At 54.3% G+C, this 113,946-nt stretch overlaps 4 protein-coding genes and 1 pseudogene across 6 annotated transcripts; 1 reads left to right on the forward strand and 4 right to left on the reverse strand.

The window, feature by feature from the left end:
- Nucleotides 1–7,220: 7,220 nt before the first annotated feature.
- On the reverse strand, nt 7,221–18,510 carry MEIS3 (Meis homeobox 3). Of its 2 annotated transcripts, none has more exons than XM_043436980.1 (13): nt 18,101–18,510; nt 16,309–16,484; nt 15,944–16,103; nt 15,790–15,840; nt 14,531–14,581; nt 14,199–14,297; nt 11,218–11,329; nt 10,882–11,030; nt 9,889–9,965; nt 9,610–9,668; nt 9,430–9,513; nt 8,787–8,856; nt 7,221–7,681 (listed from the first exon to the last, which is right to left on the reverse strand). In XM_043436980.1, the coding sequence occupies exons 1-12, from the start codon at nt 18,110–18,112 to the stop codon at nt 8,807–8,809; spliced, it is 1,080 nt and encodes a 359-aa protein (XP_043292915.1). In that variant the 5' UTR covers nt 18,113–18,510; the 3' UTR covers nt 7,221–7,681; nt 8,787–8,806. The 2 variants fall into 2 exon arrangements, with proteins under 2 accessions (XP_043292915.1, XP_043292914.1); XM_043436979.1 differs by having other exon boundaries at nt 14,199–14,348; nt 18,101–18,506.
- Nucleotides 18,511–33,140: 14,630 nt separating this feature from the next.
- SLC8A2 (solute carrier family 8 member A2) lies at nt 33,141–67,526 on the reverse strand. The gene is made up of 10 exons (XM_043437740.1): nt 67,228–67,526; nt 62,168–62,861; nt 57,109–57,773; nt 50,187–50,609; nt 44,160–44,263; nt 43,997–44,014; nt 42,561–42,685; nt 42,156–42,255; nt 37,501–37,779; nt 33,141–34,993 (listed from the first exon to the last, which is right to left on the reverse strand). Exons 2-10 carry the CDS (start codon nt 62,843–62,845, stop codon nt 34,617–34,619), a joined length of 2,769 nt encoding a protein of 922 aa, XP_043293675.1. The 5' UTR covers nt 62,846–62,861; nt 67,228–67,526; the 3' UTR covers nt 33,141–34,616.
- A 2,607-nt stretch (nt 67,527–70,133) lies between these two features.
- On the reverse strand, nt 70,134–78,849 carry KPTN (kaptin, actin binding protein). Of its 2 annotated transcripts, none has more exons than XM_043437571.1 (12): nt 78,524–78,849; nt 78,064–78,146; nt 77,878–77,962; nt 77,732–77,786; nt 76,124–76,199; nt 75,922–75,995; nt 75,565–75,701; nt 75,255–75,332; nt 74,057–74,132; nt 72,963–73,098; nt 72,307–72,489; nt 70,134–70,535 (listed from the first exon to the last, which is right to left on the reverse strand). In XM_043437571.1, exons 1-12 carry the CDS (start codon nt 78,747–78,749, stop codon nt 70,407–70,409), a joined length of 1,338 nt encoding a protein of 445 aa, XP_043293506.1. In that variant the 5' UTR covers nt 78,750–78,849; the 3' UTR covers nt 70,134–70,406. The 2 variants fall into 2 exon arrangements, with proteins under 2 accessions (XP_043293506.1, XP_043293507.1); XM_043437572.1 differs by having other exon boundaries at nt 75,592–75,701; nt 78,524–78,847.
- A 3,358-nt stretch (nt 78,850–82,207) lies between these two features.
- Nucleotides 82,208–108,351, reverse strand: NAPA (NSF attachment protein alpha). The gene is made up of 11 exons (XM_043436576.1): nt 108,110–108,351; nt 96,605–96,684; nt 92,923–93,039; nt 88,236–88,282; nt 86,955–87,032; nt 86,746–86,801; nt 86,576–86,660; nt 85,700–85,804; nt 84,488–84,556; nt 84,019–84,069; nt 82,208–82,970 (listed from the first exon to the last, which is right to left on the reverse strand). Exons 1-11 carry the CDS (start codon nt 108,205–108,207, stop codon nt 82,869–82,871), a joined length of 888 nt encoding a protein of 295 aa, XP_043292511.1. The 5' UTR covers nt 108,208–108,351; the 3' UTR covers nt 82,208–82,868.
- Nucleotides 108,352–108,749: 398 nt separating this feature from the next.
- Nucleotides 108,750–113,186, forward strand: LOC122420947 (annotated as a pseudogene).
- The last annotated feature ends 760 nt before the right edge of the window (nt 113,187–113,946 follow it).

Consider the following 113,946-nt stretch of genomic DNA (forward strand, 5'->3'; position numbering starts at 1 on the left):
TTCCTGCATTGCAGAAGGAAATGGCAACCCACTCCAGTATTCTTGCCTGGAGAATCCCAGGGACGGGGGAGCCTGGTGGGCTGCCATCTATGGGGTCGCACAGAGTCGGACACGACTGAAGCGACTTAGCAGCAGCAGTAGCAGCAACCTCTTTCTCCCACTCCTATTGCCAAAGCAACCATCTTCTCTGGGAGCAAGTGCCTTCTGCCATTTCCGCGCCTGCCACGAGCCAAGGGTTCAGCACTTTGATATCTTCAGGTGCCATGTAGAAATTGGGTGGCGCTCTCACTTCTAAAAAGTCTGGCCCTGGGACTTCCTTGGTGGTTCAGTGGTGAACACGCCACACTCCCAACACAGGGGACCTGGGCTCAAGCCCTGATTGGGGAACTAGATCGCACATGCTGCAACTAGAGAAGGCTGTGCACCGCAAAAAAAGACTGGCCCTATTTCCCCAGATCCTTTCCCCACGTCCCTGCCCTGGCCATCACCCCCGAAACCCACAGGAGAAGCCTTCCTTGTCTCGCCCAGCTTCTGGTGATTTGCTGACGATCTTTGGCATTCCTTGGCTTGTATCTACACCACTGCAGTCCTCCATCTTCACGTGACTGTCTTTTCCTTCTGGAGTGTCTGTCCGTGTCCAAATGTTCCCTTTTAATAAGCAACATTTTTAAAAGGAACATATTAACAGTCATGTTGGATTAAGGCCCACCCACCATGACCTCATCTGAACTTGACCATCTGCTAAGACTCTCTTTCTAAATGAGGTCACGTTCACAGGTGAGGATTTCAGTATATTTCTTTGGGAGACAGAATTCCACTCATAACACCCCCCAGTCCACTTTCCAGATCGCAGCCTGAGGGGCAAATTGCAAACCCAATTCTGTCATTTCTCTGCTCTACATTCTTCCAAGACAATGGAATATTATCAGCCAGGATCCTGAGGAACCTTGAAAATACTATGTTGAGTGAAAGAAGGGAGACACAAAAGACTTCATGTAGTATAATTTCATGTATAATCAAAAGATTCACATTGATTATATTTTACTTAATAAGAAATGTCCAGAACAGGCAAATCCATAGTCAGAGAAGGGATCAGTGGTTGACTGGGACTGGGCGTTGGGATGGGGAATCGAAAGTGAGTGCTAAGTGGTTCAGAGTTTATTTAGGGAGTGATGAAAATGTTTTAGAATCGACTGTGGTGAGGGAAGCACAACTCTGTGAAGACACCAAAGGCACTGGACTATACACTTTAAATCGGTGAATTTTAGAGTATGTGAATTATATCTCAATAAAGCCTTCCAGGTGGCGCTAGTGGTAAAGAACACGCCTGCCAATGCAGGAGACATAAGAAACGTGGGTTCGAGCCCTGCGTCGTAGACATCCCCTGGAAAAGGGCATGGCAATCCACTCTGGTATTCTTGCCTGGAGAATCCCATGGACAGAGGAGCCTGGTGGGCTACAGTCCATAGGGTCGCAAACAGTCGGACACTATTGAAGCGACTTAGCAGGCACAAGTCTGCTATTTTTCTGGCTCCCCAGCGCCCTCTGGAGGAAGCCCTGACTCATTGCCTGGTCCTACATTCTAATGCGTCCGCGCACGACCACCCCACACTGCTGTGGTCGCGAAGCTCACAAGAGGCTACAAAGCCGCGCACACAGAGAGATTGCTGTGTACAAGGAGGCCCCCAGTTATAAAGACTCGCTTGGCCACAGGATCCCCCCCAGACACATCCCCAGACACAGCTATGGACCATACCAGGTAGCCCCGTGCCTCCTCCACCATCCCAGTCAGACACCAAGGAGGGCATTCTGCCAGCTGTTGAGAACGTGTATCTCAATTGTGCATTCCAGAATCAAGCGAGTTATCACACGATGGATTTGGGGACGCCCTGGGCCACGGTGAGGGTCTGAGCAGAATAAAAACTGACCACCTGAAATGCACGAGCCCCCTCTGACTGATGAGCACGGTGACAGTTGAGGTCTTCAGAAATCAGCGTTAGTTCAGATCCCAGTATCTGGCAGTCCCTGAAAGTCTGATTATTTCTTTTCCCCCAGTGTACAGTGACCCTGGTCAAAGGCTGTTAGTCCCTTTGGGGAAAACTGGTAAAAAGATTAACAGGATGAATTTGGGTCAGAGTACTGGGGTCCTTCCTTGAGGGGCCCTGGTCTCCCCTCATTCAAGGAGTCCTGGATCTGTGACCTGGGGATTGATGGAGGGGCCGTGATTATCCGGTTTTAGAATTCGGGTTAGACTTTGTTTCACTAGACCCAGAACTCTCCCACGCATACAGACCAAGTAAGACCTCAGTGGACGGGGCATCTATTTTCCCCTTAGGAGCGTCAAAATCAACTACCAGGGCCTCTTCTGATCGCTGTTTGCGGGGCTGTCCCCCGTGGTGGCCACGCCCACACGCGACGGCCACGCCCACAGGCGGTGGTCACGCCCACCTGGCCTTTGGCTGCTCCGTGCCACGTCTTGGTCCCAGCCGCCCGGATCCGGGGATTCCCCGCTGCATTTAAGTTGCCCAGTTCAGGGGCGGCCACCACGAGGTCTGGTCTGCAGAGAAGAGCTGCGGTGGGGACACAGCCAAGGCTATGGACACACGCAAGGTGGTCCCCAGTTACAAAGACACACCGTGCCCCACATTCCCACCCAGAGGCTCGTAGTCATGGACACACGCTCACACGGAGGCATACAGCCTATATGGAGGGACAGCGTGACAGCCACAGCCACCACGCAGCCCTTCGTCAGTGACATACATCGCTTTCAGGAACAGCTCGGCGGCGGCCTTGGTCCTGGTGGCGGCCACTACACCAGCAGGCACGCACACACACACACCAGCACCCGGTCCTGCTACCGCCCAGCATGCAGGCCACCCCGTGGACCCGTTAGAGTCCCCACCTCCCTGGGCCCGCTCCACTCAGCAACACCCGCCCACTGCACGGTCTGCCCCAGAAAGCAGGGTTCAGCTGGTTCCTCACCCCAGGAAGTGGGGGAGGTATTTTTAGTTACAATTAACCTCCCGTCCAATTTCTCTCCTCCCCCCTGGCACATTCAATTGGTTTAATTAGAGAGGATTAAATGAAAGGCATTTCCAGTCGGCGCTGGAGCAGGTGGGGGAGGGGGAGAGAGGAGCTTCCCCTCCCCCACTTGCCAACCTCCCAAGCTGACCCCTCACCAGCCAGGCCAGGTCACACCAATGTGAGAGCTTCACCTCGGAGTTGCTCTCAGATGTTGGCCCAGCCCTGTCCCCTCCCTCTAATCCTCGTGTGTGTGTGTGTGTGTGTGTGTGTGTGTGTGTGTGTGTGTGCACGCGCGAGCTGAGAACAACTTCTCTGACTCCTGGCGATCCTGTGGGCCAGGCTCCTCTGTCCATGGGATTCTCCAGGCAATACTACTGGAGCGGGTAGCCATTCCCTTCTCCAGGGGATCTTCCCGATCCAGGGAACAAACCCAAGTTTCCCGCATTGCAGGCAGAGTCTTTACTATCTGAGCCACCAGGGAAGTTACTGAAAGTCCTTCTTGCTGTCTAGCTCTCATCCATCCCATTTCAGTCCCTGAAAGTTTGGGGAAAGACAAACTCTAATCACAGTCACTAGAACAACATCTGACTCAGAAAGCAGTTTGTGGTAGGCCCTTTAAAAATCATGGACTCTTAGAATTATTATTATTTTTTTAATAAGAGGCTGTGAAGCAAGTGGTTAGTGCACAGGCTTCTGAGCTGCCAGGCTGTGTGGGTTCAAATGGCAACCTCCACTCTCCAGCTCTGTGATCTCAGGTGAGTGATTTCACCTCTCTGGGCCTCAGTTTCCTCATCTGGGAAATGGGGCCAGTGATCACACCTCCTCCTGGGGCTTAGTGTAAGGGTTTACTGGATTGGTAGATATAAAGCTCCTAGAACAGAGTCTTTGGTTGTTTTAGTCGCTCAGTCCTGTCCAATTCTCTGTGACCCCGTGAACTGTAGCCCACCAGGTCCTCTGTCCATGGGATTTCCCAGGCAAGAATACTGGAGTGGGTTGCCATTTCCTTCTCCAAGGGATCTTCCCAACCCAGGGATCAAACCCATGTCTCCTGCATTGCAAGCAGTTTCAGGTAAATAAATATATGAAAGAAGAGTTGGCACTCCATATCCCTACCTTGCTCTGCTTCTTAAGACACCATCAACTTCTAACAGACTAAATGATGTGTTCATCAGGGGTCTTCCCCACTAGGATGTCCACCCCCACCCCAGGGCAGGGTCTCTGCCTTGTTCACTGATGAGCAGAGGGTGAGTGCCCAAGATATGCCTGCGGCCAGGAGGAATGAATGATGAGGAAAAGCAGCTGAGTCTCAGAACTACAGAATTGCTTTCTCTGCTCTCCACCTGTTTCCCAGGCACCTGCTGGGAGTAAGGTGCTGTCTGATGTCCCAGGTCACTCCAGTGACTGAGAAAAACAAGTTCCTACCTTCCAGAAGGGCTGAGATTCCAGCCAATAAATGTTAGTCACGCAGTCATGTCCGACTCTTTGCGACACCACAGACTGTAGCTGGCCAGGTTCTGTCCATGGGATTCTCCAGGCAAGAATACTGGAGTGGGTTGCCACTCCCTTCTCCAGGGGATCTTCCTGACCCAGGGATTGAACCCAGGTCTCCTGCATTGCAAGCAGATTCTTTACCATCTGAGCCACCAGGGAAGCCCCTAAGGAGATGGGCAAATAGGTGATGGAGAGAGTTCCAGGGAGGGGCTGACAGCGGGCAGGGAAGGAGGTGGTAAGAGAGAGTGGTGAATGGAAGGGGGTCCTTTGCTTTGGCTGTTTGTGTGTCTTTGGAGAGGTGACCTGTGAGCCGGGAGGGTGTCCCAGGCATGGGGAAGAGCCAGGACAGATGCCCCGAAGGGGGACAGAGTTGGTCATTTACCACAAACAAGGTCCAGACCTAAGCATCTTAGAATCCACACTGGTGTCTTGGGAACAAACGCAGGACCATCAGACCCCAGAGTCAATAGCAACTGATGTTCAGATGAGGGGGGCTCACAGGTGGCGCTAGTGGAAGAACCTGCCTGCCAGTGCAGAAGGTATAAGAGATGCAGGTTTGATCCCTGGGTCAGAAAGATCCCCTGGAGCAGGGCATGGCAACCCACTCCAGTGTTCTTGCCTGGAGAATCCCACGGACAGGGAGCCTGGCGGGCTACAGTCCATAGCATCGCAAAAGAGTTGGACATGACTGAAGCATGTTTGGATGAGGCACGTTTGACCCATTACCACCTCATCTGGGGCTGAGTGGCTCTCCCTGGAGCTGGGCAGTGAGTGGGCAGAAGACATCTGCTGAGCGAATGAATAAATGAATGAGCAAAATCTCCTTTTACAGTCTTAGGAGTTGGCTCTCCCAGGTCATGAAACCAGGCCTGGGAACTCTGCCAGGCCCCTTCACACCAGCCATCTTGGGCCTAACGCAGCCTTGGACAGAGAAGACCTGGGGTCCCAAGCCTCAGTTTCCTTGTTTGCCCAGTGCAGCTTCTTAGGAGATGTGTGTGTGTGTGGGGGGGGGGGGGTTGGTGCTTGGAGGAGGCTGTGAGGGTCTCCATGCATCTCCAAGCCTGTCTGAGACGTCCGAGTGTGTGTTGCATGGCTGGTAAGTATCAGAGTGGGGATTTGAACCCAGAAATGGTGGGCTGGAGTCTGGATTCGTGACCTCCCTGCTGTCTGGCTGTTTCCAAGGAGAGTTCTGGGCGACTCTGTTTCTGGAACTTTGCCTGGGTCACCAGTGAAGCCACCTGCTTGACTGTGTGTGTGTCAACCTCTGCCCCTGAGGTTGTGTGACATGTGAGTCTGGGAAAGTGTGAACACCGGCACGTGTGAGCACAAGTGTGAACAAACTTGCGTGTGTGTGAGTGGGAGCTTTGTTGTGTGAGTGTGTGTGTAAAAACCCATATGTAGGTGGCTGATCTGTGGCTGTTCCTTGAGTTCCCCAGCGCACGTGTGTGTGTATTTCCACACATCTCCGCATGTTTCTGAATGTACTCGACCTTCCAGGGGGTGGGTGAGCAGGCAGATGCCCCTCCTCCTAGGGAGACAGGTCATCGAAACACAGGAAGAAAGGAGGCAGAGAGCTCAGAGGACAGGGTTGGGGTGGGGGGATAGAAACTGAAAAAGATGCAGAGAGAGCAAAACAGAGTGAGAGGAACAGAGCTAGAGAGGCACCCGCCTTGTCTGTCTTCTCTGGGGAAACAGCTCTGGTATTCCAAGAACCCCAGCTGGCTCAGCCTGCCCATCAGCAGAAGAGTTTCTTCAGTTACAAACAACACCCTCTGCCTTTGGTGAGCATAAACAGCCTGCCAGGTGCCATTCTGAGCTCTTCCCTCGGAAAAGCTCCATGAACCAGCACAGCCATCCCATCAGGGAGATAACTGCTACCACCCCCATTTTCCAGATATGGACACTGAGACCCAGCGAGGCGAAGCCACTTGCTCAATGTACCACAGCCATTATGTTGCAGAGGCGGGATGTGAACCCACAGTGGTCAGCACTGCTCTCAGTGGGCGAGGCTCTTCACCTCCCAGCCTGTTCGTCCCCCACGGGGCAGACGGAGAAAGTCATCTGTGAGTCACCAGGTGGGAGGTGGATGCAACAGTCCTTCATCCCTCCCTCTAGACACATCTCTTTCGATTTGAGTTTGCAGCTCCCCACACACTCCCAGGACGGGGTGGAGTGTATTTTTCTTCCTTTGAATCTGGGCTGGCCTTCAGATTTCTGGGGGTCAAGGGAAGATAGTGGAGACAAAGATGGACCAGATCTGAGCCAGGGCCTCAAGAGGCCGTGGGCCCCTCTGTTCTCTCTTAGGGCCCAACCAAGCCTGTATTCGAAGTGAACAAACCAAACAGCCTGCTGGTCTATGCCATCATGCAGCCCAGTCACTCCTATGGTCCCTGCTGCCTACCAGCAGAGCCTCCTTGCTGACCCGTGACTGGCCACAGATTCATAAAAGAGCCCTGCTGAAGCCACCAGAACTGCCCAGAGGAGCCTAGTACACTAACCCATAGAAAAACGAGCTAAAAATTAATTGGCCTTTTGAATCATGAAGCTTTGGTGTGGTCCGTTACATGGTGATAGCTAACTGATACATACGGAGGGTCTGGGGAGAGAGCAGAGTACAGACTCTCAATTATTGTTATAATTAGTAACTCATGAGCTTCAAACTATGAGAATTTGAATCCTGGAAGAGACCCACGAACTCAGATTGGTGGCTTTTTAAGACTTTATCATTTAAAAAAAAAAAGAGAGAGAGAGAAGATAACAGAAGAGGGAGGTAGGGAGAGAGGGGAAAGAGGGTGGTGGGCTGGGAGGATGATGGGAACCTCCCCAAATGTCAGATCCAAGTGACCTTCCTTCCCTGATGGCCCCAGCCCACCCCGAATCCCTTCTCTGTCCTGGGGGTCAGGGGGTCCCCAGCCACCATCTTCTGTAGACCCAGGTCTGGGATCTCAGCTTGGGTTTTGGGCAGAGGTGAGGGCACAAGTGGGGTGCAGGGCCAGAAGGCCTTGTCTTTGTCCTTGAGAGACCCTCGAGTGGGCGCTCAGGCCCCTCATGTCACAGCAGGGTCCCAGGGAGGTAGGCATTGAGTTGGGGGGGCCGTAGAAGGTGGGCCAGGTGGTAACCGGAAGCAGGTAAGAGCCTGAAGCCGTCACAGTCCAGAGGGTGGGGTCTGTGAAGAGGAGAGGAGAAGCCAAGTCAGGAGGCAGGGAGGGGTCTGGACCTATATCAGGTCTTCTGTGCCATCCCCATCACCCCTAGAGGGAGAGGGACACACAGAGAGAGACAGAGGCAGAGAATCGGGACAGACATGGAAGAGGGAGAGAGACAGAGGAAAAAATAAAAAGACAAGGAGAAAGTCAAGATAAAGAAAGCGATAAAGACAGGCGAGAGGGATGGGCAGAGCAGGACAGAAGAGAGACATGGAGATAATCAGAGATGGAGATGTGGAAAGAGAGAGAGTGAGAGAAACAGAAATAAAGAGAAAGACAAAGGCAAAGGCAAGGGATGGGGAGAGACAGAAAAGAGTGGAGAGAGGTCGCAGGAGAAAAGGCAGCTTCCTGGGGCAGCAGGAGGAGATGCTCCCTCCGTCACTGCTGTCCCAGAGGTCCCCTAGGACCAGGGCCCGCCTGTCCATGGTTGATCAGGGCAGAGCTGAGATGCCCATGGACCCACCAGGCCCTGCACAAACCTGTCCAATCTCTCTTCCCAGGCTCAAGCTTCCAGAGTCCTCCATGTGTCAGCCCTCGTGGGTCTCCACTCATCTCCCAGCCTTTCTACGGGCCCTGAGTTCATTACTCACCCATTTGACTTACCAACCTCAGGCCAGCCCAGTCCTTTTTTATGTGGGGTTTGTGGGCAAAGAGGGGTGTGGCCCAAAGGACTGTCTCATAGCCTTTGCATATACTGTTCCTTCCTTTCCTGTCTCACTCTTTTTATTCTCCTGGTATCAGCTCCAAAGTCCCCTCCTCCAGGAAGTCCTCCCTGAACCTCCCAGCCTGGGTCGAATGCCCCCTCTGGGCTCTTCCAGTTCCTAGGTTCCCTCCTTCCAGCCCTGCTTACTGTAGGTCATTACCATCTAGGGACAGGCCTGTCTGGGCTGTGAGTTGCACAGGGGCAGGGCTGGGGTGGTATAGTCACTGCTGTGTCCCTGCACCATCCAGCACAGAGCTGGACACTCTGCTCTGGGTGGGCTCACTATGGGAGTCTGAAGGTCTTACAAAGGGTTGGGAGTAGCATAACCCCCAACCCAATGTCCCTAGACCTAGAACACTCACATTTCTCCTGACTTCAGCGTCTATAGATAATGCCACTCTCCTTCTAAGTTCAAACTCATCCCCATTGATCCTGGAAGACAAAAGTGGGGTATTAGTGGGTGTTCACCAGACACTTCCATATGCCCCCCTCCCCCTTCTTTCCTGAAAGGAATCCTCTATCAGGACAAACTGAATCATCATTTAAGAGGGTGGTAGTGGTTTAGTCGCTAAGTCGTATCTGACTTTTGTGACCCCGTGGACTGTAGCCTGCCAGGCTTCTCTGTCTGTGGGATTTTCCAGGCAAGAGTACTGGAGTGGGTTGCCATTTCCTTCTCCGGGGTATCTTCCCGACATAGGGATTGAACCAGTGTCTCCTGCTGTGGTAGGTGCATTCTTTACTGCTGAGCCACCAGGGAAGCCCATTTAAGAGGGTGCTGGTCCTTTAAGCAAAAATGGAACTTTCCACTGGATGGGTGAAGTCTGGAAGAAGCAAACTCTGGGAGGAAAACACCAGGAGCGGGAAACCTGTGTTTGCATCTCCAACTTCCCTCTTATGCAAATGAAGCATTTCAACACCTGAATCCCAGAAGGAGGGGCATCATCTTGTTTAGGGGCAGGGCCTGGTGCCCTGGACTGTGGCTTAGTTAAGGGGGTGGGGCCTTACCTGGCGGCCTGACGGTCACATGTGACTGAGTTTCCGTGTAGCCCGCCATGGGCTGGCCCTCTGGGCTGAAGGCTGCACCCTGCCCTGTTGAGGGATGCAGGCTGAGCCCCAGGATGCCGGTCCAGGCTTTGGCACCCCCCTAGAAACACGAGGCCCTCTGTCCCCACCTTCTCCCTGTACCTGTGCGGTTGGATTGATCGATCATTGGTTGCACGATGCGACGCCGGGCGTTAATGAACCTGGGAGGAGGTCATGGAAACGGAGGAGGGTGCAAAGAATGAGTAGAAGAGAGGCCGAAACGAACGCAGAGACAGAGAGCGAGTGGGCTGGAGAGGACAGATACTGGGGCCGCCCTTAGAAGCGAGGCTCCGAGGGGCTGATTCTTCAGCACCGCGGACAGCGCCCGGCCGCCCACCCCGGGCGGGCCCACGGACCGCCCAAGCCTCCTGTGTCGCTCACCAGTTGTTCACTTGCAGGATGGTGAGCCCCGTGTCCTGCGCCAGCTGCTTCTTCTGCTCCTCTGAGGGGTACGGGTGCTGTAGCCACCAGCGAGAGTTACCCTGCTTGCCTGGCTGCCCTTTGATCCTCAAGGTCTGGCCTGCCCAGGTTCCCCAGGGGGATTGGTGGGCCCAGGCTGGGGCAGGGCTGGGAGAGCCATCATGTCTAAGCTTCTATGCTCCCCGGAGCCCAACGGAGGGAGGCAGAGCCAAGCTTTGGGCAATTACCCTTGCATCCCCGCCCCACCTCTTCCAGCAATTAGAGGCTAATTGGCCAACTCTCATTAGGGAGGTGGAGCTGGGGTGGGGGTGGGACTCCACCACCCTGGGGAAAGGAGGCAAAGTCCAGCACCAGCCCTTGATGAGTCCATTAGGTCCTTGTGTATGTCTCTCCCCGTCCCAGTCTCTATCTTTCCCTGTGTCTGTCTGGCTGGCTGGCTCTCCCTCTCTGTGACTCAATTTCCCCTTGTGTCTCTCTTGCTCTGATTCAGTGCTCCCTAAATCTCCCTGTCCCAATCTTCATTTCAGCCTCTCCTTGTCTATTTTCCTGTCTCTATTTTACCATCCCTCTTCATGAGGCAGAGGGGTGCAGTGATTACGGCCAAACTGCCAGCATCTGAACCCACTTCGGGCTGTGAGACCTCAGTCTCCTCATCTGCAAAATGGAGCTAATAACATCCCTGCCCTCAGAGGGATATGTTTAGCTAGATGGTGGATGATTGACAGGTGGGTGAATGGGTGGGTGGGTTGGAGGGGAGGACTGAACGAGTCAGGAGTCCTTAGTGGCACCTGGCATACAGGTGGCATCCACGGATGTTTGGTCTTGTCAATTCCCATCTGCTTGAGAGTCTCCCTCAATGTCCCCCTGCCTCAGCCTCCCATCTCCAGGTCTCAGTCCCATCCTGCCCCATCTCTCTCTCTACCCACCCCATGCCCAGGGCCCCAGGGCTCTCACCGAGAGGTGCTGGAACAACCAGGCTCTCATGATGTTGGTGGCCACCTTGGGGAAGATCCCTCTCTTCTTGTTCCGCCGCCGCTCCTGGTCCAGCTCCTCGTCCTCTCCCCCAGAGCTGGGAGAGGCCACACTGGTGTCCAGTCCATCTCCTGAGTGGGGAGAGGGGTGCTGTGCTTGTGGACAGGGAAGGTGGGGGGCCAGAGGGACCCAGAACCCCACTCTGAGGCACCACTCCACACCCCAGTGATCCTTGCCCCTCTGGAAGTCCTACCTGCTGTCTAACTTCAGTCCTCAGCCTGACTCCCACCTTTCCCCTCTGCTTCTCCAGTTTCTCACCTTGGTCACTGGAGTTGTCCCCACTCTGGGAGGCCAGGCCCCCACTGGATGGACCTGGGGTCCCCAAATGTACAGACCCGCTGTCTTCATGGTCTCTAATCCATGTTGTATTCTGGAAAATAGGAGTTGGAAGTCAGTGTCAAAGCTTGGGGTGCAATATACTACAGTGACTAAGACCACGGATTCTGGAGCTAGGACTCCTGAGTGTGAAGCCTGTCTCTCTCTTTGCTGGCTGTGCGACCTTGGGCAAGTCACTTCACCTCTCTGTGCCTCAACTGGAAAAACGGAAAGCAATAACTGTTCAACCCATCCCCTCCCAGAGTGTGGTAAGGATTCAATGAGTTAATTTATGTAAAGGCACATAGCAACCATTTAATAAAGATGAGCTTGTACAGATCTCCCACACCTTATCTGAAATCCTTGGAAACCAGCACTGTTGCAAAATTCAAAACTTTTCCCATCTTTCAGCAGTAAAACCAGTGCACATGCTGTGTATTTCCTAACACCCAGAGCAAGGTATGGGGCATAACCTCGTCATCAAACTCATTAACATTTCTGCAGTGAAATGGATGAATACTTAACTAAGTGGAATAAATAAAGGCTATAAATAGCCTCTCATTAGTTCAGGTCAGATTTTGCTGCCAAGTGAGTTTGCACTAAACTTACAGGGGAAAAAAAAACACCAGCTTTCTGTTTTCAGAGATTTGGGGGGCTCCAAATTACAGATCAGAGAGTCCACGGCCATATTTTCTTTATCCAAACTCCTACACATTTTGAGGAATTTGACGATGCATTGAATTCAGCTCTTTCCCAGCTTTGTGTCCCAGGAGGCCTACCGACCGGCATAGATACATCAAGAAGCATCAAGACTTTGTCATTCAATTGTTGGGAGGCAGATTGGGTGAAAATGGGGGTGGAAACAGCCACAGGCTGTTGTTGAGCCCCAGGGTGACCCCCTTCCCCGTTGAATGTCCTAGACCCTGCCCACTGCTTTGTAATCAGTCCCCCAGCCCTGCAAATACACCCAGAGTGGATGTATCATCTGTGTTCTGCCAGGGCTCAGCCTGAAACACTCGGTAGCTTAGAGAAGTTTCCTCTGGGCTCAGAACATCTGTGCGAAATTTAGAGCTTGTGGGCCTTGGGGATGGGTTGTGTGCAGACTGTAGGATCATTAGGTCTGAAGGCTTTTGAGCATTGTTGGAACTGTCACCCTCCCCTTCTGGTGCTGGATCCATTCGGATGCTGTGGGTGCATGCGTGTTAAGTCACTTCAGTTGTGTCCGACTCTTTGTGACTCTATGGACTGCAGTCCACCGGGCTCGTCTGTCTATGGGATTCTCCAGGCAAGAATACTGGTGTGGGTTGCCATACCCTCCTCCAGGGGATCTTCCCGACCCAGGAATTGAATCCGCATCTCCTATACCTCCTGCATGGGCAGGCGGGTTCTTTACCACCAGACCATCAGTGCACCGGATGCTGTCTTGACTGTGCCATGCAGCAGGTAAGTGTGAACACGCTTATGTCCCTGCCCATCATGGCAAGGGTGTCCCTGGAGAGGAGGCGTCTGTGATGTGGTTGTCACCTGGGCGGAGCTGAGACACGGAGCGGTGTTTGAGCATGGCTGTGTCACTCTTGGAACTGGCCAAGTGGCTGTATCTGACAAGGGCAAGGCTACGTTTGGTTTTCTAAGCTTGTGGCTTTAGTTCTAAGGGTCGGGAGTGTGTGTGGTTATCCTGGTTCCTGCATGAACTGCCAGGCGACTCCATGATTCTCTGTGTGTGGAGGGAGGTGTCATGGCCATGGGAGCGTGTTGGTGGCTGAGTGAAGATATGGAATATGACTGTGCCTCCGAGGGAGTTGCAATGGATCAGCACACGCACTGGGTGTGCCACTGAGAGGGTGCGTACTATGGGTTGTTGAGTTTCCCTTGTGGCTCAGCTGGTAAAGAATCCACCTGCAATGCAGGAGACATAAGAGACGTGGGCTCGATCCCTGGGTCATGAAGAGCCCCTGGAGAAGGGAAAGGCTACACACTCCAGTATTCTTGCCTGGAGAATCCCATGGACAGAGGAGCCTGGTGGGCTACAGTCCACAGGGTCACAAAGAGTCGGACACAACTGAAGTGACTTAGCACATGCACTCATGGGCAGAGGCTCACCTGTGACTTCTGTCTGCGCATGCTCAAGTCCGTAGAGTTGTGGTGTGGCTGTGCGCCTGTATCTGGGGGCGGGTGTCGTGCTGTATAATTGTTGAGTGTGTCGACAGCGTGACTGCCCTGTGGGCGTGGGCCTCCTTGGGTTCTGCATGGCTGTTGCGTGATTGTTACCTGGATGCTCAAGTCTATGAAACTGTCATCTGATGGCATCTGAGACTGCGTGGATCTGGGGCCACACGGTGTGTGCCCATGCCAGCTGGAGTCCAACTGTTAGGGGACTGGGGTGACATGTGTGTGCCTGTGTACAGGCACTGGGGTTGATCTGGGTCTAATTGTGACTGCAGCTGAGTTTGTGTGGCAGGGTCTGGGGCCATTTGGGTGGCTGTTGTGTGCCTGGGGTCTGTGCACTGCACACACACACACACACACACACACACACACACACACACACACTCTAGAACGGCAGTATCTTGGTCAGGCTGTGAGATCTATGACACTGTCATGCCGCTGGGCTGTGTGTGTTTAAGAATGCAGTGCATGTTATCACCTGGCTGTGAGTGTACTCGTTTGTGTGGCTGTGTGTGAACCTGTGTGGGTGTAGCCCAGTTCACGGGGGGTATCTGCAGCTGTTGGGGGGTATGTGCGTGCTTCCGTCCAGCTGTCCCTCAGTCTGTACAGCTGTGGCATAGTCGGGGCATGTTCCAGGGTCAGGCCGTGACAGGCTGTGCCTGCCTGAGGCTGTGTCATGGTGTGCATGACCCACCCCCCAGCTCTCTGGGCATGCCTTTGGTGGCAGGGCAGTGCCTGCTGCCCCATGCCGAGCCCACCTGGTCTGGGAGGCTGGGGCAGGAGGCCGGGTAATCGTCGAGGTCCTCCCTGCAGCTGCTGTCCCGATCCTCGATGACCAGGTCGATGGGCATCTTCCCCTTGAGGCAGGTGATGTAGCGGTGACAGAAGTTGTCGCACAGGTCGTGGACCTGAGGGGGCACCGGGGTACTGGGGGGGGCCACCCAGGGGCCAGGGCTGGGGTGCACAGGGGTGGGGGGTGGCCTTCTGCTCCAACTCTAGTAGGGAGAGAGCCTGAAGGAGGGGCAGAGGGGGCAAGAAGGGGAGGGATGGGGGGCAAGGCAGGGCGTGCGGGGGAGTGAGAAGCACTTACCTTCTCCAGCTCCAATAGGTGGAAGCGGAGCACTTGAATGGCCTGTATCATCTGAAAACAGACAGAGGAGCGGGGAGAGGCAGGGAAGGAGGAAGGGAGACAGAAGGAGGAAGAGGAGGAGGTGTGAAAAAAAAGGAGCAGAAGGCGGCCAGGAGGAGGAGGAACAGAGACAGAGAAACAGAAACAGTGCATTGGATGACAGAGAGAGAGGACAAAGAGAGCAAGAGGCAGAGAGAAATTAACAACAGAGATGGAGACCCAGGATTAAGGAATGAGGCAGTGTGAGATTGAGATCAGAAATAAAGAAAGAGAAGCAAGAGGTGCAAGAGACAGAAGAGGACTCATCACAAGAGGGGTGAGCTAAGGTCAGCTCTAATAATAACACCCCATCCTTTGCCAGCTTGGCCTCTGATCTGGGTCCCACCCTTCACCTGAAAACTACATTTCCCAGAGTCCTTTGCCAAAGGGTTCGGCCAATAGGAAGCCCTGGTGGGAGCTAGACCAGGAAAGGAAGAGACAAGCTGGGGTATTTATCCTTCTATCTACCTCTCCTCTCCTCTCTTCTCTTTCTCTCCCTTGTCTCTCCTCTCCTCTCCTCTCTCCTTTGCAGCCAAGTGGTTTCATTTATTTAGGTGTGGACTCTGTTCTGCTGATAGAACTAGCTAACACTTAATGAGTCCCCAGTCTGTGCCAGGCATTGACTCAGTATATACCCAGAATGGGGCTTCCCAGGTGGCGCTAGTGGTAAAGAACCCTCCTGCCAATGCAGGAGATGTAAGAGACATGGGTTCGCTCTCTGGCTCAGGAAAATCCCCTGGAGGAGGAAATCCTACCCACTCCAGTATTCTTGTCTGGAGAATTCCATGGACAGAGGAACCTGGCGAACTCCAGTCCATAGGGTCTCAAAGAGTCGGACACGACTGAAGAGACTTAACACACACACACAATAGCCTCACACGATAGAAATTATTACTAGCTACACTTTACAGGTGAGGAAAAAGGGCCCAAGGAGGTAGACCTGCTTACCCTGGATCTTAGAACTAGTAAGTGTAGTTGGGATTTGAACTCAGGCCATCGAGTCCCTGTTCACAAACTCTAAGCTACGCTACACTGCACTGCAAATGGGCAAAAATTATCACTATTTGAGGACGTGGGTCAGGTGGTCTCCTCTCTGCTCCCACAATCAACGCCAGGGCTATGGAGGGTGGAAGAGGAGACCCCCTTGGAGAAGGGGGTGTTGTGGAGGGCCCAGGTCTCACCAGATTGTCCAGCTCTGGGTTGGAGGAGAAGAGGGGCCTCTCGGAGCGGACCTGGGAGAAAGAGAGAGGCAGGGGAGGGCACATCCCATCTCCTGCCCACGCCCCCCGCCACTTCACTGGCTCTCCTGGGACACCGCTGATGGTGGGCGCCCACCTGCTTGGCAAAGGCTGCAATGTCTTCATTGAAGGAATCGGAGGAGCAGACGTCACCGCCCGGGGGTGTGCCCAGCCCGGTCCCAGCCCCATCACGGGGAGAACACGTGGCCAATTCACATTTCTCAAAGACCAGGGCCAGCAGTGGGAAGAGCGGGTGGCTGGGGGAAGCAGGAGGAGAGAGGGTTCCTGAGGGGTGGGTGGGGGTGGGGTGGGGCAGGGAAGTATGGTGCAACCGGGAGGTGGACAGGAGACCCACAGAGAGGTGGAGAGACAGGTGCAGAAGGAGAGAAACATCCAGAAAGACAAAGAAATGGGGTGGGGCGGGGGGCGCATCCCGAGAGCCCTCAGCCTTGTCCCACTCACCCATAGATCTCATCTTTCTCCCTCCTCAGGCCGTCACTGTCCAAGCCTGGGGGCTGGGGAGGCCGGTGGGGGCCATAGGGCCCGGGGGCTCTTGGTGCCGAGGACACCGCCTCTGAGAAGCCAGCCAGGGCTGCGGTGCTGTCCACGATGCCGGGGTAGTGGGGCAGCTCATCATACTGGGGGGGAGGTGAGAGGGGAAGCCCCAGGGAGGTGTTGACACAACAAGAAACCTCCCTACCCTCTCACCCAGGAGATGCCCCCGCCCTGTCCAGCCACCTGCCCTCCTGTCTGCATAGAGCTGTCTGGGTGGGACTGAAGGCCCCATTCTCAAGCTTTCGCTTGGACCCACGGGCTGTGAAAAATGTCCCATCAGAGATTCCTGATGTATGGGCAGGAGGGTCCAAGGGAGAGAGACTGACCCAAGTCTCAGATCTGAGGGTCGGGGGGTCAGATTGGCTGGTTGCTAACTGTCAGCTTCTCCCAGAATGAGGAGGGGAGAGATATTCAGAGAGAAGGGGAGAGAAGAGAGAGACTGGGAGTGAAATGAAAGAGAGAGCGAAAGCTTAGAGGGAGGGAGAGAGACAGAGAGAGAAATGTTGGGAGAGGCAAAAAAAAAAAAAGGCAAAGAGAAAAGAGATAAGGAGAGATGCAGGGACAGAGGAAAGAGTAGGGAGGGAGAGAGACACAGAGAGAAGATGCAGGAGAAACAGGGAAAGGGAGGTGGGCACTGAGAGGCAGAGGAGGGGAGAGAGAGGAGCAGGAGGGAGAGATTGATTTTTGCCCACGGACACTGCCTATCAAAGCAGTGCATTGTTTGTACACAAATGTACGCATACAGTCTCCCCGACTTCAATTTCATTTCACAGACCAATATGCACGTCTGAGTGCATCTTAACAACTTGTCACACTCCACTCCCCATGTGAACCCACCACACACACACACACAGCCAAAAGCCAGGCTCATGAATGAATGAATGAATGAATGAAGGCATCAGACATTTAGCACCGTGCCTGGCACACATTCAATACACACTTGTTGAAACCGAGTATAACCTGGCACAACCACACAAACCCACTTGTGCCGACCACCCCAAAGAGAAGCCAAGCTTGAGGTTTCTCTCGCCTATCATCACGGGAGCAAACGCACCCAGGAAGCCAGGGAAACCTGAAGGTCCCTCCCTTTCCTTTGAGGGAGAAACAGGTTCAAAGAGGCAGAGGGCCTGGAGAGGGGGGAGTTCCAGCGTTCCTGCCATCGCGGAGGGCTCTGAGTGTGTGTCTCTGCCCTTTTCTCCTAACTTCTCCAGAGTCCTGAAGTTGAATCCAACTGCCCCCCACTGCTCATCGCCACACATCTTAGCACGTCCCGGAATCCTGTGTTGTTCCTGCTCCCCCCACCCCCCACCTCCACCTCCAAAGATGCGTGCTCACCTCTTGGCTGACTTCTTATTCCCCAGGACCGGGAGAGAGAGAATCCCTTGGCCCTGCCTGGCCAGACCCACCTCCCCAGCCCTGTCCCCACCCCTAACCCTCTGGGAGGACTTGGAACAAAAGTAGACCTGGGAGAAGGATGGGGGAGGGCAGAAAGAGAAAGGGCCTGGGATGGAGGGGGAGACCAGGGGCAGAGAAGGGGAGACTGAGGGGCAGGGAGAGGGGAGGAGAGAAAGAGACGGGCGGAGGGAGCGCGATGGGCTGAAGGGGGCCACAGCTCCCCAGGGAGGCGATGGAAGGATGGGAAGGGGGTTGGGGGTGCGACGACCGACCGGGGCGCAAGATCGCCCGCCCTCACACCTACCCTCCGGGCCATGGGCTGATGCCGGCGGCAGCTCCCGGGTCCCTCCAGGGCCTGGCCGGCGGGGAGGGCGCAGCCGGGGGCAGTGGCCCCAGATGGCCCGCGGTGCCGACGCCAGGGGGTGGGGCAGGAGGCTGGGTGCCCGGCCCCCCCACCCCCACCGCTGTCAGCGGCAGGCGTCCGGCAGTGCGGAGGCTCCGAGCATGGACCCCCAGCCTCCTGCCCCCGCGGGGGTCACGGCGAGGAAAGGGGCGAGCAGGCGAGGAAGGGCCGCCCGAGGCCCCCTCCCCGGGGCCCCCAGCCCCTCCCCCGGGTCCTGGGAGGAGGGAACCAGCCCGAGACCCGGGGACCGCGAGGCGGGAGACAGAGGGGCGCGGGGGGGCCGGGCCCGGGGCGGCGGGGGGCGGTGGGGGGCGCGCGGCGGCTCCCAGCGCGGTGCGGGGTCCCGGCGTTGGCGGGCCGGAGAGATGCTGGCGGCTCCGTCTCGCTCTCTCCCCCTCTCCCGGTCTCTCCCTCTCTCTGTGGTCACATCCGGAAGTTCCACAGCGGAGATGCTTAACCCGCTGTCCGCCGGCGGCTCGGCCGCGGGCCGGGCGGCGCGGGGCGGGGCGGGGGCGTCCGGAGCCCTCTCCCCTCCCCTCGCCTCCCCCTCCGCGCTCCCCGGGGCTGCGGCCGCTTTCAGGGGCGGCTTTTTGTATGGGAGGCTCTGCGCGTCTGGTCCGCCCGGGTCCCCACCCCTCCGGCCTCCCTCTCTCCGCGTCGCCCCCTCTCCCCCCACTGCGCTCGGGTCTTCGCCTTCTCCCCCTCCTGGCCGCCCCGGCCTTATCGGTCTCTCTCTCTCTCCCCCTTTCCACCCTTCCCCGGCTCGCTCTCTCCATCTCCCTGCTTCACTCTTTTCCTCTAGATCTTCAAGTCTCTCTGTCTCCCCCCTTTTTTATTTCCCCTCTTTTCCTCCTTTTCCTCTTTGTGTCTCTGTCTCTCGCTGTGTCTCTCCCTTTCTCTCTCCCATCTCTGCCCCCCTATATCTGTGCCTCTCTCCTGACCCCCAGACTCCCAGAGGCCCTCTGATCAGCCCCTCTTGCGCCTCACGGTTGCTTGCTCTTTCTTCCTGTCTGTCTGTCTCTGACTGTGAGACGGATCAGAAGAGAACCAGAGGCTGGAAGTCACCAAACCCCTTTTTCAACTTTCTCTTCTTGCTCCAGACCACCCCTCCCCACTCTCCAACTTCCCACCTCTGGGAGACAGGGACATCCCTGAAGTCATCTGTGTGTGTGTGTGTGTGTGTGTCCTTGGCTGTGTCTGTCTGTGTGCCCGATTGTTGGTTCATGCCTGTTGTGGGTGTGTTGTTTCTGTGTATGAATATGGTGAGTTTGGGTTGTTTAAGTGTATGTGCCTAGAAACCTCACTCTGTCCCTCTGCCCACTTTTGACCTCTGCTATTTGCAAGTTTCTTAGCCTGTATCCTCCTCAGCGGTTCTCAGAAGTTTGTGATGGAATCTCCGAAACTGAAGGTTAAGATGTGGTTGGTTGCACAGCCACTGGAGATCAAAGGATTCCCAGAGAAGCCTGGGACCCAGGCAGCCTTTGAAAGTGGTATTCTAGTGAAATAAAGAAGGTGTCTGCAACAGAAGTTTATTGAGCACCTACTGTGTGCTGGGTGATGTTCTGGAGATGTCACAGGGAGCAAAAGACAACCTTTCCTGGCCTCCAGGTGCTCACATGCTACTGGGGATGGTGTGGGGGAGAAAGAAGAGTCGGGTAAATAAATGTGTAAGTATAAAATCACACTTGGAGGTGATAAGTGCTCTGAGATGAAGCAGAATAAAGACAGGGAGATGACAAAAGCTGGATAGGCAAGTTCTCAGGGGAGGTGTCATCTGAGCGGAGACCTGAAGAAGGGGATGGAGGAAGCTATGCAGGTGTTTGCGTATCGTGCCAGGCAGAGGAATGGCAGGTGCAAAGGGCCTGGGGCAGGAATGTTTCCTAGGCCAGCAGGAGGGGGCGTGGAGTTGGGGGGAGGGAGAGCAAGACCCCTGGGATTCATTCTCTCATTGGCTTTTTCTACAGTAGGGTCTTTGGAAAACAAACAAACAAAAAAGATGGCATGTGTTTTGTTTGTTAATTTTTAAAATTTATTTATTTTTGCCTGTGCTGGGTCTTCATTGCCGTGTGCAGGCTTCTCATTACAGTGGCTTCTCTTGTTGTGGAATGTGGGCCCAGTAGTTACAGCACACTGGCTCAGTAGTTGGGGCTCATGGGCTTGGGTGCTCCACAACATGTGGAACCTTCCTGGACCAGGGATTGAACTGCACTGGTAGGCAGATTCTTTACCACCAGACCACCGGGGAAGTCCTCACATGTGTTTTTTCTTAATTTTTTAAAATTCATTTTCTTTTTGGCTGTACCGAGTCTTCATTGCTGCATGCAGGCTTTCTCTAGTTGTGGCGAGCAGGGCTGACTTTCCAATTGTGGTGCCTGGGCTTCTGACCGCAGTGGCTTCTCTAGTTGCAGAATACGGGCTCTAGAGCACAGGCTCAATAGTTGTGGTGCGTGGACTTAGTTGCTCCTTGGCATGTGGGATCTTCCCAGACCAGGGATCGAACCGGCATCCCCTGCATTGCAAGGCGGATTCTTAACCCCTGAACCACTAGGGAAGCCCTTCAGTAGGATTTTTATCCCCTGGTGACCTCAGATTCTCAAGGGGATGTGTAAGTGTGTATCAGGAGGCCTGTGAACTCCCTCAAGTCTTCCTGGCTAAGTATGGACCTGGTGCCTACGTGATTTTACAGGAAGAAGGCCCATAGTTTTCACCCTGTGATCAAAAAGGATGCTTCACCCCCAACAGCTAGAAACCATCACCCCAGAGGAAGAACTCTAAAAAGAAATGAGGCAGAGATCCATAGAGAAGGGGATAGAAGTTGGAGGAGATGAAGACCCAGGGAGAGGAGGGACAGAGGTGGGCAGACCAAGTCTCAGAGAGAGAGGATGGGGCTGAGAGGGCTGGCTGGAGACCATACCCCCACCCCTGCTGGGCTCTCTAAGGATATTTTTATGACCCTCATAAACAGCTCCATCTCTGCCACACCCTGCTTCTCCCTCCTCCTCCTGGCTTGTGGAAATTAAACAAAACCACCCAGGCCCCAGGGAAGGGGGCGAGACCGCTGGGGTTACAGCAAGAAGGACTGAGGTTAGGACAGCAGCAGCACTTCCCAGAGGGGGAGGGTGTGTTGGAGGGCTGTGGGGGAGGGCCAGGGTGATGGCGCCGGTCCCCCCAACCTCAGGAAGGTGGTCCCTTCTCATCCTATGAGAATGAGGGCTCAGCCTCACATCCACACGACCCACCCCCTTGCCTCTGTCTCATCCAGGAGGACTGTCCCTGTCTTTCTCTGTGTCCTTGTCCTGTGACCCCCCCCTCCTCGGCACACCATCAGCCTGCCTCCCTGGCCATCTCTGGGTCTCCTCCAAGGATCTGGGGTCCAGACCCACCTCAGATCAGCTCTTCCCTTTCTAAACCTCAATTTCCCCGGGCCCGAGGCGGCGGGGAGTGAGTGATGGTGAAATGGTTAAACTGGAAGGTCCCGGGAAGCTGGGACTCCGAGCAGCCTTGACTGAGTCTGGGGTCCTCATCCCAGTGGATGCTCCCCCTGAAACTCTCCCAGGCACTGTTCCTCAGGTGACACTGGCCCTTTAAGGAAGGCAGAGGGGTAGAGAAGAGCCTTTAATCACTGCCACACGCACCCCGCCCCCCAGATAGGGGTTTTGGAGCAGAAAATTAATTTAAATCACTTTTTAATTAAAGATGCAAAGCTCTTCTGGGTGCGCCCCCCCTCTCCCCTCCCCCTACTGCCCTCAGTTGAGGCTTAGGGTGGGGGAGTCAGGGATCTAGGCCCCTCAGCTTCGCTTTGGGTCTGGAGGGGCGTGCTGAGGTCCCCAGGCCCGAGCTGATCCTGAAGACAAGAAGGGACTCCCGATCTGACTGTGATGGGGGTCGGGGGTGGGGGGACTGGATGGAAGGAAGGAAGCAGTTGTATCTTAACTGGGTGGGGGCCTGGGTGAGGCCAATTTGGGGGGCTGGGGGGCTCGGGGAGAGGTGAAAACAGAGCAGCGGAAAGGGGGTCAGACCGAGTCCCAGAGCGATGCAGAGAGAGGAGAGAGGAAGGGGAGGGAGTGAGGAGAGAGAGGCAGGGAGAGACACGCTCAGAGACAGAGAAGGAGACCAGAGTTATTCCTCCCAACGCTCCGAGCTCGGCCCCCAAACACGGAGGGGGGGCTTGGACTCTTGAGCATAAATCTTTTTAATTAAAGAGAAGAGCAGGGGAAAATAGGAACGTCTGGGAGAGAAACTGATAAAAGCCAGAGGCTAGAGGGGGGACGAGGGGGGAGGCTGGCTTTCTCACTCCCCCTGCCCCAGTGTGTCTCACCCAGACACACACACACACACACACACACACACACACACACACACACTCTCACCCAGACACACACACACACACACACACACACACACACACCAGCCCAACTCTCTGGGACCTCAAGCCTCCGCTGCAGAGCCGTCTCTCTTCAGTGGTTCTTGGCTGGACACTTGGACCCTTTGTCCCAGGCAGGGGAGGGTGCCGGTGGGTCCAGGCCTGGCCCCAGCTGGCGGGTGCCCTGTGTTTGCTGGCTGTTTGCATCCGTGAGGTGCTGTGTGGCCCCGGCGTGCAGGTATCTGGAAGCCTCTTATCTGCACTCGCGCCTTTCTCTCTGAATGTGTGTTTGGGCGTCCCTTCATGGCTCAAATGGTAAAGAATCTACCTGCAATGCGGGAGACCTGGGTTCAGTCCCTGGGTCGGGAAGATCCCCTGGAGGAGGGCATGGCAACCCACTCCAGTATGCTTGTCTGGAGAATCCCCATGGACAGAGAGAGGAGTCTGGCGGGCGACAGTCCATGGTGTCACAAAGAGTCGGACATGACTAAGCGACTAACACACACTCTGGATATGTGTGTCTGGACGTGTTTCTTCGTGTGTGTGTGTGTGTGTGTGCATCTCAGCAGAGGCACAGATTCCTACGTGAACACCAACCCTAGGAGGAGTTTCCCCCCTTAACCCCATCCCGCTCTCTTGCAGATGGGAAACCCCAGGCTTCAGCCCGCCCCTGTTGATCTGGGGGACCTCCCAGGTCTCCCCAACACTGGTTCCTCCAGCATGGCATCCAAGCTGTCAGTGGCTGGTGGGGAGGAACCCTGCCGGGAGAAGCTCAGCACTCCCTCATCTTCTCTCTTGAGCCTGCCAGCTCCCTGCCTCAGTTTCCCCTCTATGTCCTCAGTTGTGTCCCCCTTGCCCTTCTCCCCGACTCCTGGTCTCTCTCGGAGGGTCTGTATCTCAGAGGTAGGGGAAGAGAGGGTCCTCAATCAGGGGGCCCCTGTGGCTGTGTTTCTGTCTTGGGTGTCTGTCTGTCTTTCCAGCCGCCTGCCTCATGTGTCTCTCACTCTTCTTTCTATCTCTGTCTCTCTCTTTCTCTGGACGATCTCTCCGTGTCTCCATCTCCATCTCTCTCTCCTGCTCCCAATCTCTCCTTTGCTCTTTCTCTCCCGCCCCCAACCCCGACTCCATCGTCTCCGAGGACCTGTGTCTCTGGCCTTTGTCTCTGCACCTCTCTGCGCCCCCACCCCTGTCCCCGAGTTTCTGCCTTCCTGCACCTCGCTGCCCAGGCCTCTCCTAGACTCCTCGCCAGGTCCTCCCCCTGTGCCTGGCCCAGCTCCAGGAGAAGGAAACATTTATCTTGGTGGGCGCCCCCCCCCCCAGCCCACGCCCGCCCCTCCTGCCCGCCGCCAGGCCATCCATCACCAGAGCTGGTGACTCCGGCGGCTCATTTGTCACCCGCTGCCTGCCGCCCCGCCAAGCAATCATACCATTAGCCGTGGCTGGGCAGAGGCCACGGGGCGGACCGGGCCTGACCCGGGCGGGGGAGGGGCCCAGGCCGAGACTCCCCCGCCCCCAACCCCTCCCATCTCTCTGGCCTTTCTCTGCCTTTTTCTCCGAATCTGCCTTCCTGTCTCCTTTCTGAGTCTCCCCTCTTCACTCCTTTTTCCTCATCCCTCACCTCTCCCCTTCCTCTTGCACTGTGTCCTTGGCTGTGTGTCTGTCTGTCCGTCTGTCCATCTGTCTTTGCATCTTTTTCTCTCTGCGTGTCTTTATCTCCATCTCTCTCACACATTCTCACTCTCACTTTCGATCTCTTTCCTTTTCTTTTTCTGTCTCCCCACCCCGACCCCCAGTCCCATCTCTCTCTCTGGGGACCTCTGTCTCTCCGTCTCTTTTTTTCTCTGCATGTCTCCACCTCTATGCCCCAGCCCCGGGTCCCTGGGGACTGTTTGTCTCTGCCCGTCTCTGTCCCTGGGTCTCTCTGTAACTCTCTGCCTCCGTTTCTCTCCATCTCCATCTCTCCGCCTTGCCCTGTTCAGGTCCTGTCTCTCCATCTCTCAGCCTCTGGTTTGCTCCTGTGCATCTCCAAGTGGCAGCCTCTCTTTGGCTCTGTGTGCTGGGTAAGAGGCCGGAGGATTCCTTTCAACCTGGGACTGTCTCTGGCAGCATCTCTCAGCCTCTCCCATCTTCCTCAGCGCTGCCTGTTAGGGCTCTGGTTTCCCTCTCCTTGTCCTCATTCTCTTTCTCCTCCGGTCTTTCTCTGTTACCCTCCCCACACCCGGTGATGTTTTGTTCGGGGGGGGGCCCTCCCTCCCCCGCTCCCTCCCTCCTGCCTCTTGTCTGTTCCCCTTCCCCTCCACCCCGGCGGCGGTCCCTCCTTTCCTGACCCCGGCTGCCCCTTTTCAATCCATCATCCTTGACATTTCCTTCCCTTCACCTTAGGGGGAGAAAATTGCAAGGACAGGGCAAGTGGGGAGGAGCTCATGGGCAGGCTCCCTGGGGGCCCCTGGAGGCCTCCCCCCCCGCCCCGCCCAGTCCTGAGTTGTCTTGGAAGTCCTCCCCAGTGTCTGACTTCAGTCCTCAGGGGAATGGGAGGACACAGAGGAGATGCCAGGAGCAAGCCCATCCCTACTGCTGGGATTGCAGAAGCTGAGTGCTAAGAAGGGAGCTGGGGGTGCGGGGCCAAGGAAGGGGGAGACCTGGGCACAATTGTGCCCCCCTCATTCCTTGGTGCCTAAGCTGCGTCCCTGGTGGCTCAGATGGTAAAAAGAATCTGCCTGCGGTGCAGGAGACACGGGTTCGATCCCTGGGTTGGGAAGGTCCCCTGGAGAAGGGAAAGGCTACCCACTCCAGTTTTCCTGCCTGGAGACTCCCCGTAGATGGAGGAAACTGGCAGGCGACAGGAAACTCTGCGACAGGATTGCAGAGTCGACACAACTGAGCAACTAACATGCATTTTCCCGGGGGGAGAGGGAAGTCCCATCCACACCCCTCTGACCCAACAGCAGCCCCCAACACTGGCACCTGTGACTCCCCATGGAATGAATCAGCCCTCCCTTTCATCAGCTGGGAGTTAATAAAGACCCCGACTTCTTCACGCCAGGTTGGGCTCCCAAAGAGGGTTCTAGAATCCCCAGTGGACCTCACTGCCCATAGGAAGTGGGTGACCTATTCGTCAACACACCCCTTAATGGTTTCCTTCCCTGTCTCTCCTCCAGTATTTCCTGGAATCACCTCATAGACAAGCTGGGTCAGTGGCTAGCCAGGGACATGGTGGATGCGCACAGAGCGGGGTACAAGGAGAAGGGAATTCTCCCCCCCACCCCGGCTATGATGGTTAATTGTATATGTTCATTTGACTAAGCTATCGTGCCCAGAGTTAAGGAGATTACCCTCCATAATGTGGGTGGGCCTCACCCAATCCGTTGAATGCTTTAAGAAAAAAAGACTGAGGTTCCCCAAGAAAAGGGGAATTCTGCTCCCAGAAGACAAATCTGTCTTCAGACTTGAGCTGTAACCTCGGTGCTTCCCTGAGTTCCACTGATTTTGGACTTTCCAGCCTCTACAATCACATAAGCCAATTATTTAAGATAAATCTTTTATTATCTATTTATCCATTCATCCTATTGGCTCCGTTTCTCATGCTCCCACATGGATGGCCCTTGAAAACGTTACTCACGCTGAGTGAAAGAAGCCAGTCACAAAAGACCACGTATTGGACTTCCCTGGTGGCTCAATGGTTGAGAGTCTGCCTGCTAATGCAGTGGACGCAGGTTCAATCCCTGGTGCGGGAAGATCCCACGTGTCATGGAGCAGTAAGCCTGGGTGCCACAACTGCTGAAGCCTGTGCCCCGCAACAGGGGAAGTCACCACAATGAGAAGCTTGCACACCCCTACTAGAGAGTAGCCCCTGCTTGCAGAAATGAAGACCCAACACAGGCAAAAATACATAAATGAATAAAATGTAAACATTAAAACAAAACCCCATATATCGTAGGATGCCATTTACATGAAATATCCAGAATAGGCAAATCCATAGAGATAGGAAGATCAGTGGCTGCCTGGGATGGGGGGGGGGTGAATGGGGAGTGACTGGGTATAGGGTTTGCTCGAGGGTGGGGTCTGGAGAGAAAGGTCTGGAACTAGACAGCGATGGTGGTTCCATAACATCCCGAAGGTACTAAAGGCCACTGAACTGTGCCCTTGAAAATGGCTAAAACAGTACATTTTATGTGAAGTGCCATTGCTGGCATTTAGTCGCTAAGTCGTGTCTAAGTCTTTGTGACCCTGTGGACGAGAGCCCATCGGGCTCCTCTGTCCATGGTATTTCCCAGGCAAGAATACTGGAGTGGGTTGCCATTTCCTTCTCCAGGGGATCTTCCCAACCCAGGTCTCCTGCATTGCTGGCAGATTCTTTGCCACCTGAGCCACCAGGGAAGCCTCAATTACAAGCGTGCGAAGTGTATTTTATCATAATTAAAAAAAAAAGTTCAAGATATAGAGATCTACAGAAACTCACAGACAAGAGGCAGTGGTGAATTAACTCTAGGCGTGGTGTATTAGACTCCTGTCGCTGCTGTAACAAACCAGCCCAACGTCAATGGCTTAGAACAGCACAACTTTATTCTCTCACAGTTCCAGAAGTTGAAAGTCCAAAATCAGTCCCCATGGGCCAAACTCAAGCAGGGCTGCAACCCTTCTGGAGGTTCTAGGGGACAATTAGTTCCTTGCCTCTTCCAGCTTCTAGGGGCTGCGGCGTTCCCTGGCTTGTGGCCACATTGCTCCAATCTTCAAGGCCAGCATCTTCAAATCTCTGCCCCATCTTCACATGGCCTCCTCCTCTGTGTGTGGCATAATCTCCTGTTTGCCTCCCCCTTCTGAGGACCCACGCTGATCCAGGCTGATCCGGAATCATCTTCCCATCTCAAGATCCTTAATGTAATCACACCTGCAAAATCCTGTTTTGTCACATGAGTGAGCACATTCACAGTCTCCAGAAATTAGGACATGGATATCTTCTGGGGGGGGGGGTGTGTGTGTCTATTATTCAGCCTACCACGGATGGTTGCCAACAACTCCTCCCCTTCTTCTAGGCACCCTCTCCACTCACTGAGAGGTGGTGTCCATTACCCCGCCCCTTGAATCCTGTGACTTGCTCTGACCCAGGGGACATGGCAGACATGGCCTTACAGCTTTCAAAGCAGCTCTCTTGGCATCCAGACACCATGCCACAAAGAGTTGACTTAGCCAAGGGGGCTCCAGGGAGAGCTGAAGTGGCCCAGTCCACAGACAGTACCCACTGCCAGCCACAGATGCAGGCACCCTGCACGTTTGAACCCCAGCCAAGCTCCAAGATGAACGCAGCCATACGGTGACCTCAGCCAGCACCACCAGCAACACACAGAATCATTAGGATCATTGTTTTAAGCCACCAAGTTTCAAGATGGTTTGTTGCTCATAAATAACTGTTACACACGGAGAGACATAGACACAGAGGAGGTGGGCGGGAGACTGACACTTGGAAACAGACAGATAAAGAGGGAAGGCATGAAGACACAATCGAGAAAGCAAAGCAGACAGAGGGGGAATTAAGGAAATGGAGGAGACAGGGCCAAAGAGAGACAGAGACCTCTAGAAAAAGAGAGACAGGGTGGTGGGGAGGGAGACAGTAGCGTAAAGACAAGATACAAAAGAAAGGGAAACAGAAATTGTCAAGAAAGACACGGGCTCCTGTCAACAGCCCCAGCTCAGCTTTCAGCTAACAGTCAGCCTTAACTGTCAGCCACGTGAGGAAGTTATCTTAGGAGTTAATGAGTTGCCTTCAGATAACTGCAGTCTCATCTGATAGCTGATCACAATCGTGAGAGACCCCATGTTCACCCGGAGAGCCTAAGTGAGCTGGGGCCAACCACAAGATAATAACTTGTCATTTTTAAGTCGCTAAGTTTGGGGTGGTTGTTAGGTAACAACACGTACCCAGAATGAGATGCTTGGAGTGTCACGGAAAGGTGGGTGAGGAAATTGAGGGATTAGGGGGAGGTTTTAGGCTGAAGATTTATTTGGATGAAATAGATTAAGGACTTGGGAAACTGTTAAGACAGATGAAGCAGAGGAAATGCGCAGTTTAGAGTCTGGGAACATTAGAGGATCAGGACTGGATCCAGATGAAGACCTTAATCTCAGAACAGGTGATGCACAGACTTAGACAACAAACTTATGGGTGTCAGGGGCGGGGGGAAGGGTCAGGGGAAGGGATAGTTAGAGAGTTTGGGATGGACATGTACACATGGCTATATTTACAACGCATAACCAACAAGGACCTACTGTATAGATGTGGAACTCTGCTCAATGTTGTGTGGAAGCCTGGATGGGAGGGGAGTTTGGGGAGAGTGGATACATGTATATGTTTGGCTGAGTTCCTTCACTGTTCATCTGAAACTATCACAACATTGTTAATCTGCTATACCCCAATACAAAATAAAAAGTTTTTTTTTAAAGAGCAGGCGATACAAAGAATCTGGGGCTCTTTGGCATTAGTTTCAGTGGTGATTTCATACCTAGAATCTGATTGCTTTTCAGAGCATCAACTCTACGAGTTTCTGCAAAGCTTTCTGCAGAAGAGACTGTTCATTGCTCCTCAACATCCAATCTTTCATCTTTCTTTAAAAATCCTCTATGACTTTTATTTTATTTATTTATTTTTCCTCTATGACCTTTAGCATGATGACTCAGAACTAAAACTATATTTTCCCTAGCTTCTCTTCCAGCTCAGTGAAGCCAGATGGTTCAGATCTGGACACTAAGATGTAGAAGAAAGCGATATGTGGAACTCCCAGGTGAAAGCCTTACAGAGGATGGTGGATCCGGCACCTCTGCTACCCTCTCCCTCCTTCTGGTTGCATGATGACATCATGGAGGTGCGCCATCTTGGACCAAATAGATGAGGGTCATATTCCAGCTATGTCAGGGCAACAAGTAGAGCAGCTACTTTGCATGCTTCCCTGGCAGCTCAGACAGTAAAGAATCTGCCTGCAATGCGGGAGACCTGGGTTCGATCCCTGGGTCAGGAAGATACCCTGAAAAGGGGAATGGCAACCCACTCCAGTATTCTTGCCTAGGAAATCCCATGCACAAAAGAGCCACAGTCCCTGGGGTTGCAAAGAGTCGGACAGGACTGAACGACTAACACTTTTACTTTCCTGAAATAGAGCTGCCGTACCAGCTGTGAACTGTTACACGAGACAGAAATAAATTCTAATCTTATTTAAACCACTACTATTTTGGATCTCTGCTAGTCACATCTAAACTCATACCTAATTGTTATTAATAAAAAGTATGAATAGGAAGCTCTTATGGGTCTCCCCTGGCGGCTCAAAGGGTAAAGAATCTGCCTGCAATGCGGGAGACCTAGGTTTGATCCCTGGGTTGGGAAGATCCCCTGGAGAAGGAAACGGCAACCCACTCCAGTATTCTTGCCTGGAGGATTCCATGGACAGAGGAACATGGCGGGCTACAGTCCATGGGGTCGCAGAGTCGGACACGACTGACATTTTACACTTCTGAGGGCTTACATAGAGCACCTCTCCAGGTTCCAGAAACCAGCCTGGCAGGACAGGAGTGGGAACATCTTATCTGCCCACCATCCCTTGTCTGTTTCCCTACACCATGCACAGCCTTGTTAATATCTCCTTTTTAACACTTGCCTAAGTCACCCAGTTCGGTGACATGGGCGTCCTGCGGTGTCTTACTGCAGAGTGCTTGCCCTCACACGTCCCAGCGAGAGACCACCACCTCTGGCACCCTGCTGGGCATCTGTTTCCCCCCACCACAGTGTCAGCCTGGGAAGAACAGGGCCCAGTGACATTTTGGTCACTGCAGTGTCCCATGCGTAGCACCAGACACAGGCAGGCACCTGATGGACAAGTGAATGAAAGGATCCCAGGGTCTGCAGGGAGAGGAAGGCATACTCCCCCTTGTCTGTTTCTTGTCCCCTGGGCCTGATGATTGAACAACTGAGACTCAGGTGACAAAGCAGTTCATGGGAAGTCTTGCATTTCTCTGTCCTTTTGAGGCTAGTTGTTCCTGGATGGGGTGTGTGTGTGTGTGTAAATGAGCAAGTAAACTGGAAAGTATAACTATTCCCATCTACTAAGCTCTTACTTTGTTGTTCACTCACTAAGTCGTATCTGATTCTCTGGGACCCCATGAACTGCAGCACACCAGGCTTCCCTGTCCTTCACTATCTCCTAGAGTTTGCTTAGACTTAATGTCCATTGAGTCAGTGATGCCATCCAACAATCTCATCTTCTGTAGCCCCCTTACCCTCTTGCCTAAGCTCTTACTGTTGTTAGGTATTAGTCTAAAAAAATATATATGTATGTTTAATACAATAATCATACAATTAAATACAATTTAATACAATAATCTTGTGAAACAGGGACTTCTTACTATTAGTTCCTATTATTATTAGGCACTATTAGTTCCTATTATTATTGAAAGTGAAATTGTTAAAGTCGCTCAGTCATCTCCAACTCTGTGACCCCATGGACTGTAGCCCACCAGGCTCCTCTGTCCATGGAATTTCCCAGGCAAGAATACCAGAGTGGGTAGCCATTCCCTTCTTCAGGAGATCTTCCTGACCCAGGGATTGAATCCAAGTCTTCCCCATTGCATGCAGATTCATAGAGATAAAGATGGTTAACACCTGAGCCACCAGGGAAGCCCCATCTTATTAATATTACTATATTATCCCCATTTTCCAGATGAAAGAACTGAAGCACCAAGACATTAAATCATAATGCTATGTCATCTCCTATGACAAATAATTCAAATTGCTCCCAAGCTGCCCCTCGGAACCCCTTGCATCCAGGTGAGTAACATGGCGTTGCTAGTGGGGTGAACGGACATCTGTGATACTCCTTCTGTGTCCACCTCCCAAGCTCTGGAGATGCCCTTCTTTGAAGCCGAGATCCCACTCCTCTTCCTGTCCCCAGGCTCACACTTTTCCCTGCCTCCGTCCCCGTTGTCCTGGTTCACATCTGGTATAACTAGAGGTGTCCTGCTCCTGTTCTGCACCCTGGATGTCATCTCTGCCGTTCCTCGCTGTGGGACTTTGGGCAAGTTGCTTCCTCTCTCTGAGCCTCAGTTTCCTCACTGGTAGAAGGGAGTGACTCTGAGGACTGAAGGCAGACTGCGTGAGGCTGAGCCCACCACACTGCAGGCGTCACGGCGCTCCTTAATGCCCGCGGCTGTTGGCACTGGTCTTACCAGCGTCAGGTCCCTTGCCTTCAGTGCCCTCTTGCTCCACACCTCTTCCCACCTTGCAGGAAAAGCTCTCTCAGGCCCCATAGCTTCCTCTGAAACTATTTCTCTCAAGATTCTCCAAAGTCTGATCTACATGCTCTGACTCAGTTTCCCCACCTTCTACCCCCTCCTCACTCTACTTCAGTCTGACTTCTGCTCCCACATTCTCCCCTCAACTGTTCACGTCAAGATCTAAACCCAAGGGGAGCCTCTAAGCTCTCATCTTCCTCCACTTCTTCACCGCCTTGGGTCTTGCTGACCACGCCCTCATTCTAGAAACTTCTCTTGGCTTCAGGTGCCCCACTCTCCTGGTTTCCCACCAACTTCTCTGGCTTCTTCTCCTCGACAGGTCTCCCCCCTTCCATGTGGCCCTTAGGTGTTAGGGGTCCTCAAGGCACTGCTTCCTTCTCCTGCTACCCAGGCCCCAGGGCAGCCCACCCCCTCCTGTGGCTTGGTGACACCTCCTTGCCAACAAACCCCAAATCTCTCTCAAGTGCAGCTCCCTGGGCTGAGCTCAAGGTGTCCCCCGGATATCTCTTCACCCTGACGTCCCCTCTAGATGTCTCACAGGCATCTCACGTTCGGCATGAGCTCACCTGAATCCTCTAAGCCTGTCCTTCGTACTTATCCCCACTTGGTTCTCCAAGCCCTCACTCTCTGGGTTGGAAATTCTTCACACTGTCCAGTCCCTCCCTCCTAGACCTACTCCCTATGTGTCCACACTCCATTCTTGCCTGTAGGATTCAACCACTTGCAAGACGACCAGTCATTAACTCACAAGGTTGGACCCTTTTAAACAGGCTGTGCCCTTTATCGGGACACACACACACACACACACACAAATCCTCTGAGAAGGTTACCTGATTTCTTTAGGAAACCCCCATCAACCCCAGCTCTCTTCCTCAGGCAATGCAGGATCCTTCACGTTTGTGTTCCCAGGATACCCTATGATGTAGAAAAGTTTGTGGCAGAGGGAATGGGGGCGTGGCTAGGGAAAAGTTCCTTGGTGGCGAGGGGCCGCCGTGGCCAGGGAAGCGCTTGGGTGATGGATGGGGGTGTGGCCAGTGAAGCTCCTGTGTGGAAGGGCGTGGCCTGGGAAGCTCTTGGGTGAAGGATTGGGGAGTGGCTAGTGAAGCTCCTGGGTAATAAGTAGGGGCGTGGCGAAGGGAAGCTCTGCGTGGACCTTCAGAGTGGCTGGTGCAAGCAGGCGTGTCCTGCAGAGGATGCTGGGAACACGGAAAAACCCAGGTTACTTGGTGTATTTTCCAGTTGCCTAAATCTCAAAGACTTCATTAGCTCTCTCGTCGTGAATTTCAACTTCCCACGGGGAGGCCGTTTTTCCAGGCAGAATTTCAGTTTTATGGCAACTTTTACAGAAATCACAAAGAGACAGCGACTAGTGCTGATGAGCCGGGAGTAGAGAAGGGAGTGGGCAACAGGTCTGGGATATCGGGGGCGATGCACAACAGGAGGATAGGACGCTAAAAACCGGTGGGAAGCAGGGTGTTATGGGGGTGCAGGGTCATCCTCAGGGTCCCAAGAAGTAGGCAGCACTCCTCACACCCCAAGTATGTCCTTTGGGCAGGAAACATCAACAGTAAGAAAATGTACATGGCCGACCAACAGATAGGTGGCCTCCAAAGTTAAAAACGCCCGCCCAGACCCCCCGGCCCCTATCCCACCCTCCCACCCACCCCTGCTCCCCATCAGGCAGAGATGTGGCAGCATTTGCTGGCTTGTAGCATTGGTCCTCTGGGACCCTCGGTCTCCTCTTCGAGGGTCCTGCCCAAATTGGCTGGCACTGAGGGCAAAGTGAGCCTTCTAGATTGTCGGGGGAGATGGGCTATACTCCCGTGGATCCCCGGCCTCCTCCCCAAAGCCGCTTCTCACGGCTGGGGGTGTCTGCTGCCCTCTCAAAAGAAAAGTCTGTCATCCCCCCTTTTCCCCAAGTCATGCACCCTCCCGCACCCCCCCTCCCCCAAACACACTATATACACACACAGGCCCCCTCCCCTCCAAGGCATGGCTGGGCTCTCAGAGGTAGTGGAGGCAAGTGGGGGCTCTGGAATGTGAGAAGTTACGGGTCCAAAGTGTGCCTCCTCCAGCTCTGAAACCCCAAACGTCTCCCCTTCCCTCCATTCTCCAAGCCTCGAGAATTAGCGTCCTCCCAAGGGCCTGAGTGGAGAAATCGGAGGTGGGGGAGGAGGGAGGTGTGTCCCCTCCCCCCTGCACGCACCCACCTGTCCCCCTACCCCCAGAGGCCGATGGAGCTCCCTGAGGTTTGGGGGAAGGGCTGAGATCCATGACATCCTGGGATGGATCGGCCTCCTTCAAGGGCCCCTCAGGGAGGGCTAAGTTCTGAGGTCCTGGGGCACAGGTTCCTGGAAGGAGGTGGGGGTGTTCCTCTTGAGGACCGGGGGTTTATGGGATGGAGCAAGGCTGGCAGTCTCAGGAGAGAGATGGAGAGGGTCACAGATGGGGGATGGTTCTCGGGGGAGGGGCCTCGAGGTGGAAATATCTCCAGGAACATAGCCAGTAACTAACAGGGAAAAGGGCAAGAGTTGCAGGTAACTGCAGGAGCTGTTCTTTGTAGGAGGACCTGGGGAGGCTCCGGATAAGAAGACTGAAGGCTGTTAGTGGGGACGGAGGACGGGGTGAGGCCGGTGGGGTGGGGTGGGGGTCGATCACGTCCCTGGGGAACGGGCGACCGAGTCCCCGGAGAGGAGGTTGCATCTCCGGGGGACAAAGAGGATGCGGTCCAGCACGGATGCAGCGGTCTCGAGGCTAGAGGCCGAGTCCCTGCGGAGGGCCCTAGAAGCCCCGGATGTGGCAGTAAGCTTCGAGGCTGGCGAAGAGGATGTAGAGGAACCAGAGGCCCAGGAACAGCGCGGTGGTGGCGAGCTTGGGGCCGCGCGGGCCGCCCAGCTCGCCGCCGATGTGCGGCCGGCGGCGGTAGAGCAGCACAGCGATGCCCACGAAGGCGAAGACGGTGAAGAGCGTGACGGAGAAGGCCAGCGTGCCAGTGCGCACCTCGAAGGGGCGGCCCTGCACCGCCCAGTACACGGCGGCCACCGACCAGGCCACGCCCAGGCCCAGGAACACGTTCACGGCGTTGGAGCCCGTCACGTTGCCAATGGACGCGTCGGCGCACTGGTCCTGCAGCGCCGCCACCTTGCTGGCGAACGTGTCTGCGGGGCGGGGACACCGAGGGTCAGAGGGCGCTCAGCGGGTGACACCCTCCCCCCATCGCAAGCATCCTCCAGGTGACTGAAGCCCCCCATCGTAAGCATCCTTCAGTCACCTGGTTCCCAGAGAGACCCACCAGCACCCCGCTGACCCCGAGGATCCAGCGTGGTCAGAGCTCCAGCAGAGGGCCCCATGGATTCAATATGTCAACTGAATTCTCGCTCCCAAAGCCACCAATGGGATGTCCCATAGAACTAAGGTGGTGGGAAATGGTAGAAACCAGACGATTTCCCTCTTCTGGAGCTCTGTGCCCTTGATCCCACCCAGGGGGCAAAGTGAAAGTGTTAGTCGCTCAGTCCTGTGGGACTGACTGTTTGCGACCCCCATGGGCGGTAGCCCACCAGGCTCCTCTTGCCCGTGGGATTCTCCAGGTAAGAAAACTGGAGTGGTTTGCCATTTCCTTCTCCAGGGGATCTTCTCCACCCAGGGATCGAACGTGGGTCTCCCACATTGAGGGCAGATTCTTTACCATCTGAGCCACCAGGGAAACCCAAAGTCAGTTGCTAGACCTGTACCTGCTGGCTATAGACCCGGTTGCCTGTTTTGTTATGGAAGGTGTCTGCATCCAATGGAATGCACTACCTGCTCTCTGGAACTCATCATTTTTCTCCAGGGGACTCACTGCCTGCTTTCTAAGGGGTTGGTCTGCATGCAATGCACGATCTATGCACTGCATGCAAGATCTGCATGCAGTGTCTGGATCCACTACCCACTCTCTGGAACTCAGCACTTCTATGGGACCTGCTTCGTGATTTCTATCAAGTCCTCACCTTAGTCTATAAAACCCTCTCCCATCACCTGTCTTTTCAATGCCCTGCCACATTCTTTGTATGGAATCTATCATCTCGTTTTTACATTTCCCACCACCTCTATGGGACATCTCATTATTTGCCTTGGGGCGAGGATTCAGTGGACATATTCAATCTATGGGGTCCCCTGCCTAGTTTCTATTATTCCCCGCAATAGTCTATGTTCTGTGGGCTCTGCTGCTTGCTCTGTGTGGGACTTGCTGCCTGCTTTCTGTGGGATTTGTTGCCTGCCTTTTGTAGAACTCAGTCTACTTCATGTGGGACACACTGCCATATTGTTGTGGAATCTACTCTATTCTGTAGGGCCTGCTGCCTACTTTCTCTGGGACTCACTGCCTGCTTTTGATGGGAATCACTACCTGTTTCCCATGAATCGCCTCCTGCCTGTTTCCACAGGCCCGGTCACCCCATTGCCACCTGTCTGGACAAATGTCAGGCCCCACCCACACGGCACCTCTTGCCCATCAGTTCCTCGCTTGGCTTCTGTCGAGCCTACAGCTTCGCTTCTCCGGCCTCCATCCATTTCTAGCTATCTTGCCAAGTTCGCAGGTCTCTAGAGTGGAGGGCAGGCCTCAGAACCGTTCACCGGGGTGGCTTTCTGCAGGCCCCGCCACCTGCTTTCTGGGCCTACAGCACCACCACCTGGTTGGTGAATGCATTTGCTGATGAGGAAAAGAAAGGTGTCAGGCTCTGAGCTTAGTCTTCTCCCTCCTGTAGGAGTTTCTGTCTGTGCCACCTGGTTTCTCAGGGACCCTCCTTCAGATTTGGGGGGAAGAAGAGATTCCTGGCCATGGTGATTCAATAGAATATATGCTGTCGTCTCTGAGTCTTCTTTCTATGGCATTTCCTCCCACATCTGGTTTCTGCTCGGCCCCTCATCTTAGTTAAAGCTTTGATGGTTAAAGCCTGGTGGCCTGGTTCTGATCATGCCCAGGAACAGAGGTCCGTGGAATTTCCCATCTGGTTCCTTGGCAGGGGGAGGGGAGGTGAATATTAATATCTTGTTTCTGTGGAACTCACTGCATGGTTTCTATGAAGTCCCCACCTTCTTTCTATGCCCCTCCCCTTCCAACACCTGTCTCTTCATTTTTTTTTTTTTTTTTTTATTTTTCAACACCTGTCTCTTCAATGTCCTGCCACTTTCTTCTGATAAAATCCATCATCTGGTTTCTACCATTTCCTACCACCTTACTTCTATGGGACATTCCACCTGGTTGCTTTCGGGGAGAATTCAAGTCACATGGCTCAGTGGTAAAAAAAAAAAAAAAAAAAAATCCACCTGCCAATGCATGAGACGTGGATGCAATGGGCCAGGAAGATCCCTTGGAGAAGGAAATGGCAACCCACTCCAGAATTCTTGCCTGGGAAATCCCATAGACAGAGGAGCTTGGCGGGCTACAGTCCATGGGGTCACAAAAAGTCAGACTCGATTTAGTGACTAAATAACAACAACAAATTGAATCCATGGGCTTCCCCCACCTAGACTCTATTATACCCACCTTCCTATTCCCAAGGCACCCACCAGACTTGGTTCTGTGTGATTCTTCCACCTTATTTCTGCAGGACCTTTCTCCTAGGCTCCTCTACCTGCCTGGCTTCTCTGAGACCCTCCCCCAACAAGTGGTCTCCCAAGAGGTTACCGGGGATGGAGGTGCCCAGGGCCACGAAGACAACAGCATTGACAGAGTCCTTGAGGCCAACGGTGCAGCCGAAGTGGGAGGCGAGGTCCCCGATGAGGGCGGTGAGCAGCCCGATGACCAGGATGCAGACGCCGAAGCAGGCCCAGCCGTGGCAGTACTCGGTGGGGGGCACGCAGGCAAACAGAACCTTCCAGAACACCGTCAGGAAGTGCATGACGTAGTCAAAGCAGGACGGCAGCCGCTCCTCCCGGGACCCGTCCTCCTCCTCCTCCTCGTCCCCTGTGGGCACACGACCCAGCTGGGGCACACGCCCGTGCCTCCTTCCTTGCCTACAGAGCCCCCCTTCTGTTCAGCTTCCAGACAGTCTCACTCCCAGATGAATTACTTTCCCAGAATCCCTTTCAGCTAGGAGACTGTCTGGGCCCAGGTAAAAGTATTCACTTTCCCAGAATCACCTGAAGCTAGAGGAGGCCACATGCCCAGCTAAAAATATCCAGTTTCCCAGGATCCCTTCTGCTAGGGGTGGCCAGATCCCTAGCTAAAGATATGGCTTTTCCCAGAAGCTTTTACTGTCACTGGCAGTCATGTCTGCACCTAGAAATATTCACTTCCTCTGATTCATCACAGCTGACGGTAGCCACATGCTCAGCTAAAGGTGCTCAATTTTCCAGAATCCCCTGAACCTAGAGAGAACCCTGTACCCAGCTAACATTAGTCACTTCCCCAGAATCCCTTGGGGCTATCAACAGTGCTGTCCTCAGATAAAAATATTCACGTCCCCAGAATTCCTTGCAGCCAGCAGCAGTCATGTCCTCAGCTAAACACTTGCTTCCCAGAATCCCTTGCAGCAGGGGCAACATGACCCCGTCTGGCCAAGAGACATAAACAGAGGGTTTCTGGAAAGCTCTAGCTTTCCCGATAGGGGTACTGTTATCATGGATGTGTTTTCTGAGTTTTGTAAAGGATGCCTCATCCTAAGTTGTTTGTGTCACCTATGGTGACCGAATTTAACCCACTTTTGACCTGCAGTGATTTGTGTAATGGGAAAGTGCAAATGAAATGTTTTCCTACCCTCACCCAAAACTGATAAGCAGAAAGCAATGAATGAGAAGCAACGAACACACTTGAGTGTGCCAAGAATTACATCTGGAGGGATACTGATAAGAAACACTGTAACCCCTGACCAGTGGCTCTGAGCAAGTCAGGGAATAAAAGACCAGCGACCAAATTATGAAGCCACTTTCCACGGTCTCGCTCATTGGCTCCTTGGAATGTCAAGGAGCAGAGGACAGCCGGTGGCCATGGAGGCAGAGAGAGACTGGCGGATTTAGGGATTGGGGTCATATATCCCTTTCCTACTTTTCCAGCTCACATAGCCACTTGGCTTAAATAAAATAAGTAAAATGGAACTGGAAATTAGAACAACTGGAAACTCAAATGCAACAGGCACTCTGCTCCTTCCTGTTTCTGGGCCTTTTTTTCCCCGCCTGAAATATGGACTTGTTACCCGGAGGTACCGCAGCCATCTTGCAACCATGAGGGCAACAGCTGAGAATGGGAAAGAGAAATAAAGAAGGAGCCTGGGCCTTTAATGAACATTACTAGGCTGCTGCTAACTTTTTATTGCCTCCTACAGATTTTTTTTTTTGTTCCATGGGAGAAATAAACTAGTGTGCTTAAGCCACTTAGGGTCGAGTTTTCTGTAGTCGGTCACTGAATGAATCCCGAACTGACCACATGGCTCAGGCTGGAGCAGGGAGGGCAGACTCTTAGGAAGGAGGGGGCTGCTATCATTGCATCTCTTGGGGCTTCTCCCTTCCCTGTTCCAAATCCTGCCTTAGCTCCCCATTGCTCTCAGACCCAGGCCCACACTCCCACACTTCCAGTACCCACAGGCTCTGGCCTCTGCTTACTTCTCCAGCACCTCTCATCTAGAGGGAGCTTTGTGAGTATGCTGTGGTTCTGGATCTGACATTTTGGTATCAAATACTGGATCCGCTGTGTGATCTTGAATCAGTGTCCTAACCTCTCTGAGCCTCCAAATAGCTATTTGAGAAATGGAAGCAACAATTGGAACTGCCTTGAGAAGGCTGTGATGATTGCATGAGTCAGGCCCTGTGATGTGGTCTCCATGGGACCCGGCACATCTCCACTGCAATTGTTATTGTTCTGGCCATTGCTGTTGAAGGCCTTTTCCAGTGCCTGGGGGGATTCAAAGATGCTCAAAACCAAGTCCAGCCTGCAAAGAACATTCCACCGAGAACGGGAGGTAAAGGAAATACAAAAGCTCCTCTAAGTGCAAGGTGGGACGTGATTCATCCCCTAAGGAAGCGAGAACCAAAACACTTTGTGTTCACAGGAGGAACCAAAAGCCATTTGCGGAACAAGTACAAAATGATCAAGCCCTAACCCGGATACTCTGGGGACACTCATTAAATGAGTTCCCACAGGAAATGGACTTCAAAGCTGCCTGACACTCAACCCATCTTCATCATTATCATCATTATAGTGATTATTGTTACTGTTATTATTATCACTACTTCCTCTAATCTAATCACCTGCTTTCTACAGACTTGTGGCCTCTACGATCACCATCTCATGTCCACGGTTTCAGTTTTATGAACCCTCCTATGTTCACCACGTCCCTAGAGACATTGTTCTGGCTTCCCACTGTTCTTGAAGCTCAAATTGCTTGCCACATCCTCCGAAACCTTGCCTGACCCATCTCCTGCCAGTTTTTAATTTTATTTACTTATTTATTTGATCGTGTGGCATATGGGACCTTAGTTCCCCAACCAGAGATGGAACCCGTGCCCCCTGCATTGGGAGCCCAGAGCCTTAACCACTGCACCACCAGGAAGTCGCTCCTGCCAGTTTTGACAGTCTCAGCTCATATCCCCTCCCACCCTCTCCCACTTCCTTCCATAGGCTCTCTCTCTCCAGAAGCGTCCCTCATTTAAAACATTCCATGGCTCCCCATTGCATCTAAAATGACACCCAAGCCCCCTTCTGTGGCCTCTAAGGCCTTAGGGGTCTGGACCCTGCTCGCCTCCAACCTCATCCCAGTCCTCTTCTTCATGCCTGAAACCAGTCACCATCCCCAAATGTGCCATAATCTCCCACATTTCCATATGCAACATTTCCCTCCACCTGGCACTCTCTTCCTGGTCAAATAAGAACTCCTATTCCTATTTGAAGACTCAGATCAGAAGCCTCCTCCTCCAGGAAGCCCTCCTTGACCTTCAAGTTGGGTCAGACACTGATCTGGGCTCCCCCAACCCAGGCCTGCCCACTCTGGCTCATCATTCTTTTGTGACAGGTCTGTCTTCCCCATTGGACAGTGAGCTCTGTGAGAACAGGGCCCAAGCTGTCATGAGCATTTCTTTGTCTCCAGCAATGTCCCTACATCAGACTGGGGCCAGAGAATTCCTTCCCAAGTGGTGCTAGTAAAAAACCCACCTGCCGATGCAGGAGACCTAAGAGACACGGGTTCAATCCCTGAGTCAGGAAGATCCCCTGGAGAAGGAAATGGCAACCCACTCCAGTATTCTTGCCTGGAAAGCCTCATGGACAGAGGAGCCTTGTGGGCTACAGTCCATGGGGTTGCAAAGAGTTGGACACAACTTAGCAACTGAACACCAACAACAGAAACAAGTGTACTATTTAGGTACTCAAAGTTGATTGATTCTAATGCAAATAAATGTACAATACAATAAACTCATGGGTGATATATACATAAAAAAGAAATAGATGTTGAAAGAAGAATGTGGCTTCAGAGGGGATGCCCCTTCCCTTCTAATAGGCTTACAATCTGGTGTCTCTGGGCCTGCTACCTGGTACTTTTCCATCCCTGATGCCTGGCTTCTTTTGATCCCACCAACCGGTTTCTTTCCAACCACAATTCATTGTGTGTGTTTAGTTTCCACCAGGGTTGGCCTCCACGAAGAAAATCTGATGCTGTGCAAGGGACAGAAGTCCTGAGTTCCACCCTGGCTCTTTCTGGATTCCCTGTGGGACTTCAGGCCAGTTCCTCCTATGTCTCTGGGCCTCAGTTTCCCCAATCTCTATCACAGAGTCTCCAAGTCTGTGAATCCATGTCATCATACATCTGGCCACAGGGGGGCAGTGTGGGCCTTCTGAGGCCTAAGGGGTGAGAACCACTGGGGTGGGAGAGTTGGGTGCCCTGGTGACTGTCTCCATGGTAACAGAGGAGCCCAGGCCCAGTAGGGGAGGCCGCATCATTTAACCTGTTTCCACCCTCCAATTGCCTGAATGCCAGGAGAAAGTCCAGGCTGGGACCCCTCCTTCCCACAGCTCTCCACCTCTGATCCTGTCTCCGCCAACTTTCTGCCTCTCTCTCTGGCCTTCTGCTTCCTCATTCTCTACATCTTTCATGCTGTCTCTGCACCTCTGTCCTTCCCCGGGATTCTGTGTGCTTTTCTGTGTGTCTGTCTCTCCTATTTGTATTCATTCCCTATCTTTTCCTTTGTTTCTCTGTATCTTGGTCTTTTTCTTAGCGTTTCCCTGTGTCTCTCCTGTCTTCTCTCTGACCTTTTCTCCTTGTCCCTCTTCCCTTCTCCTTTTCATTTCTCTTTTTCTGTCTGTCTCTGTCTCTTCATCCCTCTCTTCTTCCTCTCTCCTCCCTCCCCACTTACCTGCGCTCACCGTAATTGCCTCTAAAAACTGCTCTCTCCACGAATGAGTCCCAATCACCAAAGCCAAGTTCGTTTTCTTGATGAGTTTATCCACCGTATTCTGGGGATGAGAGGGTGGGAAGAGACCATGGTCCATGACCACTTTAGGGGAGCTCCATGAGGGGTCCTGGGGATGGGGGCTCACACCCCATGCTCAGGGGTCCTCAACTTTCCATAGCTGGGTTCTACTAGCAAGAAGGGACAAGGGAGGTGTGTGCTGTCCGTGGTGCTAATGGAGGGATGTGGAGGGTGCCTTCAGACCTTGGGTGCCCCTCCCTGTGACCCTCATAGTTGATCCCCTCTTGGACTCTCCCCAAGGAAATGATCCAGGCAAGACTCCAGAAAGGTGGGCCCCCAGAAAATCACCTTAAAATCATATGACTCCTCAATGATGACTTCCAGTCGACAGTTTTCCCCGAGAACCGGCTTGCCCATTTCTGCTATCCTCCGAGCCTCTTCCTCCTCGGCCGTCAGTTTCCTGTCCCCGTCCCCTGCAGCATGAGGGATGGGAGTTAGACTCCAGGGCACCTGCGATGCCATCACTACCTCTTCCCATCCATAGAGAAAACACTGCTCTTCTCTGGGATGCCTCCTTGGTAAGGCTTCCTCAGCCTGTCCCAACCTCCCATCTGACCACCCCCTTCCCCAAACAGAGGCCCAGCTCCCACATGCTGGTCCATGAAGTTCGGTTGGTGGAGCCTGAGGTTCATATAGTATAGGGGCTGTGTGACCATGGGCAATGCCTTAGTCTCACTGTGCCTCAGTGTTCATATCTACAGAATGGGTACAATAACTACCGACCTCATAAGGTGGTTGTGAGAGTTAAAGGAGTTAATTCATGTGAAGGGCTTAGAACAGTTCCTGGCACACAATAATCAAAAATGTTACTTTATTATGATCACCACCATCACCAATACCACCCTGTGGAAGAGGTTTTATATAATTATATATAATACATAAAATATATAATAGAAAATATATTATCCATTTAGATAAATAGATTTATATTGATTTTATATATATATATATATATATATATATATATATAAAATACTGGCCCTTTGCTCCAAGCCCAGCACCAACCCAGTCCTAGGTCTCAAAAGAAAGCCACCCACCAACCAAGAACACTCTCAAAACTATGCTTGAGTGAGAAATGACTTTTACTGTGTTAAGCTACTGGGATTTGTGGGCCTATTTCTTACAGCAGATTGTATTACTTACCCTGACTAATACAATCTTCAGCCTATCCCTAATCTTAACCCCCAACCTCAATTCTGATCTCAACTCCAAAACTACTCCATCACTATCTCCAAGCCCCTAACCCTAGTCCGAACTCTCACCCCAAATCTCTGACCTAGGCCCCAGCTCTAGCCTCAAATCCTTCAAACTCACCTCAAATTTCAACCTTAGCTTTGACCTCAATCTGGCCCCAGTTCTAATCAGATCCCACCACAAACCCAGAAGCCAATCTCCATCTTAATTTTAGCTTTGACCCAGTCCTAATACTGATCTGAAACCCCAACCCTGACCCAGTTCTATTTGACCCCAAACCTGATTCCCGCTGATGCCACCACAAACCCACATCAGATTATGTGACTTACTTTCTTCCCCATCTTAACTACAAACAAAACATGATCTTGGCCTTTAAGCCTGTCACCCCAATTTCACACTGGTCCCGCCAAATTCATCACACCTGCAATCTGCCTCAAACCTGATCTAGAGGGGAGGTTGAGGCCTGACCCACCCCCAAGACCCTCCCTCCAGTGACCCCCCTCCCAAAGCCCAGAAGTAACTCCACTCACCTTGGTTGAGTAGCAGAGCTGGGGAGAGACAAAGACAGGGAGAAGGTGAGATCTTCTCTGGGAAGCTCAGATCCATGAACTTGAAGTGTCCACAACTGAACCTCCAAAGGTCCCCCCACCCTGGACCCCTTACCTCTCCCACAGCCCACCCATCACCCCTCACCTGAAATCCCTCGTTTAAGCCACTGTGGCTGGCCCAGCTCAATGAAGAAATTATCCTTTTTCTCATATTCCTCGTCATCAACTATCTTCACCTGAAGAGTTTTCCTGAAGGGAGAGGCAGAATCCCCAGCATAAGGCCCCCTCCCCATGACTCACCAATAACTCTCCCATTAGCCAATTGGCACTCGCTCCATCTCAGACTCTGTAATCTCATTTCATCCTCACAATCACCCTAGGGGAAAGGTTCTTCTTATCCCCATTTGACAGAGACAAGCTCAGAAACATCTGAAGAAGCTGCTATTATTGTTCAGTTGCTCAGTCAGGTCCGACTCTGCGACCCACAGACAGCAGCATGCCCAGCTTCCCTGTCCTTCACTATCTCCCGGAGTTTGTTCAAACTCATGTCCATTGAGTCGATGATGCCATCCAACCATCTCACCCTCTGTCACCCCCTTCTCCTGTCCTCAATCTTTCCAGCAACAGGGTCTTTTCCAGTGAGTTGGATCTTTGCCGAGTTTGTATTAAATATCGACCTGAGGACCTCTCTCGTGGTCTAGTGGTTAAGATTCTGCACTTCCAGTGCAGGGGGCACAGGTTCAATCCCTGGTTGGGAACTAAGATCCCACATGTGGTGCGGTGTGGCCAAAACAAAAAGAAGAAATTAAAAACACTCAAAATAAGTATCAACCTGAGGGATCCTGATAAAACCAAAGTTAGACTGGGTGCTTCCTCTGCTCAAATCATTCACACGAACTTCCCTGGTGGTCCAATGGTTAAGAGTCCACCTGGCAATGCAGGGAATGCGGGTTCGATCCCTGGCCTGGGAGGATTCCACAGGCCACGGGGGACTAAGCCTGTGTGCAACAACAAAGACCCAGCACCACCAAAAAACAAACAAACAACAACCCCCCAAAAAACAAACAAACCAACCAAGCAAAAACCATTCACATGGCTTCCATCTCACGGAGAATAAAAGCCAAAGTCCCGAGAATGGCTCACAAGGCCCCTTGCAATCTGGCCCTCATCCCCCTCCTGGCTTCCCATCCCTCTCTGCTCACATACTCACCCCAGCAACATTGGCCTCCTCACTGTTCCTAGAACGTAATAACAAGCCTGCTTGTGCCTCAGGGTCTTTGCACTGGTTGTTCCTTCCACTGAGAACACTGTTCCCCCATACTCATTCCCTCAATTCCTCCAGTTCTCTGTTCAAACTTTACCTTCTTTCTCAGTGAGACCCACTCCCTCCACCTCCTTTAATAGTGAAACTCATGCCTGCCCCCACCCCAGCACCCTTGGTCTCCTTCCCATGCTCCATGTCTTTGTTGTTTCAAATCATCTTCTAACACAGCACCCAACAGGTTTATCTTGTTTGTTGTTTGCCATTTGTCTCTTCACATTAAGATGTAAGTTCCTCCAAGGCAGCAATCTTTGTTCATTTGTTCTTTGCTGTATCCCCAGTGCCCAGAACAGTGCCGGGCATATAGTGTGCCCTCCACAGACAGCTGTTAACTCAAATTCTTCAGCCTGCAAGACCCCCAACTTCCTGCCCCTTGTCCTCATTTGGAGGGGTAACTGAGCGCTAACTGATTTTCTCAGCATCCCGGCTGCCATGGTAACCAGGGAATAGGAGGGGAGAAATAGCCAGAAGTTATCCATCCCCTTCAGGTACACAACAGGCCCCCCCTTGATTATGAAGACCCACAACCCCACAAAAACCCACAGCTCTGCCACTAGCAGCTATCTCAGCTGTAGAAACCACAAGGCCTGGCCCCAGAACCCAGAAACACAAACACCCAGCCCACACAGTCACCCAGGAGAGGAAGCACAGCCAATCACACAGCCCACACCCACACACCATCATACCCTGCAGCCATTCCCTATGCAGTGGCAAAGTCGCACGGAACCAGATGCCAATTAGCACAACACCCCCATCACAGCCTGGGCAACAATGCCAACCTGTAAGACCCCTGCTGTGATTCCACGTAGTTTCCTTCCTTATACCTCACTCTTTATGCCTCCTGGTGTCTCTGTTTATTCAGTCTCTCCCCGGCTCTCTGCCTTTCTCTCTGTGTTTCTCCTCTCCCCATCTCCATCTCTCAGTGTCGGAGAGACTGAATGGAACAGAATGGAACAGCCAAACTCGACACAATCTAAGCAAAAGGGTCTCAACCATACAGACATATCTCAACACATGAACGCCCACGACACCCAAAGATGGACACACAAGACAGTCACGAGGGGACAGACGCGCACTTCCACCTTCACCCATTCTCGGTTTCAAGACATTTAAAAGTTTCCATTGGTTGAAAGAACGGCAGCCCCCCACCCCCACCCCACCCAACCTTAGGAGTGGGTTGGGAGCTGTCCACGGTGCTGAAATGCCGCAGCCAGGTGGGGTCGTCTCCTGACATGCTCCTCACAGACTCTGACACACGTAGACAGCTGCCGACACGCTGACACGCTGACAAGGTGATACACACACGTACACACACTTCCGACACTCATTCACTTGCAGACATGCTGCGGTCCACTGACGCCCAGTGACAACGGGCACCGACCGGCACCCTGACAAGTGTGCCCTCACAGGACCCAAAAGGAGGAGAAACCCAACCGGCAGCGGGCAGCAAGAGGGACTGGAGCCAGCTGAGCGCAGGACTTCCTGCGGTCAAAGGAAGCAGCTCTCGGAGTATGGAATTAACCGATATGCACCATTATATAGAAAATAGATAAGCAGCAAGGATTCACTGTATGGCACAGGGAACTATATTCAATATCTTGTAATAACCTATAATGGAAAAGAATCTGAAAAAGAATATATATATATATGTATATATACATATGGCTGAACCACTTAGCTGTACATCTGAAACGATCACAAAATTGTAAATCAACTATAGTTCAGTTAAAATTGATCATTTTTAAACAAGCAAACAGCCTGACATTCTGTCATCCTCATGCCCTCCTTGTTTCCTGGAAACTCCACTTTCCCACCCCTCACAGGCTCTGATTTCACACCCAGTCTCTTTCTCTTCCTATCTTCCATTCTCTCCTGCTGACCCGAACTCTTCTCTCTCTGTAGCATCAGCAGGACTTTTCCTTCCCCGAGTCCCCCTGGGGTCCTCTCAGAGAGAATGTCTCTCTTTACCTCCCCGCACCTCTATTCCTTTCAATCTTCCTCCATCTCAGTCTCCAATCTCTATTTCCCTCTCTTTTATTGGGGGGGGGGGCTCACCAGGTGGCACAAGGGATCTTAGTTCCCCCACCAGGGATCGAACCTGTGGCCCCTGCATTGGGAGCGCAGAGTCTTAGCCACCGGACCACCAGGGAAGTCCCTCTTTCTCCTTCTCTTGCTGGGCCTCTGTCACTCAGATTCCATCTCGTGGCGTCTGTCTCTAAGTCTGTGCCTCTCTGTCTCGCTCCTGCCCGCTCTCCTTTCTCTCTCTGACTCTCCACTACTCGGGCTCTGTCTCTCTTTCACCAGGTCTCGTCTGTCTCCCTGTCTTTCACCATCTGGTTGCCTCTCTGTCTCTCTCTTGCATCTCTCCCCGCTACCCCATCTCTGGGAGTCTCTCTTACCTCTCCGTGTTGATCCTGCCTGGGGTCAGCCCTCCAGCCTGGCTGTTTCTCCAAGCATCTCTAATTAGCGCCTGCCCATCAGAGAAAGGATGTGTTTCCCTAAACGCTAATTAGCCTCCTGCTCTCCGTCTTGTGAAACCACAGCTGGAAGCCTGGGCGGGGGCGGAGGGCAGAGGGTGTCCCAGCCTGGGGAAGCCGTTAGAGGGGGAAGTGTGGGGAGGAGACGGTCTGTGGAAGCCCGCGGCCACAGGCGGAAAGTTGATTGGAAGCCGTAGACTCCAAGGAGGACTGGGACAAGCAGAAAGACAACTCCCTCCACGCCCTCTGCCTCTTGGGTGTGAGAGATGGGACCTGGAAGGGTGCGCTGGGCCCTCAACCCAAGTCAGAACAGAGAGAGACGGAAAGGTACGGGGAGTCTGTGACTGAAATATAACCCGAGTCAGAGAGCTGGATCCTGGGGACACAGATCTAGAGATGGACACAAACTCTCCCGAGAGACTCAGACGCCTCCGGGAGAGGCGGAGAGGCAGGGTGAACAGTGAGCAGCTGAGCTGGAGGCCGAGCCCCAGAGGCTGGGAGGGGGGGCTGGAGGGGGCGCCGTGGGGGCTCTGCTCGGAGCGGGGAGCGTGGGCGGCGGGAAGAAGGAGACAGACGGGCGTGCGGGGGCGGAAGGGAGCGGGCGGGAGCCGGGATGTGAGGCTGCCGGCACACTCACCGGGAGACTCGGGCATCTGCGCAAGGGGGTGGCCTGGTGTCTGGGCGTGAGAACAGTCCTGACTCTGTGTCCGTGACTTTGCGTGTCAGTATGTGCCCGGTGCGCCTGTTGGTTGTGTCTGTCTACATACGTACGTAGCCAGCTTCTCTCCGGAGACTCGGTCTCCCACATCCAAGCCCTCCTTTCCCGTGTCTCTTCCTAGGCCCCGGTATTCCTACTCGACTTCCCCCAAAGCCTCGCCCACATTCCCCCTACCCAAGACCTCCACTCCTTCCACCTGCCCACCTCCTTTAGGGCACGCCCGGTCTCCTTAGACCCCGCCCTCTTCCGCTGTCCTTAGCCTTTGCCTTGCGTCCTAGCCGTGAAATTAAAAGACGCTTGCTCCTTGGAAGAAAAGCTATGACAAAGCTAGACAGCATATTAAAAACCAGATACATTACTTTGGCCGACAAATGTCTGTATAGTCAAAGCTATGGTTTTTCCAATAGTCATGTACGGATGTGAGATTTGGACCATAAAGAAAGCTGAGTGCTAAAAAAAAAAAAAAAAGAAAGAAAGCTGAGTGCTGAAGAACTGATGCTTTTGAACTGTGGTGTTGGAGAAAACTCTTGAGAATCTCCTGGACTGCAAGATCAAACCAGTCAATCCTAAAGGAAATCAGTCCTGAATATCCATTGGAAGGACTGATGCTGAAGCTTAAACTCCAATACTCTGGCTACCTGATGCGAAGAACCAACTTATTGGAAAAGATCCTGATGCTGGGAAAGATTGAGGGCAGGAGGAGAATAGGGTGACAGAGTGAGATGGTTGGGTGGCATCACTGACTCAATGGACATGAGTTTGAGCAAACTCCGGGAGATAGTGAAGGACAGGGGAGCCCGGCAAGCTGCAGTCCATGGGGTCGCAGAGTCGGACACGGCTGAGCGACTGAACAACAACCACTCAGACTCCACCTAGGTCCTTGGGCCCTGCCCCCTCTCTGTTCCACAGCCTCGCCCTCCGTTTCCACAGACGCCTTCCCACATTGAAAGGGACCTCAGGGCACACTTCTCCATCGCCACATCCCTTTCCCCAGGCCCCACCCTGTTTCCTCTCCTCTCTCCTCACTTGGCCATTCTTCCCCGTGTCCCACTCTCTTCTCCCCAAACCAGCCCAGTTCGCGCAGGACCCGCCCACATCTCATCCCAACATCTTGACCACACTCCTCGCTCCAGTCTCCTCCCTCCTCTCCTTCGTCCCGCCCCTTTTCTGGACCCTGTACCACCTCCCCAGGCCTCCCTGTTTCCAGGGCTCCATCAAAGCTCCACCCCTTTCCAAGACTGAGTGTGTTAGCCGCTCAGTCGTGTCTGACTCTGCGACCCCATGGACTCTAGCCCACCAGGGTCCTCTGTCCATGGGATTCTCCAGGCAGAATACTGGAGTGGGTTGCCATTCCCTTCTCCAGGGGATCTTCCCGACTCAGGGATCGAACCCTGGTCTCCCGCATTGCGGGCAGATTCTTTACCATCTGAGCCACCACGGAAGCCCCTTTCCAAAACTACGCCTCGCCTCTCCGAGATGTTCCCACTCGGAGGCCTCGCCGCCCCCCACCCCCGCCCCGGTTCAGGCAACGCCCACTCTCGACCGCGCCCACTTCCAGGCCCCGCCCCCGTTCGGACCGCGTCCCGCCCTGGCCCCACCCCTCTCGCAGCCCCTGGTCTTCTCCCTGGCCCGGGGCCGGCGGGCTCGCGCGCTCACATGGTCTCGTCGTCGCCGAACTCGAGCTCGCCGCACGCGTCCTCGTAGTGCACGCCGCCGCCGCGCGCCGTGCCGTCCACCGTGCGGTAGGGGAGGCGCACGGTGCCGCGCGCGCCCGAGCTGCGCACGACGCGCACGTCCACGGTGCCCATGCACTCGCTCACGTGCAGCAGGCGGTCCTGGAAGGAGAAGATGCCCGCGTGGTCGTCGTCCAGGATGGTGACGGTGGCCAGCAGTGGCGACACCAGCCGCCCCTTGGGCCGCCCGCTGCCGTCAGGCTCGAACATGCCCTGCGCGTCGCCCACGCGCAGATTCAGCAGCCGCACGAAGAAGTGCTCGTCCTCCTCGAAGATGTCGTCGTCGATGATACCGATGCGCAGCTCCTTCTGCGTCTCGCCCGGCTTGAACACCAGGGTGCCCTCGCTGCGGTGGAGGAGGGGGAGAGAGAGGGGTGAAGTCGCTCTCAGGGCTGTGGGCCGGGGTGGGGGGGGGGTCAGGGTGGGCTTCCTGGAGTAGGGGGCCGCACCACCGGAAGAACTTACAAGGATAATGGTGGACAGACGTGAAACAAACAATACCGAGGGTGAATGAAGGTGGGCTTTTCCTGAGCAGGAGATGCAGAGGGGAGAACAAGAACCATGGAGGGGTTCCCTCCCACCATGGAACTCATCAGGAGTAGTGGCCGGGAGGGACATTAAACAGGTGATGAAGGTGAGATCAAGGCAGGCTTCATGGGAGAAGATTTAGTGAGCAGGAGACTTCCTGGCAGAGGGAACAGGACATGCAAAGTCAGGGTGGAGAGGGAGTTTGGAGTGTTTCACAGCCATGCTTCTTGAATCTCAGTGTCCACAGGAATTCCCTGGGACATCTTGTTAAAATGCAGATTGTGGTTCAGTAGCTCCTGGATATCAAGGCTCTGCATTTCTACTTAGCGCCCAAAGGACCCGAATGATTCTGCAACATGGACCATACTTGGAGTAACAGGGACATAGGGCCCACAACTGACATTGTCATACTTCCCATAAAAACCATTCTGTGCTCCTAGATATACCCAGGAGAAAATCCACAGTCTTTAACTTGGCATCATTCAGTCATTCAACACATGCTTTCAGTGTGGGAACACGGGAACAGCAGTGCTGGGAACACCGGGAACAGCCCCATGGCAGAGCCTTATCACAGTGGCACTTACACATCTCGGGATTTAATTACAGTCCATTCACTCAAGATATAGGTATTGAGCAGATGATATGTGCCAGGCACTGTTCTTAGTGTTGGGGAAACAGCAGCAAAACCAGATCAGAGAAGAATCTTTGCCCTGGTAGAGCTTCTGTTCCGGGGCAGGAGACGAGTTATAAAACATATAAAGTCAGGTAGTGATGATGCTGTGTGGAGAAAATAAAGGAACAAGGGTAGAGAGTGCAAAGAAGGAGCTGTGTGAAAGTGGTCAGGGAAAGCTTGTCTGGGGGTGGGGGTGCCATCTGAGCAGAGACCTCAGGGAGGGAGCCATGTGGAGGAGATCTGGAGAAGACTGTTCCTGTAACGGGAACAGCCAGTGCAAATGTCCTGAGGCAGCAGTGGGCAGGAGTGCTTGAGGAAGATCACAGACACCAGTGTGGCCGCATCCAGGGGAGCAGGGAGAGAGAGGGTGGGAGATAGGGTGACCAAGGGAACAGGAGAAGATGTCATGGGGCCTTGGTGAGCCACGGTGAAGACTTTGCCTTTTACTGCAGTTAGAGGAGAGCCATAGAGGCCTCCGAGGAGAGGAAGGACATCAACTGGCTTAGGTTTAAGAGTGTTGGCTGTGTAAGTTTCTAAAGCACAAGCAAGATGCTCTATAATGGGCTGGGGGAGGGAATGAGGCCAAGACGTTCATCAGGGTGAAACTTGGGTGGGACAGTGATGACTCTGGGGCGTTAATGAATGTCAAAAATCTGTCATTTACCCCTCCCTTCCTCTGTGGGAGAGGTAGAGAGACCCCAGGGTTCTGGCAGGGATAGAACTGTATGACAAGACCTGGATGGAGGGAGTAAGAGCTTCCCGTGGCTGCAGCCCTCAGCTCAGAGGGCGCTGTCCATGGTGGCTGAGGCAGGCCAACCTGCTCCAAGCTGCCTGTGCCAGCCATGTGATCTCGGGCAGTTAGGACTCAGAAGCACTCTGAGCCTCAGTTTCCTCATCTGTAAAATGGAGTTAGTAACCCGGTCTTCCTCGTGGTAGTGTTATAAGGATTGAGTTAATACAGGGGAACTGGACATTGTCCGTAATAGGACACACGGGCATCATGTGCCTTCTGGCATGATGCCCCGAGGACATTTGGATTCCTGCCAAAGTGCATCACCTGAATTGAATCACGAGGAAATATTAGACAAAGCCACACTGAAGATTGTTCTAGTAAGTGGCCTATCATTTTCCAAAGTATTGGAGTGGGACTTCCCTGGTGGTCCAGTAGTTAAGACTCGATGCTTCCAATGCTGTCGGTGTGGGTTCGGTCCCTGGTTGGGGAACTAAGATCCCACATGCCACATGGCGCAGCCAAAAGAAAAATGCAGACCAAAGTGTTGGCGTCACCAAAGTCACGGAAAGACTGAGGGAGTGATCCAGATTGAAGAAGGCGAAAGAGACATGACAACCAAATATGCCAGGTGGTTTCTGGATCAGATGGGAAGAGGGGGAGGGAGTGAAAACACAGCTATAAAGGGTGAGACAAGGATGCCCGGGGACATGCAAGCATGGACTGTAGATTGGGTCATAATATTGACTCAATCTTAAACGTCCTGAGTGTGATCAGTGTGTTGGGATGATGTGGAAGTATGTCATTCTTAGCAGATGCATGCTTCTGTTGATGGGTGAATGGTCATGCTGTCTGCACCTCACTCTAATAAAGTGCCACCATTATTATTATATTTTTTTCAAGAACAAATTTATGGTTAACAAAGGGGAGAGGTGGGGGAGGGTGGAGGGATAAATTAGGGGTTTGGGATCAATGTAGACACACTACTATATATAAAAGAGATAATCAACAAGGACCTACTGTATAGCCCAGGGAACTCAATATTCTGTAATCACTTATATGGGAAAGAATCTGAAAGAGAATGGATATACGCAAATGTATAACTGAGTCACTTTGCTGCACAGCCACAACCAACACAACACTGTAAATCAACTATACTCATATCTAAACTAAACATTTAAAAAGTAAAGTAGCACCTCAAAAAATCTATTATTATATATTGAAGAGCGTGAATGCCCACAGGACAAAATAGGCACAATTGGCAAATATCTGTGTGGAGGTTATATGAAGGTTCGCTAGACTATCTATTTGCAGCCCTTCTGTAGGTGTGAAATTTTTCAAAATAAAAAGCTGGGGAGAAAAATAACATGGGGATTTTAGAAACCAGGTATCAGAATCATAGAAAGCTAGGTTCCCAGGACTCATATTCCAACACTGGATGCACAAAATCTGAGAAGATTAAAATCTTAGGACCATCAGATCAGAGATGGGCTGGGGTACAGATTAGAATACTAAAACCTGGGAATCCTGACATCTTAAAACCTTCGACCCTTAGCGTGTTAGGATTATAGAGGCTTAAATCTCAGAATCTTAGAAGAGCTGTGCCATTTGGGGGTCACAGAGGTCATTACTAATTTGGAGAAACTAAAACACCACAGGACCACCCTAGCTTAGTGATGCCTGCGGGCAAGTCAGAAAAAGGTATTGCTTCTTCAAGACACTCTCCATGAATCTGGAACTGTCATCATAGACACAGAAATCTACAATGTCCACTGTGTGAATAGCACTTCCTTAGACATGTTGCTCTTTCACAGTGCACAACCTCAACAACTGTACATGACAGTCCTACTTGCCCAGACTGAGGCAGGAACTTACCCAAGGAATAGGGGGCAGGGCTAAGCTTGGGCTGGAACTTAGGTGCCCTCCCTCCCAGTCCTAGACCTAAGCTGCCTTGATAAGTGATGCCAGGCCTGTGAATATCAACTGGGTTGGGAGAGCAGAGACATATGGGAAGGTGTCAACTCTTCCTAGCTCTGGCTTCACCACTGAGCAACATTTACTCCTTCATTTCAAACATCTCCTCCCCGAGGTCATTTGCAGGTGAGAAGGCAGCCTCTGATCCCAGCAAGTGATACCTGTACTCACTTCCTTTTGCAAAGGCTTGGGGTTTTGATGAGGGCAATGTGGACCAGAGGTGTGGGTAGGAGTGGAAGTATGAAGAGGCTGACTGACAGCAGGCCCTCACATGGTGAATGCCTTCTCTTCAGTCGAATGAGGCTGGAGATGTGGGATGAAGGGGAAGGATGGAGGGAGGAGGTCATGGGTGGCCAAATGGGTCCCATGCTATGGGATGACAGAATAAAGATGTGTGAACAGTTTTAACTTAATAAGTGGAACCTATGAGAAGCTCAGCTATCAACGCTCTCTCCTGCATCCTGCTGTATTTTTTTCTTCACTCTTCTCACCACCCCCTGATATTTTAATACATTGAATGTACACTTTCTAATGGCCTGTCTTTCCCAAGAGACTGTCAGCTGCATTAGAGCAGGCAGGGATTTCTACGTCTTTCATTTACTGCTGGTCTCCATTGCCCAGATTCATTTCTGGCACAGAAAAGACACATGGTACATGTTATTATTACAGGGGACCATGGAAGCTGGGCTGGATGAAGCACAAGCTGGAATCAAGATTGCCGGGAGAAATATCAATAACCTCAGATATGCAGATGACACCACCCTTACGGCAGAAAGCAAAGAACTAAAGAGCCTCTTGATGAAAGTGGAAGAGGAGAGTGAAAAAGTTGGCTTAAAACTCAACATTCAGAAAATTAAGATCATGGCATCTGGTCCCATCACTTTATGGCAAATAGATGGGGAAACAATGGAAACAGTGAGAAACTTTATTTTTTGGGGGGCTCCAAAATCACTGCAGATGGTGACTGCAGCCATGAAATTAAAAGACGCTTGCTCCTTGGAAGAAAAGTTATGACCAACTTAGACAGCATATTAAAAAGCAGAGACATCACTTTGCCAACAAAGGTCTCTCTAGTCAGAGCTATTGTTTTTCCAGTAGTCATGTATGGATGTGAGAGTTGGACTATAAAGAAAGCTGAGCGCCGAAGAATTGATGCTTTTGAACTGTGGTGTTGGAGAAGACTCTTGAGAATCTCCTAGATTGCAAGGAGATCCAACCAATCCACCCTAAAGGAAATCAGTCTTGAATATTCATTGGAAGAACTGATGCTGAAGCTGAAACTCCAATACTTTGGCCACCTGATGTGAAGAACTGACTCATTTGAAAAGACCCTGATGCTGGGAAAGATTGAAGGCAGGAGGAGAAGGGGACGACAGAGGGTGAAATGGCTGGATGGCATCATTGACTCAATGGACATGAGTTTGAGTAAACTACAGGGGTTGGTGATGAACAGGGAGGCCTGGCTACAGTCCATGGGGTCGCAAAGAGTTGGACATGACTGAGCGACTGAACTGAACTGAACTGAATGGCAGACTTGCACATCAGTTAACAAAACACACTGCAAACCTATAATTCTTGAAAGAGTGTGGTACAGACAGATCTACTGCACAAGTACATAAACAATTTTGTGGCCCCATGAGGACACAGAAGTTATCTACCTTATTTACTCTTCTCTGTTGAGCCCTTAAAAAAAAATCTGGATGTCAGATGGATAAACAACAAGGTCCTACTGTATAGCATAGGGAACTATATCCAACGTCCTATGATAACTGTAATGGAAAAGTGTATGAAAAAGAATATATATATGGATAACTGAATCACTTTGCTATACAGCAGGAGTGAACACAACATTGTAAATCAACATTTCAACAAAAAAATTTTAAAAAGCCTCTGGCACCTAGTAGGTGCATAGTAGGAATTGCTGGATAAGGTCACAGTTCTGCTCAAAGAGGGGTGAGGAGAGGGACTGGCAGTGAGAGACAGGGGGTTCAGAAGGTGGGTGGCTTTACGGTGGAACCAACGGCCCAGAGACAATGTGGACACCATCTCTCTCCTCTTTATCCCACTTCGTTTCCCCCATAGCACTTGCCATCACCTGATGTTTTTGTATGTTTCATAGTTTATAACCTTATTGCAACTTGAGGGTAGGGACCTTAGCCGTCTTGTTCACTGAGGTATACCCCTGGCACATGTAGTAGGTGATCAATAAACATTTCTAGGACTTCCCTGGTGGTGCAGTGGGTAAGAATGCGCCTGCCAAGGCCGGGGACACGAGTTTCGTCCCTGGTTCAGGAAGACGCCACACGCCCCGGAGCAACCAAGCCTGTGTGCCACAACTACTGAGCCTTCGAGCTGCAACTACTGAAGTCTGAGTGCCTAGAGCCCGTGCTCCACAAGAAGAGAAGCCACCACAATGAGAAGCCCGCGCACCGCAACCAAGAGTAGCTCCTGTGAGCCGCAACTAGAGAAAGTGCCTGCAAAAGCAACAAAGACCAAGAGCAACCAAAAAAAAAAAAAACAAAAAACCATTAAAAAAAATTTTTTTTTTTCACTTCAATAGTGGCATGGTGGGTGGGTCACTGGTTCTATCAGGTGATGAAACACATCATGGAGCTATAATAAGGAACACAGAGCAGCCTCAAGCCCAAGAAGGCACAGGTGTATCATGGACCTGGGAGCAGCAGCCGGTGGTCAGCGGACAGCCACACTGTCCATCTTGTCCAGCAGCCTGTGCCAAATGTCTAGAATAGTACCTGGTACAAAGTAGACTCCCAGGAATGAATGAATGAATGAATGAATCCAGCAAGTCTGCCCATCGCAAAGTAAGGACGGGCGCCAGACGCAGCCAGGAGACCGAGGAGCCTGGAGGCCACTGGACGGCGGAGCCTGTGACCCGCAGACAGCGAGCCCTCCCTGCCCACCCGCCCCCAGGGGACCCACCTGTACTCGTAGTCCGAGCCGGCCTTGGCGGAGCCGTCCTCCGTGCGGTAGTCCACGTAGAAGGTGCTGTTGCCCTCGCCGCCCTGGCAGGTGACGGACAGCAGCACGGAGCCGCAGTTCTCCAGGCAGTGGTACAGGCTGGGCTCGAAGAAGATGCGGCTGGCGCCGTCGTCCTCGTCCTCGCCGGGGCCGTCGGCCGCGGTGGCCCTGCGCGAGGCGTCCACCGCGTGCCGCCGCAGCACGTTGCCCGCGCCGGTCATCAGCCGCGTGGCCTGGATGCGGTAGAAGGCGCGGCTCTTCTGCTGGTGGAGCAGCGCGTAGTAGTTGGCGATGCCCACCAGCTGCTCCAGCTCCTTGTCCGGGTGCTTCTGCTTCAAGTCCTTGAGGATCTGGATGACCTCGCGGCGGCTGGCGTCCAGCTCGCGGGCCTCGGCAGGGCCCGGGCCCAGGCCGCCCACCTCGCCCGGCACCTCGGCGCCCACGAACGTGCCGTCCAGCTCGATGCTCTTGGGGGGGTCGCCCTCGGCGCCGATGATGATGCCGCTGCGCGGGTCGGTGCGGTAGCGCTTGTACACGTACTTGTAGAAGAGCAGCCGCTTGTCGGCCATCCAGGCGAACACCACGCACACCGGGAAGAAGACGAGGGTCAGCAGCGCCTCCCACACCTGCGGGCGGCCGCGCGGGTCAGGACCGCCGCGCCGGCAGGGGGCGCGCTCGCGGCCCGCCCGCCGCCGCCCTCCCCAGCGCGGGGTCCCTGCCCTCCCCAGAGCTCCTTCTTCTGAATCTCTCCCCGTCTGGCCCTCTGGCTGTCTCTGCCTCCTCTCTCTGTCTCGCTCCTGTCTCTCTTCATCTCTGCCTCTCCCCGTTTCTCTGTGTCTCTGTCTCTCCTTCCATCTGTGTCTCTCCCCTCTGAGTCTCCCTCTCCCTGGCTCTCGTCTCTGCGTCTCCCTGCCCTCCCCCATCTCTCTGGCTAGGTTGGTTCTTATCTCCTTTTCTCCCTGCTTCCAGTCTGATTCTCTATGTCAGCTGGCTTGTTGTTTGTTTGTTTAAGCTGTAGAGCTATTTATTTGTTTATAACTAATATTTATTTATTTGGCTGCACCGGGTCTTAGTTGCAGCATGCGGGATCTAGTTCCCTGACCAGGGATCAAACCCAGGCCGCCTGCACTGCGGAGCTGGGCGTCTTAGCCACTGGACCGCCAGAGAGGTCCTTATGTCAGTTGGTTTTCTGTCTTTCCTCCTCTGTTTCTTCCTTTCTGGTGTCTCTGGTGTCCCCCTGTCTCTTTGTCTCCATTGTCTTTTATATCTTTTTGAGATATCTACCTCTCTCTCCTATGAGATTCTTCTCAGTGCCCCTGCCTTCTCTCTTTATGTCTTTATGTCTCTCCTTCCCTCACCATTTTTGTCTCTCCATTGGTTGCATCTGCCCATCCATCCACCGTTTGTCACACTAAGAACCACAGCCAGCTGTTCAAGTGCAAAAAACACAGACATCCTCAGCCACCACCAAGTCAGGGACACGCCCCACCTTGTGGCCCCAGCCCCTGTCCGGGGCAGTGCTGGTCTCTCTCTCTCTCTGTCTTTTTTCTCCCACCTCATTTTCCCTCTGCCCCTCCTCACCCGAGATGCCTCCACTTCTCCAAACTCCACCCATCACCCAGGGTCTGCTCTCTGCTCAGGTCCCCAAATCCCCTATTCCTTTCCCCCAACTCCCCCCCACCAGTGATACAGCCTTTGCCAGATTCTCCTTCCTTAGGATTTGTCTGGCCTTTAGGGATTGGACTCTGACTCTAAAAGAGGCACAAGTTTGGCTCACCGTCTGACAGCCTCATAAAGCAAGTTCTCATGTTTACATGCTACCTCCCCAGAGAGACAGGGCAAGGCTGAGTTTAGATCCCGGTTCTAGAAGAGGGATGCCTGGCCCAGCCTCTTGTGTGTAAAATGAGGACATCCCAAGACTGAATGAGCTCATGCACCCCTAGCACTCAGCCTTGTCAGTTACTGACACATGGAAGGTACACAAAATGTGAAATTAACGTGATTGTTGTTACTAGTGGGCTTCCTAGGTGGCTCAGTGGTAGAGAGTCCGCCTCCAATGCAGGAGACTGCGGTTCGATCCCTAGCTCAGGAAGATCCCCTGGAGGAGGCCATGGCAACCCACCCCGGTATTCTTGCCTGGAGAATCCCATGGACAGAGGAGCCTGGCCGGCTACAATGCATAGGGTCACAAAGAGTCAGACACGACTGAGCCCACATGCACTATTACTACTGTTATAATACTGTCATTATATTACTGTTATCTTGAGCTCTTTACACTCTGGGGCTCAGTCTGCCCATGGTCTGGCAGAAGGCACATATAGGAAACATCCACCAATACCTGAGAGTTCTCCTTGAAATATCCATGTAAAGATGCATATGTTACCTCTCTCATTAAAGATAAGGAAGAAAAGATTAAAGAGCATTTACAAATCGGATGGCCCCAAAGGTATCTTTAAAATGAGCCTGGTAGGGAAAATATCTCTAAGCTCTCATTGCTTACAGCCCCTTGTCGCTATGTTTACTGCTGGTTCAGAGAAAAAGCAGGAGTTGGAAATAGTACAACCACACAAAGCCACCAGCAGGTTTGTGAAAAGAAACTGAATTTTCCACGCAAGCTGTAAAGTGAACTCTTGCCTTGCGCTCATTGAACTGGCCAGTGTCTATGCTGTGGGCGAGTCTCTCTTAATCAGAAGCGAGATCTCCAACACCTAAGATCTGCTTTCTTCCCTGCAGGTAAACAAAAGGTGATTCTAGTAGATTCACATCTGCCTTCGAGGGCACCCACTGTTGGTCCAGGGGCTAAGACTGCACTCCCAATGCAGGGGGGCCTGGATTCAATTCCAGTTCAGGGAACTAGAGCCCATATGCCACAACTAAGAGTTCAAATGCTGCGACTAAAGATCCCGAGTGCTGTAGTCAAATTAATTAATTAAAAAAAAGAGGACCTTGCTAAAATCAGAAATTAAAAAAGAGAACCTCATTTGAAGAAGAAGGGCTTCCCTGGTGGCTCTGTGGTAAAGAATCTGCCTGCCAGTGTAGGAGACATGGGTTCGATCCCTGGTCCAGGAAGATCCCACATGCCTCACAGCAACTAAGCCCATGCACCACAACTATTGAATCTGTGCTCTAGAGCCTGTGCTCTGCAACAAGAGAAGCCACCGCATTGAGGAGTCCACCCACTGCAACTAGAGAGTAGCCCCCATTTCTGTGCAATTAAAGAAAAGCCCCTGCAGCAATGAAGACCCAGTGCAGCCAACATATAAAACTATTTAAAAGAAGAAGAACCAATGGTCTAGTCTAACTCCTTCTATAGTTCAGATGTGTAAACTGAGGCCCAGAGGGTATGGGCTTTGCCTGAGGTCACACAGCACTTCCCGAGAAAAACCCGAGCCAGACCCATCTCCTCCCTGCCCCCATTCACAACATCTAGGAGAGACTGGCATCATCTTGATCTCATGCCCATTCTTTCAGTTATTTCGTGAAAGCATTCCAGAAGTCTGGTCTTCATGTTACTCCAGAAGGGATCCTCCAGAACCACTTCTGCACCCAGACCTGTGGCATTTCACTGTCTTCCCTGTGTTGGAGCCAGCTCCTTCTCAGGAGAAACCTCCCCCCTCCCGATTCTACCTCCTCCCCACAATGTCTAAAACCCATTTCACAGTTTTGGTGTAAATCCTTGTCATGGACCATTTGGATAACCCAAGTCAGGATAATGTCCTTTTTAAAATAGCGCCTGAGAACCGTGTGAAGCCTCGTCTGTACTTTTCACCTTGGCAGCCAGGAAACTCAGCACCGCAGTCAGGAGTCAGTCACAGTAACTGTCTCCCTTCCTCCCTCATCCCTGTCTTCTGGTGCTCCACCTCCCTCTTTTCCTCACTGTGCTTTCTCATTCCTTCCTTCTGCCTAGATAACACCTGCAAAGAATTTTTATACCTCTAACTTTAGATCTTTCCTGGAAAGAAACTATAGCTGGCAAAACTTGACAGATATGTCTGAGTAGATTATACACTTGTATAAAGGAATCCTGGGTAGCCTCAAATAAATTATGCATGTGTGTGAGCGAATTAAGCCAGGCCCATGAATAAATTATGCAAATATAGGCAGCAATCGTGGGGTTGTGGGAAATAAATTAGGCGAACGTTTTAAAGGAGACTAAGCAATAGGCCCGTTAAGACACTGGATAAATGAGAGGCAAGTGATTATGTGAACGTGGGTGTAAATTATGCAGCTGTGGATTGGAATTTTTTCTCACTATTGGAATAAATTATGCAAAGTTGTCTTTGCAGTGGGATGGGTTTATGCCTAGGTTGGACTGGATATGGGTATGAATTACAGTGAAGTGGTATAAATTATCTCAACATCAGAAATCAATTATTAATAATGAATGAACTATGCAAACCACAACTGCATATCTGGCAAATACAAAGCTAGATTATGCAGATGCAAAGTCCATGGGTAAACTATGCAAACTGCACCAAGTTACTCAAATCAATTAGCACTGTCAGAAAACACGGGGCTGGATTCTGCAACTGTAAAATGAATTATGCAAATGGGGGATGTCTAATTGCAAAAGTGGAAATAAATTATGCAAAAGGCAGGGAGTATAGGAAAACACGTGACCATACCTGGCAAATACCTGACTAGACTGTCGTATGCCTTACACAGATCACTAGGACTCTGTTAGCACACATGGCACCCTTGTGAGAGTTCAAAGATGCCATTTCCAGATGGGCATATTACAAAATGGCATCCGGTTCTGCATGGATGAGCTCTTTCCAGAGTTTGCAATGCCATCCAGACCTGGCTTGGGGAGTACCCCCAGACTCTAGCCCCAATTTGCCCTCTCTGGCCCAATGCCTTTGTGCAGTGCACGTCCTGGACAACCATACCTGGTGGCCCTCTCAGATGTCAGCATGCATTTCTGCAATTACAGGCATTGACTCTGCAAACCCAAGAGGCCACCCCTCTGGATTGTGCAGACATACATGCACTCAGGAAATGTCCGTGGGTCCTTGCTCACCTGGACCACACCTGGGGAAAAGACAGCCAGGATGAGATAAAGCCAGACATAGGCGAAGATGCTCCAAGAGGCGGTGACAAAGAAGACCCTCAGGTGCTTGATCTTGCGGCTCTCGCCGGCTGGGATGACATAGATGCACACGGCAATGACCACAAACATGTTGAAGGCAGCGCTGCCCACGATGGTGCCCGGGCCCAGCTCGCCCGCCTGGAAGTTGTGGCCGCAGACCTCAATGACGGACAGCAGGATCTCTGGGGCTGAGGAGCCGAGGGCCATGAGGGTCAGGTTGGACACTGTCTCATTCCAGATGCGGACGGTGCCCACGCTGGTCTCGCCGTTGGCCTTGGTGATGGTGATCTCCTTCTCCTTGGATGTGATGACCTCGATGGAGGCCATGAAGCGGTCGGCGATGATGGACACGCCCAGGAACATGTAGACCATGGCCACAAAGTAGACCACAGCCCGGGCTGCTTTGTCCCCCAGCGACGGGTCATCGGGCTCCCAGACGGGCAGCAGGACCCCCGGCTGGCAGCGGTTGGAGCCCTGGCAGCCCCCTGCACCACTGGCATCGCTGTCATTGGCCGGGGGCGGTGGCAGGGAGGGGGTCGGGGTGGCCGCCCCTGAGCATGGCGGAGTCCCCAGCAGGAGTGCGAACCCCACCAAGGCCAGGGGAGCCATGGAGGGGGACAGGGTCCTGTGGGGGAGGAGGAGGAAGTCTGGGTGAGGGGAGCAAACCCCTCCTCCCTCTTGCGCAGGAGTCAGGGCTTGTTGCAGGCGGAGAATGGGGGAGAAGCTGGGGACTAACAGAGGGATGAGAGAGACCAGGAGAGACAGAGACAGAGATTCAGAGACAGGGACACAAACAGACACTCTCTCTGTGCTAGGCAGAGATCAAGAAAGACACAGAAAGATAAAGACATCATGTGCTGCTGATGGACATGTAGCCTCTATGAGAAACTACAGTTGACATCACGTATCCCAGGACTCAGCAATTCCACTCCCAGAATGTACCCAGGGAAATAAGTCAAGTGTTCCATGAAAGACCCATACACAAGTGTTCATAGCAGCTTCATTGATAATAAAGCTTGAAACAAGCTGGGTGCCTATCGGCAAGAACATGGAGAAGTACAGGGCAGAAGAGGCACACAGTGGAATATTATACAGCACTGAAAAGGGAGTGGGCAACTGAGACACCCAACATTGCAGATGAAGCTCACAGGCATATCATGGAAGAGTGAAGCCAGGCCCAGAAGGATGCAGAGTGAATAAGTCTGTGGGTGAGGCAAGGTGCTGGGGGGTGCCCTCAATTCATTCAGTGAGTCCTGTGTTTTCCATTTTGGTGCTTGGAGGGCTCCTGCTTGGGATTTGGGCTATAGAGGTGCTTCTTTGTTTTTCCGTCTGAGGTAGGGCTGGGGAGGGGCTGCTGGCGGGTCTCTCACTCACATTCTGCCCCGCAATGCTAGCACGTGTCTCTCTCCAGTGTCCCTGGGCCTCTGGGAGGTGGAAGATTCCTTAGAAGCTGTGACATTGTGGCCCCCAGGTTGGGTTTTTTGCCCCATTTGTGGGTATGGGATCAATGCTTATCTTCCTGCCTCTGGTCCTGGGCTTGAGTGGCTATGTCTGTGTGTCTAGGTGTCCTTTAAAAATGCAAATCATTTCACATCCTTCTATCTCATCAGAACTGCCCTCCCCCCCCCATGGCTCCGGTCTCACTCCAAACACCAAAGTCCCTTCCCTGGTTCATAAGGTCTCGCACAATCTGATCTCGTTCTCTTTCTGGCCTCATTTCTCTCCCTCTCCCCCTCCCTCACTTGGCCTCAGACACACTGTCTCTTCCCTGTTCTTCGGACAAGTTCTTGACTCAGGGCCTTTGCACCTGTTGCTCCTCCTTCCTGGGACACACTTCCCAGCATATCCTCTCCCTCTCCCCCTTCAGCTCTCCACTAAGATGTCACCTTCCCTGACCACTCTGTTCAAAATGACGCCCTCCCACTTTGGGGAGTCCCCAGCCATCTCACAGGTGAGCTGACCAAGGCTCAGAGAGGCTTAGTAACTTGTCCAGTGACGCCCAGCAGTCATTCTGTGGCTCCCAGTTTCTCTCTCCAAAAGTGGTCCTGACTTCCAACTCCCCCACCCTGCTCTTGTGTTGCCATGGTAACCGAGTAGCCTATAAAACAGGACTCAGAAAGGAAGGGAGGGATCCTCAGGGCTGCCTACTCCCTGACCCTTCTCCTGGCCACCAGCCTCGGGTCTCCCATAACGTCCATTTCTATCTGACAAAGTTCTTCTCAGAGTCTAGCTCACAGCCTGCCCCCAACGCACACGGGCGTCCTCACGACTGAGGGCCGGGGGAGGGAGGCAGAATGTTGGCAGAACTTCCCTGAGAAGGAGTGAGTGTGTGTGTGTGTGTGTGTGTGTGTGTGTGTGTGTGTGTGTGTGTGTGTGTGCGAGCGTAGGCGGGGTAGAGGGGTGATTCTTAAAGGGCCACCGCACAATTACCCCCTCGGCAAGGCCCATAATGATATGTCTAATTAGCAGCCCCTAATTAGCAACAACTTAGGCATAATTACAAACCCACCAGGATCCAAAGCAAAGACTCATGCTCTCTTCTCCCTCCCTCCTCATCACCTCCTAGTTTTCAGGAGAACCCAGGGCCACTTGGGAGTCAAGAATTCATCCATAGCCTCTCACCCCTTCACTCAGGGAAGGGCCACGGCCTGGGAAGTTCTGCCTCGCATCCAACCACCTGTCCCTTCCGCCTTGGTCCTCAGGGGAAACCAGGGTCAGCCAGTGGGTGTTCTGACACCCGCCCTCCTTGCCCCGAAGCTGGGCAAAGCAGCCTGGTTCCATGGCTTTTTTCCCGCAACACCTGGTTTCCTCTCCTGCAGCCTTAGGAGAGGAGCGGTCAGGGAGAGAAAGCACTGGATAAATGTTTGTGTGATGAACCACCAAGAGGTCTGAGCCCTGTCACTGGGGACAGCTGGGCTGCTTCTTCATCAGACTCCTGCCTCTGCCTCTCTCGTTCCCCCAGCTGCCCTGAAACCTAAGCTGGGTATCCAGGGGCAAAAGGATCGGATGGAGGCCAGGGTGGGACTCCGGAGGGCAGCTGGCGGGCATCGTCTGTCCCTGGGGCTGTTTCTCCCCTCCCTCGTGGGCCGGTGGCCAGCTGGGTCAGTGGGGAGTGCCCCAGTTCTGCCTCGCCCCCATCTCAGGGCCTCAGAGACCTCATCTGTAGGATGGGGACTGCAAGCTTGAGCGGGGTGGGGAGGTCAGGCTGGCAGGCCAGGTAGGACCCCCTCTTGTCGGTAAGCAGTGGGTGGTGGTCCTGAACTGTGCTCAGGGCAGGGGCAGGGGGTGCCTGCTGCCTGTCCCTCGGTGGGGACACGGCCTTCTAAACATGCCCGCTTCCTGCCCCTGAGTGAGCCAGGCTCCCCCCGCCCACGCCCCTGCACACTGTCCCGGCTGGGGGATCCCACACAGACACACGCAGTCTTGGTGTTCAGGCTGTGTAATACATCCATCGGTAAACTGACACCGGGAGGGGCAAAGGGCTTGGTCAAGTCGCGAAGCTTCAAGTCATGGGCAGGACAGAGGCCTGCGGCTCCTAACCTGTGCTCGATTTAACCCACCCAGAGCCCGTCATGGGCACTCACTTGAGGGCCTCATCCCATCACAGCATGGGCTACAGGTTCAGCCCCACACCTCTCATCTCGCCTACCTCCTCTGGGGTCCCCTTCCCAACAGGAAAGAAGAGGATGTATCTATCAACCAGGGACCTCGAGACTCAGAAGGGCCCTTTCCAGGGCCCCCAAGGGGCAGCGGAGAAGCTTCTGAGCTCCACTCTCCCTGGAAGACAGGTCTGGGGCCGGCACACCAGGAGAGGCATGGAGGCAAGACTGCAGGAAGGACTGGCCTGGCCCGACCCAGGACCTTTTACTGCTCTGCCTGGAGAGTGAAAGGGGCTCGGTAATTGTCCAAAGAATGAATGAGTCACGAAATGGACGGACGGCAAAAGAGGTACAGAAGTGAGACGACAAGAGGGATGCCGTCCAGTCAATATGAAGAGAAATGGGAGGACAGACAGAAGACAGGACCAGTTTGGTCTCCACCACAGAGGGCACAGGTTAGGCTGCAAGAATGCCTCGGGATGCCAGAAATCAGGCAGCGGCAAGCAGAGGAGCTCTGTGCTCAGGGGAGGGATGGGCGGGTGCCAGCTGGGAGGATGGCGTGGGGGAGCTGGGCTGAGGAAGGGAGCGGAGTTTGGGGGACTCCTTGCCTCCCGGGCGAGCCCACTCTGAGGCGGCGGTGGGGGGGAGGTGGGGGATCTTCTTCCTCCAGGTCTCCCCTGGCCAGGGGCGGAGACAAAGGTGTGTAGGAGGCAGAGTTAACCAGGGAGAGGAAGAGGGGAGGAAAGAGAGAGGAACAGGGGCCAGGTGCCTGGAGACAGAGATGGAGATGAGAGAGGAAGGGGGAGACAGGAAGACCCACGCGGAGATGGAGAGAGACAGAGACCCAGGAAAGCTGAGACCCTAGAGAGACAAGAGACCCGGGGAAACACAGAGATGGCGAAAGAGGAAGGCAGGGAGAGACCCAGGGCTGAAACAGAAAGCCAGACCAGACCCGGGCATGGACAGAGAGTGCGACGGAGTCAGGGACTCGGAGAGACAGGCAGACTCGGCAGGACCGAGACCACTGAGGGGTGTGGAGGCACCGAAAGGCGAGACCCAGACACAGGAGGGCGGGGGCGGAGGCGGAGAACGCGAGGGGCGGGGGGCTACCCCAGACGGGGCGGGGGTGTTTGCACCCTCAGTGCCGAGGAGGCACCCCCTCCCCAGCCCGCCGCGCTGCCCGAAGCGCAGGAGGGGCTGAGGATGTTGACTGCTGGTGGTGGCCCCCGACTCCGCGTTCGGGCTCCGGTACCCGCGACCCAGGATGTGCAGCCCCCTACTCTCCATAACGGAGCCCAGGGAAACGCGGCTCCTCGAACGCCCCCCTCCACCCACCTGGGGCAGCACCATCCTTCCCCCCAGCCCTCCCTCTCCTCACTGGGGGTCTCTTACCTGCAGCTACAGCCTAGAGCAGGTTCCCCCAGCACTGGATTGGCAGTGGTGGGCGACTCCGCCCGATAGAGAGAGAGAGGGAGAGAGAGTGAGAGGGAGAGAAGAGCTGGAGACTGAGAGGGAGAGCTAGGGAGGAGGGGAGGGAGAGGGGATAGAGGGAGGAGAGGCGAGGAGGAAGGGGGAGGGACACGGGGGAGGGGGAGTCGGCTGGAGAGGGAGGAGGGGGGCCGGGGGAGAGCGCAGGGAAGGCGGAGGAGGAGCCGGGGAGACAGGGGAGGAGGAGGAGGCGGGGAGAGGGAGGCCGGCGCGGGAGGCAGGGGAGGGGCCTGCAGAGAGGAGGGGCGGGGAAGGGGGGGGATGAGGCTGCCCAAGCCTCCCACCCACCCTCTGCGTTCAGCACCACAGGTAATGGACAGCGGCGGACGGCATATATGTGTGTGTGTGTTTGTGGGGGGGGGGCTCTGGAGGTCATTCAGTAGCATCCACCACGATGCACCCCCCCACCCCCCCACCAACACAGTCTCTGATCCATACAAGGACCAAAGAGGCGAAAGAGCTACAAATAGTTCCAGGCTCCCAGAACTGGAGGGGGAGGGCAAGAATGTTTTTAGCCAGAGTCAAGATCCAAATTCACATGCCGGGCCTGCAGAGCCTCACAGAGCCAGCCAGAAACAACCACAAAGGCAGCCATTAATAATAATAACAATGCAGCCCTTATTGCGTGCCAGACATTGTTACAACATTTATAGTAAGTGCTTGACATGTGTTGACATAATGGACCCACCTGAAGACCCTGTGAAGGAAATGCAACTGGTCCCATTTTACAGATGGGGAAACTGAGGTACAAAATGGTAAAGTGTGCCTTCAGGTTCTACCCTTCACTGCTACACGACACGCAGTCCCAGACTCAGGGGCTGGCAAGTCAGGAAGTGAGTTGCAAAGGATTGGGCAGCGCCAGGAACACAAACTCACAAATCCTGAAATGGAGAACACACACACACGTGCACATCCATGCACAGGCTTCACGAACCCACAACATCACTAGTTAAAAGCCCTCAATCCCACCTTAGGGTCCACTCCCACCCAGGACAGGAGGTGATAGAGGAGTTCTAGACAGGCAGTAGGAGGCAAACCCTGCTTTGGCCAGTGGCCCATGCCCACCGCCACCCGTCCTGGCTGAACACCCTTGGGCTCGCTGCCAGGAGGGAGAGACGACCCAGCTCCAGCTGCCTGCTGGATTTCCCACGCTTGGACTTGGGCTCTGGGAGGTGAGGAGAAGTCTGGGGTGGCCAAGAATCGGGGGGTTACAGCCTCCCGAAGACCCACCACGGGGCAGCCAGCCTGATAGCCAGCCTGGTCTTCACTGGCGGTGCAGATGGTCAGACTGACGTGTGGACTTCCACGGCAGGAGGTGGACAGATGGCCAGAATGACCGTAATGCCTGCCCCTCCCCACCAGGAAGCAGGAGTCTCCCCCTCAAAAACCACCAGGGAGGAAGCAGCCCCCCCTCCCCTCCCCTGCTCAGGAATGGGTCCCCAACCCTCCTGACAGGGTTCTATTCCTGGCAATATTTCTCCTGTCATCCCCGCCCTCCTCTGATCCCTGTGATGGAGGCCTGGGTTCCTTCTCTGGTGCCATGGAAGTGGCCATAGGAGGGACAATTCCTACAGCCTCGGGGTCCCACAATCCCCTGGCATTTTCTTTTGTTATATATTTTTGGATACACTGAGTCTTCATCAAAGTGCACAAGCTCTCTTGTTGCAGAGCACGGGCTCTAGAGCGAATAAGCTCAATAGTTGTGGCACGTGGCTGTAGTTGTGGCATCTTAGTTCCTGGACCAGGGATCGAACCCATGTCCCCTGGCAGGCAGACTCTTAACCACTGGGCCATCAGGGAAGTTGCCCCCCTCCCATTCTCAGGCTTTTCAATTAGGACTACCCCTAGTCCTTTCCAGACCAGTGCAGCCTGTGTCCTGTCTGCCTGGGGCTCATCTCAGGACACCCCAGTGAGAACCTAAATTCAATCGCTTTCTTTAGGGTGTTAACTTTGACCCCTGGTACAACGTATGAAAGGAGTGAAAGTGTTAGTCCTGTTCAACTCTTTGTGACTGCATGGACCGTAACCCGCCAGGCTCTGTCTATGGGATTCTCCAGGCAAGAATACTGGAGTGGGCAGCCATTCCCTTCTCCAAGGGAATCTTCCTGTGCCAGGGATCAAACCTGTATCTCCTGCACTGCAGGCAGATTCCTACCATCTGAGCCACCTGGGAAGGTGTGAGGTCTAACCACAGTAACTTTCACCAGTGTCCGACTCCAGGGGGTCTGACCTCAGGCCCTCTGTTACAATTTGTGGCTTCTCCATGAGTCTTCTTTTTTTTTTAAATATTTATTTATTCATTTGGTTGGGCTGTCTCAGTTGCAGCATGTGAGTTTTTAGTTACAGCATGTGGGATCTAGTTCCTTGACCAGGGATTGAACCTGGGTCCCCCCCTGCATTGGAAGCATGGCGTCTTAAGCCACTGGACCACCAGGGAAGTCTCCCACAACAGTCCTTTCCACCCACATCCTTTCCTCTGAGGCTCAATTTCCTTATGATTCCACTGAGCCCTCACCCAGGATCCAGAGTTTTCCACTGGGGTCTGACCTGAGCTCATGTGCAAATGTCTAACCCCGAAGTCTTCCTGTGGAGGGTGAACTTCAGTCTTCCTCATAGGACCTAACTTCCTTTCTTTCCTCTGAAATCTACACTTGGATTCCACTTCAGTCCCGCTCCTGGGTCTGACTTTGCATCCCCAGTCCCGAGTCCCCTCCCTCAGTTCTTCCGGGGAAATCCAGCTCCGGACATTCAGCCTGGCACATCACCGGCCCTTGTCAAATGCTTGCCGAACAAAAGGATGGAGGGGAGTGTGAGTTTGGTTCCTCTGGATATAGAAATCATTGCCAGTGACCGATTCTCATGGAGGGTGAGATCGTCCCATTTTCAGATGGGAACACGGAGGCACAGAGAAGGGAGTGTGGGTCACAGGGCATGTGGGGGTAGGGCCAGAGCAGGACCCACGGCTCCATCACCCCAGGGGTGGGTCTGGGGGGACCAGCCCCTCCTTCAGGATGTTTCCCCCACCATGAAGGCAAGTGCTCCAAGGCACTACCGCAGACCTGGGGTGGGCGGCGAGTGGGCGCTCAGGAAGCTGGGGTCTCCACAGGCCCGGAACCCACCCTGTCCCCCAGCTTCTGTGGCTGACGTCTCCTCTGCTCCACTTGACGCCGAAGCCGGGTCAGGACCAGCTCTGAGGCCTGGATCAGGCTGTGCTGTGGGGAACGAGAGGAGGAGGAAGGAGGAGGGCAGAGCTGAGATGGAGCTGGAGGGGTGCAGGTTACACCGCCCCCCTCAAAGCTGGAAGCTTGGCCATGACCGGAGGTTGGAGAGAGGACCACCACATGGGGGGTGGAAACGGGTCTCCGTGATAGGGTGAAGGTCAGACTCAGGGGCATGGCCTTCCATGAATTTCCAGTGGCAGGAACAAAGCCCAGCCCCAGATGTGCGTGCGGGTCTGAGGTTAGAACTCAGGGCGGGGGGAAAGGGGGTGAATCAAAACAAAGGGGAGCTCAAGTCACACGGGAGCAAAGACTGACTGCTGAAGAGAGGCTGAGGTTAGACCACGGCAGATGGGGACAAAGGTGAGACCCTGGCAGAAAAGGTTAGGCCCACAGGACCGAGAAGGAGCAGATCACAGTGGACAGAGACGAATATGTCACCATATGAGGGACGGAGCCAGACCCAGGCTGGAGGGCCTGAGGTTAGATCCTGAGACAAGGGACAGAGTGGGGAGGTCACTGTGAAACGGCTTCAAACAGGGCACAGCAAGAGATGCCAGTGTGTGCGAGCAAGGCGGGGGGGAAGCCTCACCCACTCTGGTCCAGCCTCAGACCCCTCCTCATTCTGGTTTACTTGGGGGTCCATCCTTCATCTCATGCACTGTGGTTCAACCTCACACCTTCCCCCTGGGGTCCAGCCTCTATTTCTATGTGGTCTAACCTGGATCATTCCCCTGATGGCTAGGCTGAAGGAAGAGGCCCCAGCAAAACCTTCAGAGGAGGCAGTAAGGTTAGACTCCAGCAGACAAGAGCTCTGGGGAGACCACACGGGGAAGGAGCCTGGAGTCAGACCAGAGGGAGGGGGAAGGCAAACAGCAGATTAGGAGACAGAGATGCCTTGGAGCTGAAGGGTGGGTGTCAGGCCACAGGGAGAAGGTCAGAAGTTAGACTACACTCTGCTTAAGCTCAGTCGTGTCCAACTCTTTGCGACCCCACGGACTGTAGCCCGCCAGGCTACTCTGTCCATGGGATTTTTCAGGCAAGAATACTGGAGTGGATAGCCATTTCCTCCTCCAGGGGATCTTCCCAGTCCAGGAATCAAACCTGTGTCTCCTGAGCTGCAGATGGATTCTTTACCTGCTGAGACATTGGGGAAATCTTGTCTAGGGTAGTTGGAGGTTAAATAGCAAGGGATGGTTGTAGGCTGGACCTTGGACCACGGGAATGGGTTGGATGTTAAACCATAAGGGCAGTGAAGCTGATGTGGGAAGCTGAGGTCAAAGTACAGGAGAAGGCTGGCCATTTGACAGCAGGTCAAGGGCACGACCACAGTGGAGAGGTCAGAGGTTAGACTGCGGCAGAAAGCTGGAGACTGGCTGGAGGTCACACATGAGGAAGAGGGGGTGGCTGGCGGGGCAGGGCTGAGGTCAGGGGGCAGTGGGAGGGTGCAAATAGCTCACAGGACAGATCCAGGCTGGGGAAGGGACAGTCAGACAGAGCGGCGGAAGGAAGGACAGAAGTGCAGGGGGCTGAGGGAGGCCAGGGGGACGGGGGTGATGGATGCCGCAGCCAAGCGCCCTTCGCCCCTCGCTGTGAGGCCCCATCCCCCTAGTCCTGGACCAACAGGAGCCACACCCGGGACAGGGCCTGTAGCCAAGATGCCCCCCTTGCCCGAAGGTGGGCTCAGGCCCCAGAGCTCCCTCTCCTGTGAGGACACGCCCTCACTAAGGTGGTTGAGAAGTCCCGCCTCAGGGCCCCCGGCTACCTGCAGGATGTGCACGCCCTTCAGGGAGACCACGGCCAGCTCGCGCAGCCCGTCCCCAGTCAGGTCCACGTGTGCCATGGCCAGCAGGGGGCTGGAGAAGCCCCGCCGCCACAGCAAGCGGAAGCCACGCTGGTCCCCGGGGAGCCCGCGCCCGGGGCCGCAGTACTTGTAACAGAGCAGCTCCTGCAGGGGGAGGGGGATCAGGGTCACACTGTGGGGATCAGGGTCACACAGGGGGATTGGAGTCACACGGGGGATCGGAGTCACATGGGGTTGAGGTCACATGGGGCATTTAGGGTCACATGGTGGGTGTCGGGGTCACGGGGGGGGGGATCAGGGTCACACAGGGGAATTGAAGTCACATGGGGGGATCAAGGTCACACGGGGTGATACGGATCACATAGGAGGACTGGGGTCACACGGGGGATGGGATCACATGGGAATCAAAGTCACACAGGGGGGTCGGGGTCACAGGGAGCCAAGGTCACACAGGGGATCAGGGTCACATGGGGGTTGAGGCCACATGGGGGGGTTGGGGTCACACGGTGGGTCAGGGTCACATGGGGGGATGGGATCACATGGGGAGGTTGGGTCCCACGGGGGAAGGCAAGCAGCACAGGGAATGGGCCGTGACAGTCCCACCCCTTGGGTCCCACCTGTCCATAGGTGGCCACCAGCACTTCCGGCCGCCCGTCCAGATCAATGTCGGTGACCAGGCCACAGAGAACACTGTCAAACTGGTCGCTGCCTGGCAGGAGAAGCTGGTCTTCGAGCCCCCGGCTCAGCAGGTCCCTGGGGGTCAGACCACAGTGGAAAGACTGGGATCAAGTGCAGTGCCCGCCACCCTGAGTGCCACATCCTCATGTGTCAGGTCTGGAGGCTCTGCACCTGCTGAAGCCTAGACACCCTCGTCTCCAAGCCAGCCATCCTCCTATCCGCCCAGGGGCGCTCAAGGCATCTCTGATCCGGACCCTCACACGGTCCCCTGGAGGTGGGATCACCTCATTCCCATGTGGAAACCCACACCATTCCTTCTGGTGACCCTGTCACCTCCAGGCTGGACACCCGCGTAGTCCCCTGGAGCCTGCGAGCTCGGACCCCAGACTGGACACTTTCACGGCCCACCGGGTGTGCACGGCTGGCTTGCACTGGCTCACAGGAGCTGACCAGGACATTTTCAGAAACTCTGAGAGCATGCTGGCATTGTGTCAGTGACTCAAAATCTCACTGTGGTGAGAGTATTGAAATGGGCAGACGCTACAAACCAGGGCTTTCTCCCATACAGAGCTGGTGGTTAAATACCTGCCTACATGCTCTGTCCACCTACCCCAGGGAGCTTCCCAGGTGGTGGCAGAGGTAAAGAACCCACCTGCCAATGTAGGTTCGATCCCTGGGGTGAGAAGATTCCCTGGAACAGGGCATGGCAACCCATTCCAATACTGTTGCCTGGAGAATCCCATGGACAGAGGAGCCTGGCAGGCTATAGTCCATGGGGGTTGCAAAGAGTTGGACTGAATGACCTAGCACATGCCCATCCCGGGGGCTGGACATCTCAGTTCCCACCCCGAGGCCTCAGCACATCTCCTACAAGTTCTAGATTTAAACACTCGGTGCTTCTCTCCCTGGAACATGGACCTTTACCCACCCAGCCCTGAACCACCACATCCAAAGCTTTACTTTCTGCAGAGAATGAGAAGGTTAGGCCATGGTGCAAAGGCATGGGGCCAGCCCGCCTCCACGTGCCCCTCACCGGTATACCACTGCCGGCTCCAACATGCTGGCCACCAGCACGCTGTATTCCTCCCGCTGTGGCCTGTCCTCCGTCTCTGGAGAAGGAACAGAGATGGGGGAGGTGTGAGGGGACAGGTCGCAGGTCCCTCCTCCCACCCCTCCATACCTGAGAGGAACACAGGTTAGACTCCTGGCAGAAAGGCTTGACGATGAGTTGGTTAGAGGCAGAGGGTTAGAGGTTAGACTATGAGAGGAGGATGGAGGTCAGAGGTCAGGAGGAGGAACAGGTGTTGGATAACAGTTTAAAAAGCCCAAGGTTAGGGGACTTCCCTGGTGGCCCAAGAATTAAGACTGTGCTTCCAGTGCAGCGGATGCAGGTTTGATCCCTGGTTGGGGAACTAAGAACTAAGATCCCCACATGCTATGAAGTGCAAAGTCAGGACAAAATTCAAGGTTAGACCACCAGGTTAGATGAGAACATGGTTAGGTGAGAATATGAAAGTCCTCAGATCACTGTAGGGGTATCAGGGGTAAACCACAAGAGGAGGGAGGGAAGACAGACCACAGAGGTCAGACCAAGAGAAACACCAAGGACTTCTCTGGTGGCCCTGTGATTAAGAATCTGCCATGCAATGCAGGAGATGCAAGTTGGGGAACTGAGATTCCACATGTCACAGAGCAACTAAGTCTGAGCGCCGCAACTAGAGAGTTTGTGCGTAGCAAGGAAAGACCCCGTATGCCGCAATAAGACCCAGCACAGCCAAATAAAGAAAGAAAAAGAAAAACAGGAGAGGACAGACCAGAGTAAGAGGAACAGATCAACACGTGGGGGGAAAGGAGAGACCATGAGTCTGGGGACAGTGCTGAGTCCGTGAGAAGAATTTGGGGCTGAATGGCAGCAAGACACAGGGTGACAAGTCCTGAGGCCTGAGACGGAGGTCGGGGAAGTCACACAGTGAGGGGTGAAGGTTAGAGACACCAAGGGGAAGGCGGAGGTTCAACTCCAGGGTAAAAGGTCAGGTTAAAGGTTAGACCGCCACCGGGGCAAGTAGCTGGGAGTGAAATTCAGGAGCGTGGGGGGAGGGAGGGGGCACAGTAACTCCTGGGCTGGAATGGGGCACCCAGGAGGAAGGGAGGAAGGAACGGTGGGAGCCGAAAGTTTAGGGAAAGGGGTACAAACGTGGGTGGGGGGAACCGAGCCCACGCCCGGAGCTCACCCTCGGGGGCCGAAAGGCTGAACACGATCACTCGGGAAATGGGGCCGTCCTGAAGGATGGTCCATGTCTGCAGGACCTCTGTGGAGGGCGAGGACTCAGGGCCCCGCCCTCAGCACTGAGTGCCCGCCCCCGCCCCTGGGCCCCACCCCCCAGCCCTGAGCGCCCCGGGTCCCGCCCAAGCCCCGCCTCCAGTTCGGAGCGCCCGCCCCACCCCCAGTGGCCCGCCCCCAGTCCTGAGTCCCCGCCCGGCTCCCAAGGCCCCGCCCCCAGGCCTGAGCGCCCGCTCCGCCCCCAAGGCCCCGCCCCTAACCATGTCCGAGCCCCGCCCCGTCATCACCGCGACTCTGCTGGTCCACGTGGGCGACGCGGACGTAACCGCTCTGACAGCCCAGAGCTGAGATTCGCCGGGATGTGCCGGTCAGGTTGTGCACGTCAAGCCACAGGACGCTGGGGGTGGACAGGTGGACAGAGGGGCCCTAGGGCCGTCACCAGGTCCCAGCCCCCACCCCCCACCTCCGCCTCCCTACAAGCATCCACCCCACCCCTACCCCCGGAAGAGCCTTGGGCCTCCTCTGGGCTTGATTTCCCTAGGGCTCAATTTCCACCACCGGGATTTCTCGGAGCCCGCCTGCCCCGGTCCCTGCTGGCCTGTCGGGGGCTCGCCTACCTACTGGTCAGGTTTGTGAGCTCTGGGAAGAGGTTTTCCACAGGCTGTTCTTCAAACTGATGCAGTCCCTCGTTCTGGGGGAACCGAGACCAGCCACCCGCTTGGAGTCAGTGGCAGGTCTCACATACCGCTCCCCCCACCCCCCGACCCAGTCCACGGTGGCCCCAGCAGGGCTCTGCCCACCACCTCTCCTCCGCCTCACCTCCTTGTACAGATGAATGGCTGGGTCATTCCCACTCAGGAGAAACACGGTCTCCAGTTGATCCCCGACCTGGACCCTGAAAGCAAAAAACTCTAGAACCCCAGTATGGTGGACCTTGAGTGTGGTAGAGTTTGTCAGTTTTAAAACCCTCCTCTTGCAAAAACTCTTGCTTGCGAGAACCCTGTCATTCTAGGCTTCAGACTCTGGATCCACAATGAAGATGCAGAACTGTAGAAACTGACTCTTGAAGAATCACAGGACTGTAGAGCTTTCCAATCTCAGAAATTCAGCATGTTAGAACCTTCTGTTTATAGAGCCCTCACCTGCTAGAATCTTCATTCTGGATGTGGGTTCAGGAATGAACATGTAGCTCTGAGAATGGGCTGCAGAACCTCAGAACACTAGCATCTCTTTACCCTAGAACCCCAGTGTTCTAGAAGTTCTGTTTTCTGTCTCCTTCAAGACACTAGAACTTTTGGAAATTGCCATCATGATATTCAGACTCAGAATTGGTAGACTATCCAGATCATAGAACCCAAAATACCAGTGGGTTAGAAACTTCAGTTTCTCAAACTTTCATCTGTTAGATCTGAGGTTGGCCAATTATGACCTGCCGGCTAAATCTAACTCACTGCCTGTTTTGTTTGGCCAGGCCACATGGCTTGCAAGGTCTTAGCTCCCTGACCAGGGATCCAACCCATGCCCCCTGCTGTGGGAGTAGAATCTTAACCAAGGGACCACCATGGAGTCCATCCCCTGTTTTCGTAAATAAAGTTTTATTGGAACACAGCCACACATATTCAGTGTCCATGGCTGCCTTCTTGTTACAGTGGCCAACCTGAGTAGCTGTGAGACAGATTATATAGAAAATGTTTGGCAACTCCTGTGTTAGAACACCGGTGTTCCAGAATGGAATTCTTATACTCTGGGATCCTAGAACATCAGTACTCTACATGGTCTGTATTATGTCTCCTTGAGATATGATAATGTTAGGACCTTAATATTACAGAATCTCAGAATCATCAAACTGTAGATCTTTCAGATCTTGGAATCTCAGAGCTAATAACTCAAGAAAAAAAAAAAAAGCATTTCTGGATCTTGGAATGCCCTAATCTAGAATATCAAAACTTGAGAGTTCTACACGTTTGGAAATGAGGCACTCAATTAACTCTCCAATTGTGTAGTTTAGGGGCTTCCCTGGTGGCTCAGACAGTAAAGAATTTGCTTGCAATGCAGGAGATGCAGGTTCGATCCCTGAGTCAGGAAGGTCCCCTGGAGAAGAGAATGGCTACCTACTCCAGTATTCTTGTCTGGAGAATTCCATGGACAGAGGAGCCCGGTGGGCTACAGTCCATGGGGTCCGAAAGAGTCGGACATGACTGAGTGACTAACAGCATCTAGTTCAGGGATTGCAGAATGGTAGCCCATCAGCTGAGTATGGTAAATGGCTACCCTAAATGCATGATGCTCTAAAAAACAAAACAAGTCTGATTGCCTATAGGTGGGTTTGTGGTCTTCAGTATGCTACAGCCTCTGCCCTCTCAACACACACACACACACACGTGCACACATACACTCTCTATTGTATCAAGCCTGTGATTTACTTACTCTGCGTGGCATAGTTGGAAAGGAGTGAACTGGAGCTCCAGGTTTAGGCAGCTCTCTGCAGGGGGAGCAGAGGCAGTTAGGTACCAGGGATGGGACTGCATCCCCCACCCTTTCCCCATCCCTCCTTCCCTCCAGGCCACACTTACGGGCAATGGAGTCCAGGTTGTACTCAGAGCCAGGCTCGTAGTCACAGTAAATGTTAAGGAAGGGGCTGCCCTTGTCCCCAGAATCCTGGGAGAGGAGACTGGCCTCAGGGGAAGGTAGAGGCAGCAAGAGGGATTTGGGGAAGACTCAGTAAGGAGAAGATGGGTAGATGGATGGGCTCCGGGTACCTTAATGAACGTGATCCCCACAACCAGACCCCGCTTTGGGGGTGACTTGTTGAAGGTGTCAATGGAGACAATCTCTGCATCCACTGGGAGAGGAGAGTTCAAAGTTCACATTCCAGGCAGGCTCGTGACCCCAATATTTCCAACCACGGTGACCCCTGACCTCTAGGCCTCAGTCATCCCTGACCACCACAAATTATGACTGTTGGGTCCCAGTGGGTCCTGCTCACCATCACCAGGGTAGGAATAATCCTGGTTTCTGAGTCATCCTGAACCCGAACTACTTCAGGCCCCTATTATCCCTGACTTCTCACCCCAGTGCCTCTAGATTACCAGCGTCGACCCCCTTCAATCACCATCACCCTGATCCCATTCGCCCATCATGGTGACCTGGCCCAAGACAGAGCCTCAGAAACCTCCTCAACACTCCGTTCCGAGCCCCCAGCCCGACGGCGCCACGCACCGGGAATGTAATTGAACTGCAGCTCCTTGGCCACGGGCCGGATTTTCTGTCGGAGGTCTTGGTAGCGGAAGCCTAGCACCTTGCCTTTAAGGGTGGCGGCCAGCAGCTCCCCGCGCCCGCCCGCGCCTCCTGCCAGCCCATACACATTGCTCTGCGACGAGAAGCGTGTGAAGCTGTCCTCGCGCAGCGGGCAAGGCCCTGCGGCCACGGCCGCCTCCCCCATCATGTCCCTCAACCACTCATTCCCAGAGCCCCCACAGCGGCCCGCTCTACCCGTGGATCGCCGGGCGCCCGCGGGGCGCGCAGACCGATTACGTGAAGAAGCTGCCGTCTCTGCCCTTTACAAAGATGGCCGCCAGCCGGGCTGCCCTCCAGACTTTGACTCAACGCGCTTGCGCGCTCGTGCTTGGTCCGTTTCAGGGCCGAGGCGACTGCGATTTGCAGATTATGACCTAAAGGCTGGACATGGTAGTCCTTGCTCTGGGCTGTGCTGAAGGCAGAATAAGAAACATAAAACTCAGTATAGCCCTTACATGCCAGGAACTAAGAGCTTATTTATCAATTTACTTAAAACTCACAAGTAGGCAGAGGTAGATACTATGTTTGACCGATCAAGAAATTGAGGCACGAAGTAATTTGTCTAAGATCAGTTAGAAGCCGCAGTCAGTATTGGAACCCAAAGAAGATACCGCCATAGTTTATTGTTTTAATCACATCACTTTCAAATCTTTTTTTTTTTTTTTTTTTTTTTTTTTGCCTTAAAGTGCTGCTTATGGGATCTTAAGTTTCCCCCACCAGGCATTGAACCAGACCCTAGGCAGTGAAAGTGCGTAGTCCTAACCCCTGGACCGCCCGGGGATTCTCTCCCATCACCTTTATGCATTCTGCTTACCCCAAGGAAACAGTTCTAGCTATCTGTCCTGGCAAATAACCTTCACCTTATTACTGAAAAAGGCTTGGTGGCTCAGATGGTAAAGAATTTGTCTACAATGCCGGAGACCCGGGTTTGACCTCTTGGTCAAGAAGATCCCCTGGAGAAAGGAATGGCTACCCACTCCAGTATTCTGGCCTGGAGAATTCCATGGACAGAGGAGCCTGGTGGGCTATAGTCCTTTGGGTCGCAGAGAGTCAGACAGGACTGAGTGACTAACATTTCACTTTTACTTTCTTTACTGAAAGCTGACTTTATGCCAGTCATGTTGGCCGATGATCTCATTGAATCCTCACAGCTACCCTATTCTTGTTACCCTGCCTTCATTTATTCAACATGTATTGAGCACTTACTCTGTGCCAAGATATCCTTTATGAATTTATCTCAATAAACTCTTGAAACAACTCTGAAAACAAGTTTATTATCCCAATTTATAGAAAACAAAACAGAGGCTGGGGGAGAATAAATCCCTTGATCGATGTGATAGTAAGTGCTGGAGAAAGGATGAGTTCTTCTGGGATTCATGTATACACATGTTTTTCCTTAGAAGAGCATCAAGGGTGTGGGGACTCTGTGTATACAGATATGTTATTTCCAGAAGACATGAATTGGCCAGCTGTCCTGGCCACCTGGAATAATATTGTCACCTGCTTCCAAGCAGAAAGAGAACATACACACACGCATGCACATGCAGACTGCAAGACCCATGAAGGCAGTGACTGGATCTCCTTTGTTCACAGTCAAATCCCCAATACCTGGACCATAAGGCCTGACATGAAGTGAGCATTTAGTAAATATGTTAAGATCCCCGAACTATGTACCAGACCCTTTGCCAAGCACCTGGGACACTGTTGCCTAAGAGGCATGAGAAGAGAGTTCTCCAAGGCAAGATTTGATCTGGAAGGTGATGAAAAGAAAGGAGTTTGTGTCAACGGAGGTCTAGCTATGTTGGTTAGGGCTGTAACCCCAGGGACTGCACCAGTGCATGGCACACAGTAGGTGCTTAGTAGATACGCGGGGATTAAATGGGGGGAGGGGAATCTTGTTATTCTCCTTCTAAAGAATGTGTTCTTTAGGCTTTAATTTAAAAAATTAATTTATTTGGCTGTGCCGGGTCTTAATTGCAGCATGTGGGATCTAGTTCCCAGACCAGGGCTCCAACCTGCGTCCCCTGCTTTGGAAGGCAGACTCTTAACCACTGCACCACCAAGTAAGTCCCTTGAGCACTTTTAATATGATTTTAAAGCACAGCCAGGGTTGAGAATCACCACACTACTTAGCCTTCTGCAAGTGCCATGGCAGACATTGGTAATCAATCTGAGGTCTCAGGAGTCTTAACTGAGCTTGAGGCAGCCATTATCAATTGATTAGCACTGTGGGAGAAGCAGAGGGGGCCAGGGCAGCAGGGCAGAGCGTCACATGGAGGCCATTCTCTTGACACATGGTGAGCCTGAACCGTTCCCGAGCTCCCTCCAGGCTCGAGGCTGGAGCAGCTCTCCGGGGAGCCTGCCCTGGTTTCCCAGGCAGCCCCGGTTCACATCCTGTCTTAGCAGTGACACCGAGTCCGCCTTCTGGCACTGACCCTCCTCCGGCTGTCCTCCCACCCCCAGTGGGGATGGGCCTGGCCCAGGGCCGGCTGGAAGCATGCACACAGCAGACCGTCCACCTGACGGAGGTCCACGTGCTGAATCAGGAGGAGGAGGCCGGTCCCTGCCCTCCTTTCCTGGGCAAAGGGTTCCTGCTGTTTGCTCTCGCCCTCCCCACACCCACTTGTCCTTGTACTCCACCTGCCGAAGCCGCTCCCTCCTCCGCCTCTGACAGATGGGACAGTGGCCCTGGGGCTTTCGGCCTGCCCTCCAGAGAAGCACGGAGGTGTGGTGTGAGGCTGGGAGACTTGGTGTGCCTCCTCCACCTTTTTTTTTTTTTTTTTTGGCCTTGGCTTCCCTGATGGCTCAGGTGGTAAAGAATCTGTCTGGGTTCGATCCCTGGGTCTGGAAGATCCCCTGGAAAAGGAAATGGCAACCCACTCCAGTATTCTTGCCTGGGAAATCCCGTGGACAGAGGAGCCTGGGGCACTATAGTCCATGGGGTCGCAAAGAGGCCCTGGTAGCGAAGAGTCACGACTGACTCACACACACACACACACATGCCTCACAGACTACAGGATCCTAGTTCCCCAACCAGGAACTGAACCCATGTTCTCTGCAAAGAAAGCATGAATTCTTAACCACTGGGCCACCCGGGGAAGCACCCTCCACTCCTTTTTAAAAAACACTTGGCTGCATCGGGTCTCAGCACCGTGGTCTTCGTTACAGCTCCTGGGCTCAGCTGCCCCACAGCGTGTGGGGTCTCAGCTCCCCGACCAGGGCTCGAACCTGTGGCCCCGCCACTGGAAGGCGGATTCTAGCCACTGGACCACCAGGGAAGTCCCTCCACCTCTCTGTACGTTGCCTGCATCCTCCGCCAGCTCTGGGTTGAGGGGGGAGCACTGCCATCCATCATCCCAGCTGAGGAAGCCAGGGTCCAGAGGGCCCAGGGCTCAAGACCCCAAGCCCGCGGCCCCTCCCCAGACCAACCATGCTGGGCCTCCCCACTGGGAAGCTCTGACCCAGCGCATCCTGCCAGGGAAGCTTGCCCTCTTGCCCACAAAGGGTGCCCAGAGCCCAAGTGGCGAGACAGGGGGTGGTCAGGAGGGCCAGGAAGATGGGAGAGAGGCCTGAGGGCGAGGGGGAGAAAGGTGAGGAGGAGGAGACTTATGCACAAGTGTTGTCTTTTATTTCCTTCCTCGGGCAGCTGCGGCTTCCCCCCAACAACACCTGGAAGCACGGGGAGGAGACGGAGGGGTGGGTGTGGGGACGACCCTCGCAGCTCCAAGGCTGGGTCCATCCTGAGAGGTTGGGGCTGCAGGAGGCTGGGGGCTCCCAGTGTGGGGTGGGAGAAAGGAGCCACACCTCCCGAGCGGTGAGAGCAAATCACGGTGGCTACGTGGGCCCAGAGCTCAGCCAGGGAGGAAGATGGAGATGGGACACCGTCTCCGCGACTCAGCTGGCTGGGAGAGGGGTGCCCAGATGCTGACTCCGACCCCCGGCAGCATCCACAGCGAACAGGCCTGCGCCAGAGAGCCTGCGTGTTGGGGTGGTGAAGGGCAGCTCTGGGGGCTTAAATAAAGGGGCAGGAGGCGAGGGATGCAGCAAGAACAGTGGGTGACCGTCTGGCCGGTGGCCTGGCCTCGGGGGCCCCCGAGGCAGTGCTGAGCCCGCGGGGTGGCTGCAGAGTCCTCAGTGGGAGGGAAGGTCTCACAGCCAGGGTCTCGGGCCCCCCTCTCTCTGGGCTCACACGGCGATCCTCGCTGGAGGGCCTGGCCGGGGGAGAGCGGACGGGGCGGGGAGACGGGCGCCGGGGGCCAGGCAGGGCTTAGCGCAGATCCTCCTCGTCGCCCTGGATGGTCTTCTTGATGCGCAGCAGCATGGTGGTGAGCCACTGGTCCAGCCGGGAGATGGAGTCGTACTCCTTCACCTGCACGCCGGGCGACGGGCTCGGGGTGAGCGGCCGCCCTGCGCCCGGCCTCGCCTCCCACCGGCCCCGGCCCCAGCCCCCACGGGCTCTGTTCAGGATCCTCTAGACGGTCCTGTCAGCCCCCCATCCCTGAGCAGGGGCGAGGGGATGTGTAGCCCTGACCCCGGCCAGAGCCTCTCCCTTCGTGTCTTTACTGGCTGAGGCATGAGGACTCCCATGGGTGAAAAAAGATTTTACAGCTGGAAAAAAAAAAAAAAAAAGTCCAGCTTTCTTGTTTAATGGATGGGAATTTGAGGCCTGGAAATGTGACAAAGGCCTGTTCTGAGCACTGAGGGCAGGTGGAAGTGGGGTGGGCAGAGAGAACCCCCACCTGTTGGGCCCCCTCCCCTCCTATCTCCTGTGCTCCGTCGCTGAGCTTCCCGCCATCCGCCCCCGGCCAGCCGTCTGGGGCGGGATGGACAGGCTGAGCTTGGTCCCTGACATCATTCAGGGGACCATGATTTGTGAGGGGCCCCCGGGGAGAGTCACACTGGACAGATCCAGATCCAGTCTGGGGCACCTGGGCTGGATGTAACAATTCCAGAATGCTCGCCACAGGGCAATGACAGGGAGAGCATCTCTGTGGGGAGACTGTTATCAGAGAAGCTGCTGGAAAGGGGCCTCCCAAGGCCACCTCTCCTGCACCCCTAGTGCCACCTGCCTCCAGCTTCCCGGGAGGCGAGGGAAGGGGGACGACGTGGCTCACCCCTCCCTCCCTGCACCTCCAGGGTCACCCAGAGCGCCTGATGTGAGACTCCCTCCACTGCTCACCCGGGGGACTCTGAGGGGTGCAGAGACCTTGGCCTTCAGGAGCAGACAGACGTGGGTTTGAATCCCAGCTCATCTCTAAGATGGGGAGACTACTCCCTGCACCTCTTGGGGCTACTTGTGAGGCTTCTGGGGTGACGGGAGAAAGGAATCCACAGCCAGGGGCTGGGGCCAGAGACAAAAAGGAGGAAATTCGCAGGACCACTTCTGACGAGGGCAGCCACCCCCACCAGCCACTCACCGCCTCGGTGTAGCTGTCCACGTTCTGTTCCTCATGGGCTTCTAACAACTTCTGCGAAAAAAATGGGGGGTGGGGCTCAGGAGCCACACAGGCCAAGGCCTGACCCGGAGGAGCTCCACACACACAGTATCTGCGTGGGTGAGATTCAGGGGTGCCCAGGCTGACCGGGAGGAAGGGGCTGTGCTCCAACCTGCCCTCAGCTCCGAAGGTCACTGACACGGAGGATCACCCATGCATGGGTGCTCGTGCGGGTGAGAACCCACAGCCTCCCTGCTCTGCCCCGGCTCCATCTGCGCTTAAGTCTTACTTGTCTCATCCAGAAAACGGGGACCCATGGCAGATGAGATTGGGGCGGGGATAATAAAAGGCCCCTGAGAAACACTGTACAAATCTCAGTGACTGCTAATTGGAGCCCAAGCCCCTGACATGGGAGAGGAGCGGCCCAAGGACCCCCACAACACAAACTCACTTTCATCAGCTTGCATTCCCGAGAGTCGGAGAACGCGGGGAACAGCTCCTCGTACTTCTGAACAGCGAGCTGAGCGTCAGCAAGAATGGAGGGGAGGAAGAAGGGAACAAGCTGATGAAGATGCCCTGACGGCTGCAGGGACCTGGGGCCACTCCAGCCCTAAGTCAGCTGTCTGCACCCCCACCCCAGCCTCCAGACACGGGGCTCTGTGCCTGGTGGAGAGGCTCCCCAGAGCTGAGCTCACCGCCAGCCTGGCTGCAGAGACAGCTGTGGTGGGGGGTGGAGGGCAGGGGACAGGGGCCCAGGGAGGGAGGCGGCTTCTCAGGCTGGCCCTCGGGGCCTCTCCCTGTACCCAGGCCCCCGGGTAGGTGCACATCCCCTGTGCCAGGCCTGACGCCTCATGTTTAACCCTCGTGAGGACCCAAGGAGGGTCACACGATGGTGACTCCTTTTTGCAAGTGGGAAACACCCAGAGACGGCAATGCGGGGCTCAGGACACGTGTTGGGCATCGGAACCGGCCTGACCCCAAAGCCCAAGCTCTCACCTGCCCTAGCGGGTGCCCGCCAAGGAAGGGAGGGTGGGGCTCAGGCACACTGTGTGGGTGAGGGCAGGCAGCTGGAGACCCCGGGAAACCACGGATTCCAGCAGAACCCAGCTCCTCTCCGAGCCCTGACCTTGCTCGTGCTGAGAAGCCCTGAGGACGGGTGGGACAGGCAGGCTCTGGTTCAAACATCAGCAGTCAGAAAGGTCTGGACTCCTGGGGCAATTTACTAGCCATGTGGCTTTCAACGAGAGACCCATGTGTCTCAGCCTCAGTGTCTTCCTCTGTGAAATGGGGCGACCGTGGTGCCAACCTCATGGGTTGTGGTAAGGACTCCAAAAATGCTCCCACAGAAGAAAAACCCTGGCACCGAGCAAGCCAGGAGTTGGAAACGCAAAGGGTACAGAGGCGGAGTGAGTGACATCATGGATAGAAAGGCAGGGAGAACAAGCATTTCCTGCCCAAGGGAGCTGCCAGGCCCAGAGAGGAGCGAGGGACCTGCCCCTCCCCTGAGGCTGACAGGTAACTTGGTGCAGTGACAGACACGGCGCTCCAGGGGCGGTCAGTCTGTGTGGGGTAACCCCGGGTCGCCCCGGGGCCTGGGCTCACCTTGGCCTTTCACCCCGTGTGTATGTGGGGTAACTCTGGGGGCCCCAGGGCCTGGGCTCACCTTGGCGTTGAGCATGTCGATGCAGAAGTGGCAGAGGGCAGCCTTGAAGAAGTAATCTTTGGCGCTGTACTTGAGGAGCGGGCTGTCCATGGCATTGGTCCCCACCTGCGGGCATGAGGCGGCGGGCAGCCAGAGGGCCGGGTCATTGGCAGGCACTTGGGGGCAGCTTGGAACTAGGTCCATGCCCAGCGATGCCCTGTGAACCCAGGACCCCAAGAGCAGGGAAGCCAGAGACCAGCCCCGGGAAAGTCTGCGTCGGGTCTGAGAGACCCAGGACCAGGGCATGTGGGGGGTGGGCGTGTGGCCCCAGGGCCGAGGCCAGCTGTCCGTGGGCTCCCGGAGGTGCCCAAGCGGGTGACGGGGGCAGCGGGCCCGCTGTCGGGCTGACAGGAGGCTGGCACACCGGTGGGCAGAGGGGTGGCAGGCTGCGGAACATGAGGCGGCGCCCGCCCCGCGCTCCTCCGAGGCCAGCTGCCTGCCTGTCTCCCGGCCAGGCTGAGCCCACCAGGGGGCCCCACCCCGCCCAGGACAGAGCCTGCGCACCCAGGGGACGCCCCCTCCCGGGCCCTCCCACCCCCTCTGCAGGCTCCTCAGCTACCACTGGCCATCCCGGGCCTCACGATTCTTTCCGCTTTTTCCCCGTTTGGGAGTCAGCCTCACTCTGCCCGGGAGGCCCTGGTGAGGAGTGTGGGAAGGACTCTCTGGGGAGAGTGCAGTGACACCATGTGGGGTCGTGGGTGGAGGGTGCTCAGCCAGGCCAAGCACAAGCTGAGGGCGTGGGGGTGGCCGACGGCACTGCAGAAAAGTCGGGGGGGAGGGTGGGAGGCGGGGAGAAGGGGCGCCGCCTGGCAGGGTGGGGCGCAGGGCCGTCCCCACCTGCTCGTAGATGTCGATGGCCTTCTGGTACTGCTCCAGCTGCGCTGCGTAGCCGGCCACCTTCAGCAGACACTTGTTGGCCGAGCTGAGAGGGGCAGAGCGGGGGTCAGTGGTGGCGGGGCCCGGGGCCCTCGCCAGGGGCGGGGGCAGGCAGGGGGGCGCCCGGGTACCTGTTGGACTCCTCGCCTTTGTAGTAGTCTGCGGACTGCTCGTAGTGGGCGATGGCCTGGGGAGACACGGGGCGGTGGGGAGGGGCTCAGGAGGCCTTCATCACCCGCGGGCCCGGCTCTGCCGCGCCCCAGGCCCCCAGTCTGGTCCCAGAGGACTGGCCGCAGCAGCCCTCCCCACCACTGGCCAGGCTGGGCCCCCTGCTGCCCACCTTCTCAATGTCCACCAGCTCCGTCTCGTAGATCTCAGCGATGGAGATGTGGTGCTTGGCCGCGATGGTGAAGCGGCCCTGGGTGAGACATGAGGAGGGGCCGTCAGTGATGACGGGGTTCCGAGTGCTCCACCCAGCTCAACCACATGCCCCCTGCCTTGACTCCCGCTCCCCTGAAACTGGATTCTCAGCCCTCGGCCACCTGTGGGAGGGGAGGTCCTCCAAGGAGGGTCCCAGAGGCAGAGGGGCACACGGCTTATGAGGGAGGCTCTCGTGTGACAGGTCTGGGTCTGAGTGCTGCCCCGACTGGGTGACCGTGGGCATGTCCCCCACACCCAGACTCCATGGGGCACAACAGATGGGGCGACACCAGAAATACATACACTGGGGCTGGCCACGGGGGCACATGTGACTGGTCCAGAGAGGTGGGAGGAACAGCCCAGAGTCCAGGGCTGAGGACCCAAACGTCCCTACCGTCCGAGACAGATCTGGCCTGCCTCCCGACCTCCCCTCCCGTCTGGTCAGATGGCCCTTCTCCTCACCCACTCTCCAGCTCCCCCCGCAGGCATCCGGGGCCTTCCCCAAGGCGGCCCGGCTCCCAGAGGGGCTGAGCACCTCCTGCCCGCCTCCACCCAGTGGTGGTTCCCCTGCCTGCTGCTCCGGAGCCTGAACTGCCCAGCGCAGTGTCCCCTGCAGCACCCGGCAGGGATAACTACGCTGCAGCAGACAGCGTCGCCCGGACCCACTGGGGCAGGACGAGCGTCCCTGCTGGCGGGTGGGGGGAGGGGGAAGGGGTGCCGGACGTGTACGGGGCCTGGCTTGGGGCCTCGGGCTGGCTCCCTGGGCTCGGACCAGCAGCCAGGCCTCATCTGTCGATGGGGATGCTCCTGGGGCAGGGTGGGGGCTGAGCTCACTCTTGGTCAGGGGAGGCTGGGGAAGGGGAAACTCCATGGACACATGAGGGCCCCAACAGACGTAATGCCTACAAGTGAGGACAATGATGGCCTATGGGGGGCTGGAGACAGGACCTGGGGAGGGGCCGTCTGCCCCTCTCGTGTGCTGGGAGCTGCCACCAGGAGCGAGGCTGGCACAGAGCTGTGTGAGGACCCAGCCAGCCCAACGCAGCACCGGGGACAGTCCATTGTCCCCCTCCACCTCCCCTCCTGGTCTCTCACATGCTCTCGGGGCCAGGGGAGGGGAGGGGAGGGGAGGGGAGGCAATATGGCAGGGGTTGAAGCGGGTAAGGGGAGGGAGGGAGACAGGATACGCAGTGACGCTTACCATGTCTGTGTAGATCTCAATTGCCCTCATCAAGCAGTTAATGGCCTCTGAAGAGAGAACAAGGGAGGCGAGGAGGAGAAATGAGAAAGTGAAGTCGTTTCAGCAGAGGCCAAGGAGAGGAGGCAGGCATGGGGCTGCCGCAGAGGGCTCAGCGGGCACTGGGAGGGGTGGGCAGGCCGACGATTCTGGGCACTGAGGGGGACAGGGGGCCCCCGAGCCCCGGGAAACTTGGTCTGATTCATTAATGCTGCTGACTGTGGCCTGCTGGGCACGTGCTGGGAGCCCTGCCCATGCGGCTGCCGTCCCCCTCGGGGTCACCACGACGTCACCACCTTCCCAGTGACCCTGGGACAGGGCGCAGCCGGCACCGTGTCAGACTCCCTGGGGGTTTGAAGCCAGACCTGCCGAGGCCCTGCACTCGGGGACGAGCTGCTGGCAGACGCGGCCAAGCCTCACACTGGAGGGACACCCAGGTCCTGCCCGGGCTCCGCCACCCTTCCACAGCGGGAACCTGAACCAGCCGTGCGCCCTGCCCCTGCCTGGCCTCCACCGTGGCAGGAGGTGGCAGGGTGCCGTGACCCCAAGGCCCCCGCCGTATCCCCGTGCGCCCATCAGCCCGGCACCGCCGCCCGCCAGCTCCTCAGACCACAGGTGTCACCGACAACACACACACCGGGGTGGCGCTCGGGAGGAAGAACTGGGGTACCTCTGTTGTACTCTCTCGCGCGACGTTTTAAAATTGGAACTTTGAGAAAGGTTCTGTTTTTTTTGACAAGTTATTTGGAGGAGAGAGAAGCATGAGTGGGAGGCATTTTCTAGCAGACAGAGATGAGCTCTTGGGTGGATGTTTTTTTAAACATCATTTTAATGCATCTCTGGAGGACAGGGCGTTGGGGGAGGTGGGAAGAGGAGGACAGAGAGCCTCGACAGACCACAGCAGGTGGGCTCTGAGCTGGGGCACGGCTGAGCGTTCACCCACAGTCCGGGGCATCGGGAAGGCTCCTGGCCTGCCTCTAGGGCTTCAGCGTCAGCAGGGCCCACCAGGCTGAGATGCCACCAGAAGGCACAGGCCCGGTGCCTGCTTTCAAGTAGGGGGCTCAAGGTCTCATCGCCCAGGGAGATGCATCAACAGAGGCTCTTAGCCTCAGACCTGTGGCTGCTCCTTCAGGGAGTCCACTAGGGACTTCAGGGAAGAGGAAAAAGGGGCAGGAGAGGAGGAGGGAAGAGAGAGAACGCCACGGACAAATACAGCCAGAGAAAGCAATGTGACTGTCTCTCACACACACACACGCTCACACGCTCTGTGACAGAGCATTTCCCAAAGCAACTGATGAGCTAACAACACAGTCGTAAGGATGCTAAAAAGCCAGGAGACAGGGCTGTAGCACTCTGGCTCTGCACACCCCATTCTGCCCTGTCCTCCACCCTGGGGGTTGGATGCAGCCAGTAGGGGCCTCCCTGTAAGCAACTCGGGGGCTCCCTCTCCTGGAATGCTGGGGCACACAGCTTGGTCTCTGCAGGCCAAGGGGGCAAAGGCTGCCCCTGGTGAGCTCAGAGCCCTGGAGGCAGAGAAGCTGGAAGCTCCTGGGCAAGAGAGGAACCCTGCCCCCACCCACAGCAGCCGCCCGGGGCCCGCTGGCACTGGCCTGAGTGCTGTTGGCCAAAGGGCCCCTGCAGCCGGGGAGGAGGGTGTATGTGCAGCCAGCAGTGTGGAATCACACAGGGTTGAGGCCCCTCGCTCCAGGACAGCTGTCCCTGCAAGCGCAGGCTGCCAGCTGACACTCCAGCTGGCACGCTAGCGGACAAGCTGCTGACACGTGGCTACAACCGGCTTATCTCCAGTCTCTGGGACCCCAGCCGTAGACAGCCCCGCATAGCCGGGGACAAGCACCACAAACCCCAGCAACCTGACCCCCCCCATCCGCCTGCAGAAACCTGGAGCCCTGGGAGGCAGGTGGGGTGAGGGCGGTGCTCAGGCCCAGACAGGGGAAGGGACTGGCCTTAGGGAGACTGGACTTCTTAGTAAAACAGGGGCAGATCGCAAAACCCCACAAAGCAGCGGAATGGGTAAAAGGAAGATGCCATGTGTCTGCTACACAGCAGATGCCAGAGAATGGCAGTGAGGTTAGGGGAGCAGATGGGAGAGGGTGAGTGGGGGTGCACACGCACATAGCCTTGTGCCTGGCCACCAGGCGGGCAGGGTAAGGGGCCTCCCTGGCCTGAGTCTACTCAGCGGCCGCCAGAACCAGCAGGGCAACTCTGGGGAACCAATGACAGCTATGGCAGCACCTCCCCACTCCCAGCCACCATGGGGCGGCAGGCCACCCCCGGCCCACACTCAGGGCAGACTCCAGAGGGAGAGAAAGGCAAGCACCAAATCCCGCCTTCCGCTCTGGCCGCCCTGAGGCGCAGGCTCAGCTGCCTGTCCGGGGCGGGAGGGGGCTTCCAGGACTCCCGCAGGAAGCTCGGACACAGGTGGAGGTGTGTGAGGCAGGGGAGGCCAGTGAGGCCCCAGGGAGCCGGCCGCCTGCGTGCGGAAACCAGGCAGGGATCCACATGGGCCCTCTGGCTCTGATTCACAAGGCAAGTGGCCAGACCAGGCCTCCACCTGACAAGGGCCGGGGCCACCCCTTCCAGACGTTTATCCCACGCTGGTGTCGGGCTGGGCCCGCCTGTGCTTTAGCTCACGTGTGACCTCTGCTTTCCCTGATCCGGAAGTGGAGACCAAAAGGCGTTGTTGATGGCCCCAGGTCACAGGGCAACAGGCTCCCACGCGCCTCAGAGACCAGTGAGCCCCACCCTCCTTGAGTGGGGGGGTGGTCAGTCATGAGGCAGGGGTGCTGGGAGCCCCTTCAACACTGTCCCCTGCTCAGCGACAAGAACCTCCGACCCCGGCCCTGCCCATAAGGCTCTCCCCTGCGCCACGGGGCCTTCTGTTCCCCGAAAGCCGCCCCAGTGCCAAACCTGCCCCGCCTCGGCCTCCACATCCAGGGCAGAGAAGCAGGCTGGCTGATGCTGAGACAAACCAGGTCGCCCTCTGTGCCCCACGACGGGCATGTCACACCCAACCACCGCCGCCCGCCCACCTGACACCTCAGCCATCCTCTGTGCTTCTGGAGGCCAGGAATGGGTCACACCCCCACCTGGGCCCTAGCGCTCCCCACACCCCACAGAGACCGGCTTCCAGCTGAAAAGCCTCAGATCAAAAGCTGGGGAAGGACGCCACATGCTAGTACCCAGTGGGGCCTGTCCGCCAGAAGTGCTGAGGCTTGTTTAAAAGGCAAATCTGCCCCATGCACTTGCTGAGAAGCCCAGCCTCAGCTTCTACCCCAGGAACCAGTCCTTCCAGTCACTCTGGGGGCAGCGGGTGCCTGGGCAGCATTTCCTGGTCGACCAGTTCCCCAGAGAGAAGGCAGGCTGGGGGCAAGGGTGGGACCCTCTGAGGGGGATACGCAGACTTCCCAGGGTGATTCAAGCTGAAAACGAATGTATGGTCATCACTGCAGTCATTATCGTGTGACCCGAACCCTGGCTCCTAGTCAAAACACCACGTGGCCTGCTGCAGCTCAGCGCTAACCAGCCAGGTGCACTCAGCTCTGGGCAGTCACCGGGACACACATGGTCATGAAGTTTCCCTTTGGTTCGAGCCGGGCTGAGCGCACCATGTGACCACCAAGGCCAACGTCTTAGAGACACCCAGCTGCAGAGGAGCGGCCCAGCAAGACTGGGGACAGAGAACAGGTATTTGGCCCGCAAAGACATCAAACCCTCGACTGGGAACCAAAACGTCGTGGTGGTGATGATGAATTCACCACCAATGCCCCTGAGCTGGCATGTGAACTGGGGCTCACAGATCCTTGGAGAGACCCCAGGCACTGGTGCAAATTACCCTCTCTTGGGAAGGACAAGCCTTTATTCCAAGATGATGCATCTCCCTTTTAAAAATTAATATTCGCATATTTCCCATTCTCTTGTGAGTGGACAGTGACAATAGATGGTTGTTAAAAAAAAAAAAAAGCCTTTTGCTTGTTAAAATTAAAAGTTGGCAACCCATGTCTGGCACCAAGATTTAAAAAAAAAAACAAAAAACACTAGAATTCCAGTCCCCCCAGATCCAACAGTCTGGTACCCATTGGGCCATGCATCTACTTTAGATGAGCCCAGCGGGGGACAAACACGGTTTCCTCACGGTGAGTCAGCCCCAAACTGGGCTTCGGTCCCCAACATGCTCTCATCTGAAGGAACTTACTCTCTGGCAACCGCATCTCTGCTCGGCTCTCTCCGATCCCCCAACCCTGGGGCTAAGGGAAGCCAGGTCAGGATAATTTCCGCTCCTTTTTCGGCAGAGACTCCTACCTGGCTGGTCTCAGAACCCCCTCCCGCCCCCTCCGCGTGTTAATTCTGACAACAGAACAGATTTTCCTCTCTCCTGGGCATGCGGTGGGTCTGAAATGTAACTCCCACTCCCACATGCTCCCAGGCTCCCGGAGGGGCGCCATCAGCTGCAGGCACAGAGCAGGAGGGGGAGGCGGAGGCTGGGAGCCAGAGAGAGGCAGCCGGACGCCAGGCGGAAGGAAGCCAATTCTCAAGTTAAAGTGCAAGCACGGCCCGGTGTGGCGTGGCCGAAAACCTGAGGCCTTCCCTAGAGGGGGCTCAGCTGGTGCTCAGGGTTTGCAGAGGCCCTCACCTTGGGGGTCGGCTTTCTTGAACGCGTTGCCGGCGTCCACAAAGCAGGTGGCCGCATCATGCTTGCTCTGCAGTTGCAGGTGCAGCTGGGCCGCCTGGCAGAAAGCGCTTCCGGCAGCTGGAACAGAAGAGGGTAAGCTCTGCTTTAGAGGGGGGCTCCAGGCTCTGGAAGCCACTCAGATGACGCCTGGGGAGGGGGCTGAGCTCTCCTGAGTCCCTGAGAGAGGAGGAGACTGGCCTGGGGGAGCTGAGGTGCAGGCCTGGACTTCAGGCCACCTGATCCCAGCAGCACCCCCGCCCCCACCCCATCCCCACGCTTTCCCCAGCCCTTGGGAGCCTGGAACCAGCATTCCAGACTGCATTGTGGGATGGGGCCGGGTGGGGGTGCTCGGGAAAAGATGGGTAATCAAGACCCAGTTGCACCACACCCCCCACCACCTCCCCCTTTCCAAGTCTGACTTCACCTCCCCCGACAGCTCCCAGCTCTTCCGGTCTAACTCCCCAGCTCCTCTGTCCAAATTCCAGTCTCTCCTGGGAGAACTCACATGGTCCAGGCTCCCAAGAGGTTCACGTCCAGAAAGGGAAAGGGGATGTGGACGCCGTGAACTTGAGTGTGTACGTGAGTTCTCAGTCCCTCAGTCGTGTCTGACTCATAGACGGTCGCCCGCTAGGTTACTCTGTTCATGGGACTGTCCATGCAAGAATGCTGTAGTGGGTTGCCACTTCCTTCTCCAGGAGGATCTTCCTGACCCAGAGTCAGGAAGACTCACATGTCCTGCGTCTCCTGCACTGGCAGGTGGGTTTTTAACCCCTGAGCCATCTGGGAAGCCCCTATGAACTTGAGTGCGTGGGGACAGTGCCCACGGGTGGAGAGCAGCCGGGGCGACTACACCGAAGCCCGGGCTGTCCTATACTTAGCCGCCCCGTCACCTTCCACAGGTCTGTTCCCGCGTCTCCATCTCCTAATGTGACTTGTGGGAGACAGAGGGAGCCCTCCTCTTCTACGAGTGGGAGTTGTGCTAACTGGGAGCCCCAGTGGCCATGTCCAGCTCCGTCCTGAAGCCCCTGCCCCTCCTCCTCCTCCAGCTGACCCCGAATCACGGAATTCCTGAGCTGCAGGAAGACAAGCGGACCCGGCCCTGTCCTATACCTTTAGAGCAGGAAACTAAACTCAGCCACCCAGGTTTTCACTGTGTCTGATTTCTTTCCTATTTTTAAGGGTTCCAAACTTGAGTGCAGAATTTCCAGAAAGGTAGTATCATTGGGGGAAAAAAATGGCTTAAGATTTTTGTTTGACTATTTGGGGGAGGGAAAGAGGTGACAAATTTTAGAAGTAAAGCAACATCCACGTGATTGAAAAAGAAATCTTTTAACGGTATTTTGTTTTTGGGGTGAGCATAAAAATACACACAGAATCTGGCTCCAGGCGCCGTGTATGCTGTGAAAGTGCAGGAGAAACTCTTCTGATTTTCAGGAAACCAAAAATACTCTCAGAGGAGGAGAGTCCATTTTGCCCACTGCCTCCACACCCGCCTCTGTGGCCCTGCCCCAGGTTTCATTTCCTCTGCAGTCAGAAGTCAGAAGTTCCTCCCTGGGTTTCAACACTGTCTTTGCCTGATTTTCTTGATCTAATCTTGCTGCTTTTTTTAAAAATTGGAGTATATATAAAAAAAACAATAAAATAAAATAAAATTGGAGTATAGTTGACTTATGATGTTCTGATGTTATGTTAGTTTCAGATGTACAGCAAAGTGGATCAATGATACATATTATGTATACATATTATTGTTTTTCAGGCGCTCAGTTGTGTCCGACTCTGCAACCCTGTGGACTTCAGCACGCAAGGCTTCCCTGTCCTTCACTATCTCCCAGAGTCTGCTCAAATTCACATCCATTGAACTGGTGATGCTATCTAACCATATCATTCTCTACTGCCCCCTTCTCCTCCTGCCCACAGTCTTTCCCAGCATCAGGGTCTTTTCCAATGAGTCGGCTCTTCACATCATGTGGCCAAAGTATTGGTGCTTCAGCGCGCGCACACACACACACACACACACATTGGCTCTTCACATCATGTGGCCAAAGTATTGGTGCTTCAGTGTGCGCGCACGCACAGACACACACACACACACACACACACACACACACGTTTTTTAGATTCTTTCCCCACATAGACCATTACAGAGTATTGTGTAGAGTTCCCTGTGCTGTATGGTAGGTCATTACTAGTTACAATCTTGCCAATGTTTGAAGCCTTGTTATGAAATTAGCCCCAGAAGGGCTCCAGTGTTGGCTTTCTGAACCTCTCCTCCAGGCCCTCAGGTAGTTCCCAAACAGATCTCTGGCCCCTCAGACCTCAAGGAGCCCCTCCCCGCCTGCCCGCCTCTCCTTGGGGAACACGGCTCAAGCCGCAGCCTTGCCAGGGTCTGACGGTAATCTTCCTGGCTGAATCAGAAGGGCTACTCCGCCCACCAACACAGGCCTGAGAGTCTCTAGAGCCACGTGACCTGGGATGCCCCCTTCCGGGCAGAGGCCCTAATGACGCTGTCCGTGTGTGCGCGTGTCCTGCTCCAGCTGGAGGGAGTGCGCACAGATGGCCGAGGCCGGGGACCCTGTCAGCGCTCCTGCAGTTTGCCAATCTGCTGACCGGAGTCCTCAAAGGGCTTTCCCTCCCCCTCCAGAGGGAGGGGTGCTGCTGACACGAGTGAGGAGCGGAGCTGCTGCCCTGCTGGGCCGGTCGGCCTGTGTGGGGACGGCTGAGCCCACACCACAGCCCCTCGGGGTCAGGACTGTTCCCTTCCCCGCTGTCCTCTGAGGAGAGGCCAGGTAACTTCCCCAGGGTCACGTGGCCAGTCTGAGCTGGGACACAAATGCCACTCGGGACTCCAAAAGTCAGGAAGCCACAGGGAACTGTTCAGGCTCCAGAGCCGGAGTTCTGGCTTCTGAATTCTGCTTCAGCCACTCACTCGTCGTGCCGTGCTGGGCAAAGGGCTAGGCCAAGCCTGTTTTCAAGTCTGTGAAATGGGGATATTAATAGTACTGACCCTCATGGTGCTGCTATGATGGTTTAATTAAACAATGCCTGCTTGGTGCTTAAGGGAGTGCTCAGTAAATGGAGCCATGGTTAATGTTATTGCTGGACCCACTTGAATGTCCCTCAGCCCAGGATTCAGACTCTGATGGAAGAGTTAGGGAACTGTTTCCGGGGAAATCTGGAATTCTTTTTTAAGTAGATGTGTGTGATTTGTAACTCTGCTGGCTTCAGGCATGCAGCAGAGTGGTTCAGCTACACACGTATACCTTTTCTGACTCTTCCATTATAGGCTATCATGAGACAGTGGGTATAGATCCCTGTGCTACACAGTCAATCTTTGGAAACCTGACACTCTGAATTTAAGGAGAAACCCCTTAAAGAGTTCACCAATCCACGTGGGTCTATCTGAATTCAATAATCTATTATTGATCCTAATCATCTAAGTCCGCTCTCCCAGGCCCTGGGACCCAAGCTGTAAAATAACCCATTGGGCTCAAAACAACCAGACAGCAGGCCAGCGGGTCTGTAGAGGCAGCGATGGTGTTAGAGAACGGGGCCTGCAAGGCTGACCGCTCAGTCAGGCCTTAAGGACGGGGAGCGGAGGGGAAAGAGACAGAGCCACGGAGGGGCTCTAGCAGGGATCACATACCACTCCAGTTTTTGGCCATTTTGAACATGTTTGCTGCTCTGGCGTAGATTTCGCATGCTTCCTCTATTTTGGATGAGCCTCTGGGAAAAAGAAAAGGAAAAAATGGTAAGAAGATCTGATCTGGAACCAAGAGAAAGCACGCCTTCCGCCCCAGCAACAGTGGAGATGTGCCCTTATGTGTCTGGATGGCGGCCCCCACTTTCCCGTGAAGCCAGCCTTGTGAGTCCAGCTGCAGCTCGGGCCTCTGCGTGGGCTCAAGGGAGACAGAGCCAGCGGCCCCCACCCCCTCCCATGTTTGTCCAGGCCCTCGATGGGCTGGTCCAAGCTGCACCCTTATGGCGGGGACCCTTCCTGACCACCCCCAGAAGCCCCGCCTCTGACAGTCTCCTCCACTTTCTGCTCAGATGCTCGGGGGCTCCCATGCTTTCTGCAAATCCCTTTCCCCACGACACTGCAAAGCATTCTGGGAGAGGAGTCCAGCCGTGGATGCTGAGTCCCTTCCTCAGTCTTAACACCCTGCAGCTGTTCCGTGAAGGCCTCTCAACCCTAAAAGCATGTCACCGCCCATTCACTACTAGGCAGGCATGTAATAATACACACACAGAAAGAAATACTGTTTTTAAGTAAGCACATAGAAAATTCCCACTTGTGTTAAAACAAAAAAGTGAGACCAGAAACATACATGTAAACAGCATATTACTGAAAAAATACACACAGAAAATAGTTACCGTATTTTACTCTAAGGTGGGGTCTGTAGAACTGGGGTGCCAGGTGTGGGGGACACACTTATATTCCTTTTTAATACTGTCTGAATTTTAAAAGCATCTACATATTTTACTTATTCGAGAAAAAAAAGTGCATGTATTTAAGGTTTACATCGGGCCCCGTGGTCCAGGAGTGAATTACACTCCTAGCAATTTATCCTACGAAACTAAGGTACAAGGATGCTCAAAACAGGACTGGCAAAATCACGGGGATTCCCTGGCAGTCCAGTGGTTAGGACTCAGGGCTTTCACTGCCGTGGCTGGGATTCAGTTTCTGGTTGGGGAACTAAGATCCTGCACACTATGTGGTGAGGCCATAAATAAATAAAATGGGAAAATAATAGCCTTCAAAACACTTACTGTGAAACAACAGGAACCTGGAAGGTTCAGGGGATGTACATTTTTAAAAAAATAAAGCTCCCCATATGGGCAGCTTTACCCAGCTTTCCGACCTCCAAGCAGTACAGATGAACCTCTTTCCTGAACTGGGGGGCCCTTCGTTAGTACCTCATCCGCAAGGCCCCTCCTTGTCCTTCTGTTGTTTCAGCTTTAATAATCCAGCCAGGATGAGTCCATAAGGTCTGAGTGTCAGTGTTCAACCGCCCACCACCCATATAACTCGAGAACGAAACGCACAGGCTCAGGAGTCCCACCAAATGGATTTTACATTCTCTCCTCCCTGACATCAAGCAGTGTTGCGTTTTGAAAAGAAGAGAAGAGGCGGGTATTTTCTGATGAGATGACACAAAATTGTCTTCACTCTCCCACCCCTCATCTCTGTTGTCAACCGGCCCTGGAACCTTGCCAACCCCAGCCGCAGAAGGTGAGGGTGTCTGGGGTGATCCTGGGTGCTGTGCGGGGAGCACCCCTGCCCTCCGCACTGCTAGTGCGCTGGGGCCAGCCTGCATATTTTGGGCTCATGTCAGATGTCTGCTGCAATCATCAAGCCAGAGCCACCCTCCCTGGAGACTCCGCTCAGTAGGCCTGGGCTGGGGCCTGGACTCAGGATTTGCAAGGATGGCCCCAGATGACTCAGCCAATCAGGTGAGTCGGGGAGGAAAGAAGCTGATCCAGACCGACCTCTTGGGAAGCAGCCACCGGTGACCTGTCCCATCAGGTGATGTTGGAAGGTGATAGCTCCAGGGCGGGCTGGCCGGGACGGGTATCCTGGCCTCCAGAATCCAACTGCACCAGGTAAGGGTCTTTTTTTTTTTTTTTTAAAAGGGTCTTCTTTAGCTGAAACCTCTCTCCTCTGCCCTCTGGGGCTGGGCAGACACTGCCTCCACCCTATGTGGTCCCTAAGACGCACTCCCCAACACTCACCCTGCTGGGTCCCACTGTCTTCTCCCCTCAGCTGCATAACGCACTGCGGGCCTGGGGCCCGTCTGGAGCGACTTCCTCAGAACCCACTTCTGGCCTTGGAGAGGTTATGAACATTGACCAGCTTTGGGCAGAAGAGATTTCAGAAGGGTCCCCAGGGGTACCGTCCCTGGAAGGTTCTCTTGGAAGAACCAGGTGCATTCACTGACCGCACTCTCAGGTCTGCCCCCTCCCATGGATCCCCGAGGGCATCCCTCCCTTCTCAGTGGGTGCAGAGAAGTCCTGTCCAGACCCCACTGTCCTCGGAGAAACCTCAGGCTCCCAGATAGTAGGAATGGCCCATCCCACCCCAGCGAGGCCCGAAGGCGGGTGATCAGCCACGAGCAGAGTGAGCCCTGACCGGCTCCCCGTGGCTCAGTGGGATGGAACAGACTCAGACACAGAGCCTGTCGGCTGCTGGGCTGAAAGTCTATGATCCCAGGCTAAGCTGAGCCAACCCTGTGCTGGGTCAGTCATTCTAACCTTGGGGTGGAAAAGCCACAGGGATTAACATCTGCTCAAGCCTCTGGGCCGGCCTCCTCAATGCCTGGGTCCTGGCCAGATCCCTGGCCAGGTGATGACAGAAGACTCTCTGGAGCGCCAACCTCTTGGAAGTGGAGACATTGAAGGGGAAAGTCGTTTTGCCCCGGGTCCCTGGCAGACCCCAGAGGAGAAGCCGTTCACACAGCCATTTATTTACTGGGGGGACAGACATCTCTGCATTGAGGATGTGCCAGGCACTGCAGGGGACAGCAGCACACAAAGGGGAAGGACCTGACCTTGGTAAACAGGACATCAGCAAGACCCTTCGGCGAGGGGCTTCTTTGCATGGGCAGGTCAGAGAAAGGCTCTGTAACTGTTGAGATTTTTAGCTTAGTCCTCACAGATGACTCAGGAGCACCATGCAAAGAGGGAAGCGCACAACGGTAGCAGTCATGGCATGTGCAAAGGCCCCGAGACACAAACAGCCCCGGCCAGGTCAAGGAAGAGAAGGGGGCCGGGGGCCTATGCTGCAGGCAGTGGTGGGCTGCGAGGCTGAAGAGGCAGGCAGGGGACCCCTGGCTGGCAGCCAGGAGAAGGGTCCAGGCCCTATAACAAGGAGGGTCCTGGAAAGGAAAGGAGGGGCAGAAGAAGACCCCAGCTCCTCTGCTTTTCCAAGCTGTCTCCCCATGTGACAAATCTGCATGGCTCACTACAGGACTCCTCTTCTGGAGGAGTTAGGCTGTCAGGAGTTAGGTCAGGCCACTTCATGTCACTTATCCAAGGGCGGCCTCCCTGACAAAACCCACCAATTCCCTGAGGGAAGGAAAGCAGGCCTCCCTCGGACCCCTGCCCAACCACCAGAGAAGCTGGCCGAGCCCAGGGGGTGGTGCCTGTCACAGCTGGCCGTCTCTCCCCCTCCGATCCCCCCAAGCTGCCTGTGCTCCTCGCTTCCCATCCCACGGCTCCTCCGAGCCACGCCGGGAATAGACAGAACCGGTTTGGGCCGGCCTGGAGCAGGGCGGTCTATAATTACCCCCACTCAGCTCTGCCTTCTCCCCCCTCCCAAGGCGGAGGAAGCGGTCTCAGGTCTCCCAGGCACGGCCACCAGCCTCCAGTGGCTTCCATATGGAGGGAGGGAGCTGTGCCAGGAAGGCACAGACGGCCCGGTGGGACCCGGGCCAGGGGGTCTGCAGGGCAACATCTCAGCCCCGCTCCTTCCTTCCTCGGTCCTCTGGGCACTTCCTGGAGCCCAGAAACACGTCACACGTCACAACCCACCCACCCGCAGTCTCTGGGGGTCCTCAGAAGGCAATGCAGATGGAGTCACTCCCACTTTTAAGTCCTCACTCAGTCGCGTCCGACTCTTTGTGACTCCACGGACTATACAGTCCATGGGATTCTCCAGAGCAGAATACTGGAGTGGGTAGCCGTTCCCTTCTCCAGGGTATCTTCCCAACCCAGGGATCAAACCCAGGTCTCCCGCAGTGCAGGAGGAATCTTTACTAGCTGAGCCACCAGGGAAGACCTGTCCTTCTGTGGTGCCCAAGCCACCTGCCCTGGGTCCTCTCCTCAGCCTGGAGGGCCCCACCTTGATTCTCAGCCACTGCCCGGGTGGGTCAGTCTGGCCCTCCCCCCCTTCTCTACTGTCCATCCTCATGACTCCGTACAGCGGCCAGCTGGGCACGGCCTGAAACAGCACAGCGATCCCCACAGTCACCCTCCAGGTCTGAGCCTGGAGAGAGAGGCGGCGGGGGCCCACAGAGGCTCGGGGGCTGGCCCAAGGCCCAAGCCTCTCACTCACTCAGCGATCCGGGGGCCTCCTTTCCGTGTCTGAGAGTCTCTTGGAAAAACAGGGGGCAAGGCCCCTCCCTGCTCTGGCCTCGGCTCTTGATTAAACAGCCAGCACTGCTCAGGCTCCCCTCACCTGAGGAGCAGATGCTGCTGTCAGCTGGGGCTGTTGTTCAGTTGTGTCCAACTCTTTGCAACCCCATGGACTGCAGCACACCAGGCTTTCCTGTCCACCACCAACTCCTAGAGTTTGCGCAAACTCATGTCCATTGAGTCAGTGATGCCATCCAACCACCTCATCCTGTTGCCCGCTTCTCGTCCTGCCTTCAATCTTTCCCAGCATCAGGGGCTTTTCCAGTGAGCCGGCTCTTTGCATCAGGTGGCCAAAATATTGGGGCTTCAGCATCAGTTCTTCCAGTGATATTCAGGGTTGATTTCCTTTAGGACTGACTGGTTTGATCTCTCTGCCGTCCAAGGGACTCTCAAGTTTTCTCCAGCGCTACAGTTCAAAAGCATCAATTCTTCGGCCTTCTTATGGTCCAACTCTCACGTCCATGCGTGACTACTAGAAAAACCACAGTTTTGACTATACGGACCTTTGTCAGCAAAGTGATATCTCTGCTTTTTAATGGGAAGGGATTCACTAAGCCAACCCCCTCCCTACGTCTCAGAGCCCGAGCCCTCCTTGTGGTGCAGCAAGTGAAGGAACATCAGACAACAGCGAAGACCCCCTGGCCAAGGGAGCAGTGGGCGGCCCCCAGCCTTGCCCCGCTGTTGGCTGCACAGGGCTGTCGGGGCTCTGGTCATCCCTCAGCATCTCCGCCCACAAGCCCTACGCCCCTCACAGGCTCTGCAGTGTGCCAAGATCCCGCAGAGCAGGGCCTGGCCCCACCGTGATTGCACAAGCCCCAGAAGGAGGGAAAAATTCAGTGTCTCATGCTAACTGCCCAGCTCTGAAATGCCTGGCTGGGCAAGGGGGAGAGAGAGAATGGACTAGGGGGCCCAGAGACCTGGGCTGAAATCAGCCCTGGGCACTCTGCAAGCTGTGTGACTTGGGAGAGCTACCCTTGCACCTCAGTTTCTTCATCTGTAAAATGGAGACAATGAGCCTGACCTGGGAGGTGTCTTTGTGAGGCTCAGAGCACGCGCGCGACTGGATGCTATTATAGGAAGGAGGGGAGAGATGCTCCAAGGGCTGCCAGCCGGCAGCAGGAAGTCTAGAGTTGCTTGGGGTTGGTGGAAAATCTGAGGAGTACAGTCAGGCAGGCTTGGATTTCAGCGCCGGCTCGTGGCACCCCAGCCCCTGCTTCCTCATCGGGAAGTGGTGAGAAGACTCCACCCCTGCAGGCCTGCTGGAGGCACGAGGAACCCCGCAGGTGGCACCCAGGAGAGTGCCCACGACACAGCAGGTGCTCAGCCAACAAGAGCGTCACTCTCACCAGGCTGGGGGAGAGAGCAGGTTCCTACTGTTCACTTCCTACTGCATCTTGGGTTTCATCTCCCCACCCCAAGGGGCGCCCCTCCTCCGGTTTCCAGAGAGCCTGGGGCCTCCCACCTACCCCACCCCCAGGACATCCCAGTGCCCTCCGGACCATGAGCTCAAAGGCAGGTGCCAGGCGCCTTCCTGTGGTTCTTACGCTGATCCCCTCTGCACCCCAACAGGCTTGCTTCATCCCAGCCAGAGCGCCCAGGGGTTCCTGTTCTTAAAAGACGTTTTTGAAAAAAAAATAAAAGACGTTTTTGGGGCTTCCCTGGGGGCTCAGTGGTAAAGAGGCCGCCTGCCAATGCAGGAGATTCGGGTTTGACCCCTGATCCGGGAAGATCCCACATGCTGCAGAGCAACTCGGCCATGGGTCAGACCAAGACAACTGAACCTGTGCTCTCGAGCCCCGGAGGCACACCCACCGTGACATCATGCCTGACAACAGGCGAGTAGTCCCCGCTCGCTGCAACTAGGGAAAAGCCTGCACAGCAAGGAAGAAACCGCAACTAATAAATATTTACTTAAAAAAAAAAAAACGCTTCTGAAAGAGCCTTGCTGCTTAGCGACGTGAAAGTCGCTCAGTTGTGTCCAACTCTACGCGACCCCACAGACTATACAGTCCATGGAATTCTCCAGGCCAGAATACTAGAGTGAGGAGCCTTTCCCTTCTCCAGGGGATCTTCCCAACCCAGGGATCGAACCCAGGTCTCCCACACTGCAGGTGGATTCTTTACCAGCTGAGCCACAAAGGAAGCCCTTGCCTCTTAGTAGCCCCAGCCTAAACAGGAGCATCCATACCTCTGTGTGACCACCTCCACCAAGAGAGGCAGAACCCTCAGACTGCAAAGACATGAGGGCCGGGTTCCTTGGAAACCCCTCAGGAAAGCCTGCACTCTGAACCTGGGCAAGAGCCGCTGAGTTCTGAGTGGGGGTCCTGGCAGTTGGCAGCGATCAGTGAATCAGTGCCCAGTGCACCGGCATCAGAGGTTCTGTGTGCTCTGCAGGCGGAGAGCAGTCTGGAAGCCATCACTCCCACCCCAGGCTCAGCCAAGGGCCCGGGGGACACCCACCCAGACCTTGGCCCCAGTCTCTGGTCAGGTAGGTCTCAGGAAAGCCAGCCTCCAGGGCTCCTGAGGATTGCTGGTGCCCAAGGACAGCTCAAGCAGGAACCGTGTCACCATGATCTCCTGGCTGCCGTCCGTATACACAACATGGCACTCTGTTATCTCTAGCTCTCCAGGACTTCAGGCTCAACTTCTGAACACAATACCCAATATTAATAACAGCAGCAAACATTTAATAAACACTCACCAGGATCACAATACTTTACATGCATAACCTCAGTCTCTCCTTACAACAACCCCAGGGAGTATGTATCACTCTGACTTTCATTTCACACATGAAGAAACTAGCTAAATACATTTGTATTGGAGTGGAAGGAAGTTTTTATTTTGGATGTGGGAGAGGGAGTCAGGGGGAGATGTCAGGGAGGGGAAAGCTCCGGGGAACAGAAGCACTGTTTGAAATCCCGAAGGGGCACAGCAAGGAAGTCTGGGTCCACCGGGAGCTGGAAGGCAGAAAAAGTGCATCTTGCTTTTTCCCTCTCCTTTTCCACAATTACACTGTGTTTGGGAAATTGCCACCTTTCTGCTTCCAGGGCAGAAGTCGGGGCCACTCTCCCATCTCTTGAGCCCTGTTTGGGAGCTGAGAGAGGGGAAGGCAGCAGGAGGGAAGGAACAGAAGCAGCTTGGATCTCAGAGCCGGATGGTACTGCCTCCCTCCCAGGCTCCTGGTGTGCCTAAGCCCCGTAGTGTCTGGCGGCTCTGAAACAACAAAGGGCAAAGGGCTTAACATCCCAGGCAACCAGGCTTCCCTGGATCCCAGGCAGGCGCGACCCTGCCTGGCCCTTTTGATCTGAGCACAGACCTCTCAAACTGGAATGCTGCCATCACTGAGGTTCCTGAAAGGGAAAGGGGAAGCTGGAGGGAGGAGCTGAGGCCTGACACTCCCTCCTGCATTCCCACAATGAGGGACCTTGAGAAAAGATGGCTTGTCAAACGTGGAAGCTAAGCAACCCCAGCTCCAGAGGGCAGGTTTCAGAAGTGGTTCCTGCCCGCAAGGCATGTCCTCCTGGGCTGGCCTTTCGGACAGACAGGCTCTGGCAGGCTGGTCTCGGTCTCCATCTGCAACCCTGCCCTGCAACACTGCAAGTGCTCTTAGAGCTGAAGGCTCTGGGATGAACACACCTGCTCTTCTTTCTTTCAGACCTTTGGAGAAAAATGCCATGTGGGCGGGGAAGATGGGGAAATCAGGGGAAGGAAACTCCCTGAGCCAACATCCTCCTAAATGGAGTGCCCAGAAATGGGCCTGAGCTTCAAAGAAAAACTCTAGATAGCAGCAAGAGGGCTCTGAGATAAGACAGGCCTGGGTATGAACGCCAATGCCCACTCAACGGAAGACTGGGCACAAAGATCCATAACTCTAACCCCTACATGTCCACCTCCAGAAGGACGTTTTGAGGACCACACGAGAGGATGCACATCAAGTGCCTGCCCCAGGCCTGAATCAGAGTCAGAGTGAGCTCTTAATAAATGTTATCAGATATTATTACTGTGACTGCCTTCACTCTCCCCCACACCAGCTGCTGGAGTCCTTTCTAAACAGGAGGTCTTCAGCACTGGCTCTCCTGTGAACTAAATGTTTGTGTCCCCTGCCAAAACTCGTGTGTTGAAATCCTAAGCTCCACGGTGATGCTATGAGGAGGTGGGGCCTTTGGGAGGTGACTAGGTCATGAGGGTGGGGCCCTCATGACTCGGATTAGTGCCCTTACAAAAGACACCACAAAGAGCTAGTTCACCCCGTCTCCTGCCCTTTCACAATGTGAGGACACAGTGAAACGACAGCTGTCTGTGAGGCAGCAGGTCCTCACCAAGAACCAGACCTGCCACAATCTTGAACTTCTTGACCTCCAAAAATGTGAGAAATAAATTTCTGATGGTTATAAGGCACTGGGCTTACAGTATTTTGTTACAGCAGCCCGAACAGCCTAAAACAGGCCACTAAAATCCTCAATGCTCTCCAGCACCTCTGCAAATCCAAGCCTTTTCTCAAAAGGCCCTCCGGGATGGGGCCTGGTTCTTGTTCAGTCTCATCCCCTTCTGCCCATTCTACCTTTACGGGCTGACACAGAGCCCCCTGGATTAAACCTTCAGATGCTGACCTTCACACCTCTGGGCCTTGCTCAAGCTGCCTCCTCTGTTGGAAGCAGTGCTCTCCCACCAGAGACCACCCCTGGAACTCCTACTCATCCTCCCAGATGGAGGCTTCTCCCCCCTGGGACCCAGCCCTGGCTCTCTGGATCTTAGCTCCCCATCATTTCCGGACGAACCTCCCCTCACCCTAGACCTCTGTTCACACAACTCCCACTGCCTGGAACACCCTCTCCAGCCCCCACTCCTGTGGCACATCCCAGGGTTCCCGGGGGCCCAGCTCATTCCTCACCAGGGCCTTCCTTAAGTTTCTGCAGCTTCCTCTCAGGTCAGGAACCTCCCACCAATGATAAAATGCAGCCCTTAATCACATGTGACAATTCTGCTTTACTAGTGTGTTAGCAAGTCTTCATCTTGCTTTCCCAGCCAAGTGACAAAGTGTTTCAGGCCCTGACTTGGCTGCTCCCTCCAAGCATGGCCCAACAGTACACTAATCCCCAGTCCAAAGGGACCAGACACCAAAAGCCACCCAGTAAAACCATGACCTAACTGAAAACTGAGCTCTTGGCCCCACCCCAAAACACTGCACTTGAATTTCTCTCCTTGTGAAGGAAGCAGAAACACAGACACCTTCTCCCCACTCTCAGCCTCTAAAAGAAAACATTCCTCACCTAATCAATACAGTCCATCAGCCCCGGATGTTTTTCCACACTAGGTAGGTCTCAGCCAGGTTACTCAAATTCTTGCGGTGGATAAGTAAACATTATCCACCCCGTGTAACAATGAACGGTTCCCATCTCCCCTCCTGGGAGAACCCTCCTCCTCATTTCTTACCAACCTCCTAACACCGTCTCTCCTAAAGCCCCAATCTTCCCCCTGCAAACCCCCTCCCCAGCCTCTGCCTCTCTGCTGCCAGGTTCCATGGCCCCTCCTCCCAGTTCCTCCTAACTCTCTACACACTCGCCTGTTCCCCTGCAGCTCTCCTCCCAGTATCAAGAGCAACACAACCTTCCTCAGTCCTCCCTGGCTCTCTCTCCACCAGAGGTCTCAAGCCCCCTCCCCTAACCCTATCAAGTCCCCATGGCCCGAGTTCCTTCCCCAACCCCTTTCAGCTCCTTACTCATCACACTGTCTCTCCCTGCTCTGACAGCCCCTCACCCCCACTTCTCGCATCAACCCCCTACCTTAATCACCATCAGTCCCGAACAGGCTCCATACCTGTTTCCTTCCTGGGAATGACACTGATGGTAGCTAACACTTTCAGAGTGATAACCATGTCCCAGGCTCAATTCTACACCCTTTACATGTGCCCTACTTCAATACTAGTGGCAAATGCCTGAGACAGGTTTCTCTTAAGACACACCACCCCCAAAATAAGGGAAGTTAAACAGCTTGCCCAAGGTCAAGAAATGGCAGAGCATAGGCTTCTGACCTGAGCTTTTGACCTTCCTCAGCCACTAAAATTCCTCAAACAACAGTCATCAGAACAACTTTTATGAGCCAACATGAACTCATGTGAAATGTCTGCCACAAGCATTAGGTGTTGGTTCTGTTTCCCAGCCCGCTTCAGCCCTATCCTGGGCATGCCAATCTCACCCTGCCCCATATTTACTCAAAGATCACACGGTAGGCCTCCGGCCCCTTAGCTCTTCTTTTCTCCCTCATCTCTCCTTTTTATCCCACCAGTTCCTAAATCAAGCTTCACCCCCATTTAGTCTCCAGCCTCCCAGCCCTCTTCAGCCTTCACTCCACCACCCCAGAGATTGTCTGTTCAGATCTCACTTAGCAGTCAGGTCTCCTTACACTAGTCAACTGTGACCAGGGCCATATTCACCTGAGACACCTCACGCAATTCAGACTGGGTTCATCAATCGTAGGATCATCTTAGCTCTGACGCCCGGGCCAGAGTTCACATAAATCCATCACCCCAGGTCTCGGAAAGGGGACGCCCTCGGGCCTAAGTTCTCAGTCTCAGGCCCCAAGACTCCCGTCTGGGATCTTTCAAATAGGCTCTCCTTGAGCTCCAAAAGGCTTCCTGGCCTGGCTTACCTCCAGGCTCCCTCGGTCCCTGCAGGCCACATTCCCTTCAAGGCCTGAGACTGTATTCCCTTGGCCCTTTGGCCCATCTCCAGCCTGGGGTCCCTTCCTGCCTCCAGATGGTTTCGCCTCGGCCCGGGTGTCCTCAGCCCACGGCCCTGCCACAATCTCGGACAGTCTCTCCTCAAATTATGCTGTCAGTGCCACAGTCCGGCGTCCTGGCCATGGCTTGTGTCCCTTCTGCTGCCTTAGACCACGTCCGTAAGCCCGCAGTCCCCCGCGTCCTCTAGGCTCGAGCCCTTCGTCTCTACCGCCGCCCCAGAACATGACTCCTCCGTCCTCTCAGCCGAGGTCGCGGCCGACCCCTGCGCGAGATTCTTACCCAAAGAGGCCCGAGAAGAAGGACTGCGAGTTCTTCACTTTGCGCTCCGCCTCGGCCAGCAACGCCATTGCCTCCGCCTCCTTCCCGGAGTTGTCCATAGCGGTTGCAAAACTACTCAGCAAACCGCCGCAGCCCGGCCCTCGGAGAACTCAGCTACTGCCGGGTCGCAGGAGACAGGTTGGGAGAGCTTAGTGGGCAGCGTTGACGTCGCACCGGCGCGCGCCTCCTGCGGCCAGGAACCACGTGATTCGAGCTGGCCAACCAACGGCCTCGTAGCGCGGCTGGCGCACAGCAGACCACGCCCTCCCCGGCCGATTGCACACCGCCCCGTGATTCATGGCCTCCAATCAGCGACCCGAGTTTTAACGCATGCGCATGTATCTGCGTTAGTGTACCTGGTGCTCTGGTTGATAGCCCACGTGACTCCACATAAGCCAATCATCGCCCTCACCGCCAAGGACCCGCCTCCGGGGGCTAGCTTTCTGGCTCCTCCTCCACCAATCAACTTCAGCCTTTGGCTCAGTCTGTGACTTTCCCTGCGGAATTTCGACACTAGTCAGCTGATCACTGATCGTCACGTGATAGCTCCATGCCGGAAGACGCTGCCAATCCTCGCCTGGGTTTGACAGCTCTTTTGCGCAGAGCTTAGTCTCCGCCTCCTCTTTTTACCTCCTGAAGGTCTCTTTTACTTGGAAAGGCGTCAGTGGGTAAGAAGGAAAGCGGTCTGTTTTCTTGCGCCCTCTGTCGACCTATGCCGAAATTGGTTTGGGAAGGCCAGCGAAGGCGGCATATCTCATTTTATTGTGTTTTGCTTTCTTGCCCTTCCAAGATACACTTAAAAAAAAAACAAAAACAAATTGAAGGTTTGTGGCAATCCTGCATTAAGCAGGTCTCTCAGAGCTGTGCGGTTTCCCAAACAGCATTGACTCATTTAGTGTCTCAATGTCATGTTTAATAATTCTCACAATATTTTAAAGTTTTTTGTTACTCTTGTTAGGGTGACCTGTGGTTGGTGACCTTTGATGTTATTATTAGGACTGGCTCAGATAATGATGAGTATTTTTTAGCAATAAATTATTTCTAAATTATACATTTCTAAAATAATGCTGCTGCACCCTTAATAGACTGAAGTATTCTTGCCTGGTGAGTTACTTGGACAGAGGAGCCTGGCCGGCTAAAGTTCATGGGGTCTCAAAGAGTCGGATACAACTGAGCGACTTACACACACACACACACACACAGTGTAAACATAACTTACATGCACTGGGAAACAAAGGGAAAGTCATGTGACTGGCTTTATTTATTTATGAACTGAACCTGCAATGTCTTAGAGGTATGCAGAGGGGAGCAGAGGTCGTCTCTGGTTTCATTTAAAAAAAAATAGCTGGTGAAACTTAAAATTTAGGTTCAACCATATCTAGCTCCCAGATCTTAGTTTTTAATACTCTGTTCTCCAATAAGAGGAATGAGAGCTCCTTGGATAAAAGGCTGGTTATAAGACATTGCACAGGATGAGCCTGGAGCATCTTGTAGTTCCAGAAGGGAAGTCTCCTGGCCTCCATCTCTTTGTCTATCTGCCTCCACCCTCCCCCCCACACACACCCCACCCCCACCCCCACATCATGGAATCTCCTTCTCTCTCCCTCCCTCTCTCTCTCTCTCTCTCTCTCTCTCGCACACACACACACACACGATGAGGTATATCAAAGAGACAAGAGCCAACTGAAAGAGCTCCCAGTGTCAAAGCTGGAACGATCTGAGCAACAGGCAGCACTGGATTATAACCCAGTCTATAAAATCTCCATGAGCTCATGCTGATATAAATGACTGAACAAATAAATGGTGGAGAATAAGCAAATATTCCAACTAATTTATGTGGATATTCCATTCTCAAGATGGAATATGACTCTTCACTCCTCGTGTAGACGGTGCACAGTGACTTTCTTCCACAGAGGACAGTGGTGGGGGTGGAGGTACTACATTTACAGTGTGGAAACCTGACAAACATTGTCAGTCAGGTGATGGAGGTTAACAGCAACAGTGACAAGTCACGCTGATACTATGTACTCTTCATAACATGTGATGACAGTGGTGCTTCACCTCTGTGGTCTTCCTCACGCTCTGATCAGGAGAAAAACATCAGACTAACCCTGGCTGAGGCACACTCTCCAAAATACCTCACCACGACTCCTCATAACTGTCATCAAAAACAAGGGAAGTCTGAGAAGCTGTCACAACTGAGAGGAACCTAAATGTGGTGTCCTGTGTAGGGAGGATCTTTGCACAGAAGAGGGACCTTAGGTAAAAACTAATGAAATCTGAATAAAATATAGACTTTAGTTAGTCAAAACATAGCAATACTGTCTCATTAACTGTAACAAATATACCATACTAATGTCAGATAATAGTAGGGGAGGACTTCTCTGGTGGTCCAGTGGTTAAGAACCCGCCTACCAGTGAAGGGAATCCGAGTTCAATCCCTGGTCTGGAAAAATTCCACATGCCGAGGGGCAACGCCCTTGCAGCAGTGAAGACCCAGAACCGCCAAAAATAAATGAATAAATAAAAATTTTAAAGGTAATAATAGGGGCAACTGGGTGTGGGGTATATGATAATTCTCTGTAGCATTTTCCCAGTGTTCATGTAAATCTAAAAACTGTTCTACTAAGAAAGGGTCTTTAAAAAAATTTTAAGTCCCAGGACTCTACCTCCAGTGATTCAGATTATGAAAGTCTGTGGTAGGGCACAAGAACGTGCATTTTTTACAGGACCCCCAAATAATCAGGATGGAGATAATTCAGGCTTGAGAAGACCCTCTTTTCTGAGGGTGGAGTTTGGCTGAGGGGAGGTAATGCACGAGAAACCTAGCCCGGCTCTCTCCTCAAGTTCAGAGTCTCTTTAGGACCACCCCTTGTGGTTGCCACTGCATTCTGACCATAGACAAGATTGGGGGGGGGGGCACGAATCTGGATAACCACAAGCAGTTTGGGTTCCCTGCCCCTCTAAGCAGCACAACTGTAAAAGTTTCCATTTGTTTTAAGCCATTAAGTTTCAGCTTAATTTGTTACACAGCAATAGATGCCTAACTTACCACCAGACCGTGAAGCCAGACACTTTCACTTTCAGAGTCAGCAGCCGCACTTGTGAGAGGGTGGGACCCACACAGTGAGTGGCAGCCCCTGCGCTCCATGAGCAGCAGCTGCTCAGGTCACACGGGGCAACTGCCAACACCCGATTTCCCTCTTCTCATCAACAGATACATGGGGCTGGGCATTTTCCAGCTACGGAAGGAGATGACTGAGACCCAAACAGGGGAGGTGAAATTTGCCCAAGGTGGCAAAGAGGGACAGGGAGCCAGGCTGTCAATCCCGGATCATCCGATGCCAGGGTCCTTTCCCTTCACTGCAGTGTCCACACTGCTTCAAACTCAACTTCCTCCTCTACTGTCCTCCCGTCCCCTCTTTGCAGACTTACTGAGCTGAAATGGGGCCCCCCTGTGAAGTCTTCTTGTGTGTTAGTCACTCAGTCGTGTCCGACTCTTTGTGACCCTACGGACTGTAGCCTGCCAGGCTCCTCTGTCCGTGAAACTCTCCAGGCAAGAATACTGGAATGGGTCATTTCCTCCTCCAGAGGATCTTCTCTATCCAGGGACTGAACCCGGGTATCCTGCACTGGGGGCAGATTTTTTACCATCTGAGCCACCAGGGAAGTCTCCTGACACCACCATTTACCCTGTTCCCCCAGCCAGTCCCTCAGAAGGCAGCAGACACAGTCATGCCTGAAGCTGTCAGTCCTCTGATGGGTCCCTCTTCCCCATCTCAGTTAACAGCGTCTACTCAGCCGCTCAACCCCCAAACCTGTTGTGCCAGCCTCGGCCCATCCTTTTCTTTACCAGCTGTCCATGTGATGTGTGACCCATCACCAAGTCTGAGTCTGCTTCTAACATGATCCTTAATGCCTGTGTTCCTGGCTCCCTTCACTGCTACCCCAGCCCAGGTCATCATCTCACCCTAGGGCCTTCTGGCTTCCCGTCTTGCCCACCACAACCTCCACACGGCAGCCGGAGCTCTGAACCACCTCCCTCGGTTCCCGGGGCAGTCTGTGCTTCTCCATGCTCTGGCCCGGAAGCCAGGTCTCAGCCTCAGTGGCGTCTTCCGCGCACCCCACCTCCCCATCCACCCACCTGCGCCCGCCACACCATCACTCCCTCGAACTTGGCCCCCAGTTGTTCCTTTCTTTGTGTCACTCTGGAGTGGACACAAGGTCTGACTCCACAGGAGCCATTCCTGCTTCCTCTTCTTTTCCTGGCAAATGGGATTCCAGTTTTGATTGGGTGACAACAAACTTAAGGCAACACAGTTTTTTCTGCAGGCCCAGAAACAGATCTCCTGTGTCCAGTGTCCAGGATAATGGTGGCCATTTCCTTTCCTGCTGCCAGGGATCAGTTTAGAAAGAACATGGGGCAGTCTCTACGTTGGAGCCCCAAGAGTAAGTGTTTCCGGCCATTCATAACGCCTAACCTCGGCTCTTGGTGGTTGGATTTCGTGTACTATTGGGCCAAAAGGGTGACGGTGCCGCTAGGATGAAGCTTGTGAGATTTTTGATGAAACTTGAGTCACGAAACTGTAACCACTGAATTAGAGAATGGAACACAGGTCCATGGAACAATCACAGGCGTAGATGTCGGTATGAATACACATCTTAAAGCAGTGACAATGACCCTGAAGAACAGAGAGTGTGTACAGCTGGAAACACTGGGTATTCGAGGAAAGAACATCCGGTATTTTATTCTGCCGGACAGCTTACCTCTGGGTACACTTACCTCTGGATGTGGAACCAAAGGTGAAGGCTAAGAAAAGGGAAGCTGTTGCAGGAAGAGGTCGAGGCCGAGGAAGAGGACGTGGCCGAGGCCGAAGGCAGAGGAAGAGGGGGTCCTAGGCGATGATGTCTCTCAAGACTACTATTTCAAAGTATCGGGGAAGGAAGACTAATCCATGACAGAGGAAGAGTATGAGGCCAAAGCAGAGGAATGTGAAGTCCTAAGCGATAATGTTGCTGGAGCTTACTGTTTCACAGGGGTGGATGTTCAAGTTGTTTGTACAGGCTTTGTTTGTTTGTAGCAGTTTTTAATAAATATAAATGTAACACATTTGTCTGTTGACTATATCATATTTTTAAAGTTCATGTGTATATACTTGATATCAACACAGTAAGAGCCAGGCATTACTACTAGGTAGTCCCACAGTAATTCAATCTCAGATCAGGCTTTTAATTTTCTGAACTAAAATATTTCTTTTATGAATGTATATAGAATATATACCTTTTTATTTCACATGCACTGGCGTGTTTTATTGTTTTACCTTGATTCCATTCCGTGGAACCTTCCTACAAGTAAAATAAGTCCTTTTTGATACTTCAGAAACTGAGGTCCTGTGGAATGAGGTCTAAAATTGATTCTCCTTTTCCTGAGTTTTGGTCCATGGAGACATAGTTTCTTAGTAAAAGGTGATGCTCATCTTCTAATTCGGGAATTGTTGATTTTGTCGTCATTGTTAATGGGGTTTGTTTTGGGGTGTTGCCAGACAATGTGTGGGATCCTAGTTCCCCAACCAGGGATCAAACCCATGTCCATTGCATTTGAAGCAGAGAGTCTTAACCACTGGACCACCAGGGAAGTCTCTATTTTACATTCTTTGTGTTGAAACTGTAAACAATATTCACTAGATTATCTGTTATGAGCAGTGTTGAAACTTGTAAATGTGTAATGTACCTATCATTGGCTCCTGTACCAAATACTTTTACAAGTAGTTCTTTAAGAATGGAAAAAAGGCAACTGA

The sequence above is a fragment of the Cervus canadensis genome, chromosome 18 (assembly GCF_019320065.1).
Source record: "Cervus canadensis isolate Bull #8, Minnesota chromosome 18, ASM1932006v1, whole genome shotgun sequence".
Taxonomy (NCBI): domain Eukaryota; kingdom Metazoa; phylum Chordata; class Mammalia; order Artiodactyla; family Cervidae; genus Cervus; species Cervus canadensis.

Bases quoted from the DNA above. Each gene is read 5' to 3' on its own strand.
- SLC8A2 (XM_043437740.1), bottom strand. From the start codon at position 62,845: ATGGCTCCCCTGGCCTTGGTGGGGTTCGCACTCCTGCTGGGGACTCCG. The intron at 50,610-57,108 runs GTGGGTCCCCTG...CCTCCACCGCAG, and splicing joins GGCTCGGACTACGAGTACAG to CGAGGGCACCCTGGTGTTCA. The intron at 34,994-37,500 runs GTAACCTCTTGG...CCCGCCCCGCAG, and splicing joins CCTGGGCACCTCCATCCCCG to ACACGTTCGCCAGCAAGGTG.
- MEIS3 (XM_043436979.1), bottom strand. The intron at 16,104-16,308 runs GTGAGTGGGACA...TGCTTCCCCCAG, and splicing joins GAGAAAGATGAGATCTATGG to CCACCCGCTCTTCCCACTGC. The intron at 14,582-15,789 runs GTGAGACCTGGG...GTCTGTTTTCAG, and splicing joins ACCCAGAGCTGGACAATCTG to ATGATACAGGCCATTCAAGT.
- NAPA (XM_043436576.1), bottom strand. From the start codon at position 108,207: ATGGACAACTCCGGGAAGGAGGCGGAGGCAATGGCGTTGCTGGCCGAG. The intron at 88,283-92,922 runs GTGAGGGCCTCT...TTCTCTCTTCAG, and splicing joins CAAGAAAGCCGACCCCCAAG to AGGCCATTAACTGCTTGATG. The intron at 86,802-86,954 runs GTGGGCAGCAGG...GTGTCTCCCCAG, and splicing joins AGCTGGTGGACATTGAGAAG to GCCATCGCCCACTACGAGCA.
- KPTN (XM_043437571.1), bottom strand. From the start codon at position 78,749: ATGATGGGGGAGGCGGCCGTGGCCGCAGGGCCTTGCCCGCTGCGCGAG. The intron at 77,787-77,877 runs GTAAGTGTGGCC...CTCCCCCTGCAG, and splicing joins CAACCTGGACTCCATTGCCC to AGAGCTGCCTAAACCTGGAG. The intron at 76,200-77,731 runs GTAAGTAAATCA...TTTTGCTTTCAG, and splicing joins TTCCAACTATGCCACGCAGA to GGTCCAGGTCGGGGATCAAC.